Source organism: Anastrepha obliqua, chromosome 6, assembly GCF_027943255.1.
Source record: "Anastrepha obliqua isolate idAnaObli1 chromosome 6, idAnaObli1_1.0, whole genome shotgun sequence".
NCBI lineage: Eukaryota > Metazoa > Arthropoda > Insecta > Diptera > Tephritidae > Anastrepha > Anastrepha obliqua.
The window spans coordinates 62,727,494-62,871,672 of NC_072897.1; positions in this window are offsets into that span (position 1 = coordinate 62,727,494).

A 144,179-nucleotide genomic window follows, 5' to 3' on the forward strand; every position below is an offset into this window, starting at 1 on the left:
TTTATCAGAAGCAGAGCTCCCACTGTAGGTATGCCCTTTTGGCATCTCTAGTGCTTGCGGTTTCTTTATTTCTTGCAACACGATACTTTGCCACGACTAAGTACTAATATAATTTTTCCATTTCATATACATATGCTCTCTAGTTAAACACAATACCATGGTTTTCTGTTTCCATGGACTTTACGCAACGGAAAGAGCCTTTAAATAGATGATTGACTACAGCATTGAAATGTTGCCGCTTTTCATCAACTGTTGTGAATAACCAGACATATTCCAATTAAGTTCAGCAGCTTCCTTACTTAAGATATCATGTTGAATACGCTTAAAATCTCTAAAAAATAACTTCTTTAGTTGATTTTGACTATTGAACTGAATGTTGTATATTAGGATAAGAATATAAACTCGTCGTCAGAAACTCCAGCCATAGGAAGCTGATTAATATGACTGACGTCCAAAAGATTTGGTCTGCAGTGTGATATAAAGCAAGTAGCATATTCACTGTTGACTTGAATTCCTAACGATTGAAAACTACATATACCAAACTCCTGGAGGAAAAGTCACACACTCAGAAGGTCTACATTTAAACCACCAAACATAAACACATATCAGATGATAGTGGTTACAATACTCGTATTTATACTGACATCTCAGATGATAGTGGTCACCACACTCGTATTTATATTGAGATGTACGCTATAGACAAAGCAGCGCAAACGATAAGACTAATGAACTTACCTCAGGCAAACTTTCCATTTTGTTGACAGTCAAGCAGCGATCAACCCACTGGCCTCAGCGCAATCAATTCATGATGTGTTAAAGAATGTAGGAGGTCGCTTTCACTTATACAGCAACACAACTCCACAAATTGTGGGGATTAGATTCCCAGACCGATGTACGCTATAGACAAAGCAGCGAAAACGATAAGACTAATTGACTTGCCTTACCATTTTTGTTAAAAGTCAAGCAGTCGCCTTGATGACTGGCCTCAACGCGCAATATGTGTTAAAGAATCCAGGAGGTTGCTTTCGCTTATCCAACTTTACAACACCAAAATTTGTGGATCCCCGACCACTCTAGAGTGGAGGGAAATGAAATAGGGGATAAGTATGCAAGGAAAGGCTTTGACCTTGACCTTCAGCGAGTAGTAGAGGACAAAAGCTTTCCTCTAAACGAATTATACACTGCAATTGACTTAAGCGCAATCGCGAAAACCAATAGAAGGTGGTCTCTGACTACTAACTGCAGGGTTTCCAAAGCGCTATGATCAGAAATGAATCTTAAAAGGAGAAAATGTCTGTTATAACGGGTTTCTGCACTATTGGCACCCTTGCTAAAGAATGGGTGTACCTTACAATGACTTTTGCAGGAGTTGTGGAGATGAAGAAGAAATTCAGTCGGCCCAACACCTCCTCTGTGAATGTCCTACACTTCAAAGAAGCCGTGCCAAATATCTTGGCGACTATTTGTTTGAAGAGATGGAAAATTTGCAAAATGTCTCACTGGAGCAACTAGTTACCTTCTTAAAAAGATCTAAGTGGTTTAAGCAACTTAGTTAAGAGATGGAAATCAAATTCATATATCACAATGGGCCTTAGGGTCACCGAGTATCTTGTCTTAGACAAGCAGTCTGGCTAAACTAACCTAACTTGTTTCGCGTTTCAAAGTCCATAAATTCTGCTATCTGGAATTTTCTCGCTAAAGAGTAGGTTTAAAAACCCTCAATTTTTTAAATATTACATACATTTACATATACATACATACAAATGTATATAATATTTGTACGCATGTACAAATTTTCTAGTACAAATGTGTTCTCTTCTAACTCGGCTGATACAATTAAGCCGCGTGATGGGGATTGCGATGTCAGTAAGTGGAGAAACCCCTAATTAAAAAAAAGTGAGAAAGTTGAGAAATACACAATTTCTAGCACATCGATTTAGTCTTCTACTTTGGCTGATACAACTAAAGTGCCCGGTAGGGACACCGAAACGCTAACTGAGTAAGTGGTACTAAACAAAATATATACGCTGAACATTTTAATTTAAACGAGAATTATAGGTCTACGCTTTTAGCTTCATAGTTGTAGAAACACTGCAGAAGTTGTAAGCCTCTGACCTTAAGAAACAAACACAATATTTTAAACTAGAAAATAAAGTTCCTGGCAGGAAGTTGAAGAACCGAATGCGGTAGCATATTCTTTTTTTTTAACTTGGCGGAAACGTGAAGTTGGAAGGGAAAGGTATTTCAAGTGCAATTGGCTTACATGCAGCCATTTGTATGACAAAAGATTTCCGTTACCCTACATGCCTGTACTGCAGCGTTCGCACTGTGTATTTGAAATATCTCTTTCAAATCAATTAGGTGTTTTGAATCGCATGAACGAGATGATGTGGGTGTCGATAATTCCAAACAAAAATGCCCTGAAATGTTGCCACAAAGGCATTATAATGGCAAATAGAGTTCTGGCAATACCTTACGAGAATATAAAATCGGAATCTAACTTGGAATATATACTGACAAACCGGTTAAGCCAGAATGTACTGCAGCATTTTTTGATGCAAATGTGCTCGTAGGCGATCGTTCCTCCTGCCCTTATTATATTTCATATATATCACCGGATGTATCATCTAAGTAGGTGACCAAAGAATCGGACATGATGAATGAAAAAATTGAAAATACCTCAGAAAAGTGCCTCCGCAGTACACGGCGAAAATCCAAGACCTACCTCCCCGGGAACCACTCTGAGCGAGCCGAGAGGGCCCACATGGCCCATCCAAAACTACGAACCAGACTCTTCAGTCTTCTACAGGAAATGATCTCACGCCTACTCACACAGGACTTCTTTGAAGTAGACCAAAAATATACTCGTCCGACGGGAAACCCTTTTACCATCCTCTACACCCTTCCGCTCTTCTCAACAAAGCCCAGAGAGGATCCGAAGCAGTGCGCCAAGCCCTACTGCATCACAAATATTTATCGAGATAAGCACTCAAGAACCCATTGCTGTCTGCACAAAATGTAGAAAAAAAATTAAAAGAAGAAAATATAATGCTGTATTTATTACAACGGTGGACCGACTAAAGTATGGCGCAAGCCCTTTACAGCTTGACAAAATCGAAATATAATTCTGAATGTTGAATTTGGGAGATTTTCCATTGTGGTTTGGGGGTGCATTTGAAATAAAGGAGTAGGAGACTTGGTGTTTACTGACGACACAATGGAAGTCAAGCAATATTTCAATATATTGAAACAAAATTTAGTCGGCAGTGCTAAAAAACGTGGGTTTATCACAAAGAATAAATTAGATTTTAAATTTTATCAAGATAACGATCCGAAACAATGAGAGCATAATGTGCAGATGTGGCTTCTCTACAATTGCAGTAAAGTTATAAATACATCAGCCCAGAGTCCCGATCTAAACGGGATGGAAAATTTGTGGGTATTTCTGAAGAAAAGAGTCCGTAAAAGACATCCAAAGAATGCTGCAGCATTAAAAACAGCAGCAATGGATGAATGGCAAAATATACCGAACGTAAACGACATATACAAATTGTTCCCTTCCATAAAAAGCGCCAGCAAAATGTTATTGAAGCTAATGGTTATCATACCAAATATTAAATTAATCAAAATATTATTGTACGTATTCACATTATGTATCAGGTCAGTCCATAAGTCCGTGCGTTTTTTAAAGGTGGTTTTAAAATTAATAAAAACGATGTTTAAAGTATTTATTAATCAATAATATATTTTCCTTCATTATTTGCAATGTCTTCCCAACGTTTAGGCAAATTTTTAATTCCCTGCTCAAAAAATTGTTTGTGCTTTTAGCCAAAATACGCTTCGATATCCCTTTTTATAGCTTCTTTTGAGGAGTAGTTCTTGTTACTCATATATTGAAGTCCACGGAAAAGGTGATAATCACAAGGTGCAATATCCAGATAGTATGGTGGATACGGCATTAGCTCCCATCAGAGCTCGTTCAGCTAGCCTAATGTTTGCCTTACGGTATGAGGTCTGGCGTTGTTGTGATGAAACAAAACTTTGCGTCTATTCACTAAAGACGGCCGATTTTTTTTAAGTGCCTCATTCAGGTTTGATAGCTGATGAGAATAATAATCAGCAGTTAACGCCTGGTTTGGTTCCAGATGTTCTGAATAAACAATACCGGTCATATCCCACCAAATAGACAGGAGAATCTTCTTGGGGTGGAGGTCAGTTCTGGTGTTTCATCTTTATCTAACCATTGGCGTTTGCGAACGATTATTGTAAAGGACCAATTTTTCATCACCAGTAACGATACGGTTCAAAAAACTTTCATTTTCAAGCCGTTGCAGCAGCTGAGAACACACATTCACTCTCTGCTGAAGGATGGCGACGGAAAGTCTATGAACTGAACCAGGTGCCTGTGAACTGTTCCATGCAATGAATTTAACCTCTGAGCCATCATATCGACTTGAAATTTGGCTCAGCTTCCACGAGTTCGAGCAAGGCGTCGGAGTTAAAGACTTCACGACGACCAGCGCGAGTTACATACTCTCTTACTTCTAAGAGTATGTCCAGTTAATAATAAATATACCTACTTAGTCCCTAATCTGAATTTTATTGTAATTTTTCCTCTTTGTTACTCTTGCTCTAACTAACTTAAGCTAGCCAATATTTATTCGATTAATGAGTAAGAGCATTATTAAGCGAACTTCCGCTGTTAAATTCAACGCAAATTACAATTAGCTCTAAGTTTCAGTTTTAGTAGACACACCTATAAAAACAGTTCAACACACAAATAAACGCAATTAGAAAAGTTGTTATGGTTTTATTAGCTACTAATAAAGGCGATTAACTGACGTCATCCGCGGAGGAGACGACGGTTGCGTTAGACAACCTAACGGACGACGAGGTGGCATCCAATTCCGGTATGGTAGGCGAACTCTTCCGAAGGGTTACCCTAGAGGATATGGGGGAATATTCCGATATCTCAGACGCTCTGGAGGACGAGGAATATATTCCCACTTCCTCTGACGAGGAGATCGCTGACCAAACCGTGGTTGGCTGTCATCTAACAACGCACACCAACGATGGTGGGGGTTGTACAGATCAACCTCCACCACAGTAAGGCGGCCTCAGCCGCACTCACCCTCCGTCTCGCTGAAAGAGAAGAGGAAATCGCTCTCATCCAAGAACCATGGGTCATAAAAGATCGGGTTTGCGGGTTGAGTAACAAAGATTTTAAACTGGTCTATGTCACCGACAAAGGTAAACCCAGGTCGTGTATACTAGTGAAAAAACATATTAATGTATTCTTATTGATGCAATTTAGCGATGCGGACAACGCAGTAATATCAGTGGAGTCCTGCGGAAGGACGATATGGCTTGCCTCGTCCTATATGGCACATGACGCGGTACAACCACCACCATCTCCACTCCTAAGAGGTGCAACAGAGGAAGCCGCGAGACGTGGCATACCACTAATCCTGGGCGCAGATGCAAATGCTCACCATCATGTCTGGGGTAGTACAGACACTAACGAACGCGGTGAGTACATTTTTGAATTCATCATGTGTAACTATCTTCATATTAGCAATATAGGCGACTCCCCTACCTTCGTAACAGCTACTAGAAGGGAAGTTCTGGACATTACGTGTGTCAATGAACGGGGGTCACAAATTATAAGAGACTGGAGAGTGTCTAAAGACAACTCCTTCTCAGACCACAGGTACTTAACGTATAGCATTGAATTACCAATTAAACTGTGTAAACCGGTCGTGAACCGCAAACGCACAAACTGGGGTATGTTCGAAAACATTGTAGCCAACAACCTTACGGGCATGACATACCAAATTAACTCCGAGCTACAACTCGACTCTACTGTTGATGAACTGACTTCAGCATTTCAACAGGCTGCGAAAGCAGCCTGCCCTCCGAGGACGAAAAGAGGCAAACCGAAACCTCTATGGTGGTCCACAGACATAGCAGACCTAAGAAGAGAATGCAGAACCAAGTATAACGAAGCGAGAAGAACTAACTCGTGGGATGGATACAAAGACTGTCAACGCAGATTTAAGTATGCCATTAGGGCAGCTAAAACGGCGTCTTGGAGAGATTTCTGTCAAAAGATAGATAGTACCTCTGAGACAAGTAGACTCAGGAAAGTTATATCAATGAGCCACAGCAACCCTAGTTACCTCATCAAAGAGGACGGCAATTGGACAACTAATAGTGAAGAAACACTAGAATTACTATTGCAGACACACTTCCCAGGTTGTCTATGCAATGAAGATGGTAGAACTCATCCTACAGTTCTCAATGGGGGTCCTCCAATAGATTTTATTACGGAGGACAATATAAAATCTGCCATTCGCAGTTTCAAACCTTATAAATCGCCGGGACCAGATGGAATCATCCCCGCCGACCTGCAACACACAATTAGTATGATTCCACCTAGACTCGTCTCAATTTTTGAGGCAGTAGTACGACTCAGTTATATCCCCAAGAAATGGGCGGAAGTAAAAGTGGTCTTCATTCCCAAAGCAGGAAAAACCACACATACGAGACCGAAGGACTACAGGCCGATCAGCCTATCATCCTTCCTGTTAAAAACTTTAGAGCGATTGCTAGATGGGCACATCAAGGGGAAGATTGGCAACAAGCTATCACCTTCCCAACATGCATACAGCAAAGGCAAATCAGTAGAGACGGCGCTTCACTCGCTGGTCGACACGATTGAGAAATCACTTCACTATAAGGAATACACCCTTGCTGTCTTTCTAGACATCGAGGGTGCTTTCAATAACATACTCCCGGAAGCAATTACCAAATCGCTAACAGAAATGGGAGTTAACAGAGCGCTCGTCTCGCTCATAGAGCGAATGCTAGTCGGGCGGACGATTCGCGCAAATTTGGGTGAAACATCCATCAAGAAATTTCCGATCAGGGGCACACCGCAGGGTGGGGTAATCTCTCCACTTCTATGGAACCTGACCGTCAATAATCTCCTTCAGGAGCTAGAAAAAATGGGAGGTAAGGTAATCTCATACGCAGATGATATTGTAATAGCAATCTCTGGCAAACACCTTCCAACTATGTGTGATCTTCAACAAAGAGCTCTCAACAGACTATCACTATGGTGCAAGAGTCGAGGACTAGAAGTAAATCCGGGAAAAACGGAACTGATACTGTTTAGCAGGAAACACAAAACACCTGCTCTTCAACAAATTCTTTTGGGGGGAAAACCCCTTAAAGTAACAGAAAACGCTAAATACCTAGGACTTGTACTAGATAGGAAGCTAAATTGGGGACTCACAGTCGCAGACAGAGTACGCAAAGCTACGACGGCGCTATACTCCTGTGGAAGGCTCGTTGGGCAAAAATGGGGTTTGAAGCCCAGTATGATACACTGGTTGTACACAGCAGTAATTAGGCCAATTCTCTACTACGGTATTGCAATATGGTGGAATGCCCTGGAGAAGGGCGTGAACATCAAAAGGGTTGACAGGGTCCAAAGACTTGCATCTGTTCTTATCACCGGTACAATGTCAACCACACCATCGAAAGCACTAAATGTGATACTAAACTTCCTTCCGGTAGACCTGCAGGCAAAGTACATGGCGCGCAGTGCAGCAATAAGGCTGAGCACTTTAAGTAAGTGGTCAAACACAATTTATGGCCACGGCAAAATCCTGGATGGCACGTTGGGACTTCCCAGACAGGTGGACTACACAATTCCGCCTACACTTGCCACTACAACGTTCGTGACCCTCCTACCCACGAGGGAAGAGTGGGAGCGTGACGTGGTAAGACAGGGCGAGTCCATCCATGTATACACAGATGGCTCAAAGCTCGATGGCAGGGTGGGCGGGGGTGTGCATTCCGAGCATCTGGGGATTTCCTTCAGTTTTCGGCTCCCCAACTACTGTAGTGTCTTTCAGGCTGAACTGATGGCAATAATGAAAGCCGTGACACTGGTACGGTGTGATGCGATATCTGGTGATGATATATACATTTTCACTGATAGCCAGGCGGCGATAAAATCCCTCACTAAACAGTCGACAACCTCTAAGGTAGCCATGAAATGCCGCACATCTCTTAACGAGATGGCTGAGTCATTTCACCTAACGATAGCATGGGTTCCTGGCCATTGCGACATAGAGGGAAACTGCAGAGCTGATGAACTTGCGAAAATCGGCACCAAACTGACTGATGAGCACATAGACACTGATATAGGTATACCCTTGCAAACATGTAGACTACATATCCACGAGGAAATTGTAAGAATAGCGAATGAAAGATGGCAAAACGAAGCCACTTGCAAAATAGCCCGACAGATGTGGCCGACTCTCAATGCTAAACGCACAGAACTTCTACTAAGGAGAGACAAACATAGTCTCAACATACTGACTTCAGTCATAACGGGGCACTGCCTAATTGGTAGGCACGCCCAGAGAATGGGTGTGCAAACACATGACTTCTGCAGAAGTTGTCTAGACGAGGAAGAGGAAGAGACGATTCCGCACCTTCTGTGCCATTGTCCTGCTCTATCCAGACGTAGACTCGCCAATTTGGGCAAACATTTCTTTAATGAATTAGAAGATCTCGGCTCTGTCGAAATTAAGGATCTAGCAAAATTTTTGAATAGTACACTGTGGTTTCAGGAGGGATAAGGGCCAGTTTCCCCTTGCGGCATCACAATGGGCTACGAGCCTGAGTGTGTCCACAATGGACAACCGCTTCAACCTAACCTAACCTAAAGGCGATTAATAATTAATCGAATATCATCAAATACTTCTTAAAAAGTATACTTTGGGCTAAACCATTGTGCGGAATATGTAAATCGAATTCCGTTTGTCGCGCGGGGCATCCTCTACGTCGCAGTTACCAGTTCGGAATTTTGAAAACTACTTTTGCGCCGTCCTTACACTCACGGTATCTTCTCCGTGAACAGTATTAATTTCTGCAGCAGCAGTTGTTGCATTTTTAACACTTTTATAAAAAAATACAAAATATGCCTCTTATACGCGTTCGAAGATTCCATTTTATTTTTTAACAACACGTGCCTTTATCCGCGATTAAAATCACTTGTTGAATGCACAATATATCAAAGAAAATATCAATAGTTCCGTTCTATTCCGTAAATAATTTTTTGTATGCAAAAATCGTACAAAAGTGAAATTATGGGTAAAATACGCACGAGCTTATGGACTGACCTGATATTTAATAAAAAAAAATCCTGTAATAAAGTTTGCGAAAACAATTTATTGACAGTGTCGAAATAGTGTTATATGTTTTTGTTGATTTTGTTGTGGTTTTTCCAAAGAATTTGAAGTTTTTTTTGTTAATTCCCTTAAAATGCTGTGAATGTATATGAAGAGTGCTTTTTTTTTTCTATTGAAGTCGAAAAATTGAATTTATTTTCAATGTCAAAACTCATTCTTGACAAACTGCATATACTTAATAACCTCAGTGAAGTTCATAACCCTGTTTACTAATTCCAGATCACATGGCGGAGAGTGTTATGTTTCTACATAAGTTTCAAAATTATTTTTCGTTTTATATCCATATGTATAGTAAATTCGAACAGCATTTATTTGTTTGTTTTTTAAATTTTAAGAAAAATATAAAATCAAAAGTCAAAAATTTTAATTCATTAATGTTAATATTTGAAATATATATAAAGGGGTTTTCAATTGGCGCGGGTCGATTTTGGCGCCCTGTGGCAGTCATTTTGTTTTGGTGACATCTGTCAAATCTTTTGTTTAATATATTATTCAGTTGTTTATGCCAAAACATCATGGCAAGTTACACGATTGAACAGCACGTTCAAATGATAAAACTTTATTATTAAAATGAGTGTTCATTAACGCAAACGTTGCGCGCATTGCGCCCATTTTTCGGTAGACGTGGTGGCCCTTCCAATTTCTTATGGCCCATATTGAACCATATGGACCTAGACGACATGTGTGCCGGAAGAATGTGAGGCACATGATGTGTGATCCTATGCCCATCGTGGGCAATATGTTTGGGATCATTATCTTGTTGAAAACAAAAGTTTCAACCAACAGATTTTGCGCACTGTCATACAAGTTTTTTTTTGAAATATTAAGGTACAGTGATTTATTCATAACACCACCAAGAAATACAAGATTACCCACGCTTGACATACATCCCCACACCATTACACCCCCACCACCATGATTCACTGTACTTACAGTATTGCATGTATCGAATTCGGTATTGGGTTTTCTCCAGACTCGAATCCTTTTGGATTGAAAAATGCTGAACTCATTCTCGTCGCAAAAATGACGTTGCTCCAGAAATCAAGAGGCTTAATTTTATATTCCCTTGTGAACTCTATTCTTTTATTTTTATGGACTTTGCTGATGAGTGGTTTCCTTCGAGCCATTTGCCAGCTAAACCCGGCACGTTTGAAGGACCTGCGAACAGTTTTCTGATGGTCTTTTTTATTAATCTCTTCAAGAACTTCTGCTACCACTTGCGCTGATGTAATTTCTGGATTCTTTTTTATTTTTCTTATTATATGGCGTTCATCACTGAGAGTCAATTTTCGATGTCTTCCAGTATGAATTCGGCTCTTAAGATTTGTTTCCCCTTTCCAACGATTTATTATGCTATAAATAGTAAAACGACTTCGATTCACCGTTTGACCGATTTCTGCACATGCTTTGCCCTAAAAAATTTTGCAAAAATATTTTTCTTTCAGCTTCAGTTGTGTCTTGTTGTTTCCGACCCATGATGTATTAATAATGGGAAAGGCAGACTTGAAATGACCAAATAAGTCGAGTTTTGAATTATTATTTTCATAACGGGACTTATTCGAAAGCATAGGTTGCTTTGTTAAAATAAAAATGAAATCAGTTAAAATTTCAAATTCATATTGGGTAGTCGAAAAAGTCTTTTCGTATTTTTAATCAAACTTCAACTAATTTTTTTTTTATATTTATAATGAACTTCATTAAACCAAATATGTACCATTTTGGTCGACCACCTTTTGCCATTTTTCTCCTAGAGACATTATTCCATCAGTGTAAAACTTTTGTGGTTTCTCGGCGAAAAACTGCGACAAGTAATTTTCACAGGCTTCTCTTGAAGCCTACTTTACTCCATTAAGGGAGTTCTGCATTGACCGAAAAAATGGTAGTCCGATGGTGCAAGATCGGTGCTATATGGTGGATGCATCAAAACTTCCCAGCCAAGCTCTCCCAGCTTTTGCCGAGTCATCAAAGATGTGTGTGGCCTAGCGTTGTCCTGATGGAAGACGACGCCCTTTCTGCTGATCAGTTCTGGCCGTTTTTTTCGATTGCTTGCTTTCATCTCATCAGTTGTTGACAGTAAAGTGTAGTGCTCCATTCGAGCAGGCTGGAGCAGCTCATAGTGGATGATTCCTTTCCAATCCCACCAAACACACAGCATAACCTTTCGAGGCGTCAATATTGGCTTTGCGACCATTTGTTGAGCTTCACCACCCTTGCACCATGATCTTTTTCGCACATTATTGTCGTATTTGATCCACTTTTCGTCTCCTGTAACCATTCGCTTCAGAAATGGTTCGATTTCATTTCGTTTCAGCACAGAATCGCAGATGTTAATTCGGTCCATTAAATTTTTCACAGACAATTCATGTGGTACCCAAACATCGAGCTTCTTTTTGTAACCAGCCTTGTTTAAATGGTTCAAAACCGTTTGATGATGAATGCTTAGTGCCTTGGCGATGTCATGGCCGCTTATGTGACGGTCCTGGTCAATCTTTTCCATAATTTCATCGACTTTTTCAACGATGGGTCGACCGGAGCGAGGTGCATCTTTCACATCGAAATTTTCAGAACGGAAGCGAGCGAGCCATTGTTGTGGTATACGAACTGATACAGCATAGTCTCCGTAAACTTCACAAATTTCATTGTTGGTTTGCGTGGCATTCTTCCCTTTTTTATACAAAAATTTCAAAATATAATTTCCTACCCCTTTCACATTCCATACCATTTGCAAACAAAAACAAATAATGAAATTTGCGGAAATAACTGCATTTTTTGTTGTTTTCATCAGTTATGCAAAGATTTTATTGACACTTTTTAAATAGAGTAAACATCTTTTTTTGTTGTTGTTTTTGTAATGTGTGTATTTCTTTAATAACTGTTGGCGCCTAATAGTCGTAGACAAGTACAGTATTTTAAATTTGTCTTTACTATGCAAAGATATTCTTGACAAACTGTACATACATATGTACCTATATATTGATATTCATATATATCAATATCAATATACCAAAACATTTGTATGCTGTAAGAATTCTCGTCTAAAATTAATTAGTAGTAAAATTTAATTAATTAATGAGTAAAAACTTTCATCAAATTCGTATAGTTTTAAATTTATTAAAATGTGAGGTCGTTTTATAATGTATTCTGTTTAAATTCTTCTTTTTAAATTAAATCTACAAACATTAAAGTTACTTTGATTTTATATTTTGGTGAATATTTCAAATATATCTATATCTATCTACATATCTTTGAATGTACATTAAGTTTGTTTAAAAATATAAATTTAATAAAATTTCGTTTATCAAGGGAACATAGAAATGCACAAGCAAATTCCTTGCAAAAAGCCGTCGGCTATTCGTCAATTTGATTTCCTACATAAGTTAAAAACTGTGCAGAGCTAATGTACTAAAGAGAAAATTCGCTGTAATCAGCTCTGTTAAAAGTTTTACCACACCCTGGCGGTGGTTCGACTTCATTTTGCACAATTCACACTATTCGTAGCCCGTGAGACTTCTCCATACATTAACGTTCGCTGCGTTGAGTAAGCAATAACATAAAGTCACAATCTCGAACAAAAATTATTTTGTATGTGTTATGTATTATTTCCGCTCAAATAGACTTCTTTATGTACAAAGAAAGGACTATAAAAATTAGAGAGTACGCAAATCATCGTGTCAAGTAACAAATGCTGCAAACAGTCACAGACGTACACGCTGTCCCTTGTCAGCTGATACGATCAAACTAATGAGAGCCCCATATTAATGAAAAATTAATTCCCTTCCATATCGTAGTATCGTAGATTTTATCGCAGGATTTTTGAAAATTCTCGTAGAACCATGTCAGCTGATTGCTCTCGCACCACACAGTGTTGCCATACAGTACAATTCGAAATCATTTGCAAAATGCACTTGGAAAAATTTTAATTTTTGTAAAAATAACTTAAAAACAATGTTGAATAATGTTAATTATAGATAAATGAACTATTTGCATTTGATGGTTTTTGGCTTTGGTTTATTAAACAATGAAAAATTGTAACTGATAACGCGGATGAGTGAAAATGTGTGTAAGCAAAAATATCAATGGCAACATTGTGTAGATACAACCAAACACATACACACACAAACCGATGTATTATGTAAATATGTAACTAAAAGAAGACAGTTCTTCTCTACGGGATAAGTTTTGCTCAATTTTGTGCTCTCTAGGGGCTGCGGTAAAGGACTACGATACGTCGGTCACTGTTTGCAGCAAAAAGCGTTGCTCGTAAACCCAAAGAGTAAACGCTCAATATAAACAGTATACAATTTGTTCCTTAGGCTGGACGACGCAGAATCCTTGACATTCGGGTTTGTTTTTTATGGTTTTCATAGCATTTAGATTTTCTATGAAATTAAGTCTAAAATGATGGTTAAAAATTATTTTTTCTGAAGCATTTCAACGACGAAATACGTCTATATTTCGGACAATAAAATTTTTTATTTGTGCCGGCGGCGAAGACACTGTGCGACGCAGACAACTTGCTTGTGCGTCGGGCGCGCAGAAAAATGTATAGGTATGTAAACATAGATAAACTACAGCAAAAAAAAAACAAAAATCTTGTTTCAAAGTAAATTTCTAACTCCACGACTATACTATTATTTCTCTCATTTTTATTAATTATATAATCCCATACGTAACTTAATATTTATCTTCTATAAGAGAACAAAAAGTAATCGATTTTCAATTCTCAGTAATACGAAATGTCGAAGACATAAACTTGTTTCAAGCTAACGGCGGCTTTTTTACATTATTAGGTCATGATTCTGCGCATGATACATACCTGACAAGCAGCAGCTAAAACAATCACCATTTTCTACACCTAAAACAGCTGCTTTCGTGTGGTTACATATTTGCACAATACATCAGTTTGTGTTTGGTTGTATCGACACAATGTTGCCGTTTATCTCGACCTTGGAGCAATGCCAACACATTTTTATGTTGTTCCCCTTTACGATGCTCGATCTCGAAGTCGTAATTTTGAAGCCTTTGTACTTCTGGATGCTTGAATTGAAATAACAAATTCAATGGTGCGCGGTCTGTTCTTAACTGAAATCGTTGTCTGTACAAGTATTTGTGGAAGTGTTACACTGAAACAAAAGTTTAACAGCTGCTGTGTATCGGGAGCAGCATTGCCAGCCCTAGTTCTTCGTCTCCGTCCACCTAAGTTCGTCTTCGGGTGGCTGCATGTTATCCTATAACTGCGTACAATATTTTAGTTTTACCGCCATACTGGCTTGCTTAGGAGAGCTGCAGTTAACTATATCAATGGAAAGTACATATATGGTTTCAGCAAACGTCCCTTTCGATGTTGAGTGTGCTGCTCCCGTCCGAATATCGTATAACTCTTACGAAAGCCTAGCACTCCTTTCCAACGAAGTCCGCAGTTTCCTTAGTATGTGTGTAAATGCTGTCGTGTACTCCTACAAGGCCTCATTTTTCCTCTGTCAGTGATTCGTAAGTTCCATCTGGAACATTTGTTGCCTGTGGTCACTCGCGTAGCGTGTTTCTATTGCTGTAATTAGAGTGTCATAGTTACCCCGTTCTACTTCTGGAACTGCCTGCAGTACTGCGGGGGCGGGACTCTTAAGTGAGACAACCAGTGCAGCGATTTTATCTACAGTACTCCAGTGATTTGTTACTCCTGCTTCGAACTGGAGCTTAAAGATCGGCAATGATACAGTGCCGTCAAGGATCGAAGTTGATGGTTTGCACCCACTGGCTAAAATATCCTTAACTAATGACAACACAACTTGCTTGTTTCTTTTCATTTCAATGTATAATCACTTTTTACCGCTTTGAACGGTATGCAGGACACATGTATATTAGTGCTTTACAACTACCGTTATTTCTAGATGTGGCAACTCCTATTTTCTGGCATTCATGTTTTGTTTTAGTTCCCTATTCATTCGATATGGTTACGGGACGTTTCGCGAGTGTTCATGATTCATCGCAATATGCTTCACTTGTAAATTCACTGTGCTTTATTTATAGATTTTGATATTCTAGGGACCGGAAGCAACATAGAAATAGATTGCTTTTGTTGTTTTTGTTCTAAGCATTTACAACAAATAACTCTAAGTGTTTAAGCAAAAACGTAAAACGTATGATCACTTCGAAGCTGTAAAATCAATGTAATTTGTAAAGTAAAGCAATGCACATCATGAAGTAAATAACAGACGCAAAGGAAAATATAATAATAATACATATATATATATAAATATAATTGGCCATTACACCCATTTTGGGTGTTTGGCCGAGCTCCTCCTCTTATTTGTGACGTGCGTCTTGAAGTTGGTACGCAAAAAGAGGGATCTACAGTTTTAAGCTGACTCCGAACGGCAAATGGTTTTTTATGAAGAGCTTTTTCATGGCAGAAATATATCGGAGATTTGCCATTGCCTGCCGAGGGGCGATCGCTATTAGAAAATACTTTTTCTTCATTTTGGAGTTTCACAAAGATTCGAACCTACGTTCTTTCGTAGTAGTTATATTAGGGTACATAGAAAGGTGCAATAAATTATGGTGGAACCAGATTGGACGAATTCTGAACCGCAGTTACGCACCCTAAGCGCGAATTAGTTGGTGGTAAGTTCTCGTGCCTTATATCCACTATTCTTACGTTTGAAGAGTTAATAAATATCCCTTGCTCGCTGCCAAAGTAAATTGTTGGTGTATTTGACGCAGCCAAAGCCAGTGCTTGATACGGTTGGGCGGAATTTTTTTGATGCCAGTTTCAAGCACTGCAATCAGTGGACCACCAGTCCAAAAGCACCTTGGTCTAAGCGAACTTATCATTGGGATCAGCGAAGATAGGTGTTAGCGGTCGAGAATTTAAACATGCTTCAATGCGTGAGGCCGAATTCTGAAGTTGGCTATACGATAATGACTGCACGCCAACGAGGTGCACCAAATGATATTTGTCAGACTTCGCCGCAGCCTCCTAGAGTCCACCATGATGAGGAGCGCTGGGGACGATAAAGTGTCAATAAGTACCGAGACTCGTCAAACTTTGTTCGTTGTTGTCGTTACAACAAGCAGCCAAATCTTCTTGAAGTAAAGGGTTGCCACCTGTGAACGCAGTGCCGTTGTCACTAAAAAAATCGCGGTATGGACTTCGTCTGCTTATAAATCGTATCTAAGAATGCGTTTGATGAAAGATCGTCGACAACTTCAATATCCACCGCCATGGTTGCCATTCAAACAAAAACAGCTAGATGTGTTTTGATCGTAAAAAGGCCAAAATAGTATACGCCTGAAGATATAAATGGCCGTTCTGCATTGATGCGATGCCTAGGTAAGGATTTTTTTTACTGGTATAATGTAACGCCTCGATATCGTCGGCCAATAACACAAGTCTGCACATAGCTTCGGAATGCTTGTCTTCCATCCAATAACCAGTACCATGCGCAAAAAGTTTGAGGAGTGACTTGCGCACCAACATGAACGTTGTTTCATTTGTGGAGTGCATGAGAAATTGTACTAGAATTTCATATTTCGACAAAATTATCGACTTGACTAATACGACCTCTGACTCGCAATATGTCATTATTGTCAATGTAAGGATTCAATGATCTTAGTTTGCTGGAACTAAATAATTCCGATCCCTTCCGAACCAAAGCCGCATCAGCCGCAAATGTATACTGCTCGTTTCGGATTAGCACATTAAGAACATCGGCCATTTCTGTGGAATTGACGATTGGTCTTCGCAGATGTAGGCGAATTGGTACCAATCGAAGTACGGTTGCCACAGTACGAAGAAGTTTTTGTAATGAACTAAAGCGCTCGCTTAATGGAATTGTTCGGTCGTCTAGATGTTGAGTTGTAAGAACGTTCTCATGGGTCATTGTTACTACAAAATATGACACTCTCTGTTCACTACGTGCAATGTTAAGCTTCTCACCTTTTAGTTCATTGTCAAAGGAAATTGGTACCCGTTTGTCCATAAGCCATTTTGGCCCTTGCCACCACAAGATCATCTATTTAGGTGACTTCAATTTAAGTAATTTACCTGTACACTGGTTATATCATAGTAACAATCTGTTGCCTACCAATCAGATATCGACATATTAGTGGTTAGTACATTTAATATAAAATTTAATATAAAATTTAAAAAATCGAAAAAACCAAAGCCTTCAAGACTTTCAAATCAACCAAATCTGAAATCAATCAGTTATATTTTCTGAAGTTGAGGACAGAATTCAATAGCCTCCACAACTTTTTGTTTCCACAGTATATTCTTTCTGTAGAAACGAAGCTAAAATCTAATCCTAAAAGTTTTTGGTATTTCATTAACTACAGAAACAAACCAATGGTTTTCTAACCAGTTTGGAGCATGATAATATGACTTCCAATAATACCCAGGACTTTTGTAACTCATTTGCAACTTTCTTTCAGAAAGTGTATGAAAAGTATGACTTTATGCCAGCTTCACCCTTATGCTCTTCATCTTTAGAAACTGTAAGTCGGTTTTAAATATGCATAGATGACGTGCAGCTTGCAATTATGAAGCTTAAGCCCAGCACCAAAATAGACAGTGACACTACGATGTGCCCGATTATGTAATATACATATATGAGCAATATTATAGATTTTAATGCTAATATTAAGAAATTTAAACTTAAACTTTTGGTAAAATTTAATTAATTGTATTAGTCTGTAAGACATCTCTCTGTAGACTGAAATAAATAAATATATAGAACTGCTGAACTCGCATTAGCAAGGCAACCTATCGTAGCAGGTTATAGCAGAGAATGTTAATGCAATGAGAAGGTGCAAATGTTACTGTGAGTTTTTTTTAGTACAATTGAGATTTGAAAGATTTGAAGTAAGGGAATTTAGCACACCGAGTTTATAGACACCTCACTGACTTTTGCCCACACAAAAATTAGAAACACCACACATCTTTCACCTCAACACACAACGCATTTCTCACCTCGACATTAAACCAATTAAATTTTTACTATTTTCGTATTTTTGAAATAATAACCGAATACGTAAAATTTATTACATTTTTTTTTTCAATTACATTAAAAAAAAAAACAATTTAAAAAAGAAAAGTTTATAAAAAAAAATTTGCGCCGGGAATTGAACTCGAGTCTAACATGTGGCGAGGAAAAATAGGCGGTGCGTTTATTTCTTCGACTGCTTATTTTTTTACCATTTTGTTACTTTTGAAATGATAAGCGGATTCATAAAATTTATTACAAATTTTTTTACGATTACATTAAAAAAAATTTAAAAACGAAAAAAAAAAAAATTTGCACCGAGAATTGATGGCGAGTCACGTGGGGAGGATAAATACGCAGAGCGTTTATTTCTGCGCCTGCGTTGCGAACAAAAGGTTTTGTGCATGCGCGCGACGCGAATAAATTTTAATAAAGTTCTGAAAGTAATTCATGAAGTTTTTCATTACACACATACGTACATAAATGAACGTATACTTTATATGTAAATAAATGATGGTATATGATAATATACATAAGTATATAATATGTATGTACATGTTAATAGGAGGTATTTCCATTCAGAAAAAAAGAACGGTTTAAGATAAATCAACACTTATTTTATATTTCATGTCAATTTATAGTTTATGTATTCGACAGCATTTACATACATATGTAGGTATGTACATTTGTATATGAAAAACAATAATGCACAAGCGCAAGAACATCATCTTCCTTTCATACATACATACATATGTACATATGCATGTATGCCCAAATAACCTTGACTTATGTATGTACACAAGTCACAGCACATCACATTCTTACAAGACAAATACACATACGCACCAACGAGTTTCTTCCTAACAAGTGCAAAAACAATTCTGCTCTATGTATGTATATATACCCACTTTATGTCTTAGCATATATACATACATATACGAGTATACCTACTTAAAATTTTGAAAATCCACCCCCTTCCACCCCTATTGGCCACCCCCTCACGTGAAATAGCGTATATTCAAGAACATAATCAAGATGCATGTAAATTTATATGTTTTCGGGGTCGCAAGGTAGCAAGTGGTAGCAGCTGAATCTTGTTTTATTCAGTAACCATTACTTTTTTGAGTAACCTTGAATAGGTTTCAAAGCAGCATATGACGGCGTTGTATTACTATACAGTTTGAAAACTCAAATTTTATAAAAAAAATTGCAAGAAATGTATCTACCTATTGCTGCAGCTAAAAATTTTGTGTCGAGGTATTGATATGTACTAAAGATTTCTCGTATTTTACTAACCTTCTGAAGATGATTCCATTTGGTTTTGTTCAATTTACTCCATTATAAAATCTTTCAAATGTGTACAACTTTCACTATTCATCGACAGTAATACGATGCTCAAACGAAGGCCACGTTGCGACTGAAAATACAGAGGATACTTACGGTACAGGACGTTGCTATGAAGGTTTTCACTACTCAAGGCATTAATGTAGCCAACCCAAAGACAAAAAAACTCTATCTAGAAACTTTTTTTTTCGACTTTTGGCCAGCTTTTTGGGAATCGGCCGCACTGTGTGTCGCCCAAAGCTAAAATCTAAGCCTAGCGACTACAAAAACAAAATACATTCGTAGACGCAGTCGCAGCGGCCATGATTCTATCAGCGACGGCGCTGAACAATTTAGAACAAAAACAAAAAGTTCATTCATAAGTTAGAGCTCATATTTCAATTTCATTCAGAAAACGAGCCGCCCATATGCCAATTTTCGCGACCATTCGAAAATAGTCAATATTGGAATATTTCGCGTGGAATTATTTGCCAATATTTGATAAATCTTAAATTTTTGTCATGTCGAGTGGCCGCGGCTCCGTATGTATGTATGCACCCTCATATGTATGTAAATATGTCTTCTAACTGTGCGACAGTCGCGAGTTAATGCGACTTCCAGCGAATCACACATTGCTGTCCGCAAAGCCGCATATATGTACCTTATGATCAGAAAGTACCGGGAATGTTTAAATTGAACAAAACAGAGTTAAATTTAAGGCAAATTTATATTATCTCCTTCAAAATATGACCCGTCTGAAGCAACACACATGTGCCAACGTTTAACCCAGTCCTCCAAACACCCCCGGCAGGCCGATTTGTATTCTCTTTGATCAGTGCGATGGCGCGTTATCATCATGCAAAATCTGAGAATTGTTTGCTCACATTTCCGGCGGTTTGCAACACACAGCATCTCTCTAAGGTTTCAAAACGGATAAATAATATTCTCTATTGACTGTCTGGCCCGATGGAAGGTACTCATGGTGGACTATGCCTTGGCAATCGAAGGAAACAGTCAACATCACCTTCCCGGTTCTTTTTGCTCATAGGGTATACATATCCCATCTTTTCACTGACGGACAAGAAGACGGCCGCAGTTGTTGTTTTTTATATGCATACATTTTGCGTTCGTTGAAGGTTTGTATATATTTGTATACATATGCGTGTATGCGCGTTTGGCTTTCTGGATGCATCCATGGATATTAGAATATTTTCTCATCAATATGTGTATGTAAGTAGTTCAGATTTGAGTGAAGAGATTAAATATAGGAATGCATATTCATATGATTGCCTTTATGGCTGTTTTACATATAAATTAATTCAAAAGAAGTATGAATAATGTTATATAGAAAATAAATTTCTAAATAACAGGTATTAGAAAAACCTGAATACACTATTTTAAATCAATTCTAATTAAACCAAATATAAAAAATGTAATAAAAATATCGAACAAAAAACTGTGTACAGGACTTGAACCTGAGTCAAATATGGGACGATGTACTGCATACACGACACGTCTTTCACGATTGCGCTAAAATACAATTACTAATGAAATTTTCTAAATCACTCATTTATTCGATTCGCAGTTTTATATGCACATATTCTGCGTTAGTTGAAAGTTTGTAAGCGTAATTATATGCATATGTATCTGTGTATGCGCGTTTGGCTTTCTGGACGGATATTAGAATGATATTTTCTCATCAATATAATTTGGATTTGATGAAAGAGATTAAAGATATATGTACATATTTTCTGTTTTGATTGATTTATATAAAAATCAGGTCATATCCAGTATGAACTATTTTATACCGAAAAGAAATTTCCATTCATGAAATACAAAAAAAAACAGTATTTTAAAGAAATTTTAATTAAAATAAACTCAACAATTTTACCAAACTTTCCTGGTTTGAATTGTAAAAAAAAAATGTGCAAGAAAAAAAATATGACTTCAGGACTTGAACCTGAATTAAATACGTGCCAAAAACAAAACGAATAATTCCGCCGACTTTAGCTTCGCTTCGCTGTGGGCATGAAATAAGTCGATTTCCTTAGTAGTGTGCCGAAAAATCTTATGAACTTCCTCAGTAGTTTGGTAAACGCAGAAAAAATCTGAATTCCTGTCCTAGCGTGGTAAGTAAATATAGAAACCTTCCACTCGCGTGGTACAATAAATATCTGCAATTCCCCACTCGTGAGGAAAGTTGAATTTGAAATTACCTTATTATGAATCTACAAATTAGAACTCGAAAAAAGCTCATTTAACACGTTCCCTGTCCGCTGAGCCACATATGGTTCAGGAAACGTGCGCCTGATAAGCACTGATACGTTCCTGAGCCATATGTGCGTCAGGGGGTATATGAAACTTCTAAAGCAAATTATTCGACTGGACGTAACGGAACTGTACAGTTTCTGCACTGGACGTGCTGGTACGATAATAAAGTAAAGAAAAACGCCGGGACATACGAAAAAATATTTTTATTTTACGCAGAAATCACAAATTATTTCTTATTACGACACTCCCGGGCTTATCCAAATCAGCAATCTCGGGGTCACGCCCTATGAAAATATCATAATTCCAGACAAAACCCTCTTCTGTGCACAGTTTATAGATTTTCAAGCCGTATTTATGAGCTTTTGATGGGTTGTATTGACGGAAAGATATCCTGCCTCTAAAACGGCATCATCGACTCGTCAATGACGATACATTCACCAGGTGTTAGTAAGCTCTTCCAGTTATTGATAACAAGGTCCAAAAGTGGTTTTAGTTTGTATAGATGTTCGTTTTGATCCCTCGGGGCTTCATTATCAACAAAGTGCCAGCAACGTAATATTGACGAGAACCGATTATATGACATGTTTACGTTGTGAAATATTGGACTTGTCGGTCAATTTTGCATTTTTGTATTGGGACAGGGAACATGTTAACATTTGCTCCTTCTCATTGCATTAACATTCTCTGGTTATAGTCAGAGATTCGAGTTCTTAGATGCAGTAGCAGTGGCGGCTACTTCAGTACATGTTGACACTGTCTCTGTTGGATTCTGAGAAGATAATTCGCGGCAATGTAATGGGGTGTGCTTACGGCCACAGTGTCGGCAATTCACCGAAGGGCACTATTTTATTGAATGACCTTGCTTCATGCAGTTAAAACAAAGCTTGCTAGTCTTTACAGCAGTAGTTCTGTCTTCGTACACCAGTGGTTGCCAACCCGTCGATCGCGAGCTACCGGTAGCTCGCACTGCTCACGTTGCAAAAAATTCAAAAGTCTGAAAATCATACCAGTATTAGCAAATTTCAGAAATTTTCATAATAAATAGATAAACAGCGGCAACACTGCGGTAAGCGATTTCGCGCCGACAAACACGACGCGAAGTCGCGTCTCCGTTCTAGGATCGGCTGGAACCGATTAGCGTGTTCGAGAATTTTTTGGCTTTATATATACGCAATGCACGTCGACATTGCGCTCGGTTTAATACTGAAAGGCATTATCAACGTTCTGCGTGCAGCGGTTGGGTTAGAGTTCGAAAAATTATGGCAAGCAGTAGTAAGAAGGCAAAGACATACCATTTCCATTCGGAATGGGAAGAACAATACTTCTTCACAGAAGTTAAAGGCAAAAGTGTTTGTTTGTTATGTAATACATCTGTGTCAGTTCCTAAAAAAGGAAATATTGAAAGGCATCATAAAACTGTACATTCGAATTTTGAGAAGGCATTCCCGTTAAAATCTGCCACCAGAAAAGAAAAACTGAGACATTTAAAAATCCAGTTAATTGGACAACAGTCAATATTTTTGAAAACAATCGACAAAAATAAGGCTGCAACTGAAGAATCTTATCGTGTTTCCCAGATAATTGCACAAAAGAAAAAACCTTACGAAGACGGGGAAATCATGAAACAAGCATTTTTGGAAGCTGCAGATTCTTTATTCGCCAACTTTAGAAATAAAGACGAAATAGTGTCTGCTATAAAATCTATGCAACTTTCTGCTAATACAGTGATGAGGCGAGTAGAAGTAATGAGCAATGATATTTTTTACAGTTAAGAAGTGACTTAGATAACTGTATTTATTTTTCACTGCAACTGGATGAATCAACAGATGTAGTTGACACCTCACAGATGGCCATATTTGTCAGGATGGCTTTTAGTGATTTTACAATTAAAGAAGATCTTTTGAAGTTTATTCCACTCAAAGGACATGCTACTGGGCTAGAGCTGTTTTCTCATTTAAAGAATCTCATCTCTTCTGAAAAAATTCCAATATCAAAAATGGTAGGCCTGACAACTGACGGTGCTCCAGTTATGGAGGGTTGTGATAAGGGGCTCGTGGCGCTATGTCATAAGGATGAAAGTTTTCCACAATTTCTTAGTTACCACTGTATTATACATCAGCAAGCATTATGTGGAAATTTTCTAAACTGGAACAACGTTTTGAAACTGGTGGTGAAAATTGTGAACAAGATTAGAGTTCAAGCGTTACAAAGAAGATTATTTAAAACCTTGGCTGATGAAATTGACTGTCAATACGGAGAGCAACCTCTTCACTCTGAAGTGTGATGGTTAAGCAGAGGACGAGTGCTCAAACGTTTCAATGATGTCCTGCCTGCCATACTCCAATTTTTCAAAGAACGCGATGAACCGATTCCTGAACTGGAAAATTCGACTTGGCTCAGAGATTTTGGATTTCTTGTGGACATTACAGAGAAATTAAATGAGCTTAACTTGCAGCTTCAAGGCAGGGATAAAGAATTAGCGGAAATGATTTCTGATATAAATGCGTTTATTACAAAACTTGAATTTTGGGAACAAAACCTAAAAAACCGCGATACTAAGCATTTTCCTATTCTTTCCGAAAAGATATCCAAAAATCTATTAGAGCCCTATGACAGTAAATATCACACGGAAATAGTTTCTAACTTGGAGAAAAACTTCAAAAATCGTTTCAAGGATTTCAGCAAAGTTGCTTAGTGACGCAATTTGTTGTTTCACCCTTCATGGACATTGATATACAACAGTTTGCAACTTGTGTTATGAACAACTTTGGCGAAGACATTGCTGTGACAGAAATGGAACTGATTGCTGTTCAAAGTGACTTGACTTTAAAATCTTTAGGTTCAAATAGAAAATGTATGTGGACTTTAGTAAGTAAAGATAAGTATTCAGTTTTATGTCGTATTGCGTTGAAAGTGAAAGTGTTATTCAGTTCAACTTATTTGTGTGAATCTTCTTTTTCCAATATGAAATTTATTAAAAATAAATACCGCAATCGGCTTACAGATATACATTTGGATAACTGTATTCGAATGACTGTATCAAATTATAGTGCAAATATAATATTAAAAAAATTATCGATGAGTCAGAATGTCAACCTTCTCATTAAATATGCTCTTTTTATCTGCCCATATTTTATTTATATAATAATGTACAATTGCTGTTTTGTTGTTTTTTTAAGTCGCTTGTGATTTGCCATTATGACTGCAAAAAGTTTTGTTACGATTGATAGGTGTGAACATGGATGTAGTTATGCATAAGTATAAGCACTATAAGCCATAAGTTTATTATATACAGAACGTATATTAGTAAAATAAATACATGTATTGTATGTCGAATATAACTGTGTATTATTTAATTTATGTTGGCTTGTGCAAGTAGCTCGCTGTTTATTTCAAAATCTTGAAAGTAGCTCAACACATTGAAAAGGTTGGCGACCACTGTCTTACACCGTGGCAGTATATGCATTTACTCTCCTCTGCAGATACGGCGTTTGATTTCAAAGACCGTGATGGACCGTCAGAGCGTCGTTGGCTCCAGGACGTGAACCTGACCCCATTGCTCCATGTGACAACGGCTGTGCTGAGACTATGAGCCTGCTGACCCAAAAACGTAACCAGCTCACCTAGGCTCGGAATTTCAGTGGGTAAAAAACATTCATTCGCGCTGTGCAGTTATTGGAAGTTTAGAAACTATTATCGGTACAATCGGTATTTCATTCAGGAACTGGAAAACCCATGACAGTGAGTTGTTTACCATGTCGAGTATGATAAATAACGCAGTTGGTGTGTCCTCAGGTGTCGGCTTGATATTGAGTAAACGTGACACATGAGTCTCAGCCAATTGCTTTTTAGGCTGCTATTGTTACTTTCGAAGCTAACGGTTTAGCGAACGCACAAAATTTGCATTGTTTGCGAATGAACTTATTCACCGAGATTATGTCTTTGCCAATTAAATAAATTTGTTCATACTCTTTTGACATTTGTGTCATTTATGATTAAGAATTTGTGTATTTATATGAATTGAAAATTATATGTGTAGATAAGTGTTTAATAGCGCGGAACTTTATTTCGAGGACAGTTGCAATGTGGAGCCGGGAGTTAACCTTCTTCGTCAGAGGCGTTTCATAAGAAATTGCTCCAATCCTATGGAACTGCCGACTGCTGGTCGTGCGCTGGGTTTGGGACCCGCCACTTAAAAATCCCCCCCAATGAAAACAGCAACAAAGCCTCGGATGAGAACTTCCAACACTGATGACGACCCCCGCAAACGAAATAAGGGAGGATGGTTCCATGTGTAGAAGTCCACGCAAGTGGGGAAAGTTACTGATCGCCATTCACTTGGGAGTGGCCAGGACGATTCTTCTACATATGGTTCAAGCAGCTCACAACGTCCGGGATTAGCCCACGTATCCTCTGGTTAGCTTTCGAACACCCGTTCGGGAGTGAGCTAACGTGAGAAGGCGAAGCATCCCAGCATAGCTGGTTGTGCGCTGGGTTTGGGACCCGCCACTTAAAAATCCCCCCCAATGAAAACAGCAACAAAGCCTCGGATGAGAACTTCCAACACTGATGACGACCCCCGCAAACGAAATAAGGAATACGATTTGAGGGCATGCACCTGGAATGTCCGGTCCCTTAATGGGGAAGGTGCCTCTGCCCGGCTGGTTGATGTCCTCGTAAGAGCAAAGGCTGACATCACTGCCATCCAAGAGATGCGATGGACGGGGCAAGGTAAGAAAAACATAGGACCTTGCGACGTCTACTACAGCTGCCATGTAAAGGAGCGCAAATTCGGTGTCGGATTTGTTGTGGGAGAGAGACTTCGTCGCCAAGTACTGTCGTTCACTCCGGTGGACGAGCGTCTCGCAATAATCCGCATCAAAGCACGTTTTTTTTAACATCTCGCTAATTTGCGCCCACGCCCCGACGGAAGAGAAGGACGATGCAACCAAGGATTCCTTCTATGAGCGCTTGGAGCGTTCGTATGAGCACTGCCCCCGCCACGACATAAAAATCGTGCTTGGCGACTTCAACGCCAGGGTGGGCAAGGAAGGAATTTTCGGTCCCACAGTCGGAAAATTCAGCCTGCACAACGAAACATCCGGTAACGGACAGAGGCTGATCGACTTCGCCGGGGCCCGAAACATGGTAGTCTGCAGCACCAGATTCCAGCATAAAAAAATCCACCAAGCTACCTGGCTGTCCCCTGATCGAAAAACGCGAAACCAGATCGATCATGTTGTGATAGATGGAAGACACGCTTCTAGTGTATTAGATGTACGTACGATCCGAGGACCCAACATTGACTCGGATCATTACTTTGTTGCAGCCAAACTGCGCACACGCCTCTGTGCAGCAAAAAACGTACATCTACCTACGCAAAGAATGTTCGACATCGAAAAGCTGCAATCACAACAGACAGCCAGAAGATTCGCCACTCGACTCTCACTCCTGCTCTCAGAGAGCACTTCCCAACAAACCGGCATGCACGAGCAATGGAGCAACATTTCTCGTTCTCTACGTACCGCCGCCGAAGAAGAAATCGGATTCCGGCGAGCCCGAAAAAACAATTGGTACGACGAGGAATGTCATGCTGCCGCAGAAAGAAAGGATGCCGCCTATAGAGCTACGCTGCGATCGGGCGCAACGCGAGCCATGTGGGATCGCTACAGAGAGCTGAGAAAGGAAGAGAGACGTATTATCCGACAGAAGAAACGAGAGGCCGAAATACGTGAGTGCGAGGAGCTTGAGATGCTGGCCAACAGGAACAACGCCCGAAAATTCTACCAGAAAGTTCGGCGGCTTACAGAAGGTTTTAAGACCGGGGCGTTTTCCTGTAAGAACAAAGACGGCGATCTGGTGACTGACGTACAGAGCAATCTTAAATTATGGAGGGAACACTTCTCGAACCTGTTAAACAGTGACAGCTGCGCATGTCGTAGAGAATGTGAAGATCCCGATACCCCAATCGATGACGACGGAATTGTCGTTCCGTTACCCGACCATGACGAGGTGAGAATAGCAATATCACGGCTAAAGAACAACAAAGCCGCGGGCGCCGACGGACTGCCGGCTGAGCTATTCAAACATGGCGGCGAGGAGCTGGTAAGGTGCATGCATCGGCTCCTATGCAAAATATGGTCGGATGAAAGCATGCCTGCCGATTGGAATTTAAGTGTGCTCTGCCCAATCCATAAGAAGGGCGACCCTGCAATTTGTGCCAATTACCGCGGGATTAGTCTTCTAAATATCGCCTATAAGGTTCTAGCAAGCGTATTGTGTGAAAGGCTGAAGCCCACCGTCAACCAACTGATTGGACCTTATCAGTGTGGCTTCAGACCTGGAAAGTCTACCATTGACCAAATATTCACAATACGCCAAATCTTGGAAAAGACCCATGAAAGGAGAATCGACACACACCACCTTTTCGTCGACTTCAAAGCTGCATTCGACAGTACGGAAAGGAGTTACCTGTATGCCGCTATGTCTGAATTTGGTATCCCCGCAAAACTAATACGGCTATGTAAGATGACGTTGCTCAACACCAGTAGCGCCGTCAGAATTGGGAAGGACCTCTCCGAGCCGTTTGATACCAAACGAGGTTTCAGACAGGGTGACTCGCTGTCGTGTGACTTCTTTAACCTGATGTTGGAGAACATCGTACGAGCCGCAGAACTTAATCGCTCAGGCACAATATTTTATAAGAGCGTACAATTGTTGGCGTATGCCGATGATATCGATATCATCGGCCTTAACAACCGCGCTGTTAGTTCTGCCTTCTCCAAACTGGATAAAGAGGCAAAGCGAATGGGTTTGGTGGTGAACGAGGACAAAACGAAGTACCTCCTGTCTTCAAACAAACAGTCGGCGCACTCGCGTATCGGCACCCACGTCACTGTAGACAGTTATAATTTCGAGGTTGTAAAAGACTTCGTTTATTTAGGAACCAGCATTAACACCGATAACAATGTCAGCCTTGAAATCCAACGTAGAATCTCTCTTGCCAACAAGTGCTACTTTGGACTAAGTAGGCAACTGAGCAGTAAAGTCCTCTCTCGACGAACAAAACTAACACTCTACAAGACTCTCATCATGCCCGTCCTGACGTATGGCGCAGAAGCTTGGACGATGACAACATCCGATGAAGCGACGCTTGGAGTGTTCGAGAGAAAGATTCTGCGTAAGATTTATGGACCTTTGCACGTTGGCAACGGCGAATATCGCAGACGATGGAACGATGAGCTGTATGAGCTTTACGACGACATAGACATAGCGCAGCGAATAAAGATCCAGCGGCTACGTTGGCTGGGTCATGTCGTCCGAATGGATACAAACGCTCCGGCTTTGAAAGTATTCGATGCGGTACCAGCTGGTGGTAGTAGAGGAAGAGGAAGGCCTCCTCTGCGTTGGAAAGATCAGGTGGAGAAGGACTTGGCTTCACTTGGTGTGTCCAATTGGCGCCGGTTAGCACGAGAAAGAAACGACTGGCGCGCTTTGTTAAACTCGGCCAAAATCGCGTAAGCGGTTATCGCGCCAATTAAGAAGAAGAAGAATCGACTCGAAGAATCATGTTTTTCAGCAAATTATGTTTTTTACATACATATTATATGTACTTACATATTTGCATTTGTAGCTTCATAACGAACTTTTGGCCAAGTAAGGACGCATTTATATTTGTGCTGGACAAAATTAAGGATAGATTTCATTGCCGCCAGTCGTCATCCAAAACGTCAATGCTAAAATTGTATTGCGTGCTTAGATTATTTGCTCATGGCAGTTATCAACAAACTGTGGGGAATGGATTTCAATTCACAATTTCGCTTATTTTAAAGGAAATACTACCCGTTTTGAAAAATGAAATTTGCAGTACCCCGATAAGCACATAAAGTACCGAACAAGAGTAGCAACAAACAAGGAGCAAATATTTCTCTAGATCAGATACACCAAATGCGATTGGCTGCGTTGATGGAACGCATATTACGATTTGTACCCCTAGAAGATAAACTGCTGATGATTTGCTGTAGGTTAAATTATTGAATAAATTCAAAATCATTTACCTTATTTGATTGTGTTTGTGTATTTCATTTAAAACTTTGGAATTCTACAATATATACAAGTTAAATTAAAAATAAATAAAAATCACAAATCAAATTCATTGTCTTCATAACATATTAAACTTAAAATTACTTCACATATTCAGCTACATTTGATTTCATTTTCATTAGCTGTAGTTCTTAATTCTAAACCTACGTTTTGTATTTGAGGTCTAGCTTCTTTTTCTTCATTTCCATCTTTTCTTTGTGTAATCTTTTTTTCTAAAATTTCTTCCTTTTTCCTTTATTCTTTTATTTCCAATAATTTTAGTTCCTGCTTTTAGCTCATACATTTTTCCAGTATATCTTTTTGGAAGTATTATGTATATAGATAATATACATACGATTAAAGAGTATTTTCGTCTTTCTATTTTTTTAATGCGAACAGAATAAGCAGTAGCCAAATTTTGACAGTAATGGCGAAGCGAATGTAGTTTTTTCGCCAATAGCAATATAAAAAATTCATTTTCGGCACTCGTTCGCCATTTTGTGGCGATTTTTTTGGCGATTTTCGTCTCACAATTCGAAAGTGCTAAATACGCCTATATTTTCATTCGTTTTTTAAGGGCTTCAGCGTATCCCCCAGAATATACACTTCAGACGAGCGGTACAGCACTTGCTCTTACTGCTTGACGAAACTTGCGTAACTTGCAGGCCTCAGGATAGTCTGTGTTGTTCAAAAACGTCCTTAAACGCTATCCAATTTCGCATAGTTCCATCGAACGTTGCAAGTGGTTCTAACTTAACTTCACATTCACGCACAAGCATTTCAGCAGACTGGCTGGCACCTATGATTGCACGGTTCAAGTGGCAACGTGCAGCGTTATATACTTCTCTATCCTATACTTGTTCCCATAACTTCTCGTGGGCTTAAAACTGGTTGGACACGAAGCGAGAAAAATGTGTAGACAATAATTTGGCCTTTATTGCCGAAGGGCGCAAATTTAACTCGTTTAAACGTTTTTACCTATTATAACGATTTAATAATTTACAGAAGGCTACAAATTTTTAAGCAAAACGTAAAACTTGTGATCACTTTGAAGTTGTACAAGCATGAAGAATGATTTTAAGTAAAAAGCAGAATATCAGGAAGTAACTTCTACTCAAATATGAACGAGACGGTATCAATAAAACGGTCCGCGGATGACATATGGCAAAAATAAATTTTTTGTTTTTTGGTAGGACTGTTATAAGCTTACATGGCAAATTTCAGGGTGATATGTCATATAGTTTGTTTTCTGTGCTACTGTAAACAAGTCAAGCTCGAGTGTGTTCTTCGAATTCTCTTATGACTTCAATTGTCTCAAAATGTTTTCAACTTGAGCTTGGGAAATAGGAAGAAGTCACATGGAGCCATATCAGCCGAATACGGTGCTTGCGAAACGATATTAACATTATTTTGAACGATTTGTACCACTGGAAAACACGTGCACGCGATAGAGCAGAGTCCATATAAGTTGTGTGCAACATTTTTAAGGCGTCTGAAGCCGAAATTTCGTTGGAATAACAAAATTTCAAACAAATTCTTTGAATTTCCATCGTTAAAATCGAAGCACACACTCGAGCTTGACTTGTTTACAGTAGCACAGAAAACAAACTATGTGACATATCACGCTGAAATTTGCCATGTAAGCTTATAAAACAGTCCTACCAAAAAACAAAACATTTATTTTTGCCATATGTCATCCGCGGACCGTTTTATTGATACCGTCTCGTTCATATTTGAGCAGAAGCTAACTCTTGAAAAAGCGTGTAGAGCAGATCGCCTCTGCGTGCTGCACCCTGTGTAGCGCTGAATGACCTAAAGCCTTAAGGGCCTTTGTTTTGGAAACCTGAACGGTGACGCCTCCCTGCATTCGAACTTGGACTAGTTCTCCTCTATGCTATTTTTAATCTCTGGCCCGTTTGCTGGTAGTCGCCGTATTCTGCCACCTGAATATGTGGAGGTCAAACTCAACAGAAATCGCTGGTGGGCTAATGCCGTGACAGCCCCCGTCCCGTTAAAATCCTAGCAGGCCTCGAAATACGTTCCAAACCCGTTGCCATTGGGTTGGCGGTGTAGGTGCGGTTGAGATGACTCCCGTCTTTGTGTCCGGTCCGGCTCTGAACACATGCCCCATAAGGACATGCGTCAACCCTCGCATGGCCTCCCTGCCATGGCTTAGATAACCATATGACCTCCAAAGGACGACTACATACGACGGTTTTTGGATAGCGGCTTCGAGTAACGACCCACTTAATACAAACATGAGCTTCAACGAAAACACAACAATAAACAATAACTTAACAAAACAAAAATTCTACAAAAAATTTCAGGTGGTAGCGGAAATCCGGACTCGAATTCCAAAATAAACTATCTTAGGTTATGAGGGGCGAAATCGCCTCCTCGCTAATTTTTGCCCCGGGGAGCACCTCCGAACTCTGAACTCTCTAGTGGAGGTAAAGCGTCGGAATCGATGCGGAAAGCAGCGACCCAGGGAGACCCTGATGGAAAGTCGGAAACATCTTGCAGCATGAATCCGAGGGTTAAGAGTGGTAATCCACCTTTGATAGGTAGCGGAACGCAGTCGGGTCCGTTGGAATGAAAGAGAGGGTAATAAGGGGAAATCCTCAGCTACTGTAATCCTAAACTTCCCACGCACAACTGGAGCGTGGTTAAGGTGGAGAAGACTAAGGGACCCTATCGGCAAGCACTAATTCTGCTGAATGCAGAGTCTCTTGGTTCTCTCGCTGAAGCAAAGGGGATCATCACCTACGGCTTCGAGAAAGTAATTCTTAAGTTCTACCGAACTGATGCCAGAGGGGATGCCCCTGCACATCCGAAGGTGCTGGGAGATAGAGACTGATGACGTCCACTCTTGGGGTTGAGAAAGTCAGCACTCTAAGGAGGCGTCCGCCAATTTATCAATCCATCCTGAGCAAGGTGGAGCTGATATAGTTGCGATCCAGGAGCTGTGGCCGAGCAGTAGCGACATTTCTGGGCTCAGGACGAAACGTTACAAACTGGTGGCGTATAGCAGGACAGGTAAGCCAAGATTCTGTATGCTCATTATTACGGAACTTAATGCATTTCTATTGTCTAATCTCAGTAATGAAGACATGGTGACGGTGAGTCTGGAGGGCCCTGCTGGAAAGCTATGGTTGATGTCCGTCTATATGGCACATGACGACGAGGTGAAGCCAGCTCCGGTGCTGCTAAAGAAAACCTTGGCTGAAACGAAAAGCAGGAAAACCGGCTTTATCATAGGAACTGACGCGAACTCTCATCACACCCGCTTGGGAAGTTCAAACACCAATGTGAGAGGTGAGTCACTCTTTGATTTTACTTTAAACGAGGACTTGTTTATTTGTAACAGGGTTACAGACCCCACTTCTATTGCCGCAGCCAGAGAATAGGTGCTTGACCTCACTTTGACTTCTTCCACACTGTTAAACCGAATCTCCGATTGGGTGGTGCTTAATGCTCACTGCTTCTCGCAGCATAGGTATATTTAGCCCTCTCTCATTCGTCCAAAAAGATCCTCCTACAGGAACATACTCTCCAAATCACCGGGAGAAAATCTAGACCTAACGGAAGAAGCGATCGACGAACTTGTGGATACTTTTACCTCGTCCTGCAACAGTGCTCTTGCTCACTAAGAACTCTCTCCAGGAAGGAGAAACCGCCTTGGTGGACAACTGAACTATCTGAGCATAGGGTCTCATGTCAAGGCATATTTAACAGATCTAAAAGAATTAAGTCTCCCTCGGAACAGGAACTGGTTTCAGGGCCTGCCGGGGTTCGTTGCATCATAAGCGCCGCCTGGCTTGGGCCTCTGACTCCTTTAGGCCTTTCAAGTCGCCTGGTCCTGGCAGCATAATTGCTGCCCTATTGCTGAAATCAGCGGAGGTATCATGCTGTTGGTTGCGAGCTGCAAAGCCAGGAGCTATATACCAAGATCATGGAGGGCCGTGATCTTTATAATTAAGGCAGGCAAGAGCTCACATGTCTCCCCTAAGGATTTCAGGCCAATTATATTAGTTTAAATCTTTCTTGCTGAAAACCCTTGAGCCACTGATTGACCTGCACATAGCATACCCAACATGCTTATTGTAAGGGTAGATCGGGGGAATCTTCCCAGCATACAATTGTAAAATACAATTGTAATAACGTCCTTTTGGAGGCAACTACTAAGCCTCTGGGTAAACTGGGGGTCGGAGCAAACCTTACAAGATTTATCTACAGAATGCTTAGCGACAGAATAGTCGCGGCATAGTGGGGCGGCATTTCTATCTGCCGGCAGGTGAGATAGGTGCTGTTCTCTCACCATTTCTTTGGCTTGCCGTTGTGAATGACTTGCTGGAAAAGCTGAAAATTTTTCGATACTCTGTACGATTTGATGAAGGGATATTTGAACGTAGATGGGCAACGGATTGCGTCCTGTCGGAAAACTTTCTCCTATTCTCGAGGAAATATAAACAACCAGGAGGACATGGGTAAAAAAGAATCATTGGAATCAGTGGGGCGCTTGGAACTACTTCTACTTTAGCGCTCATCGCAACGTTAAATGTGGTACCTGTAGACGTCGCATGCAGAACTGCCGCTGCACGTACCGGAATCAGAATGTGGGGCTATAGGCTCAACCTCATTTATGGGCACTCAACCATAATAAGAAACTTTGAGTTCATCCCCCTGTCGACGGATCAATGTATGCCCTCGCTTAGTCCAACGGAACTTTCGCCACTCACATTCCATCAAGGCAAGAGTTAGAAACAGGGCCTGGTGAACTTGTTCACGGATGGATCGAAGTTGGAAAGAAAGGTTATCGGAGGAGTTTTTGTGAGGAGCTCCCCTTCAGACTCAAATTCAGGATACCGGACCACTGCGGTGTGTTGCAGGCACAGGTAGCCGCAATCAAAGGAGCAGCTGATTGACTATTCACATGCGTATTAACAGTCAAGAAAGTAAATATTTATTTCGACAGCCAAGTGGCAATTAGAGCCTTCGGGTCAGTGACGGTGCATTCGAAACTGGTCAGGGAATGCCTGGCATCAGTTTCGATTGCATCCGAGTTCTTTGACACAAGGTTCATCTGGGTTTCTGGTCATAGCGACATTGCGGGAAATTGTGAGGCGGATGAGCTGGCCAGACAAGGGACATGTGAGGTGATTTCTCCGCGAAGGGAAAGAATTGGGATCCCATTGTCTTCCTGCGGCCAACTCAGCGAGCGCTGGGCAAGTACACATACTTGTACGGTTGCGAAATCCTTTTGCCCACGTGTGGATCGGGAGCGTTCGAGCGAGGTTCTGAGGTTGACAAAATCTCATCACTCGAACTTCGTGGGTTTTCTCACGGGACACTATACGCAAGGTGTGCATGCTGTGAGACTTGGAATTACCTCGAGTCGTTTTTGCGTCGGATGTATGGAGGATGAAGTGACTTCATCTCAGCACCTTCTGCTAAGCTGCCCTACTCTCGCGAGGCTAAGATTAAGTCATCTTGGCAATAACCTTTTTTGCTGCGCCTGCTGATATAGTAGATATTGACAGTAAAAATCTGATGAACTTCATCAGCAGCATAAAGAAGTTGACGCAAATGCAGCACAGTCATCGTTAATAATCCACACACTCTAAACCCATCCTTCTAACCACCCCACCCCCACCTCTCTCCACCCATACATATCATATGTATGTACATCATGATATAAATAACAGATGCATATGAAGAAATAAGAACAATGCGTAGTATTTGTATTAGAGTACATAGAAAGTTGCTATAAATTAAGGTGGAGTCAGATTGGAGGAATTCTGAACACTATGTTCACCAAACTGCACAAAAAAAGCATCATCACACTTATTTGAAAGTGAATTTCTCACGTCAATATGTATATCTATTATGTACCATCCACCAATATGCTACAAATAAATAGATAAGTAGTAGCGTTTTTATTTAGCTGTGTTAAAACTATCGATATAAATATCGGCAAATATAATTTGACAGCTGAGAATGGCAAACTGTGTTGATATCAGTGTTCAGTAAGGTTTGACAAGTCATCATGAATCATTTAGCGCCAGAACAACGCTTCCAAATTATGGAAATTTACCTTGAAAAAAGCATCGGTTCTTATTTTTTTCGAAATGAGGAAGGAGCTACTGTTTCGGTAAATGGAGAGCGTTATCGAACCACGATGATCGAATTTTTGTTTTCAAAAATTAATCATCTAAACATCGATGATATTTGGTTCCAACAAGATGGCGCAACTTGCAGTACAGCCACCATTGACGCCATATGGACAGTTTTATTGGAAAAAGTAGTCAAAAATTAGATTGATCGAATGGACCATGTAACTCGTAATAGCGGCGGACATACGACGGATATCACATTTAAAAAATAAATGGAATGAAATCATTTGTATTATCATTTTAAGTTCTCAAGCTCCTAAAAAACACCCCATATAAGTTAAGCCGAAGGCTCTAGCTCTAGCTATTAAGTACAATAATTATTTTATAATCCCTTTATTTATTTATTTATTTATTCAATTAATAGTCTAAAAATACAGTATTTTTTACAGACTATGAAAATAGATGAATGCGAAATAAATTAATCAAAGTAAAATTAAACTTATAATTAACTAGTTTCAATTGTAATGAGTGAAAGAAAAAGATAATATTTCTTGTAATATCTAGAGGAACATTATTAGATAATATTTACTAAGAATTTCGTTCAACAATTCATTTAGTAAAGGGTTCTCCAATAACAGGTGTTATTTTGAAAACCCCGCTATTTCGCTAAATTTCACTTTTCAAGCTGTCATTTTTTGATCTTTGACAAGTAGAAACTACGCCATTAATAAAAATGGAGCGATACACGCTTAAACAACGCATTGTAATTACTAAAATTCATAAAAATGGTGAAAATCCAGAGACGGTTCGTAAAATTCGAACATTTTTGGGTCATCGTGAAGCACCTTGTCGGACCGCAATACAGAAATTGGTGAACAAATTCGAGCTGTCGGGACAAGTTAGTGATGTGAAGAATAAAACCCGTGCACGTCGCTCAAGAACAGCCGAAAATATTGCTATTGTAGCCGAAAGTGTTGAAGAAAACCGAGGTTTGCCTATTCATCGTCGCTCTTTGGAATTAGGCATTCCACAAACGTGATAACACCGTATTTTGCATAAAGATTTTTGTCTTAAGGCTTGCAAGGTTCATTTAACAAAAAAACTCAAGCCGGCCTATCATCAACAACGTCGTGTCTTTACTGATTGGGTCGTTAGGTTATGTTAGGTTAAATGGCTGCCCTGGCTTAGGGCACACTTGGACAAATATTAAGAATTCGTCCGTTGTAATGCCATACATGGGAGAGGAGAAAGGAGAAGGGAAGGAAGAAGGAGCCTTGGGATTAGAGACGATGATGACCATACATTTTACGACGACGCCGACGGTGGCTGATTTGTGTTCGTAGTTAGCCGCAACAAGCTACTGATGAACTTCACCAAATTTATGGTATTTACACCGGCTATATCCGCAGGCGTAGCGAAAAAGTGAAAACCCCAAATGTCTAAATCTTTGCCAGACGAGAGCAGGGCAGCTGAGAAGAAGGTGTTGAGATGATTTCACCTCGTCCTCCAGACACTTTCTGCAGAAAGGACTTAAGGCAATCTCAAGTCTCACCGCATGAACACCTAACGGGCAATGTCCGGTAAGGATGCCCACCAAATTCAGAGCTGAGGCTTTGTTAGCCTTAGGAGTTCCCTTGAGCGTCCCCGATCTACCCGTTCCTGGAAGGATCTCGCGACCTTACACGTTTGCGCACTAGCCCAGCGCTCGCTGAGTTGACTCGAGGCCCATCTTTCCAGGAGCAGACCACAGGTTCTCAGGGGAACCCCAATTGTCTCATTTCGCGACGAAACCGTCTCCAAAGTTCCCTGTTTAGCCAGCTCACCAGCCCAGCAGTTTCCCCTTATGCCCCTGTGACCGGGAACCCAAATGAGCCTGATGACGAAGTATTCGGATGCAATCAAGAGAGAAGCCAGACATTCCCCGACCAATCTCGAACGCACAAACAGCGAGCCCAAGGCCCTAATTGCCGATTGGCTATCGGAGCAAATATTTACTTCCTTAACGGTTATTACCGAAGCAAGCAACCAGTCCACCGCTTCCTTAATTGCGGATACCTCCGCTTGGAAAACACTACAGTGGTCCGGGAGCCTAAATTTAAGATTTATGGGAGGCTCCTTACAGAATACTCCCCCACCAACCCTTCCGTCCAATTTCGAGCCATCCGTGCACATGTTTCCCATGCCTTGCCGCCAAATGTTGCACCCCGCCCACTCATCCCTTGAGGGAATGTGAGTAGAAAAAGGTCCGCTCGGACCAAGCGTGGGAGTACAGCGATCCAGGACCATGGGGATGAACTCAAAGTTTTTAAGAATGCTAGAGTGTCCGTAACTTAAGTCTAGCCTATGGCCCGAACACCTTAGTCTGATTGCGGCGCGTGCAGCGGTTAGGTTAGGTTAGGTTGGTATGGTTGCTCAGGGAATCGGACACTTGGACGTAGAAAGATTGCCGCCAAATGTTGCACCCCGCCCACTCATCCCTTGAGGGAATGTGAGTAGAAAAAGGTCCGCTCGGACCAAGCGTGGGAGTACAGCGATCCAGGACCATGGGGATGAACTCAAAGTTTTTAAGAATGCTAGAGTGTCCGTAACTTAAGTCTAGCCTATGGCCCGAACACCTTAGTCTGATTGCGGCGCGTGCAGCGGTTAGGTTAGGTTAGGTTGGTATGGTTGCTCAGGGAATCGGACACTTGGACGTAGAAAGATTCGTCCTTTGTGATACCATTATGAAGGGGTGAGGCGAGAGAGAAAGACCGATGGGATGCAGGGAGAGGGCGGAGAGAGGTGGTGCTGGGATAGTTAGGAGCGTGCGGATTACGAACGATGACTATGTTCCCGTCGACAGCTTTATGCTGCTGATGAAATTCATCAGATTTTTAATGTCAGCGCCAGCTATATCAGCAGGCGTGGCAAAGAAGTAGGAGCCAAGATGCCTAGATCTTAGCCCCGCCAGAGCAGGCCAGCTAAGGAGAAGGTGCTGAGATGATTCCACCTCATCTTTCATATAACCAGCGCAAAAAGGACTCGAGGTGATTCCAAGTCTCACAGCATGCATTCCTCGCGCATTGTGTCCTGTGAGAGAACCCACTAGATTGGAGAGCTGATATTTTGTCAGCCTCAGAAGCTCGCACGAGAACCTCCGGTCCACACGTGGCCAGAAGGATTTCGCGACTTTACACGTTTGTGAACTTGCCCAGCGCTCGCTGAGTTGGTGCGATGCCCATCTTCCCAGGAGCAGACCGCAGGTAGTCAGGGGGATCCCAATTCTCTCCCTTCGCGGGGAAATCACTTTACATGTCCCTTGTCTTTCCAGCTCATCCGCCTTACAGTTTCCCGCAATGTCGCTGTAACCAGGAACCCAGATGAGGCTGATGTCAAAGAATTCGGACGCAGTCGAAAGGGAGGTCAAGCATTCCTTGACCAATTCCGAATGCACCGTCATAGACCCGGGGGCCCTTACTCACGCTTGGCTGTCGGAGTAAATTTGAGCAGCCAATCAGCTGCCTCCTTGATTGCGGCTACCTCTGCCTGGAGCACACTGCAGTGGTCCGGTAACCTGAATTTGAGTCTGATAGGGGAGTTCCTCGCAAACGACTCTTCCTTCCAACTTCGGTCCATCCGTGAACAAGTTCACCAGGCCCTGCCCCCAAGTGTAGCCCTCCGTCCACTCTTCCCTTGACGGAATATAAGTGGAGAAGGTTCCGGTTGGACTAAGCGAGGGTATACACTGAGCCGTTGACAGAGGGATGAACTCGAAGTTTCTGAGGATGCTTGAGTGCCCGTAATTGAGGTTGAGCTTATAGCTCCAGCCCCTCAGTCTGATTGCGGTACGCGTAGCGGCAATTGAGCGCCAGAGTAGGAGTCGTTCGAAGCGCTCCACTGATTCCAATGAGTGCCGACCTCTGAACTCTCTCCAGCTTCTTCACCAATGTCGTCTTCTCTAGTGAGTTCCACCAGACAGCGGTAGTTTTTCCTACAATGTCCACGGGTGCCACATTCAGCATAGCGTTAAGCGCTAGAATAGGAGTGGTACGGAGCGCCCCACTGATTCCAATGAGGGCAGACCTTTGTACCCTCTCCAGCTTCTTAACTGATACCATCCTTTCTAGCGAGTTCCACCAGACAAGGACTCCGTATAGCAAGATTGGTTTTATAATCGTGTTATAAAGCCAACAAGTGACTTTAGGCGAGAGGCCCCATCTTTTGCCGATAGCTACCCTGCAACCATACAAGGCGACTGTTGCCTTTCTAATTCTCTCCTCAATGTTTGGCTTCCACGTAAGACCTTTGCAAAGGATGAGTCCCAGGTACTTCACCTTGTCAGAGAGCACCAATGGAGCGCCCGCTATTGAGGGGAGAAACACTCTTGGTATTTTGTATTTCCTCGTAAATAAGACGAGCTCCGTCTTCAGAGGATTTATCGATAGGCCGTAATTTGCGGTCCAATTTATAACTAGGTTCAGATAACCCTGCATCAGTTCCATCAGAGAATCTAGAAACTTGCCTCTGACAATAAGTGCCACGTCATCCGCGTAGGTAATCACCTTACAGCCCCTCCCCTCCAGCTCCTCCAGCAGACCGTTAAGTACGGTAATCCAGAGTAGCATTGGGTCGTTGAAATGCATGAAAATGATCCGGAATTCCATCGAAAAATCATCTTGAGTGATGATGTCCATTTGCACCTCGGTGGCCTCGTCAACAAGCAAAATTGTCGGATCTGGGGCTCAGAAAATCTAAGAGTTATTGTGGAAAAGCCTCTCTATCCTCAACGTGTGACTGTTTGGTGCGGTTTATGGTCCGGCGGAGTCCATGAAGCTGGAGCAACAGTTACGGTGAATGGATTTCGCTATCGAGAGACGATTAACAATTTTTTATTGCCGGAATTGGATGGTATTGATATGGACAACGTTTATTTTCAACAAGACGGCGTTAAGTGCCACTTTTATGGGAATAACACCTCTTATTGGAAACATGTAACAACTTTAGAGTATATGGATCGACAAAGTCCGAACTAAAACGTCGAATAAACGCAAGTACGGAATAAGACTTTGAAATGCTGTAATGTAAATGTTTTTGAAAAGAGAATTCAGAATCAAATACCACACGAAGATCAATAATTTCCCTTCGATTGGATAAACTAGAACCACTAATGTGGTAGGAAGTGGGTATAAGTGAACACGATTTACAATAAGAAATATAAAAACACTTGGTAATATTTAAATCTAACTTATTTCTTTTACACCAAGCAACAACGTTATCTGAATCACATTCAAGGTTTAAAGAGTGCACTGTACTTGCTATCCCCGCGTATATCTTTAAATCATCGGCATAATAGAGAAAAGTTGTGTTATTAAAACAACTGGAAATGTCATTAATAAAAATTATAAAAAGTAGGGGACCCAGTATACTTCCCTGGGGTACGCCAGAGGACGCAATAAAAGAAAAATATGACACTTCATCAACATTACCGACACACTTCCGAGAGGAGAGATAGGATTTAATCAATTTTAAAAGAGTGGAATGGAATCCTATTGCACTAAATTTGGAAATTAAAACCCTGTGATTAACCTTATCAAATGCTTTTCAAAAGTCTGTGTGAACAGTGTCAATTTGAGTTTTTTGTTTTAAAGGATGCTATACAACATTCAGAGAACACTGCAAGATTTGAAACAGAAGATATATCTTTCATGAAGCCGTGTTGTTCTGGTCTGCTGAAATATAACGATTAACTGCAAAATAATTTTTTTCTTTCACTATTAATTCAAATAATTTTGAAACCGTGGATAAATGGGCAATTGGTCTATCATTGGCAACATTGTTTTTATTTCCACTTTTGAAAACTGGATTAATGGTTGTTATGGTTGGATGCCTGGAAATCCATGAATTCTCCTCGTTCAAGGGATTTTTTAAACATTAATAAAAGACATATCATCAAGGGTTGGGCCTACGTCTTCATCCAATAATTGTCGTAGTCAAATTTTTTCGGTGCTCTTCGCGATCTTTATCACTAACGTCGAAATTGCCACTTTGGAAACGTCGAAACCACTCTTTAAATATTGTATTTGATGGAGCGTGATTACTGTAAATACTGATCAATATACAACATGTTTCAACTGCACTTTTCTTTGAAAGGTAATAATGAAGCAAGACTTCCCGCAAATGCTGTTTTTTTCGGGACGAACGTATTTTTGACGTCAGACAAAAAAGGATCTTTACTCTTCAAACGAATGTCAACTACTGCAATCCAGACCGCACATATACACCTTCAAATCACCAGAATATTACTAGAGCGAACACAAAATTAATATCAGCAGCGACACCTCTTCTACGAGGGCAGAAAGTTATTCCCACACGCATATATTATATTTAAAAATGTTTTAAAAAATTGAATTAACTTGAAGTTGGTTTTTACATTCAAAAAACATAGGTATGGTGCTTGGTAGGGTAACCGTCATTTCTGCTGCAGGATAACAGCAAGTACAAATAGGAGCAGTAGCCCGTTTCTGTAAGAAATCAACAAAATTGTCGACTATAATTACATTAATTCGATTCAAAGTGCTCGATTGGTCATGAAATAGTGTTTCTGTAAGCATTAATCTACAAAATGCGAAGCAGCGCGACTGCGCTTCAAATGGTCCATCCGCTTAGTCCAATTTTGGCATACTCTTTCCAATGTTTCGGCCGGTATTTCACATATAAATGCTTTAATGTTGTCTTTCAATGCGTTAATTGAAGCAGGCTTATCTGAATAGACATGAGCTTTAACATAGCCCCACAAAAAATAATCTAAAGGCGTTATATCGCACGATCTGGGTGGTCAATTGGCTGGTCGGACTGGACCAGCTCTTAAAAAATCACCTTTTATAAACAAACAAAGAGCATAAATGCAGTAAAAAAGTTTAATTGGAACGCACTAAAAAATCTGTGATTTCATAGTGCTTAACCCGTCGAGGCACAAGGAAGCCAATAACATCCTCTGAGTTAAGCTGACTTTGTCAATTGACTTCATAGATAACTCAACTCGATAATAGCTTTTGTTATAAAGTGCTCACATACATAACAAACGAAATGTGCGTTGCCACCACCTAAGGCCAAGCAGGAAAAATGGTCAACAATATTTAATTTCATTCGTTTACATAAACCCATTAAATCTAGTATCCGTATTGGAGTGAAATCGAACTCGCCAGTTGACTACCCCAGTTGTCGATCAATTCGTTTCATCATTTTACAGAAGCATAACTAGTGAGAATGACGGTATTGTGAAGCCAAATAGACTATTTAAATCGAATACTTAATGGAGAATAGTTACAGAAACGGGCTTCAAGGTAAAAATTTGAAGTATAGGATATTTTTTTAACAGCTTCAGAATTTAAAATTATAATACAAAACAGAAGTATTGTTGGAATGATTTTTTTGTATTATATGTTTTTTCTTTCTATTATATGTACTGGCAGATAATTTCATGGGATTTATTATTTTAATTATGATATCCGGCATGAGTTGTATTAATAATTAATATAGTAAATATGTATATATTGTTTGTGCGCAGTGCGCAATAGCAACAGGTAGGATGTGACTTTAGAGAACTAAAGATGTATTTATGTATATGCATAGGTATTTGTTGCGAGTAGCAGAACTGTATTGAGAAACTTGCTCTTATTCGCCCGTTTATATATGCAGCGCTCCATAAAATGTACAAGATATATTTAATTACTGACTCTAATTAGCATAGCTGAGAGCATCAAAATTCATACACCACAATGATATGATATGCATGCATTGTTAATATAAAAAGGCAAGTATCGCCTTTTACTCCTGCAAATGGGTTTTTTGGAAGACTCTTAAATTAACGTAGTTGGATATCCGATTTAGATCAAACTTGTGCTGTTTTGTTCGATACTTTATGTCATCTTCAAATCAATATATAGTACAGTATAGTAGACATTACCCATAATTTCACTTTTGTACGATTTTTGCATGCAAAAAATTATTCGCGGAATATAACGGAACTATTTATATTTTCTTTGATATATTGTGCATTCAACAACTGATTTAAATCACGGATAGAAGTACGTGTTGTTAAAAAATAAAATGGAATATTTGAACGCGTATAAGAGGCATATTTTGTATTTTATTTATAAAAGTGGTCAAATTGCAACAACTGCTGCTGCAGAAATAAACACTGTTCACGGAGAGGATACCGTGAGTGTAAGCACTGCGCAAAACTGGTTTTCAAAATTACGAAGTGGTAACTGCGACGTGGAGGACGCCCCGCGCGCTGGTCGTCGTGAAGTCTTTAACTCCGACGCCTTGCTCGAACTCGTGGAAGCTGAGCCGAATTTGACAGTCGATATGATAGCTCAGAGGTTAAATTCATCGCATGGAACAGTTCACAGGCACCTGGTTCAGTTGAGAAAGGTTTCAAAGCTGGGGAAAATTGGTTCCGCATAGACTTTCCGTCGCCAACCTTCAGCAGAGAGTGAATGTGTGTTCTCAGCTGCTGCAACGGCTTGAAAATGAAAGTTTTTTGAACCGTATCGTTACTGGTGATAAAAAATGGGTATTTTACAATAATCCTGTTTGCAAACGGCAATGGTTAGATAAAGATGAAACACCAGAACCGACCCCTAGAGATGGCCTACACCCCAAGAAGATTGTCCTGTCTATTTGGTGGGATATGGCCGGTATTGTTTATTATGAACTTTTGGAACCAAACCAGACGATAACTGCTAATTATTATTCCTATCAGCTATCAAACACTTAAAAAAAATCGACCGTCTTTAGTGAATAGACGCAAAGTTTTGTTTCACCACGACAACGCAAGACCTCATACCGGAAGGCAAACATTAGGCAAGCTGAACGAGCTCGGATGGGAGCTAATGCCGCATCCACCATACTCTCCGGATATTGCACCTTATGATTATCACCTTTTCCGTGGACTCCAATCTCATATGAGTAACAAGAACTACTCTTCAAAAGAAGCTATAAAAAGGGATATCGATTTTGGCTCGAAGGACAAACTTTAAATTTAAATTTTTTGAGCAGGGAATTAAAAATTTGCCTAAACGTTGGGAAGACATTGCAAATAATGAAGGAAAATATATTATTGATTGATTGATTGATTGAATAAATACTTTAAACATCTTTTTTATTAATTTTAAAACCACCTTTAAAAAACGCATGAACTTATGGACTGACCTGATATGATACTTGCAATGATGCTCTACTGATACCCTCACTGTTATAACTCGTTTCTTTCCAACTACTCCTCATATAGTCCATACCTCATCAGAAACAGAATTCTACAGACTATTTGGGGTGGCCGTCGTTGCCGAATGGGTTTTGCTATCATCCTTTGTTGTTGTTTCTGATGTATCGCTTGTAGTGGAGCGCCCGGGGATTTTGACCTCGAATCTCATAGGGACTGAATGAATTGCCATATAACCAACAGGATTTTCTTTTGTATCCTCTAAATTGTAACTTCTACCAATATTATATTGTGCAATTAATTTTTTCATTGTTTAAACAAAAAAAATATGAAAAATTAATATATTGGAGCATAATATTTAGTTTGAAATAATTTTTTATTAGTTCTACTTTAAATTTTAATTACTTAAATAGATAAAGACAAACATCTTCCCAACGTTCCATTTTATTTGAAGGGTCGAAGAGACCTTGAGCAGGTAGTCAAACTTGAAGAGGGGAACGGCAGCTGCGGCGTACTATGAATTTGTTCTGCCTAGTTCAGTTATAAGTGACACGTGTTGAGTGAATGTTGTGAATACGTTATAGTGAAAATTTTGTGATTTTATTTAAAACTTCCAAAATTTTGCAAAAGTGTTTAGTTATCGGAGCAACTTGAAAACCTCGCATATTTCTGACACAAGTTTCATAAAAGAAGTTCTTTCTACCATTTATGCAGAAAATACGTTTGATCACATAACGTCAGGACGTGCCTATGCTAGAGTAGTACGTGCTCATACCTTATTGCAGCAAGCTTTATCACAATTAAATTTTGAAGATCTTAAGAAGAATAATGCGGATTTTTTAAATGTATTGAATGACGAAGAAATATCGATGATTTTTGAAATGTTCAATTACAATGAAATTACGGAAAACCAAGGATTTCAAATGCTGAGTAGAATTTTTGAAGATAAGTTAGTTGAGCTTGAAAATAAAAATAAAACATCAAAGCTATGGATTACGTATTTTCGAATGGTAACAATATTGAAAGACTTCATTGCTGCCGACCGTATGGGGGATTAGAATTTACAAAGTTAACCAACAAATATTGGCATCGAAAAGTTAAGAAAAATCTCTAGCAGCATGTAAAGAACATGTTCTACTTTTACATGCTTTCCCGGGCTGTGATACTACTTCTGCGTTTAACAATAAAGGGAAAATTAAGTTTATCAAAAATTTTGAGAAGCGGAATGATCTACATGACTAAGCAGCAGTATTTAAAAATGTACATGAAGATGCAAATAATATATTTCAAGCTGGTATTACATGTATTTTGGGATTGTATGGTGCTTCGGCAAAAATGACAGATTTGAATACATTCAAGTTCAATTCTTTCATCAAAGCAACTGTCAAAGACACAAGTGTTCTTTTATCTTCGTTACCTCCCAAATCTGATGCAGCATTTGAACACTTAAAACGGGTTTACATACAAATCCAGATGTGGTTAGGGAATGATTTAATCATCGAAAATTGGGGATGGAACTATTCCAATAATACCTATCATCCAATATTTACGAATCAATTATCTGCTCCGGAAAATTTATTAAAAATGTTATTTTGCAATTGCAGAAAAGGATGTGGAGCTGCATGCGGATGCCGAAAAAGTGGATTATACTGCAGTGTAGCATGCCTACAGTGCAACGACGACAGCTGTCTAAATGTAGCGCCTATGATTAACATCAGTGAAATTGAAGATGATAATTGAAAAAATTTAAATTTTTCAATAGACAAATTTTTTTGTTAATTAATTTTTTTCTTTTAAATAGTCATAATTTTTTTGTTTTTAATAATTAATTCGATTTTACTTTTATGCTATAATAACAGAAAACAATTTTTTATTTTTTTTGTATGCTAATTATTTAAATAAACAAATAGTTTACATAATATTTTTTTTTAACATTTAATTATCCATCATCTATTTATTTTTTCAGTTGCTTGCACTTCTGTTACAAAACAAATAAATTCTACAACGTTATTTGCATTATAGCACATAAGTTATTGCAATCATAAATTTTTGCTATTTAAAAATCAAATACACAATTTTTAAATAGGTAGAGATTATTATTTATGTTATTCACAACACATTTTCGCAAAGATAATTTAATTTCATCTAGTCCCTAAGACATCCTAGGTTTTAATGTTTTTAACGCTCCAGACGCTCCACTATTGATCCGGATTGAAATGCGTAATTTTTAGAAATTGACTTTGCCATCTCAAACAACAAGCAAAAACAGATACAAACGGGTGTTGGTTTCGAAAATGAGCGGTAACGAAAAATATTTGCGAAAATATGTCATACATACCTATACTTATATATGAATTGACACGCAACGGCCACCTCTTCTATGGTTACACATACCTCAGTGTCAGCATTATTTTATATTTCACAATAGTCGAGGCTATGGCGAGTCGCAGACATTGCTGGTAAAGTTATGCAACATTCGCGTCTCCATGATTTGGTTTGAAACTGACGACCGGGACATGAGTTCAGCAGTCGAGTTCGGGACGGATAGCGAATTAGTTTAAGTTATAATTTATTGTGATTAGTTTTGAAAATAAAGAATTCATTTGAACTGAACTTTAGTGTCGGATTCTGGGAGAGTTGACCATATAAGTGACACCCAAGTAGCAACCCAGGAGCGACAAAAGAAAAAATTTAATTGGGAGCAATATTATTTAATAAGTTTTAGTAAATTAAAAAAAAAGCTATTAATTAATAAAATTTATCTTCCACAGCCAATGACAAAATATAATTAAAAGCTGCGGCTTACCATCTTTGGTGTGATCCTCCAGCTTTATAATAAATAAAACTCTGTGCGATTCACCGCAAAAGAGATCAACCAGAGAATTATAAACAGAAAGAAAAACAAAGAAATAATTACAAGAAAAGTTAAATAATACCGCTTACGGCAAAAACACTATGAAATCTGGTCCAAGTGACTTGAGGCAATAAAAAATCTATTCAACGCTCACGAGCTTTTTTTTCGATGGAAACCCAATACTGTACGTGTCCTGAGTTCACTCTGTAGAAGTTATCCTCTCTGATTTTGATTCGTGTAACACATTAAACAAAAGGTTTGGAGCGCTGCTGATTTCGCCTTATTCTGTACAACATTTTGCCAACATTTGGCTGAACGTCAAAGAGTGTCTTTTCTTCCACAATGCGGATAGAAGGGATATCCGCACTCTTAACCCTTAACCGGTAGCGTGGGGGCCGCGCAGACCCCACGCGTTTTTTTTTGTGAATTTCTTAAAAACTACGCATAGTACGCGGCTGCCATTTTGAGTAATCTAATTACGTCGCGACACGCGGCGGGTGTCGGACGTTCGGCGCTGAAGCTTTTACCAGAGCGGAGCTACGTACATTGCGGGGTCCGTGCGGACCCCACTATACCAGTTCCGTAAGTTTTTAGTAAATATTTTATTTAACTTATTTGTTTGTTTTACAGTTATTTTGCTAAGATGGCGAGACCTTTCAGTAATAGGACCATAGAAGAAATACTGAACGAGGATTCTGACTCCGAATCAGTACTCGTTCGCCATCTAGAAGAACAAATCAGTGACAATGATGGAATTAGCGATTGTGAGGAGCCGCCAACACAAGACTCAGATAGCAGTGAGGATCTGGGTCCAGAAATTGAAGCATGTTCTTCAAAGAGTGAAGGACCGAGTCAGAGCAGTTACTATGGAAAAAATAAATACAAATGGTCTAAAAATTCACCAGCAGCTTTACGAACTCGTCAACATAACATCGTTCGAAAAAGACCTGGATTGATTGGTCCAGCAGCGTCAAAAAATGAGATGACTACCAAAGAATCATTTGAACTACTTATAGATGGTAATATTATACAAATTATAACTAACTATACAAACGAAAAGATTACAGAGAGTTCAGAAAAGTATTCCACAGTGGCGTTTTGGACAAATCATGTTTCTGAAACGGAGATGTTACTGGCCGGAGTTTCAAATCTGGACATGAAGATGTAGAATCTTTGTGGGCCACAGACGGAACGGTGAAAAGATTTTTGTTCATTTTGGCAAATCAAGGGAGGAATGAAAGACTGTAAAGCAGGCGGCATTGATTTCTGAAGTGTTTGACAGATTTATAGAAAATTGTCAGAAGAATTACAGTTGTTCGGAATATATAACCATTGACGAAATGTTATGTCCATTTCGAGGCCGATGTTTGTTCCGGGTTTACATGAAATCAAAGCCAGCTAAATATGGCATCAAAATATTATGCCTATGTGATGCTAAGACTCACTATTTATATAATGCTTTCATATATATTGGGAAACAGCATGATCGTACCAGGTGTCAACAATCCATACCTACACAATCCGTACTACAGTTAGCTACTCCAATTTTTGGATCAAACAGAAATATAACAGCAGATAATTGGTTTTCTTCAGTGGAGCTGGTAGATACATTGCTGGAAAAGAATTTGACTTATGTTGGGACATTGAGAAAAAATAAACGTGAAATCCCCTCCCAATTTCAACCAAATAAACAACGTCAACCTGGAACAACTATCTATGGATTTGTGGCGAGCAAAACACTAGCTTCTTTTGTACCGAAAAAGAATCAGAGTGTAATAATGATTTCTTCAATGCACCATGACCAAACTGTCAATGAAAGATCTGGGAAACCTGAAATAATAGAGTTTTACAATTCCACAAAAGGTGGAGTTGATGCTTTAGTGCGCTAATTACTCTGTAGCTCGCAGAACACGACGTTGGCCAAGTGTAGTGTTTGCTGGAATGCTAAATATTACTTGTACGAACGGCTATGTGTTATGGAAAAGTTAAAATACTGAAAAAAAAAAAAAAAAATGAAAAGGAAGAACTACATAAAATCAGCTGGGATGGAATTAATAAAAGAACATATCATAAATCGGAAAGCTGAGTATTCAATGTACCCACGAGAACTGCGAGAAAAGATTGATCGTTTAGTAGCATCTTATAATATAACTGCAACATCTGTGACTAATTCCACGCCTGAAGTTGCCACCTCGAGCCGAAATGATCTAAAAAGAGGGCGCTGTTACTTATGTGATAGAAAAAAAGACGGGAAATTTGTTACAAAATGCAATAATTGCAAGCATTTCATTTGCAAATTGCACAGTAGCACAAAAGTACTGTGTGATAGTTGTCAAGACTGAAATTAGTCCACTTATAATGCTCCTAAACACTTCGGTTTATAATTTTGTGTTGATTTTTTTCTAATACGTTGAAATACTTATGTTTTAGTTTATTTTTTCAAAGTTGATTTTATAAGAAATAAGAAAACATACATATGTTAGCTAAAGACTTTCGAAATAATAGTTCTTTTTTATTTTTATAGTGGTAAGAAAAAAATACCAAAAAATTGTCCAAATTTTGTGATCTCTTGTAGTAAATAAGTTAAAAGAAGTATATGAATAAAAACTTATTAATTTCATAAAACCAGCTTGTTATTTGTCCTATCAAAATAATTCTTGAAAAAAATTGTAGACATTTGTATCCTATATTAGAATCTAATTTTAATAGGGTACTAGTTTCGTTAGTCAAATTTACGATACCAGTTAAGGGTTAAACATCAAATTTTTGAGCACAGACCAAATTTTTGTTTGAGTTTCGGCAAGTCATATTCGTTATTGGCGCTTATGTCTAAAAAGGAATAACGTGAGTCTTCCAATGTCATCTAAATATTCCGATGAGAAGTAATTACTGAAGAAATGTCACAAATTGAATATTAAAAATTTTAAAAGAAATTTATAAACTCGTAAAAGGCTAAAGTAATAACTGAGAGTGTACTGGACTACAAAAGCGAGCTTATTTGTAGCACCCATCGTGCCTCGGAAAGTCGCAACACCATCGAGTAAATGTTGCTCCCAGGATCTCCCCTACCTAGTTCGAGAAAAGCTAGTCAACCTTGATATGCGAAAAAGCACAAAATAAAGAAAAGTATACACATACAATACACACATGTAAAAAATACGCATGACATTAACAACGCATGAAACAAAATAAAAGAGTATAGAAAACAAACACTTTTTAAATTTCAGCAATAATACGAAATGTAAATTAAAACTCAATTTCAAATAAAATTTTAAGACGAGCTCTACTCACTAGTAATAGGACTAAGAGCTAAATATATCCCTTAGTTAATTGTTACAATAGGATAAGATGATTAAAAAAAATACGCAATAAGCATTATATAATATAAAATTTTAACTAAAATTCGTTATTGTAATCGGTTTGAATGTTTTTTAAAAAGTAAATTTTACACCTAATTAATACTCGAAAATATTTCAATCATTCATTTTAAAGCTATTTTGTAATGCAAGTTTGATTCTAAGTAAATAATATTGTAATTCACTATTAGCCATTTTGGGAATATACTTGGGATTAAACTTATCGAATTGGGCTAAACTTTCTTAGAATTTGTCTCTGCGCAACAGACATATGCCCTCTTCAGTCTAGATTATCTGACTTTAACCCGATGGAAGAAGAACCGCGATGGATATGGTTGTATAGTGAACGGACATTTCAAACTTGTTTACACGATCGACTTGGCTTGCTAGAATTGCAAATCGCCTGGAACAAGGAACCGCCAACACGGACGTCGCCACCTACTAATTAGAAATGACTCGCACTCCACTCGACGAGCTGGAGGGACCAAAAGCTTAAATCAATTGGATCGGATCAGCCTGGAATTGGAAATGGAAGGAAGAGATCAATTATCAGAAATATAGAAGTTCTGCTCCAAAGAAACTTGATTGAAGCCATCAAATACAGTGAATCTTTCATGTAAACTAATGGCACATTTTTATTTTACGTGTTGCCTATGCTGAAAGTTGCTGAAACCAGGTTTAACAACCTACTATATTTGCATGATCGATTTTGAAAGAGAGTCAATTGGTGGGCTTAAAGACTAAGAGAATCATAAGAATAACTATCTGTATCTGACATGTGCGATGATATGTAAGGAAGAAGCGCTAGACCTTCTGCCTCAACTGCTCAAGGGTGGTCAAAATGAGTTACCGCTTTATCGCCTGCAATGAAGGAAGACACAATATCCCTAAGCAACCTCAATAGCAGCGTTTGGTCTGGTGGGACACGTAAATACTTCAATACTTCATAAATTCTCCAACTTTACAACGATACCGCAACAATCGATAATAGACCATACTGGAGTACGAGCGACTCAGGCGTACACGTGCTCCCTTTTGTGCTATCCCCCATATCGAATAAAAGCTCCAAAATGGCCCAAAGAGAATAATCCATCGGATTCGCGTCTGGTGAATTTGAGAGCTATTGTATGGACGTTATGAAGTTCGAAACGTTGTTTTTTAGCCACTCTTGGTTCACTCGTGCTTTGTTCGAGTCCTGTTGAAACGTCCATGGTCTGTCAGCGAAATGTTTGTCTGCCTACGGCTTCAAAGCATCCTCCAGAATATTTTCCCGATAATATTTCGCACTTTCCTTGACGTCAGGCTTGATCAAAACCATTGCAGAGCGCCCATCTGCGGTTACAGCGGCCCAACCTATGGGCGGGTGCTGCCTCCTGGTGGACAATCGATGACTCACGTTCCTGTATGAACAGCCGGTCAATTAAACCCTATCGTTTTGGGAGTTTACGAATTGCTCAATTTGAACAATTTTCTCGTCAAAAAACACAATGTTCGGAAATTCACCGCTTTCGGCCAAGTGAAGCAACTTCTTCGCTCTCTGAAGTCTGACTCGTTGCTGTTTAGGTGTGAGACCATGCGCCGTTTGGATCTTGTAAGACTTGACTTTGAGATCATTTTTCAGTATACGGCGGATGCTACGATCAGATATTCTCACTTCTTTCGCCATATGATTGGCACTTCGTCGGGGATTTCGCTCAAGTCGCTTCTTCACTTTTTGAACTATTTCACGTGACGTTGCAGTCTTTTGATGACCACCTCCATTACGTTTCGCGATCTACCAGTAACATTGCAACGAATAATGGTGAGATAAAAAAAAACTTTATTTACTTTAAGGTGCTCAAGCTCACTAACAATCGCTGGTTGTGATTTTCCAGCCAAATATAAAGCAATCCCACCATTACGTTTGAAATCCATTACTGAATTTCCTTTTTCGCATTTACTCTCAGCAAAATGATTCCGCGCGCTTGTAAATAATACTCTGGACTGTCATTTAGCCAACTAATAGACATCTGAAGCCGGTGCTTCAGCTGCGCGAGCGGTCTGAAGTGGGTTACACTTCGAGTGCCGGACTCTGTATATTTGGATTGCATCTACTGTTCATTTCCAATTCTTGGGGGATCTCTTTCCTATCCACCTTTTTCGCGTTTTATTCAAAATGGTTCTTGCAACTAACAAACTTGCCCTGGTCGGTTGTAAGTACTCTTTTGCTGTCGTCAACCAAAGGGGGTATATTTTGTCTCCAAGCATGTTGATTGCTGAGTAGACTTTCCGTAAATCATGGCATTTTGCGCGTCTCTTGCTATTTTGTTCGGGAAGTCTCTCTTAAATTTCCTTGCTTATTTCTTGACGTTTTTTTCAGCTATGTTGACCGATGTTGTAACATTCTGTTACGCATTTTTTACGTTTTTATACAAATGAAATGTCTCACAATAATTCCTCTGAGTGCGATAACTGGATAGCTTATTGGCAAAATAATTTGCTCACATTATTGATTCACTTATTATTGCTTTACTTTTTGTCTTGTTTTTGTTTTAATATCTCATTCGCTCGGCATTTGTTACCAGTCGGTTCCCGAAGTTTCTCGCTTTGTTACAATACGTTTCTCACAACTTCCTTTAGCAATTAGTAGGTTGGCCTTCAACGCTCTTCTATCCTCTGTGCAATACCCCGCGCACCATCATGTATCCATGGTTTTCGCAGAGACTTTTTTAAACTAATTCTTTTCCCACCTGCCGGTTTGTAAAAACCAGCCAGGTTTTCTAATCGAAGCGGTTGCTCTAAAAGAATTATGTTCTCCAGAATCAGAAGTTGCTATTCGACGGTTTTAGGGGGCTTTTTTTGCTTATCTACATACATCGTAGCGCTGAAATTTACGCTGCTGCTTTTTGATCCTGCATCGCAGAATCTTTCGCAAATCAACTTTTCAAAAAATATCTGTTAAAATAAGTCACGAAATAAAGCAAACAATGCCCACACTTTGACAGAGAGTTGCCCCAGTTAATTAATGCAGAACTTGAGTAAATTTTATCTATAAATTAAATATGTGAAATTTTGTAATATAATACAATATATGAAAACTCTTTTCTCTTACACACAGTTATAGTAAAGCGAATGAAATTGAGTTTCAGGTATTTTAAAAACAAATCTAAAAATTAAACACGACAATCTGGCCAATTGAAACAACATATACATATGTACGTCGTTATCAAACAGCTGGTTTTCATTTTGTCGTAATCTTGATTTCATTCATTTAAGTCTTATAGAGTATTAAGAAATATATCAAATTGTAAATACATCTAACAAATAGTTCGAGTTAAAAAGCTACAATCAAGCTACTTATTTAACAAATTGAGAGGCTGGTACTGAATACAACAAAAATAGTTTTTCATTTAGAAATGGTTGATGCTTTTACAATTGTACAAATGCTTTGCAATTGAACGCTCGATTATTCGATTTATTCGAATAATTTTAATTTTTTATTTCGGCTTTCGTAAATATATATAAACAAACTGTTTGAGGCGAATCTTGACGTATAGCATACGTAAGCATTCAATAATCTGTGAGTGCAGTCACCGACTATCTCCTGCGCTGAGTAGACGTCTCTTTCATCTGCGGAGTTTGCAGATAACCTTACCTAACTAAATTTTACTTTTCGTAATTTTTAACTTTTGCTTTAGTGGGAATATTTTTTCTTCAAAAATGTCTTTTGGGCCTAGAAATTTAGAAGCAAATCGCTTTGCCTTCGGACGACATGACCCAGCCAACGTAGCCGCTGGATCTTTATTCGCTGCACTATGTCGATGTCGTCGTAAAGCTCATACAGCTCATCGTTCCATCGTCTGCGATATTCGCCGTTGCCAACGGCAAAAGTCCACAAATCTTACGCAGAATCTTTCTCTCAAACACTCCAAGCGTCGCTTCATCGGATGTTGTCATCGTCCAAGCTTCTGCGCCATACGTTAGGACGGGCATGATGAGGGCCTTGTTGAGTGTTAGTTTTGTTCGTCGAGAGAGGACTTAACTACTTATTTGCCTACTTAGTCCAAAGTAGCACTTGTTGACAAGAAAGATTCTACGTTGGATTTCAAGGCTGGCATTGTTATGGGTGTTAATACTGATTCCTAAGTATACGACGTCTCTTGCAACCTTGAAATCATAGCTGTCAACAGTGACGTGGGTGTCGATACGCGAGTGCGCCGACTGTTTGTTTGATAACAGGAGGTACTTCGTTTTATCCTCGTTCACCACCAGACCCATTCGCTTTGCCTCTTTATCTAGTTTGGAGAAGGCAGAACTAACAGGCCGGGGCGATGATGTCGATATCATTGGCATACGCCAACAATTGTACGCTCTTATAAAAAATTGTGCCTGAGCGATTAAGTTCTGCGGCTCGAACGATCCTCTCCAACATCAGGTTAAAGAAGTCACACGACAGCGAGTCACCCTGTCGGATATAGGTCTCAGCGACTGAATAAAGAAAATAGTTCAAACTAGAATAATCATCGGCGTCGTGGGCAGTAACACAAACACTCTGTCAACAGAGGAGCTCCCCAGAGGAGACTTTTATCTGATGTATTAGTTGTTAACATCCATTCACACAGTGATTATAGTCTCAGGAATATTTCTTTGGGATCTGCAACCAAAGTTATCAAATTGGTCACACTACAGAGCCATTGTTAGACCGATAGTAACATATGCGACACTAGTCTGGTGGCTCGCTATAAAAAGGAAATACAACCAAACCAAGAACTAAGCTAAGCAAGAACTCAGATACAAAGATCAGCATGTATCTTAACCACAGGAGCGCTTAGCATCACTTCTACTGACGCGCTTAACGTGCTAACACATCTGTTACCATTAGACTTACGCACAAAACCAATTACCACGTGCAGCGCGGGGAGATTCAAATATACAGGAAGCTGGACAACAACAGGGACCCTCACTGTTCAAAAACAAATCGGACTTCACAAACCCTGATCTTAATTTCAAGAAAGACTTTATGGTACGTTTTCCACCGAGAGCCGAGTGGAGGAAAGGGAAGGTGATTGGAAGATTCGCCATTGAAATCTAAACTGATCGTTCTAAGATAAAACTGTGGTGTGGGTGCTGTCCTCTATTCGGTTTCCCTCAAATTATCTAAATCAATTAGATTTCCTGACTATGCCAGCGTTTTCCAGGCAGTACTATTAACAATCAGAGAGGCATGCAAAAGAAATTGGTGCAAGAGTAGCTATTTTTTCAGCCAGTCAAGCAGCTATTAAGGCCTTACATTTTAATTCCCTTTCATCCAAAGTAGTCTTGTTTGCTGCTATACTTGGATGTCACGAAATGGAACTGACTAAAAAAAAATTAAAAATACACAGACATCACATGAGAACAGTGATAGTAAAACGGCGCTAGTCGCTAATTGGGATTATTTCAATAGAAATACCAAACCACTTCAAAAACAACAACAACTAACATAGTTTTTTATCCAAAACAGTGTATTGGCCATTTCTTAAATTTAAAAAATATTCATACAAGTAAACAAGGTGTAGGTAGGTATACTAATAAAAGCGAATATTTCACATGAAGTCATCAATGTGATTTCGCGTATACCCACATTGTTGCTAAAAATCAAGCTCAAAACTGGAAACAGGAAGTGAGATTAACAATTTATTTTCCCAATTCTATTCACCAGTTTTGTGGACAAGAGACTTCAATGCGTGAAGCCCTTTGTGGGGCTTCCCAAAATCAAATGCAAGAGGACTAATTGTGGAAAATTTCATTTCTTAGCATCAACTTGTCGTTCTTAATAATAGTTCACCAATTCATTTTTCCACGCATTCTTCTTTTACATACCTATGTTGATCTTTCCATTATTTCCCTTTAACTAAAATGCAGAACCAACTGGAAAATGTCTTCCCCACCAGGAATGGTTATAAATCAGATGTAATTAATTTACATAACAGTAATGAATTATTTACTTCGCAAAATATTAATAGAGAAGTTTCATACAAAAATAATTCGTTCAGCAGCCAATAAGTCTGTCCCCAAATAAATAGAATAGGATTTCTAGCGTTTTCCCCATTTGGTGGTCAACTTATTAATTACAAAAAATCAAATGCTGTTTTTGAGAGGAATCAAAAAAGAAAGTTTTAAGTTATTTACATCTAGAAATTCTCCATTATCCAGTCCAAAATGGATTTGGTCGGATAGAGCTCTCTTACTAGTATTTGGCGAAATCCGATCACGGTTATTTTATCAGATCGAAGTCTTTTAACGAACTCTTTTGACATTGCAAAATGTTTTGCACGCTTTTGACCTAATTGCTCGAAGGATAATATTGTAATTTTTCAGAAGCATACAATAGAGAAAAATATATTTGGCTTTATGGAACATATTTCTTTGTTAGCCTCACCTCATCAGCTAATGTCTTGAGCGAGAAACTAAACTTTTCGAAATGGAATTTGCAATGCAAGACACTTAAGATAAAATTCCTGGCACTGGCATAATAATATTTAAAGTGGCATAATTATAATCAAAGTCGCTGATATCTGTCTATGTAATAATACGTTCACATATAAGTAGATGAACTACTTTTTCGCGCTTAACTCAAAATCCGTAATTAAAAAGCGCGATTTCCTATACAAAATTTCTCTCCTAAAATCTGAGATTATAAAATAATCCTAGATAATAACGATACTTTTTGACATAAAAAACTTCGTTTTCTGTGTTATTATTATGAATGTAAGGACAAACATTAAAATAAAAACTAAATGAAATAGATCAGGGATTCATTTTACAGAAAAAAGCGGGTGTTCATAAACGTTTTGCCCTCTTATTACTTATTATAAAATGTACTACGAGTATAATATAGAATATCCCATGCGCATTGCTGCCATAATTTTTTGCAGCCTCAGTAAACGTCGCATACGGATTTCCTCCAACTGTTTATTATTCGCAGCCAATTGCGCAATTAAATAAGCTATTCCTTCTCCTTGTATTTTCTTCATATCGTTAATAATAATTAAAGAAACCAAAAACACCGAAATATTCCACCAAAATAGTTTCTATGAAGAAAACCCTCTCAAAGCAGTGTTGACAGCTGATTCCAAATTTTCAGGTAATCTGCCAAATATGTAATAATTTGGGGATTTATAGGTGATTATTGCATATGTGAACGTATTATAAGTAATATCCTTAAAAACAAATACTGCAGGACTAATAATGTGGTTCATCAAAAAAAAATTAAAACATAGTAAAATTGATTAGCTTATAATACGTTCACATATAAGTAGATGATCTACTTTTTCGTGCTTAACTCCCAATCCGTAATTAAAAAGCGAGATTTCCCACATAAAACTTCTCTTCCAAAATCTGAGATTATAAAATAATAATAGATAAAACCATACTTTTTGACATACAACCCTGGGTTTTCTGTGCAATAGATCTTTATTTTTACGAGTGTAAAGAAAAACGTCAAAGTAAAAATTAAATAAAATGGATGCCAGCAAAGAAAACAGGTTTGTAGAAATAATTCTAATAAAATGTTTGTTAGGTATTATTAGCTACGCATTCATATAACAGAAAAAAAGCGTGTACCTATAAACGTGTGTCCTCTTATTACTTACTATAAAATGTAATATCGAATTTCGAATGCTGCCATAACTTTTGAAACCTCAGTAAACGTCGCTTACGGGTTTTCTCCAACTGTTTATTATTATCAGCCAATTGCGCAATTAAATTCGCTATTCCTTCTCCTTGTATTTTCTTCATATCGTTAATAACACGGTGTGACAAAAAAAAAAAAATTAAATATACTTTTATGGAGACCTAGCACAACTTGTAGGTATAGTAAAACTAAGAAACATGGTATAGGAGAAATTTCCAATACACCTCCAAAATCTCATTTTATGGCCATAAAACCGTTTTTCAGTAGGCTGATGTGAACAATCACTCCTAACTTCGCCAATTTCCATCCGATTTCGAATTTGTTTTTTTAGTTCGAAAGAACAAAAACAAGCCTTTTTGACAGTGTGTTGACAATTTTTCTGAAATGACAACTGACGAGACTGTAGACGGAAGTATTCGGAATTTTTTTATTTTTTCTCTATTTTTTCAACTTTGACATCATTTTTGCGATATTATCCGATATTGAGGATGTTTTTTAGTACACTACTGTTATAGTAAATTTAATTCTGCGTCGAATGAGCTATATTTGACTGTAATTGAATTAAAATTCATAGAGTTGTGCGAGTTGTGCGAGTTTTAAGATTTTATTTTTTTTACTAATTTGGTATGTAGGTATAACTGACGCTAAATCGGAATAAGTGTTTTGATGCGTTATTATTATGATAGATACATAATATTTATTGGAGTATATATGTATACATAGGAGTACACTGTACTGCATGGTTAGAACTTTCGAAAATATCTAACATATTATCACGCATTTCTTTTTCAATAAAAATATGAAAAAGCTCACAAGTGTACCTAAGTTCACACTGTCCATTGAAGTTTGTTATTATAATATAACCTTATTAAAACGTCAAAGTTTTATTGTTTTAATGTGCGATAATCGGAATAAGTTTTGTTTCATATGTGGTTTGTTGGTGGATCAAAACCATCGTTTGAAGTTACAGAATAATAAAGCTCTGGTTGATGGCTACAACGATTTCTTTAAGCTTACATATACTACTTCTGATCGCTGGTATGAACCGGAATTTGCTTGTACTGAGTGTTCATTGAAATTCAAGAGATATAAATCAAAACGTTGCCAGAAAAGTCGAATTTCTCAATATTCTCCGATGATATGGCATCATCAGCCTTATCATAAACCAGATGACTGTTACTTTTGTAAAACGGACGTAAACGGTCATCATTATAAAACTCGAAAGCACATAAAGTATGCTGATGTAGCAACTGTTAAGAAACCCGTAGTCTTGGACGATATAATTGACTCAACTGCAGGTCATGAACTGAAGGAAGTTCAACTCATTGCTGATGATGATTAAACTAATAACAATGAACGTGATGATGAAGAGTACTTTCCGTCTAATTCTAAGTCTTCAAAACGACACATTGTATCAAATTCCGATTTTCAGGATCTTTCTCGTGATTTACTTCTATCGGGAAGACAATCTGAAACGCTCGCTTCTCGATTTAAACAATGGAATTTAGTTGATGACGACTTCAGAATTACGTATTTCCGGAAAGATGATGATCGAATTTCTTACAGAGAAGTATTCAAAACTGATGAAGAGAATGACAAACTTGTTTATTGCTCGAATGTAAAAGAATTATTCTACCTCTTGGACTATTATCACGAATCAAATGAATGGCGACTTTTCATTAATGGATCATGCATGAGTAAGTGCTCTTCCAATATTCCTCACTTGCATCTTGAAATTAAAATTTGTATGATATTATTATTATTCTAGGTTTGAAAGTTGTGTTATTACACAACGAAAATATATTACCATCAGTTCCATTAGCATACGCAATTGACATGACGGAAACATATGAAAATTTTGAAAAAATACTTCGCCTTATCAATTACAGTGCATATAAATGGCAAATAGTAAGCGACCTAAAAGTATTAACAATTTTGTTCGGTATGCAAGGTGGATACACCAAGTACCCTTGCTATCTTTGTGAGTGGGATAGCCGTGCCCCGAATCGCTTTGCAAAAACTGAATGGCCAACACGTGAACTCTACAAAATTGGTCAAAAAAATGTTTTGAACCCTCCACTTGTCCGACCAGAAAATGTTATCTTGCCACCACTGCACCTGAAACTTGGGTATGCGAAGCAGTTTTTGAAAAAACTAAAAGTCGATGGCGAAGCGTTCCGTCACCTGAAAGAAGTTGCATTCCCTAAAGTCAGCGATGCAAAGCTAAAAGGAGGTAACACATTATTCTCATATTTGTTAATAGTAGTTTACAGTTTATTACAATTTTAGGGATCCTTGTCGGGCCTCAAATTCGAAAACTCATGCGAGATGAGAAATTTACGAGTAAGCTCAGTGCAGTGGTAAGACGGGCATGGGAAAGTTTTAATTCATTGTGTGAGAAGTTCCTTGGAAATAAATAGAGCTCTGATTATGTTGAAGTCGTCAAAGAGTTTTTGAGTGCGTACGAAAAAATGGAATGCAATATGTCCATCAAGATACACTTCCTGCACTCACATTTAAATTTTTTCCCGAGATTTTGGGGGTGTATTGGAAATTTCTCCTTTACCATGTTTCTTAGTTTTACTATACCTACAAGTTGTGCTAGGTCTCCATAAAAGTATATTTTCACTGTCGCACAGTGTAATAATTAAACAAACTAAAAACACCGCAATATTCCACCAAAATAATTTCTATGAAGAAAAACCTTTCACAACAGTATTGATAGCTGATTGTCAATTTTGCAGGTAATCTGCCATATGTCAACGGGTACATTAATTTTGTGGATCTATTGCTAATTAATTCATACGAGTATGTAAACGTACTTCTACCCAACTTCAACATTTAAGGTTAGATTCTTTGAGTTCTGATTTAGTGATCCATTTTGAAAAAGCATTTGATCGGGTGGGAGTTCACGCAGTTTTAAGTCAGTGTTCAAGCTGGAATATTGGTCAAGAAGCCTTTACAAAAGTATTATTTTATTATTTTTGTGTAGAACCATTCAAGACATTTATTTTTTAAAGATAACCTCTTGTAATCAAAAATTGGCCGCAACTGCACCATAATAACTGTAGTAATGTTGGCTTCTAACGCCTCTGAGGCTGATCCTCAGGTTGTATTTAAAACATACATACACAAAAATTAGCCCCAGCCAAAAACAACCTTTTACCCCAGTAGTACTACACGTCTTCAATCAACAACATATGGTATTTTCAAACGTACAAACTACTGTCCGGGAATGCTGTAAGTTAGATAAGATTGCATGATTTCGAAATATTTTACTCATTCATTCCTATGATCAAAAATACCTACATTGAATTAATTATTTGTAATAAACATACGTATGTATTTTAACGTTTCTTTTCTCTTACATTTTTAATTTTATATAATAATTTTATATAATTATATAATAATAACGAGTCGATGACCTTAGATTCTCATACTCTTCTTTATATTAACTTTTATATTTGTATCTTCTACTCAATAAAAATAATAATAGTAATTTGTAAGTAGTTTAATTTTAGTGAAAACAAGTTATTTTACATGGTCAATGCACTCAGGAAATCGTCAGTGAGTTCTCTCATATGTATGCATACAATTGATCTCCTTTTTAAGCGGATTTTTTTACTTTTATACCATGACCATAACGATGAATGTTCCTTGAGCGTATTTTCTTTCAGATTCCTCATAGAAGTCTTCGGAATCATAATGTTTTCTTTTTTATAATAAGTTATGACTAATTATGCTTATCATGCTTCCATATTTTGAGCCATAAGAAACTTTAATTTGATCTCCAATTCCTTAAATTTCGACCTTTATTTTTCGTAGTAAATAGTCCTTCAAAAGTGACGCCTGGATATCCTAAACGGTATCTTTTTTTATGTCATCTTTGAAATTTTTCAAGCAGACAGATGTACCATTTTACTCAATAGAACAACGCGCCAAAATTATTGAAACTTATTATGAAAATGGCCGATCTTTAAGAACAACATAACAAAAAATTCGTGTTTTTTTTGTGAGTCGATAATTTAAAGAAGTAAGAGCCAAGATGCCTGGATCTTAGCCCCGCCAGAGCAGGGCAGCTAAAGAGAAGGTGCTGAGATGATTCCACCTCATCTTTCATACATCCAGCGCAAAAAGGACTCGAGGGACTCCAAGTCTCACAGCATGCATTCCTCGCGCATTGTGTCCTGTGAGAGAGCCCACGAGATTAGACAGCTGATATTTTGTCAGCCTCAGAAGCTCGCACGAGAACCTCCGGTCCACACGTGGCCAGAAGGATTTCGCGATTTTACACGTTTGTGTACTTGCCCAGCGCTCGCTGAGTTGGCGCGATGCCCATCTTCCCAGGAGCAGACCGCAGGTAGTCAGGGGGATCCCAATTCTCTCCCTTCGCGGGGAAATCACCTCACATGTCCCCTGTCTGGCCAGCTCATCCGCCTCACAGTTTCCCGCAATGTCGCTGTGACCAGGAACCCAGATGAGGCTTTTGTGAAAGAATTCGGACGCAGTCGAAAGTGAGGTCAAGCATTCTTTGACCAATTCCGAATGCACTGTCATACACCCGAGGGCCCTTATTGCCGCTTGACTGTCGGAGTAAATATTTATTTTCTTGACTGCACGAATGTGAGCAGCCAATCAGCTGGCTCCTTGAATGCGGCTACCTCTGCCTGGAACACACTGCAGTGGTCCGGTAACCTGAATTTGAGTCTGATGGGGAGCTCCTCGCAAAAGACTCCTCCGCCAAACTTTCCTTCCAATTTCGATCCATCCGTGAACAAGCTTACCAGGCCCTGCCTACAAGTGTAGCCCTCCGTGCACTCTTCCCTTGACGAAATATAAGTGGAGAAAGTTTCGGTTGTACTAAACGAGGGTATACACTGATCCCTTGACAGAGGGATGAACTCGAAGTTTTTAAAGATGCTTGAGTGCCCATAAGTGAAGTTGAGCTTATAGCTCCAGCCCCTCAGTCTGATTGCGGTACGTGTAGCGGCAATTCTGCCTGCGATGTCCGCTGGTACCACATTTAATATTGCGTTGAGCGTTAGAGTAGGAGGCGTTAGGAGCGCCCCACTGAACTCTTTTCAGCTTCTTCCCCAATATCGTCTTCTCTGATGAGTTCCACCAGACTATGACTCAATATAACAAGATAGGCTTTACAATAGTATTATATAGCCAGAAAACAACTCTAGGCAAAAGGCCCAATCTTTTGCCAATTGCGCCCTTGCACCCAAACAAGGCGATTGTTGCCTTCCTTACTCTTTCCTCAATATTAGGCTTCCATGCAAGCTTGCTGTCAAGGATAATACCTAGGTACCTCACCTTATCAGAAAGTATTGTAGGAGCGCCCCCTAGTAAGGGAAGTTGAGCTCTGGGTATTTTATATTTCCTCGTAAATAGGATGAGCTCCGTCTTAAGGGGATTCACAGACAGGCCACAATCCGTTGCCCATCTAACAACTACGTTCAGATATCCCTGCATCAAGCTGTACAGAGTATCCACCAATTTTCCTCTAACGATTAATGCCGCTTTATCCGCGGAGGCAACCACCCTGCAGCCCATTTCCCCAGCTCCTCCAGCAAGTCATTTACGACAACAACCCAGAGGAAAGACGAGGGAACACCACCTTGCGGAGTACCGCTACTCACCTGCCGGTGGATGGAGATGCCGCCCCATTCTGCCACGACAGTTCTGTCGTTAAGCATTTTATAGATAAATGTGATCAGGTCGGTTACGATCCCCAGTTTACCCAGAGACCTGGTGATTGCTTCCGGGAAGACGTTGTTAAAAGCCCCCTCAATGTCGAGGAAGGCGCCCACCGCAAGCTCCTTCTGAAAAAGACTTCTCAATCTCTTTCACGATTGTATGTAGGGCAAATTCCACCGATCTGCCCTTGCAATAAGCATGTTGGGTATGCGATAACCGACTCCGAGGAATTTCGCTCCTTATGTGCAGGTCAATCAGTCTCTCAAGGGTTTTCAGTAAGAAAGATGAGAGACTGATTGGCATGCCTTGGGTATAAAGACAACCCTCACGGCCCTCCATGATCTCGGTATATAGCCCCTGGCTACGCAGCTCGCATAGATAGGGTTCAACCAAAGGCATGATACCTCCATAAGAACGATGATGAAGTTTCCACCAGTTCGTCGATCGCTTCTTCCGATAGATCTAGATTTTCTTCCGGTGCTTTGGGGAGTAGGTTCAGTAAATTTCTGTAATATGCATCCCAGTCCGTCCTCCTCAGGTTCGGGGGATCTTATTGGACGAGTTTCAGCGAGAGAGAACAGAATATACCTATGGTCCGAGAAGGAGTGAGCATTTAGCATCTTCCAATCAGAGATTCGGATTATCAGTAAAGGAGCTATATAACGAAAGAAAAAAGAAACCTCGGTGTTTCTCTGATGGATTATATTAAAAATTAAAGCACTTAGGATTTTTTTGTTTAATATCCACTTAGGAGGGGTGTAGAGCAGATCGCCTCCGCGTGGTGCACCCTGGATAGCGCCAAATGATCTGCGGCCTGAACGGCCTTTCCGACAACTCGAACGGTGACGACCCCTGCTTTCGTCTGTGGACTTTCTCTATTTTCTATACGATTTGGAATCTTCTTGAACCTGTGCTGGTGGTTGCGGCATTCTGCCACCTGAGCATGTTAGGGTGAAACTTAACAGAAATGGCTGGTGGGCTAATGGCCCTGCCGCGGCATAGACAACCATGAGACCTCTAAGGGACGACTACACTTCTACGGGCTTTGGATAACGGCTTCGAGTGGGGACCCACTTAATATAAACATGAACACCAACTCAACAAACACAACAAAACAAATAACAAAAACCTGAGGTGGCAGCGGGAACTCGGAACCGAGTCCTAAAACCATATCTCGTAGGACAGGAGGGGCGAAATCGCCTCCCCGTAAATTCTCCCGGGGTCTTACCCTGAGGGCTGAAGTTCCCAGTGGCAGCAAAATGTCGGAAGCGAATAGCAGAGTAGAACACGAGGGGGACCCTGAGGGGAAGTCGGAACCGACTTCCAGCAAGAACGTGGGGGTCACAAGCGGGAACCCGCTTATGGTAGGTAGGAGGCCGCAGGCGGAACCGACTGCGTCTCCTAATCTAGCAGTACTGGACGGGGTGGCCAGTACCAGCAAGGGGTCCTCCATCAGGTTTCCGGGGGCTTCGGGGTTGCCTCTTCGGGGACCCCCTGTTAAGCCTAAACGGCAGATAGGGCAAAGCAAGCGGTCCTTCTCCGACCTCCGTCTCGCGACCAAAATCCTGGAGCGCTACGGCGACCAAAATGCTTCTCAGCTGTCTGAGAAACATTCCCAGACGCTTGAGTGGGCCAGGAAGGTTCTACGGGGGGCGGAAGAGGGCAGAGGAAAGGGAGTGAGTGCGCCACAAGTGGATTCGGGGGTAAAAAGACAACGATCCCAAAAGGAGGATGTGTCCCTCGAAATGAGACCCAGGACTGATGGCGGCATACCCAAATCATTTAGCGAAGTCGCTAAACAGGCAGGCGCCATTTCAAGGGAGGAAAAAAATCTAGTGAATGCGGTTGATGTGGAAGCAATTCGAAGTTCAATTCATGTTGTTGTTGTTCTAGTGGTTGAGTACTCCTGCTGAAATATTCGTATTTAGCGACTAGCGCCGTTTTACCAGAGCTTTCTCGTGTGATGATGCCTTGTGTGTTTTTTCTTTTAAGTCAGATCCATTTCATTCTTCTTCTTCTTAATTGGCGCGGTAATCGCTTACGCGATTTTGGCCCAGTTTAACAAAGCGCGCCGGTCGTTTCTTTCTCGTGCTAACCGGCGCCAGTTGGACACACCAAGTGAAGTCAAGTCCTTCTCTACCTGATCTTTCCAACGCGGAGGAGGCCCTTCTCTTCCTCTACTACCACCAGCTAGTACCGCATCGAATACTTTCAGAGCCGGAGCGTTTGTATCAATTCGGACGACATGACCCAGCCAACGTAGCCGCTGGATCTTTATTCGCTGCGTTATGTCTATGTCGTCGTAAAGCTCATACAGCTCATCGTTCCATCGTCTGCGATATTCGCCGTTGCCAACGTGCAAAAGTCCAAAAATCTTACGCAGAATCTTTCTCTCGAAAACTCCAAGCGTCGCTTCAGCGGATGTTGTCATCGTCCAAGCTTCTGCACCATACGTTAGGATGGGCATGATGAGAGTCTTATAGAGTGCCAGTTTTGTTCGTCGAGAGAGGACTTTACTGCTCAGTTGCCTCCTTAGTCCAAAGTAGCACTTGTTGGCAAGAGATAGTCTACGTTGGATTTCAAGACTGACATTGTTATCGGTGTTAATGCTGGTTCCTAAATAAACGAAGTCTTTTACAACCTCGAAATTATAACTGTCAACAGTGACGTGGGCGCCGATATGCAAGTGCGCCGATTGTTTGTTTGAAGACAGTTCGTTCACCACCAGACCCATTCGCTTTGCCTCTTTATCCAGTTTGGAGAAGGCATAACTAACAGCGCGGTTGTTAAGGCCGATGATGTCAATATCATCGGCATACGCCAGCAATTGTACGCTCTTATAAAAACAAAAAAAAAGAAAAATAAATAAGATCCATTTCATTAGATCTAGGTATAAAAGCAAACTTTTTATCTCTACGTCTGAGATTTCATAAATTTGCTGTAAGAAGGGCTTGCCGAAAGAGCAAAGTCTTGCTCTACCTAGACTTGGACATTCGCATAGATAGTGGATGAGATTTTCTCTCACCCTTCCGCTTCACAGCTTCTGCAGATGGGATTGAAAGGGAGGTTAAGTCTGGCTGCGTGATCCCCTACTTTCCAGTGACCTGTAAGAGTTGCAGTTATACGTAAAATGTTTGGCCTTCTGGATGTTGTACGACGGCGATGTTTTTCTTGTAGTACTACACATATTTATTTGCTTCCACCTTCTTTCGGCTAAAGCATAGTAGTGCAAAGCAATGGGTGTTTTTATTGTGTTAAAAGGGGTAGCAACCGCCGCCGCCTCTATTATGTCTAATGTCTGATTATGTCTGCCATCTCATTACCCTCTATGTTCCTATGGCCGAGAACCCGTATCAGAGTAATTTGAAGCCAGTAATCAAGCAGCTCTAGCTCCTTTCTGCACTGTAAAACTAACTTGGATGAAATGGAATTGGAGTCTAATGCATTAATAGCTGCTTGACTGTGTGAAAAGATAGCTACTCTTGCACAAATTTCTTTGTAGTATTTTGGTGATATGCAGGCTTCTCTGATGGCTAGTAGTTCTGCCTGGAACACGCTGGCATAGGCAGGAAGTCGGATTGATTTTGATATGTTGAGCGGCTTCGAACAGAGGCCAGCTCCAAAACCACAGTTCATCTTAGAACCATCAGTGTAGATTTCAATGTCGAATGTACCAATCACTTTCCTCCATTCGGCTCTTGGTGAAAACCTACCGTAAAGTCTTTCTTGAAGTTACGGTCGGGGACTGTGTAGTCTGATTTGTTTTTGAGCAGTGAGGACCCCTGTAGAAGGATGTTACTGTGACCGTAGGATCTTGTTGTCCAGCTTCCTATATCTCTGAGTCTCACCGCGATGCAAGTAGCGATTGTTTTTATATGTAAGTCTTATGGTAATACATGTGTTAATTCAATTCATGTAGTTTTCCCATTGTTTTGATTGACGTGTGGCAAGGTGCACTGTGTTGATGAAACAAAACGAGAGAGTAAGTGAGTAAACACGGTACCCACTTTGAACAGAGCTTTCTCATAGTCAAATGCTCATGCAATGTAAAGCCAACATGTTCTTTTGATATCTTTACGATGTCAGCTAATTCAACCAACTTCACTCTTTGATCATTCAAGAAGATTTTTTGGATTTTATTTGCGTTTTATGGTGTTACCACCTCATTTGGACGTCCACTGCGCTGTGCATCTTCGGTGTCTCTACAGCAACGTTTAAAGCCAGCAAATCATCGATTTATTATTCATTCTGATGAGTGGATTCCCCATAAAACTTTTCAAGCTATCGCTTCGCTTTAACAATATTTTGTCCCATCAAGAAGCAATGTAAAATTAAAACACGAAATTCTTTTCGATTGTTTTAAAAATAACAAAAGTAGTGTCACTCTTAGCACAATAACTCACCGCCTAATGAATACAATGTAGAATATCATGAAACTTTAACAGCTGTCTTTTTAAGGTTAGTCCTACTGAAAAAAGGTGAATGCAATAAAACTAGTGCCATCTAAGTGTTAGGTCCGGGACTTTTCAACCCATGTGTTATGACATCGTAATACGTGACGAATAGATGACTTATGCATATGAGTCGGAAACTAAACAGCAATCGACAGCAAGGGTTTTTAAGACAAGCTTCATCCAACAAAAGTTATACGCGAAAGAAGCACCTCAAAGCAAATGATCGGCTGTTTTTTTCGAATAATCTGTTAATGTTACAATAGTACCATTAGAGTACCACTGAAAAAGCTGTTGGAGCCTTTAAACAGCTTGTTTTGGGGGTATACAGTTCTGAGTAGCAAAAGAGAAATAAAGTCATTTTCATTATTATTTTGCTGTGCTTTCGTTATTGGGCGCAAAATTATAATATAAGATCAATTGTACTTGCTTTGTCATCCTGGTCATACAAATATTTGGCGGTCGCTCAAAAAGCTTATTTTTACATTTATTCAATTCCAAAAAAAGCCAACTTGGATGACTCATTGTCTTGTTATTTTAGTTATATAAGTATATAAAAGGTCCCAAATATTAATATTTTCCTAAAATTTTAGTTACATTCTTATTGATAAAAATATATTGAAATATTACCTCGATATCTGATGAACAGGATCGTCGATTTTTGCGTTTGCGCCGACGTTTCCGATCTATTATTGCTGTGGATTTAGCCAGTTGATGATGCTGTTGTGGGTCAAAAATTTGCGAGGTTGTTTTATCTTTTTCTTCAAATAGTTGTTTTGAATCCAATGGTAATATCGACAGGGATACCAATTTTGTTGAAAATCCCTTGTTCGTTGTTGATATGGTAGTTACTGTGTCTTGTGCCGTGACCTCTGAACTTGAAAATTTTTGTTTTGATCGTGTGGTTGTTCCTGTTTTCGTTTTATCGTTTTTTATTACTGAATTCTCTAATACATTAGTTGGTGTTCTTGATTTGTTTTCTATAGGTAGCAGGAATAGGTGTGACATATTATACTGGTTATGGATAGAAAAGAGCTCACCACACGCGCTGCTCAATTAAAGCCTTGCAAATGTTTTTAATAATTATACAGGCATGAGCATAGTAAAAGTAATTCAATTTCAGTGTGTATACATTTTTTCCCCATATTTTTTTCTCTTGGATTTGGTCAATGTGAAGTAGTTTTGCAAAACCTCCCTGGAATGAAAAATAAATAAATATGAAGTGAATTTTAATAAGAGCTTTATGGAAAGTTTGGAATATTTTCAGTTAGACATGATTAACTTTGAGGGTATATGATGTGTTTGAAATGCCGCCCAGTAAATTCTCACCATAACACTTTGAACGCGTAACTTAAAATCTTAAATACTCAAATACGGAAGGCGTCTGAACTAAGTTGGACAACTCTAAGCAGAAACAGTGAGTAGAACCGTTCCCAGTAGTAATTTTGAAAACATTGTTGAGTTGTTCAAACTAAATAAAAAAAGGGAAATTAAACAGTTGTCAGTGTGATTTTAGAAAGTGTCACCGGGATTTTAGAATAGCTAATTGGGTTTTAGAAAGCGTCAATTGAGTTGTTGTACGATTCATATATTCACATATTTCAATATCATCTTATCTTTATATATATATTTCTTATGTTCGTGTGTTTGTCACTGAACTCCTCCTAAACGACTGAACCGATTTTGATGAAATTTTTTGTGTGTGTTCAATGAGATTCGAGAATGGTTTAGATTCACAATTTGGTCTCCTGGAAAATGTCTAGGGTCTCGAGATAGAGACCAAAACGTGGAGCCTAGAATGTGTATGTACAATATGGGTATCAAATGGAAGCTGTTGGTGAATGCTTTAGTTCAGAGTATTTTTCACGCCGCTCCGTGACTAGGGTCTCGAGATAGAGACCAAAACGTGGAGCCTAGAATGTGTATGTACAATATGGGTATCAAATGGAAGCTGTTGATGAATGCTTTAGTTCAGAGTAGTTTTCATGCCGCTCCGTGACTAGGGTGTCGAGATAGAGACCAAAACGTGGAGCCTAGAATGTGTATGTACAATATGGGTATCAAATGGAAGATGTTGATGAATGCTTTAGTTCAGAGTATTTTTCATGCCGCTCCGTGACTAGGGTCTCGAGATAGAGACCAAAACGTGGAGCCTAGAATGTGTATGTACAATATGGATATCAGATGGAAGCTGTTGGTGAATGCTTTAGTTCAGAGTATTTTTCATGCCGCTCCGTGACTAGGGTCTCGAGATAGAGACCAAAACGTGGAGCCTAGAATGTGTTTGTACAATATGGATATCAGATGGAAGCTGTTGGTGAATGCTTTAGTTCAGAGTATTTTTCATGCCGCTCCGTGACTAGGGTGTCGAGATAGAGACCAAAACGTGGAGCCTAGAATGTGTATGTACAATATGGGTATCAAATGGAAGATGTTGATGAATGCTTTAGTTCAGAGTATTTTTCATGCCGCTCCGTGACTAGGGTCTCGAGATAGAGACCAAAACGTGGAGCCTAGAATGTGTATGTACAATATGGATATCAGATGGAAGCTGTTGGTGAATGCTTTAGTTCAGAGTATTTTTCATGCCGCTCCGTGACTAGGGTCTCGAGATAGAGACCAAAACGTGGAGCCTAGAATGTGTATGTACAATATGGGTATCAAATGGAAGCTGTTGGTGAATGCTTTAGTTCTGAGTATTTTTCATGCCGCTCCGTGACTAGGGTGTCGAGATAGAGACCAAAACGTGGAGCCTAGAATGTGTATGTACAATATGGGTATCAAATGGAAGCTGTTGGTGAATGCTTTAGTTCTGAGTATTTTTCATGCCGCTCCGTGACTGGGATCTCGAGATATAGGTCAAAACGTGGACCCGGGTAACCTTTGGTTGTGTATGTACAATATGGGCATCAAATGAAGACGTTCTAATACCGAGAATTCCAATGATTCCACCTGAATTGCCATTTGAATTCAAGCGTTTGCAACTACCCATTCGCTTAACATTTGCAATAACTATCAATAAATCACAAGGGCGAACTTTAGAAATATGCGGGATGAATTTAGAAGAACCAGTATTCACCCATGGTCAACTATACGTTGGCTGTTCACGTGTTGGGAAGCCAACAGCATTATATATTTACTCAAAAACAAATAGAAAAACAAAAAATATTGTGTATGCCAAAGCGCTGGAATAAAGAATAAAGAAATAAATAATATGAAAACCATATCTTTTCTGTTCTAAACCATATCTATTCTATTTTAGTGTGCCCAGCGAAGCGGGCGGGGTTTGCTAGTATATTATATAAAATAAAGTCAACTTTTTGTGTGTGTTCGCTAACCGGCCGTGTCTTTGCACCGAATTAAACCAAACTTACACACTTTGTTAAGAAGGCATTGAAGATGGTTCCCGTATAGTTGGGATACCTGTTGGTGGATAGGGTTCGAGATATAGGTCAAAACGTGGACCCGGGTAACCTTCGGATGTGTATGTACAATATGTGTATAAAATGGCAGCTGTTGGTGAATGCTTTAGTTCAGAGTATTTTTCATGCCGCTTCGTGACTAGGGTCTCGAGATAGAGACCAAAACGTGGATCCTAGAATGTGTTTGTACAATATGGATATCAAATGGAAGCTGTTGGTGAATGCTTTAGTACAGAGTATTTTTCATGCCGCTCCGTGACTGGGGTCTCGAGATATAGGCCAAAACGTGGACCCGGGTAACCTTTGGTTGTGTATGTACAATATGGGTATCAAATGAAAGCTGTTGATAAGTGCTTTAATACGGGGTAATTTTCATACCTATTGATGACTATGGTCTGGAAATATATGCCAAAACGTGGACCCGCCGTGTCTTTGCACCGAATTAAACCAAACTTACACACATTGTTAAGTAAGTATTGAAAATGGGTTTCGTAAAGTTTGGATGTAATTCGGAACACTGGCAACGGGTACAGCGTTCTTTTGAACGCTTGGGGCGGAACTGAACTGTCAAATTGACAGTGTGAGTTAGAATGTGTCAATATTTCTTTCTGATTTGGATGCCATAAGGAGAAGACGTAAAGGCAAAGTGTAAAAATTTTTTGTGAATTTTTTTGGAGTGGATTTTGGAACAGTGAATAATTTCTTACGAAATTTGAGAATTTAATGTGAAATCCGAATGTTCAAATGAAATTATGTGTTCGTGGAAAAAAATTTTTTTTCGTTTTTTTTTTTTGAAAAATATAAATGGATAATGGTTAAAAAAGCTCCAATGCTTAATAAAACATATAAATTGAAACGAAAAATTCATGGATGATCAGGAAAAAAGACGATTGTTTCTTAGTTATTCATTTGCGTTGATTTGAAATTTAAAAACAATCTTCTTTTTTCCTGATTTTCAATTTATATAATATTTTATATTTACTCAAAAACAAATAGAAAAACAAAAAATATTGTTTATGCCAAAGCGCTTGAATAAAGAATAAAGAAATAAATAATATGAAAACCATATCTTTTCTGTTCTAAACCATATCTATTCTATTTTAGTGTGCCCAGCGAAGCGGGCCGGGTCTGCTAGTATTATATATATTAAAGTCAAACAAGAGGTTTAATTTAGTAACTTACGATCTGGGTACGTGTAATACAGCAGAAATACAAAGGAAAGTGTGTGATTACATTTCACATGGCAAATAATCTTTGCTCATTTCACGTTTCAAGTTGACACACAGTTCAAGTTGGCATCCGTCCGTAGTGAACTAATGCGTGCGGCGAGCATCCAAGCTTTAAAGGTTTTGTATCGTCAAGTAAAAAAATCACTCCACTGAAGGATCTAAATAAATCTCGGATAAGAACCCCCACTTTTGATGATGGCCTCCGCTATAGAGACAACGATTTGAGGATAGTACCGTCAGAACCCTCTACATAGCGGGTGCTGGTATCCATCTGGTTGATGACCCCAACGAATACAAGGCTGACATCGTCGCACTCCAGGAAATGTGATGGACTGGTCAAGTACGCTCTAAAAAGCCTTCCAGTGACATATACCACAACTGTGATAAAACGAAGCACGAATTCGGAGTAGGCTTTGCGATAGGCCGGAGACTTCGCCACCTTGCCCACCAGTTTAAGCCAGAAGACGAAAGGCTTGCCATACCAGGCAAATGGCTTGCTTAGTCAAAGTTAGATTCCACAACCTGAACCTAATTTGCGTGCACGCCCCGACGAACGAGAAGGACGATGAGACCAAAGAATGCTGCTAAGAAAGTCTGCAAGAAGCCTATCACCACTGCCGCCGCCACGTTATCAAAATCGTGTTTGGCGCCTTTAATGGATGGCAACAACATCGACATTCAGTACAATTTCAACCATGGATCACTTTACACTTTAGACGTCGGAAACCTGCAGTCCGAAGAGATAGCAAGGAACTTTACAGCTCATCTCTCATTCACTGTTCAATTAGAACTCGCTCCAACCCAATGACGTAAATGAGCATCGGTTTAAAGCAAGAGCTAAAGGTGTAACAATAGTGCAATATTGCGAGCCTACTGACCACACTTCAGGAAAAAGAAATGTTTTACAGTACAGGGTCCGGAACTCGAAGTGTAACTAACTGTAGATCGCTCGCGCAGCTGATGCACGGGCATCAGAAGTCTGTTAGTTGATTAATTGACAGTCCAGAGTATTGTTTATAAGCGCGGGGAAGCATTTTGCCGAGAGTAAATGCGAAAAAAGAAGATCAGCATCGCGAAACGTCAGGTGGTCTTCAAAAGACTGCAACGTCACGTGAAATGGGTCAAAAAGTGAAGAAGCGACTTGAGCGAAATATTACCGGGAAAGTATTCTGGAGGTTACTTTGAAGTCGTGGGCAGACAAACATTTCGGTGGCTGACCATGGACGTTTGAACAGGACTCGGCACCGTCTCACAAAACTCAAGTGTACCAAGAATGGATAAAAAACAACGTTCGGAACTTCATAACGTCCATACAGTAGCTCTCAAATTTATCAGACGCGAATCCGATGGATTATTCTCTTCGGGTCATTTTGGAGAGGAAGGTCCTAAAAGATACACCAGTCTCAGGCGCTGAAAAATCCCATTGCCCGCTAGTGGGTCAAAATACCTGCAAGTCACATTCGGGCAGCTTGCGACTCGTTTCTATGAAGGCCATAGTCGAGGCAAAAGGTGGTCATATCGAGCAAAAGTAAATTGATTCTTAATTTTGTATTATTTCCACACATTTTTTACTTTGAATTGAATAAAAGTAATTTCCCAAACTGAATTTATGGCGTTTTTAATTGGCAGCACTTCGAGTGCTGGAGCCTGTAAATTAAATTGTGTTTTGAGAACCATTCCTCATGGCGATATTAAATTACTATTAAGGGATATGAACGCGAAAATTGGTTGAGACAATCGGGAGCTAGAATTATGTTTACCGTTAATACTAGGAGAGAGCTTTTTACCTCACAAATTCACACAAAGTGACGTGCGTTCCCGGGATACACAGAAAACCAAATAGCATGTCATTATTAATTGCAAATGCTCGAAATAAACGGAGCGCAGATATTGCATAAGATCATCACTTGCTATTAGCCGGATTCCGCATGTGAGTCATAAAAACTAGAGAAAAAGAAAAAGATCGAATCTCAAGGCATCGTTTTAGCTTGAATAAACTTTTCAATCCCAGGGCTAAACGCGAGTTTTCTGATCAAGTGATGTTGCACCCGGAGAATGTATTACGCACTGTTAATCAGTAGTGGTTCGCTATTAAGAACGTGTTCATTGGAGAGCAGTAAAACAGTTTTGGGCAAACAGCGAAATAAAACAAGGAAATGGATATCGGAAGCGACCTGGGACAAAATAGCTGAAAGAAATGCGGCGAAGGGTCAATTAATTGTGCGAGAACCAGAGCCGCAAAAAGCAGTGCTAAGAATCCTCTAAGGAACTTAACAAGTCAATTAATCATATTTTTAGGCGCGGGATCACAGGATCGAAAGGGCGCTCCAAAATGTCTGTTAAAGGCAAAGATGGGAAATTTATAACCGATTTCCAGAACAGATCAACCGATGGAAAGAACACTTTGGATGGAGTTTTCAGAGTGGTTTAAATTTTTAAGCACATGCAAGCGACAACTCCCAAGACGTAACTGATGATGTGCTTGATAATGCCCTTGCCGCTCAACCTGGCACAGGCATTATCTGGAACCCAGTCAGGATGAAACCTCTGTGTAGACGTTCTCAAGTATGCTGATGACATTGCTTTAAGATCGCAACAAAGGCGACATATGCATGGCAAGCTCAATGATGTAACTACCCATTTCGAACGTGTTGGGTTGGAAATAAACGTTAGAAAGACAATATGCATGGCAAGCTCAATGATGTAACTACCCATTTCGAACGTGTTGGGTTGGAAATAAACGTTAGAAAGACAAAGTCAATGGCCATTTATGGTCATAGGTCCAACAAATTTACCTACTTAGGTAGTAATCTGTTTGAGAAGGAGTTGATATGAGAAAGCGAATCAAAAAGGGATATTTGGTTGTACACTGGTTTTGGAACCCACCACGTAAAAATTCTTCTGCAATGAAAACTCTCGCTCACTTATGCCCACGCACCAACATAACAGAAAGACTATCTGACCAAAGACTGCTTCTACGTGTGGTTGATAGGAACGCGCGCTGCCAAGACATAAAAATCGTGTGCGTGGACTTCAATGCCAGGGTAGGCAAGGAGGAGATTTTTGGTACCAAAGATGGGAAATTCAGCCTGCACAACGAAAAATCCGTTACCGGACCAAGGTTGATCTACTTTGCCAGGGCTCGAACCATAGTAGTCTGCAGCTCCAATCTCCAGCATAAAAAGATACGCCGAGCTGCGTGGCTGTCTCTTGATCGAAAAACGCGAAACCAGATCGATCATGTTGTCATCGAATCGACATCGACTCGGTTCATTATCTTGTTGCAATCAAAATACGCAGGCGCCTCTGTGCACCAAAGCACATACATCTAGCTATTCCTGCCTATAAGGTCAAAGGAAGAGAGACGTATTATCAGAAAGAAAGGCCGAGAGGCCGAAATACATGAGTGGGAGGAGCTTGATATGCTGGCCAATAGGGAAAATAGCCGAAAATTCTACCAGAAAGATTGGCTGCGTACAGAGGAATGCAAAATTTGGTCCGATGAAAGCATGCCTCACGATTGGAGTTTAATTATGCTCTGCCCAATACAGAAGAAGGATGATACTGCAATCTGTGCCAGTTATCGCGGGATTAGTATTCTTAATATCGTCTATAAAGTTCTAGCGAACGTATTATGTGAAAAGCTGCAGCCCACCATCAACCAACTAATTGGACTTTATCAGTGCGGTTTTAGATCTGGAAAATCCACCATCGACCAGATATTTACAATACGCCATGTGTTGGAAAAGATCTATGGAAGATGTTGACATCATCAGCCTTAACAACCGCGCTGTTAGTTCTGCCTTTTCCAAACTGGACAAAGAAGCAAAGCGAATGGGTCTGAGGGTGCACGAAGACAAAACGAAATACCTCCTGCCATCAAACAAACAGTCGGCGCACTCGCCTATCGGTGCCCAAGCCACTGTTAAGAGTTATGATCTCGAGGTTTTAAAATACTTCATTTATTTAAGAACCAGCATTAACAACGATAACAATTTCAGCCTTGGAATCCAAGCACTCTATAAGACTCTCATCATGCCCGTCCTAACGTATGTCGCAGAAGATTGGATGATGGCAACATCCAATGAGGCGTCATTTGGAGTCTTTGAGAGAAATATTGTGCGGAACATTTTTGGACCTTTGACGTTGGCGATGGCGAGTATCGCAGGCGAAAGAACAATGACTTGTATGAGCTTTACAATCACATAGCTTAGGCTTCTTTAGCTGGGAAGAAGATAGATAAATAACTCTTAACGGTGGAACTGGCATTAAATGCAAAATAATTAAAGCCATATTTTGCCTCACTCAAGGATTTTTAACTCCAATGTAAACAGTGCTCTTTTAAGGCTGTGAAACATAGTCTGTAGCCGTAGCAGCAACGAAAAGCTTGTTTTATGCATATGGTGGCCCGATAACTAGGTATCAAATGACTAGCTCCTCACCCGAAGTATGCAAAGGCCAGTTGCAATTGAGATTCCCGAGCGTATGTGGAGCCAATCCATCTCCCACTTTACTAAAATTTGCAAGTGACACCAGCAGAAAGTCTTTGGATTAAAATCCACAAGGCTCACGCCGTAGAGGTCGTTCCAAAGGTTCTTAGAGACAAAGACTGTACGATGAATGCACGACAGCTGACAACTCGCTGACGCAAATATAGCTTAAAGCCAGGAATCGATGCCAATGGAATTTATTTAATTCGTCACCTTGCGCCCCAGCCGGTGTGCTACCAAAGAATGTGTATCGCAGCTGAAGCGGTGGTTGTACATCAACAGCAGCGCAGCACCTGGTACGGTGCCGTGTGCCGCTACCTAACTGCAGTAAAAAACGCAGCTTATATGTAGGTACAAAGACACATTGCGGTCGGCCGCAATATGTGCCGCGACGGAACAATATCGCGAGCTGAGTGCAAAAACAAGAATGTGGAAAGGTGACAGCTCGAAGAGCTTGAGACGCGTTTTTTTTTTTTAACGAGGTGTAAACGCAATCGAAAGCCTTAGTCAGTGTGGGACTTTAACGCCACTAAAAGCACCTCAAGTCCGACGGTTCATCCTACAGGGATACCGTATTGGTAATTAGGTACGTCTGGAGGCCGTCGTGAGCAATAAGCTCTATCGTCAGTTATATTCGTCTGCTGTTCATCTTGCTGCTTTTTATCAATGCGACAGTTGTGGTTACTGCCGCGTTCATCTCGCGTCTTTCCTTCGCTTCCAATCAATGTTACGAAGTTCCACGATAATTCGAGCTGCAAAAACTTGCACTGCCCTCCATTTTTCATTCGACTCAAGCATTTGTGGACTAGGTTAGTGGGAGTCAGAAACACACCAGTGGTTCTTGCTAGGTCCCCGCGTTCCTTAACGAACCTGCTGCAATAGAAGGTCACATGTTCGACCGTCTCCTCTTCGTCCAAGCAATTTGGACAATAGGGGGCTACCAGCTAAGCGTTAGGAAGAAATCAACGTCTCCGTGTTTTCGACACATCCACTCGTTAATCCGTGGGATAAACCTATGCGTCCATCGGACTTTTGATGGCTGGTCCCACTTTGATTGCCAGTCAGCTATCGAGGTAGAACGTTCTGCTTGTTTGAATTCATCTGTCGGCTTCATACCTTGCGAGCAGTACAACCTCTTCTGAAAGTTTGCCCGGATGTTTATAGGCATTTTGCTAGCTATGACGCAGATTGCATCGTCCGACACCGTTCTATAGGCACATTCGGTCCTCAACGCACTTGTTCTACTGACCAGCAGTAGTTCTTTAAAATAGCACTTTTTTGCTTCAGTCTAGATTGGAGAGGTGTACAACATTATGGAGTCTGTCACAGTGGAAAGAATTTTTCTCCTGGCACCCTGTGGTCCTCCTAAGTTCGGTAGTATGCTCATAAGTGCGTTGTTAACCTTTGTCGCCTTCACACTAACAACTTTAAGATGTTACCTGAATGTTAGTCTGGCATCAATGTGCATGCCAAGATATTTTATAGCCTTCTGGGATTCTATATCGTGACCACCAACTGATATTGACTTCTTTTCTCCCTGCTTCCTTCTGCTGATCCGCACCAGTTCTGTTTTTTGGGCAGCTAGTTCCAGGCTGGCGTTATTCAACCACCTTTGTATTCTTGTTATGGCATCATTACATACATCTTGCAATCTGTCAATGTGCTTATCAATTACTACCAGTGCGATATCGTCGGCGTATCCTACTATGGTTGTATTAGCGGGCATTTCGATTTTAAGAATGCCATCATTTTTTTTTTTTTTTTTTTTTGTCGGGACAACTAGCAAGTGCAGCCCTCAGACATTAATTGAGTCCATTTTACTACACTTGGATTCCCTTTTAATTTTCTTTAAATCTACCCGATCTCCGAAGAAATCTGAGTAGATCTTGTGGTGCCAAGGAGCCAAGATGGTCGCTTCTTAACACATCAGTGCCAAAGACCTCAAACCTGATTCGAGCGAAAGCGGGCAGACACACTGGAAGTGGTCCGCCGTCTCATCCTCCTCTTCACAAGCTGGGCAGAGTACATTGTCTGAGATGCCCAACCTTTCCATGTGCTTTGCCCACAGAAAGTGGCCCGTCATCAGTCCAACCAGCCGTCTGCACTCCTCTCTGCTTAATGACAGAAGGGTTTGCGACAGTCGATCGGACATGACCGGTAACATCAGTTTTGTCCATCTGCAGCCTCTCTCAGCCTGCCAAGCTCGCTTGTGGGTAGTAGTTACCCATTTGCTAACCGTGGCCGTAATGGCCGCAGAGGGGAGTGGCAAAGTGGGCTCTGGGCCAAAAAAGTTGGCCTCAGAGCCCATCTTAGCTAAGGAGTCAGAGGTCTCGTTACCCGCGATACCCACGTGTCCCGGGACCCATGTTAGCATCAGGCTATTATGTCTACCGACATAGTTCAGCCTGGATTTACAGGGCTTCACTACCCCTGATGTGGTTTGAGGGCTGTCTAAGGCCATAAGCGCTCCTTGGTTGTCGCTGCAGACACATATGGATCTGCCTCTCCATCATTTTTAGACAACAAAGTTCATCGCTTCTTGAACTGCATACACCTCCGCTTGAAACACAGATGCATGCATTCCAAGAGCAAAGTGCAGTTTTGTCCCGCTGTATTCCACGTAGACCCTAGAGCCAGAGCCATGCTCGGTCCTGAAGCCATCCGTAAAAATGCGAAAACAGCGTTTACCGGGCTCATTTTCTGAGTCTCCCCACAACTGAGCCTCTGGTAGCACTACACTGTATCTCTTTTCAAGTACGACCCTTGATGGCATGGAGTCAAGGGGCATGGAGAGAATCGTTGGATCGATGTCCATGCCTTCTCTGTGTTCCAATGCCGGACAAGGGCCGTACCAGTTCCCACTGTGTTTCAGTCTGCAGATGGCCTTCAAGGCCTCTCCTCGGATGAAAGCATCAAGTGGTGGTAAACCAATCAGAGCATCTAGTGCCGGGCCTAAAGTAGTCGGAAAAGCTCCGGTGCAACAGATGGTCACAGTGCGGTGTAGTTTCGATAAGGTCCTCCTGACTCCCACTAGGGAAAGTCTGCTCATCCAGACCACTGATGCATAGGTGATAATGGGTCTTCTCATAGCCGTGTAGATCCATAGGACCTTGCTAGGAGAGAGACCCCACGTTTTCCCAAAGACTCCATAGGAGCTTACTATCGAGGATTACTCCAAGATATTTAATTTCCTTGGATTGCTGGATTGTGACTCCTTTTAGCTTTGGCAGAACGAGTCCATCAAGCTTCCTCTTTCTGGTAAAGAGGACAATACCAGTCTTGGCGGGATTTGCCGACAGCCCGTTCGCACAGCACCAAGTGTCAATCCGATCCAGAGTTTTCTAAACTTTCCTGCAGATGTTCATAAGCGAAGAGCCTGTTACCAAACAAGCAGAATCGTCCGCATATGCTTGCGCGTAGACTCTCGAATCGTTTAAGGTGGTGAGTAGAGGATCGATTACCATGCACCAGAGTAACGGAGACAGCACACCGCCTTGGGGGCAGCCTCTTTTAACCCCAGATGACACCAGCAGATCTTCCTCTGCTCGCACCGAAACGATTATTTGGGCCAGCATCGAACGAATCCAATTTACTAGCACCCGGTCTACGCCGTGCTTACTAGCAGAGTTACACATACTATCAAAAGTGGCATTATCAAACGCCCCCTTTATGTCTAAAAAGATACCCATAGCGTAGTCCCTCCTGTCGATGGCCAGCTCTACCCTAGCACCAAGGTTTTGCAGTGCCGACTCGTAGGATTTTCCACTCTGATAGGCATGCTGAAATAGAGACAAAGGGTGAGCCTTCAGCGACTTCTGACGTATGCGCAGTTCCACTAGTCGTTCGAGACTTTTCAGCATGAAAGAGGTCATGCTGATGTGTCTAAAGCTTTTGGGGCTGGTGTAGTCGTCTTTTCCAACCTTTGAGATGAAAGCGACCCTCACCATCCTCCAAGAGCGTGGTATGTAAGCCAGTGCCAGGCATGCCGAGAAGATTTTCTTCAGGGCTGCTGTCACGAACTCTGCACCCTCCTTCAGCATGGCAGGATATATGCCATCTGGTCCGGGCGACTTGTAGTCGCCAAAAGATTTGATGGCAAATCGAATGGCGGCCTCATTCACCACAGATCTGGCAACGAACCAGTCATGCCGAGAAGGTGTAACAGCTCTGACAACTGCCTCTATCAATAAGGGCTGTTGCCGGCTGATGGTTATCTGATTACCAGGAAAGTGAGACTCCATCAGCAAGCTGAGTGTCTCACTTTTCCGCTCCGTGAAGGAGCCATCAGATTTCCTAAGTGACTCCAGCTTTGCCGTTGGGTCCCTTTTCAGGATCCTAACCAATTTCGCCGTGTCACTCAGAGATTCAATACCGCTGCAGAATTTCCTATTAGAAGCTCTTTTCGATGCCCGAATAAGCCTCTTGTAGTTCTTCTGAACATCACGGTATCGCTCCCAGTCCTCTGCAAGGTCAGTCTTGAGGGTCCGGTTTAGAAGTTTTCTCGACTCACGCCTCAACATCTGGAGCTCCCGATTCCACCAAGGAACGGGAGTCCGGCTGGGGAGGGGTCGAATTGGACAGGCTGACTAAAAACATTCGGTTGGGGCAGCGTTGAGTTTCTCAACAGCCGCCTCAATGGCCTGTTCTTTTCGAAGTCTTGGTGGCGCAACGCCAAGGTCCCGCAGCGCCTCCCTAAACTTCTGCCAGTCTGTTTTTCTTGGGTTTCTAGAGGGCAATGGCATTTGTGCCTCCTCGCCACACTGAAACTCAATGTACCTGTGGTCCGAACACGAATCTTCGGCAAGGACTCTCCAGTCCTTGATTGGCCACCCAAGTTTTGAGTTTGATAGGGTTAGATCAATCACCTCCTGCCTTCTGGCCGTTACAAACGTTGGCTGTGAGCCCTTGTTATGTATGTCTAGGCAGGAGGACGCGATAAATTCGAATAGTCGAGAGCCCCGTCCATTGCACTTGCTGCTGCCCCAGATTGTATGCTGGCCATTAGCATCGCAACATAGGATGAGGCCCAGACTGCGCCGCTCACAGAACCTCACGAGACTAGTGGCCTTCCCGGGTGGTGGCGCTTCCAGAGCATCGTAAGGAAAGTAAGCAGATGCAATCACAAACTTCGACCATCCGCGTCTACCTCTATAACACACCTCAGCCGCTACCAGGTCTTGGCAACAGAATTGCTCGAGACCCGTCACAGTGAGATGGGATGATACTACAAGACCGGTCCTAGGTCTGCTAGAACTCCTGTCATATAATAACGTGGCCCCTTTCAGCGCACTTAAGCCACAGAGACGGTCCTTAAAGACCTAGGGGTCTTGCACTGCTGTTATGTGGGGTAACGTGTGCAGCTGGGAAAGCCTTCTACTTAGTAGTGCAGTAGCGGCTTTGGAATACTGAAAGTTTATTTGCGTCACCGTCAAGGGACGATAGCTACAGGAATCGTCCGAGTCAAACATTTGGGAAAGACATGGAAGCTGACCATCCCAAAGAAGAGACTCAGACGGTTCCCGCACCGTGAGCCCATGACATCAACACTGGCCTCGTCCACTCGCACCACAAGAGCAGCCCCTTCCTTCCCTTCCCGGTTTTTGCTCTTGGTGTACGAGACGACTCGCCAAAGCCTCGTGTTGATGCCCGGATTCTGGGCACATAGACGGGATAGGACATCCGCCATCATACATAGCGTTCCATAGGGTTGGTCCAAGAACAGATTCTTGCGGTACACCACCTGTCACGCTATAGCTCTTTGGGCCCTCCTCTGTATCATACTGCAGCACTCTCTGGTTTAAATAGCTGCGAGCGATTCTAATAAGATACGTTGGTACCGAGAAGCTGCTGAGTGCGTTCAAAATATTTGCCGAATTGGCGGTATTAAATGCGGTTTTTATACCTAATGTTATAACTGCACCTTTTTTCGTCGCTCTGGTACCATTGAGTTTATTAACAGCCTTTTTGACCAAATCAACTACCATCCCTATTGCATCAACAGTAGATCTGGCTCTACGAAAACCGAACTGATTGTCTAAGAGACCTCCTGGCCCCTCCAGATACTCCCGTAACCTTTCGCTTAATATTCTTTTGAATACCTTCCCAACGGTAGCGAGCATACACAGCGGTCTGTATGACGATGGCTGATCCGGCTGCTTTCGTCTATCATTTTTTTAAAGCATCCCCTTTTACTTGCTTCTATAGCTTTCCTTAACTTCAGTCGGTGTGCACTAAATTCTGCCCGTAGTTCTTCGAATACTGGTCATCCTCTCGCTCTTTGAGATCGTCTTCTTGCTTTATTGCTTGTTTCGCGCAGCTCACCTATCTCAGTCGACCACCAATATACCGGTTTTCTGTTGGCCGGTTTTTTGCATCTAGGCATCGACACATCACAAGCTGCTTCCACATGACGCGCTATCTAGTCGGCAATAATATCTGACGTGTCACCGGTAATTTTTAATCCTTCCCAATTTTCGTTGAAGGCTTTTATGTTAAAAGACCTGGTCTTCCATGTTCTCGCTTGTACTCTGTGGCAGCTTGGCTTTTTAATGGTCTTGCTGATATCTATTGTGATGGGGAGATGATCGCTATGCGCGTATAATTTGTCTTCCCGTTTCCATTTGACGTTTATCGCCGTGGCTCGGTCTGCGAAAGCGATATCAATCACTGACTGAAACTGAGCATGAGACGCTAGGCGACAGAAACATGACCCGACACTTTTATCAAAGTGCCAAGCGCCAGACCGGGGCCAGTTCCTGTAAAAACGAAACCGAAACGATCTAGTGGCGAATGGCCAAGGCACATTTAAGTTTTGGAGGAATTCCAGTTGCTTAATGGTGAAAATAGCAGCATGGATAGGAAAGTAGACACCGATGCTCCAGTCTCTGATGACGGAATCGTCGTACCACCACCCGACGTACATAGATGAAGGGCGAATATTCATTAAACGATTCGAGAACAGCAAAGCCCCTGGAGCAGACGGACTTCCCGCCGGGCTATTCAAAGCTGTAGGCGAAGAGCTGACAAATCGAATGCATCATCTTCTTTGCAAAATATGGTCGGATGGGAGCATGCCAAGAGACTGGCACCTGCACACGTATTGTACGACAGAATGAGGCTCATCGTCAACAAATTGATTGGGTCTTATCAGTGCGGCTTCAGACCTGGTAAGTCTACCATAAACCACATTTTCACAATGCGCGAAATCCAGGAGAAGACTTACGAAAAACAACTCGACACAACTCTCTTCGTCGGTTTTAAAACCACATTTGAAAGCACGTACAGAAATCATCTTTATGACCCTGTATCTGAGTTTAGTATCCCCGAAAAACGAATACGGCAGTGTAGGCCGCTGTGCGCTACAATAAGGTCCGTCAGAAGTAAAAGTAGTAGGACAATGTGTCAGCCTTGGTACCAGCATTAACAAAAAAAGTGATGTCTGCTTGGAAATCAAACGAATAATGACTCTTCCCAATAGGTGGTACTTTGGACTTAGTAGACAAGAAGAAGAGCTGGTTGCTGAGCATAACAAACTGCTCAGTAAGCAGTTTCTGCTAGGGTGTTACCGCAGGCCTGACCCCTGCAGACACCTGCTCGAGCCTGAGCCACCTCCCAGGCACATCAGTAGGCATTTCCTCAACTACGCGGACGAAATCTCAGACAAAACAAACAGACAGTTACTGGATCGGACAGTGTACAGACAGGCCATAAACGACATTCATCGGGAGGCTCTCACCACCTTCTTAACCTCCTGACACCCGAATGCCGTTATCGGAGTCAAATCACCACCAATTTCAGACGAAAAGCTCCAACTTCCCCGAGAGTCCCGCGTAACCTTGGCAGAATTACGTTCTGGATATTGTAGCAGGTTAAACTCCTACCTATCCAGAATCGACTACGACATACTAAACATAAGTCCAGCATGTGAACGCACCCCGCACGACACTAATCATCTTTTCACAGGCCCCATTAAACCCACTAATCTAACACCCCTCTCCCTCTGGACCCAACCCGTCGAAGCAGCTGGTTTCCTGGGCCTACCGTTAGATAAGCTAGACGAAGACGACCGGTGATTACGATACACTGACAGGGCAAACTTACTGCTACAACAACAACAACAAGAGCTGGTTGCTGAGGTGCGGTGCAAGGCATACAAGTAGTGGGCCTGCAATATACACTTTAAATGCACTATTTCATAAGCTCTTTGAGAGATGCACCGAGCTACACGCCAAATGAAATAATAAACAAAAACGCAACTTGTTGTCTACTTACAGGTGGGAATTAAATTAAGCGTAAGCTGATTAAACACCTATAATTTTGAATACGGTTTGTTGTCGTCAAACTTCGTGGTGCAAACTTCACGAACTATTCGTTAAAAAATTTGGTCTATGTTGTAAGGTATAATTACGACAGCTAGACCCACGAACCACTGGGCTCTGATTCTTGATTGAATAAATGGTACCTATACGCACTGTGCGGTATAAACAAATCTCTTCAGATACATTAATCCAATAATTTACTTTCGTGCGGGATTGGGAACATGCATATAGGCTTCTATGTGAGCTCTGTTTGGTAGCCCGTATGACCTGCAACCCTGCGAAACTATTAAAATTGACGATTATCACTATGTAGATGTAATCCAGTTCCAGCCAGTACACTAGTTATGTGCCTAGTCGACTATTTTTGGTACTATAGCATTTTGGTAATCATTACAAAATAATCGAATCAGTCGCAACCAGTATTCAAGTTCAAAGTTTGGCATTCGAATACGCTATCGATTTTTATCGAGTTTAAATGGCCGATACCTATCTGTTAAATAGGCGCAGGTAAAGTGTCATTAGTCTGGTTCAAATCAATTTACGTTTAATTAATTTACAAGTCTAATAAATTTGGCCGCCGTAGCCGAATGGGTTGGTGCGTGACTACCATTTGGGAATGCGAAGGCTCGAATCTCCGTGGATGGAACAGCAAAATGATAGAAAAGGTTATTATTCTTCAATCTGAATCATAATTTTTTTTGTTTTCAATTAACCGATGATTTTATATCATTGTGTTCAGCAATAAATTTTTCTGTGAGCACCTAATTATTTAATACCTGAATAAAAATATGTTATTTGATCCGAACGCTCCTTGGTGATTTGTATTCAACATCTGTTGAATGTGTGTCAAGTGAAATTCTTGTCAGTGTTTTGCTAGTACATACCTATATGCTAGTGAGCTTCATCCGGTACAATTAAAACTATTCATTGGTTCAGTCTACCTGCAATATGCGATAGTACATGCCCAACAGGAAAATAGACTGTTTTCAAACCATTTCGATAAAATTTAGTTTAATAACTTTGCTGATATTCACAATATTTCTAGTATAAAGAATACATTTTACAGTTTAAATATTATATGGATAGCGCACAGGTAACTCAGGAATTTACTGCTTACTTTGCTTTTAGTTTTAACGCAATTCTTACTGTTTCGACAAAAAGTTAAGAAGTTAAATATATAAATTAGCAATTCAATCTTTGCGTAGTGTATTAGAAATTTGTTTCGAATATATTTTCCGCATGGTGCTTAGCTGCATAACTGAAAATCATTGTATGTTTGTACCCATTATTGCTAGATGCTTTCTACCAAAACCGTACTGAAAACAAATATACATCTGTACACACTTAACGACTTCCTCACAAACTTAATGAATTTTAATTGGATTTCACGATAATAGTTGACTATTCGAGTTCCGTACAATAAGGCGAAGTAGGTAATTACTTAACAATAGTGTGTGAATGTGTTTAATATTATTACCTTTGGTGACTGCTAACCAGGCTGCGTAATTGCCCCGTTGACGACGATCGTACCTGATGACAACTCAAGTGTCTCTAAAAAATACAAAGTTTACGAGCGTAATCTTTTATTTTCTCATGTGCATGCATATCCTGTATAAGTGTTCAATTTTGGTGAAGCAAATGTAAATCAAGAATATTATACATAAATTAGCATTCAGCTAAATATTATAAAAAGGAACTCTGATTTGGAACTTGGTATAATTCGAAAAGCTCCAAGTCATATTTTGAGGTCTAAGGCAACAAAAATTCAGTTATGAAGAAAATAGGCAAATTTGTCTAGAATTAGAAGAAAGCCTGTTACGCTAGTTTTCACTCGTTATTGAAATATTAAACTTCTTGCATTTTTGCAAATGTACCATTATATGAAGGTTTAGCACGGTGTTGGACAATTTCGTCTTCTTTTAATAATAACTTTCCCATATCAAATGGTAACATGTGCATTCCAATTATCCCTTGCACGATGAGACGGCGGATATGACTATCCCGATTTCTTCTCCATCATTCTAACATGATGATGATTTTTCTTCGTTACGAAAAAAAATTGTTTGCTCTATTTAATTTAATGGCTATCTAAATATCAAAATGCTAGCTTGACTGCTCATTATTTATTTAATTAATTAAAGACGAAAGTTAATATATTATATAGTATTGTGCGATCATGTGTGAATCCCTTTGTTTTTTAAATTCTAGTGACTATCATATGTACGTAAACATATGTTTATGTATTTAAATACATATGCATAGGTGCCTTCTTTGTAAAACCTCACCTAGTAAGACAAATTTCCAAGTCATAATTAGTGCTATTCCGGATCTGGTACTCAATGGATTTTCAAGAATTGAATCGATATCAAATCGATTTTTCATTCAACCCTCGCTTAACCAACAATAATTTGTGTGTGCGACAGCAATACTATAAAGATGTCAACAAAAAACATTGAACCAAACTTAAAAACAAAAACAATGTACAAAAATTGTTATAAATTTTTTGCTGCATAAAGTTAAAATTTCTTCAAAAAGAAAAGTTCATGGAAAACTTTAATAATGTAAAATGTCTTTAAATTATTTTGAATATTCGCAATAATGTTTTCTAATATTATAACGGGTGATTTTTTAGCTATTATCCTTTTAAAGTTCAAACAGCCCCGTGTATCGTTGTGCATAGTGTAGTGTAGTGTTTAATCATTATGTCACCCGGGGGACACCCTCTTGGTGATAACAGGTTTTCCCTGCCATCAGCAAGTCCAAAAACTAAAAGAAAAAAGACTCAGAACGTAATTAGTGAAAACTTTCCCACATTACCATCAATTAAAAAAGATAACCCCAAATACTTGGTTGCAAGCGCCATAAATTCCAACCGGCCACTTAATAAATATTCATGCTTTGCGGTTCACAAAGCCCTAAAAAACATAAGTACAGAAATTGTAAGTATTTCGGAACTTAGGGACGGTAATTTGTTGTTGCTAATAAAAACAAAACAACAACATTGCAAAAAAATGTATCTCCACTACACATCTTATAGAAGGTCTGCAATGTAAAAATAGAGCTTCACAACAATCTCAATTGCACTAAAGGCACTATTTACGCATCTTGCCTGAACGAAGTATCAGAGAGCGAAATTATTGAAAATTTAAGCGAACAGGGTGTTGTCTCTGTATTTAAGTTCCCGAAATTTGTTGACGGTAAACCAACTCCGAGTGGTATAGTTTTAATAACATTTGACGCCTCTCATTTACCAGAAAAAGTTGATATCTCTTGGTATACCACCAAAGTTAGGCCATATTACCAAAATCCGATGAGATGCAAGAATTGTCAGATTCTTGGGCATACAGCAAAACAGTGTAATAAACTCCCTGTGACTTATGCGGTCTTCCTCCTCACTTACCTCAACCGTGCACTCGATCGTGCTGTGTCAACTGCTCCGAGCCTCACCCCGCTTCGAATCGTTCATGTCCTAAGGTCACACAAATGAAACAAGTCATAATAATAAAGACCGACAAAAAATGCTCTATGCGCGAAGCTATCAATTTACACCGCATGCAAAATCCTCCTACCTTCAAATATTATCAATTCGCAACAACAAAGTCCTCCAAATGAATTAACTATTCTAAATGAAACAAATCATTCACAAAACAATATATACGAAAATCACAAAACTACTCCCATCTACAATAAAACCGGTTTACCCAACATAAATGATAACAATTTACAACAACAAACCTCAATTATTAATATACAACAACACAATAGCCACATAAGCACAACGCAAGAAAACCCAAGCACTGTACAAACACACCGTGCATATAATAACAGTTCAAACTCAGAAACCAAAGAAAATAGAGAATACGATATGAATTCAATTACAACAATGTTATCAGTCGATGACCCAACAACAAGCGTAACGGTATCAGCATTGCTTTTACATCTTACCACCCCAAACACTCCCACTGCACTTCCTAGCTCCTTGCCCTCATAAGACGAAATGTTACAATAAATGCTTCGTATCCTACAGTGGAACTTAAACGGTCTGTTTAATAATTATGCAGACCTCAATATATTGATTAACGAATTTTATCCAGATATCATTGCCTTACAAGAAACCCATCTTCCTCACAATAATACAGCCCACCCGCCTAACAACTACATAAGCTACTACCACAATAATAGCCACATCGTAACGCACAAACAAGGTATTGCTATGTTTATAAAAAAGTCGGTGATACATAAACAAATCCCCATAGTATCTTGTACTTCCTGTTTGGAGATCGAAGTTGATATTGGTTACAAACTAACAATAATCAATTGATACATTCCACCACACCAAAATTTCACAACCAGGGAACTTATAAATATTCTTAATATTTTCAATACTCCGATTATTCTGCTTGGAGACTTTGTCAACTATAAAAAAGAAAACGCGGCATTTAGAAAAGAACTGAAGATCGCCAAATATAAATCACTGGAAAGGATTACTGCAAATATTAATCCACGCTCAAACCCTAAGCAGATCTGGGCAGACGTAAAAATTCTTACTGGCTCTGCATCATCCTCCTTCATCCCTTTTATTCACTCACCTCAAGGCCCGAAATACCCACCTAAGGAAATAGCGGAAGAATTTGCTTCTTCTTGGCCAACAGTCTCCCACCCCTCCAATTTCCACATACACTTCAATGTCCTTTACAGAAAAAATTACAGCAGAAATCTATGATAATCCCTCCCCTTCTCTCAGCGTTCTAGCGATAGAAGCTCCCATTACTCCCGATGAGTTCGAATCCACGGTGTCCAAAATGTCTGGAAAAACTCCTGGTGAAGATAAAATCTCCTACCCCATCCTCAAAAACCTTCCCGACACCTTAAAAACAAGACTTGTTAAGTTATACATCGAAATTTTTAGCTGCGGGGTATATCCCCAAGATTGGAAGATGTCATCTATCATCCCTATCTCTAAACCCAATAAGCCTACTTCTCTTATAGCTAGCTATAGACCGATATCCCTCCTTCCTTGCATGTCAAAAGTCTTGGAGAAGATAATCTCAACGCGCATTATGTGGTTCGCTAAAACAAATAATTTGTTATCTCCCCACCAATTTGGGATCCAAAAAGGCATAGGAGTTATAGAACCTTTGTTATATTTCGAACCCTTTGTATCTACAGCCTTAGCAACTGGAAACCATGTCTCTTAGATTTTGAGAAAGCTTTTGGCAGAATCGGAGTTAACCTTGTACTCAGAGAACTAAAGCGTTGGAAGATCGGCAAAAAAATCTATAACTTTGTGAAGTTTTTCCTACAAAATCGTAAATTCATTGTTAGAGTTAATGACCACAAGTCAAGTATCCACAATCTCTATAACGGAATACCACAAGAACCCCACTCTCAGTTACCCTGTTCACAATTGCTTTTAACGAACTAAGCTCAGCAATTGCTTCTTTTAGTAACGTACAGCTTGTTATTTACGCCGACGATGTCCTTATCTTCTCCAAGATCATTCACTTGAGGCAGATTGAACAAACCTTCATAGAAATCCTAAAGAGCGTAAACAATTGGAGCCAAATCTCTGGTGCCAACATTGCTCTTAATAAGTGCTCCTCATTTCATATATGTAGGAAACATAGCTGCTCCTTTCCTCCCCTTACCCTCCATAACATTCAAATTCCCCATTCTGACACCTTAAAAATTCTTGGCTTAATATTTGATAAGAGACTTAGCTTTAAGCAACTTTGTCAGTATGTAAGAACTAGTATATTATCTAGGCTAAATATAATTAAATTTCTCTCATCTAAACACTGTTTTGTTCACACCAATACTCTTATAAGCATAACCAAATCACTAATACTTTCAAAATCGATTATGGTCTTTCAATATACGGTAATTGTGCTAAATCGCATATCAGACTCTTACATGCACCATACCATGCTGCCGCAAGAAGGAGTATACGTGCGTTCCCAACGTCACCAGTCAGAGCAGTTCTAACCGAAGCCGGTCTACCTGATATCTCGTACAGGGCTGAGTACAATACTATGATGCTTTTACCTAAGATTCTCCATTGCCGGAATCAGCTGTTATTCACTCAAATTAACTCGGTTTTGCTCCATGCACGCAAAAGTAAGAAGAAATCTACATTATTACGGTGCCTATCATTAGTACAGGAAATGGACATAATATCGACACCAACATTAGTAAAAACAGGGTGTAATCCACCTTTCATGATTCCTCAATCTTCATTCATTTCCGTTGTTCAGAATCACCATAAAAATAAAACCAGTTCTAACGAATACCAGCAAATATTTCGTGAAGCTTTACAACCATACAACGAGGGCTGGGAAATCATATACACCGATGGATCGAAATCTGATACCAGTACAACGTTTGCTGTCACAAACACACTTGGTGCCACGATTACCGTCGGTGCTCTGCCCACATACTGCTCAGCTTTTACAGCTGAAGTAGCTGCTCTGCATGAAGAAGTACTGTACGCATCTCGTTAAGATGCCAAGCATATTATATGCACAGACAGTAAGTCTTCAATAGACGCTATTCTTAACTCATCAAACGAATGCCATCTCATAAACAAAATCCGCCAAAATCTACTTCAGTATAGCTCCATAAAAGTAATGTGCATCAGCTATAAATATAGACATATAGGGTTATTCAATAGATGCGCTTCAACTTTTTTCCGATTTTTATTTTTCGCTTGTCATTTGTAAACTTCATTAGTATACATTTCATCATGGAACGCTACACACTTGAGCAACGATTGCAAATCGTGCAAATTTTTTATGAAAATTTATAAATTTTCCAAAAAATCATCTTCAGTGATGAAGCTCACTTTTGACTCAATGGCTTTGTCAACAAGCAAAATATGCGTTACTGGGCAGAAAGCAATCCACACGTGATTCATGAGGCACCGTTGCATCCCGAAAAAATCACTGTTTGGTGCGGTTTACATGCCGGCGGCGTAATTGGCCTATATTTTTTCGATGACGAGAACGATCGCCACGTTACTGTGAATGGAAATCGATACCGCGACATGATAAACGATTATTTTTGGCCGCAATTGAATGGTATGGACTTAGACCAGAGAATGTTAATGCAATGAGAAGGTGCAAATGTTACTGTAAGCTTTTTTTAGTACAATTGAGATCTGAAAGATTTGTAATAAGGTCATTTAGCACACCGAGTTTATAGACACCTCACTGACTTTTGCCCACACAAAAATTAGAAACACCACACATCTTTCACCTCAACACACAACACATTTCTCACCTCGACATTAAACCAATTAAATTTGTACTATTTTCGTATTTTTGAAATAATAAGCGAATACGTAAAATTTATTACATAATTTTTTTTTTTTCAATTACATTAAAAAAAAAAAACGATTTTAAAAAATAAAATTTATAAAAAAAAGTTTGCACCGGGAATTGAACTCGAGTCTAACATGTGGCGAGGAAAAATAGGCGGTGCGTTTATTTCTTCGACTGCTTATTTTTTGACCATTTTGTTATTTTTGAAATGATAAGCGGATATATAAAATTTATTAAAAATTTTTTTACGATTACATTAAAAAAAAAAAATTTAAAAACGAAAAAAAAAAAATTTGCACCGAGAATTGATGCCGAGTCACGTGGGGAGGATAAATACATTAAACTAATTAAATTTTTACTATTTTCGTATTTTTTGAAATAATAAGCGAATACGTAAAATTTATTACATAATTTTTTTTAATTACATAAAAAAAAACGAATTTAAAAAAAAAAAATTTATAAAAAAAGGTTTGCACTGGGAATTGAAATCGAGTCTAACATGTGGCGAGGAAAAATAGGCGGTGCATTTATTTCTTCGACTGCTTATTTTTTTACCATTTTGTTACTTTTGAAATGATAAGCGGATACATAAAATTTATTAAAAATTTTTTACGATTACATTAAAAAAACACATTTAAAAACGAAAAAAAAAAATTTGCACCGAGAGTTGATGGCGAGTCACGTGGGGAGGATAAATACATTAAACTAATTAAATGTTTACTATTTTCGTATTTTTTGAAATAATAAGCGAATACGTAAAATTTATTACATAATTTTTTTTAATTACATAAAAAAAAACGAATTAAAAAAAAAAAAATTAATAAAAAAAGGTTTGCACTGGGAATTGAAATCGAGTCTAACATGTGGCGAGGAAAAATAGGCGGTGCATTTATTTCTTCGACTGCTTATTTTTTTACCATTTTGTTACTTTTGAAATGATAAGCGGATACATAAAATTTATTAAAATTTTTTTACGATTACATTAAAAAAAACACATTTAAAAACGAAAAAAAAAAATTTGCACCGAGAATTGATGCCGAGTCACATGGGGAGGATAAATACGCAGTGCGTTTATTTCTGCGCCTGCGTTGTGAACCAAGGTTTTGTGCATGCGCGCGACGCGAATTAATTTTAATAAAGTTCTGAAAGTAATTCATGAAGTTTTTCATTACATACATTCATAAATGAACGTATACTCTATATGTACATAAATGATGGTACATGACAATATACATACATAATATGTATGTACATGTCAATAGGAGGTATTTGCATTAAGAAAAAAAAAACGGTTTAAGATAAATCAACACTTATTTTATATTGTATGTCAATTTATAGTTTATGTATTCGACAGCATTTACATACATATGTAGGTATGTACATTTGTATATGAAAAACAATAATGCACAAGCGCAAGAACATCATCTTCCTTTCATACATATGTACATATGCATGTATGCCCAAATAACCTTGACTTATGTATTTACACAAGTCACAGCACATCATATTCTTACAAGACAAATACACATACGCACCAACGAGTTTCTTCCTAACAAGTGCAAAAACAATTCTGCTCTATGTATGTATTATGTCCTAGCAAATATACATACATATATACCTACTTGCCTTCTAAACTTCCTACAAAATAATTGTATTCATATGTTACTACATCCATGCACGTTCATACATTCATACATACAAATATGCGCGAGCACAGCGCTCCCTTCTTGCTTCCGTGCACTTTTGTCTTTCAACAGTCGATATTCCTAATATTGTACTTACAAAAACACAATACAGTAGGTTCTGTTTTTATGCGGCTTTTTTTTATGCGGTTTTGAAATAGTGCGGTTTTTTTTTTTAATTACAAAATGCATGTCGACCTATCGGGAATTGTACATATAAACAAGATTCTAAACCAGCTAAGCAAAAACTCATCACAGATTACATCAGAAATGCTAACCCTACAAGTATGGAACCGCCTGCATAACTATCTAGATCAGACGTGTACATTTCCTAAAGTGACGAAAGTGATTTTACGTCAAATCCTAAACGAACGCGCAACATGTGGGTATTGTCTGATTCTATTTCTGACTTAAATTTATTTTTCGATTCTGACGTTTCTTAAATAAAGATATAATTTTCAAAAATACAATATTTTGTTTATGCGATTTTATTTATAATAATTATTTCAGATTCATGCGGTCTACGGAACGTATCTATAGTTATAATATGGGACTAGTGCCCTTTTTTATGCGATTTTATTACATTATTTCAGATTTATGCGGTTTTAGCATTTGAAACGTATCTATAGTTTTACTATAGAACTAGTAGCTTTTTTTATGCTGTTTTTTTTTATGCTGTTTCTTGCGGAACGTATCTACCGCATAAAAACAGAACCTACTGTATGTACTTTGATAGACGCAAAAGCAACAGCAAGCGCAACGCGATGACCGTTTTGCCACCACACATTCTAAAATGTTCTAGAACACAACAAAAACACATACCTCACATATTAACATGTCGCCCAAAGCTAAAATCTAAGCCTAGCGACTACAAAAACAAAATACATTCGTAGACGCAGTCGCAGCGGCCATGATTCTATCAGCGACGGCGCTGAACAATTTAGAACAAAAACAAAAAGTTCATTCATAAGTTCGAGCTCATATTTCAATTTCATTCATAAAACGAGCCGCCCATATGCCAATTTTCGCGACTATTCGAAAATAGTCAATATTGGAATATTTCGCGTCGAATTATTTGCCAATATTTGATAAATCTTGAATTTTTGTCATGTCGAGTGGCCGCGGCTCCGTATGTATGTATGCACCCTTATATGTATGTAAATATGTCTTCTAACTGTGCGACAGTCGCGAGTTAATGCGACTTCCAGCGAATCACACATTGCTGTCCGCAAACCCGCATATATGTACCTTATGATCAGAAAGTACCGGGAATGTTTAAATTAAACAAAACAGAGTTAAATTTAAGGCAAATTTATATTATCTTCTTCAAAATATGACCCGTCTGAAGCAACACACATGTGCCAACGTTTAACCCAGTCCTCCAAACACCCCCGGCAGGCCGATTTGTATTCTCTTTGATCAGTGCGATGGCGCGTTATCATCATACAAGATCTGAGAATTGTTTGCTCACATTTCCGGCGGTTTGCAACACACAACATCTCTGTAAGGTTTCAAAACGGATAAATAATATTCTCTATTGACTGTTTGACCCGATGGAAGGTACTCATGGTGGGCTATGCCTTGGCAATCGAAGGAAACAGTCAACATCACCTTCCCGGTTCTTTTTGCTCATAGGGTATACATATCCCATGTGTCAAGTGTGCGCAGAAGCTTGTGTTCTGGGTTTGTTAGAATGGTGGTAGTTTGTACATACATATATTTATACACATATGTGAGTATGCGCGTTAGGCTTCCTGGATGGATATTAGAATATTTTCTCATTAATATGTGTATGTAAGTAGTTCAGATTTGACTGAAGAGATTAAATACACACATACATATATGAATGCATATTCATATGCATTGCCTTTAAGGCTGTTTTACATATAAATCAATTCAAAAGAAGTATGAATAATTTTATATAGAAAATAAATTTATAAATAACTGGTATTAGAAAAACCTGAATACACTATTTTAAATCAATTTCAATTAAACCAAATATAAAAAATGAAATAAAAATATCGAACAAAAAACTGTGCACAGGATTTGAACCTGAGTCAAATATGAGACGATGTACTGCATATACGACACGTCTTTCACGATTGCGCTAATCTATAATTATGAATGATCTTTTCTAAATCACTCATTTATTCGATTCCCAGTTTTATATGCACATATTCTGCGTTAGTTGAAAGTTTGTATGCGTAATTATATGAATATGCATGTGTGTATGCGCGTTTGGCTTTCTGGACGGATATTAGAATGATATTTTCTCATCAATATAATTTGGATTTGATGAAATAGATTATAGACATATGTACATATTTTCTGTTTTGATTGATTTATATAAAAGTCAGGTCATATCCAGTATGAACTATTTTATACCGAAAAGAAATTTCCATTTATAAAATACAAAAAAAAAAAACAGTATTTTAAAGAAATTTTAATTAAAATAAACTCAAAAATTTTACCACACTTTCCTGGTTTGAATTGTAAAAAAAAATGTCCAAGAAAAAAAAATATGACTTCAGGACTTGAACCTGAATTATATACGTGCCAAAAAACAAAACGAATAATTCCGCCGACTTTAGCTTCTGCACCACGAATTAACTACCGCGCGGCCTTCTTAATCGCAAATTTATTCGCTTCGATTTCCTTAGTAGTGTGCCGAAAAATCTTATGAACGTCCTCAGTAGTATGGTAAACGCAGAAAATATCTGAATTCTTGGCCTAGCGTGGTAAGTAAATATAGAAACCCTCCACTCGCGTCACTCGCGTGGTAAATATCTGCAATTCCGACCTCTTCAGGAAAGTTGAATTTGAAATGACCTTATTATGAATCTATAAATTAGAACTCGAAAAAAGCTCTTTTAACATTTGCTCCTTCTCATTGCATTAACATTCTCTGCTTAGACGACATGTGGTTTCAACAGGACGGGGCCACAAACCACACAGCACACGCTACAATTGATTTGTTGAAGAGTAAATTCGATGAGCGCATTAGTGGTCGAAAATTGGGTTCAACGATTGGACTTCGTAAAACGTGCACGCGGTGGTCATGCAAAAGAAATCGAATTTCATACTTAAATGTATGTATATGTTCAAACTCGATATAAAAAAAAAATTAGTTAAAAAAGTCAAACCGTTTGTGTTTTATTCAAAAAAGTTCAAAAGTTGAAGCGCTCTTACTGAAAAACCCTATATATACATCTTTCTGTACTAAATATTATTACTTAAGTACATATGTTAAAAAAACATTTTTTATTTTTATTTTTTTTTTTGTTTTCTGGCCGACGTCCCTGGCAGCCAGTGCTTTAGATTTAAGTGTAGCAATTATTTATAATTGTTTCTCTTTTAATAAATAAATAAGATAATAACTAAAATTACTCCAAAATGAGTAAAAAAGTTAAAGAGGGAAAGTCAGTTGTGTTCATGCTATTTGATTGAAGTAAAGACGAAGACAAAGCAAACACAAACAGTTACACGCACAACTAGCTTTGGAATAATGTTTAGAATCAGATTTTGATAACTTCAAAAAAATACTGGAAAATTTAAAAAAATATGAACAAAACCAAAAGTAAAACGCAAACTGTACATATATTATTTCTAAATGATAAACCTAAGAGATTCCGTAGCAAAATGGTTACAAAATGATATTACCGTTCGGCATATCCCGCTATACTTATATTTTATAAAGCATCCTTACATATATTATTAGTGTAAAAATAATAAGAGAGATTGTTTATAGACAAAGTTTTTTCCTTTATGCTATGTTATTTAACATGTATATATTATATAAATAGATATGAACCAAAAATTTGTAAAGAGGGCTTCGACACGCATTTACAGAAAACACACGAAAATCATAAGCGAAGTGAGCTTTTCTTAAAAACCCCATTTGATGATTTGGACCAATTTAAAATTTTCGAAAAGGAAGAGCCGGAAAAAGCCAGCAAAGGACGATATTCTAAGAAAAAGTCGTGCAAAAAAAAATATGACTGCAAACTGAATACGATGCTGAAATGATAAAACTAAATTCTCTTATTTATTATTTATATTTTGTACCGAGTTTTTTAAAGATTAGATTGCGTTTTGAAAATGTTTAATTTAAGTTTCAAATGTACATATGCAATTGGTTTTGTTTAGTAAATTTTTTAAAACGTACCTTTATATATGCATCCCTTATTTTCAGCCTTTAATTTTTGTTAGCTTTACTTAGAATTATTTTCAAAGTTTTATCAACAAGAAAAACGAAGCATACCTATTTTAATTTGTGTAAAAAAAAACGATGACAAGAAAAAAGAAAAAAATTTAAGTACAATGAAATAATAATACATATTTATTTAACCACAACTTTCTATATTTTAAACAAATTTAAGTCAGGGATATATTGTATATATTATATATATATATTTACTATTATATTTATATTTACTAGAACTGGGAATTACATCTATATTATATATGAAATATGGTTAATGGTTAATGGTAGTAAAGGGTTAAGGTATGGGCCTTTAGCACTGCGACCATATTGATCTATTGTGCACCCTATGCTGTCTATTGACTGTTAATTATCCTTATGAATTGTACCAGCTCCTTCTGAGGGAGTGATTGAAGGTCTTCATCTATAAGCATGAACTTGTTTAAACACTTTTTCCTTTTATGCGTCAACCCCGGACATTCGATGATGAGATGTTCTATAGACTCCTCATCTTCGCAGCAAAATCTGCAGGTGCTGGGGTTAGTTATGCCTAATTTATGTAAGTGTTTGTTGCAGGTGAAGTGACCCGTGAGGGAGCCTGTGAGAGTGCGAATGCTCCTTTTGATTAACGTGAGGGCCATGTTAGCTCTTTTAGCATTGAAATATATTATTTGAAACCACCCTCAAAAATTTCAAAACCGACTTAAAAACCAATTAGAATTCAGCGTTACGATTCATACGATTCGATCGAAAACTAAGTATCATTTTTGTAGAGAATGCTGTAGTCCTCGACAGTTTCTCTAATCATATTTTAACCTTAGAAAAACATATTAGAATTCGACTCGTTTTCCAATCCTTCTCTAACCTTAATCTTTTTTAGGAAGTTGCGGAAAGCTCAGCTAAAATAACAGCGGCAATCAAGCCTTTTTCAACACTGGGATCAAAATAGCAGACGACGTAGCGGGAAAAATAGTTGGAAAAGTGGCCGAAAAAGCGAGGTGACTGTGGATGCCTCGCTGGTATCTTACAAGCAAGTTGGCGTAGAAGAGTCCGTCGAAGTATTACTGTTAGATATTAATGAGGTCATAACAATAGATGAAAATAAAGTAGAAAAAACGATGGCCACTACTAATTTCGACCAAACAAATTTTCACCATGCCAAAGTCAGTTGGGCAGTAATCACAAATGTATTTATCAGGGCTAAAGTGAGTGTGGAGCTGGTTCAAGAACCATGGGTTAACAGGAGCAAGATTACCATGGGTTAACAGGAGCACGATTTTCTTGGAGCGCTCGATTCAAACCCATTAGCTGCAGTCGGTAACGATCGCCAGTGATGGTTTCAGATGGTGTATGGAGTTCGTCATAGATGATCCCACCACTCTTCTGATCTTCTCACCAGATGCACAACATAACCTTTAAAGCATGAAATTTTTTTTCACTGTCGATGGACCTGGTTCTCCTCGCAGGCTCCAACATTTTCGACACTTAGGGTTATAATAATAGATCCGTTTTTCATGGTCAGTGACGATGCGATGCAGAAAACCTTTTCTTTTCTACCGTTCAAGAAGCATCTCACACGTCACCAAACGTTTCTCGATATCCCTCTCCTTCAATTGATGTGACACCCAGTTACCTGCTTTCTAGATCATTCTCATCGCGTGAAAACGTTTACCGACGGTTGATCTGTCAACATCTAACTCGTTATGAATATCACCTGCGTCTTCATCCAATAATTGTTGTAGCGTGATTACCGTAAATATTGATCACAATACGACACTTTTAGCTGCACTTTTTTTTTTAATGCTGTTTTATCGGGACGAACGTAGACATTTTTGACGTTAGATAAAAAAGGATCTTTACGCTTCAAACGAGTGTCAACTACTGCGATTGAGACCTCACATATACAGCAGCGACGCCTCTTATTCCCATATTTTTTTTATGTTGGTACACTCGTCTCGAAGTGATATAGCATGCTTAGTTTGTTTGTGAGAGGCATAAATAAGACAAGTGTTTTACGTATTCAGCGATTTTCTGCTATCGAAAAAAATGGATCAAAGAAGTTATATCAAATTTTGTGTAAAAAATGGAACTAGGTCCTCAAAAACACTTGCAATGTTGACAGTGACATACGGTGAGAGTACTCTGAGTCAAAAAAATGTTTACAAGTGGTACAAGCTTTTCACAGAAGGTCGAGAAGATATGAACGGCGATGCTCGCTCTGGTCGCACGAGAACATCAACAACCGATGAAATTGTTGAGAAAGTAAAGAATCTTGTTGTCGATAGCAGAAAATGGCCAAACATCCAAAACATTTGTCTTATTTATGCCTCTCACAAACAAAATAAACATGCTGTATTGCTAAGACTGAGAACATATTTTCGAGACGAGTGTACCAACATAAAAAAATAATAATCGAAAGTCGAATGTTCGTAGCCCGTGAAATTTGAATTTACAAATGGATTCTGACTTACTTAGTCTTTATGCATCTTAACTTAAGCTCAAAACTCTTAAGCATAAATAAATATGTCAAATGATTTAACATTTTTAACTGCCTATGAGAAATCCGTCTACATTGCAATTGAGTTTTGTTTTAGCGTTCTAATTTTCAAAAAAAAAAAACACTACGTCTAGAGTTTGAAACAGGATGTTTGTAACTAAATATTACCTTAATAATAAAAATTCCACAGTCTCTCTGTAATCGGTCTCAGTAATCTTTTTACTCGTTTGAAGCATTCAATTTAGTAGATAACTGCAACAACAAAAAGTGTTTCTAGACTGAATTTAATACATCACATTTAAATGCACGTTAAATGCATTTGTATGGGAATGTAAAAGTGGATGCTGTTAAACCAGGCGAATATGAAGAGGGGTTGACAGTTAAAAACGCTGACCTAAGTATGTTGGAGTTAAAGGTTAAATACGATACTGAATTCAAATTTTCAAAATTCAAAATGGCCGATTAATTTCAGGAAAAGTTATACAATTTGTTTAAAACTCGGTATATTTTTTAAGCCCATTGATTTCGGCACTGCATTCTGCTTTTCAAATGAGGGACGAAAATTTTTGAAATTCCTTTGAAACTTTACTTAATAGTAAGTTTCCACCGCAGCCGCTAGCGTGTTCTCTGCCGCTATCGTGTTCTTAGCGCAAACACGAAACAAAACTCCTGTCAAATCCCATACAAAATTAAAACACAACTCCATACCTAAACTCACTTTCAAAGCGTGTTTTGTGGGTTTGCGTCTAATTTAAAGCGTGTTTTGTTGGGTTTGCGTCTAATTTAATTATTAAGTGGTGGCAATGTTGCTCATTTTCCTCATTTATTATTGCATTCTTATCGAAACATGGCAACCATTCGGAATTCACAGAGAGGTCGTTGGTTCGAATCTCGGTGAAAGCAAAATTAATAAAAACATTTTTCTAATAGCGGTCGCCCCTCGGCAGGCAATGGCAAACCTCCGAGTGTATTTCTGCCATGAAAAAAATCTGCTCATAAACATATCATAAAACAAAATGAAATAAATGTATAAAAAAAAAAAAATTTTTTTGCGATTCGAACCAAGGATTTCGGATCGGAAGCCCACATTGCTAGCCGCTGGGCTATCGCGCTGTGCTGTCGCCGCAAAATAATGTATCATAAATCTGCTTACCATACCAAAGACCATACACTTTGCAAACACATTTCGGTGGAAACAGTTGACAGTTCTCCTAAACACAACTCCTGCAAACACGGTGTTTACTTTTGGTGGAAACGCCGTATAAGACCGTAATTACTCTAAGCTCAGGTCCTTAAAATTCAATGGTAAGTTAAAAAGTTGGAAAAATTTCGATAAAAGTTTTTCAACCCTTTCGAAAATTGGTATTTTTGCATTTTGATGGTCGCTGATTGTAATACTTTTGGATATTGACTTAGTATATTATTATGATACACCTTCTGGCTTTATGACTAATTGGCAAGAAGATGTAGCTACGCGAAATATGCTTAAATTATTATAAAAAACTAATTTTTTGAACTGGGATAATTTTTTAGATTTCGAACCGCCGCGAGATATGTGGCTCATGTAGTCATATGGCATATAATTCATGAGCTTCGCGTCAGGATAAATGTAATTCAATTCCGATTGAGTTTGTTTATGTTATTTAGGTAAATTGTATAGTGTGTAAGATTTTAAATATGTTTATTTTATTCCGAAAGTACAAAGGTATCAACGCAAGTATTATATTCAACTTCTATCTTTTCATATGTTGATGATTTACCAGGTTCTTAGTTGTTTGTACCTCCCAAACGATTCTAAAGAAGTTTTCACTTCAAAAGAATTTGACACTTTTAAGCTAAAACAGGACAGAGGCTTTAATGTTGTACTAAAATTCATCATCTGTCGATGATATCCGTCAGGCAATAGAAAATCTTGGACATAAGTTTGTAAATATATGCAATATGGGGGAGAGATTTAATAAGAAGTCTCTATCACCTTTTCACATCAGTCTTCCGGCCAAGAAAAAAGCGAGAAAGTCCACAATAGACTAGATGTTAACAATACGGATATACCAAGCACTTCAGTATCCAAAGTCCAAGATTTACTGTTAACCATCTCAAGGTTGATGGCCCTCGAAAAGGCATCTCAAAAGAAGTCATATATGTGCTCTGGGAGGGTAACCCTTTTTCCTACTATAAGGGCTGTGCTGTCATACCCCACGTTGCGGAGAAAAGATTTACAAATAAGTGCTGACAATTTGAACCAATCAGCCCCTCAAAACTGCATGTCCTATGTACCGGCTGTAAAACACAATCTGCTTACTCTACAACCAGTTCTATCAAATGGGAACCCTTCCAAGGAGCAAAACGACGAATTATAAGAAAAGAAAATTCTGGTCATATCATTGGTGGAGCAAATGAGCACTGTTAACCTACTCACCACTTTGCTCGCAAACCAATCAAAATGAGTAGTACCCTAAACACTCTTAACTAATAAGTGCTACTTAAAATTCTTCAGTATAATATATACCATTCGAACCCTGACACTGCCAGAGGTGGCATTGCAATTATTGTCAAAAGTGATATTGCACATGCAGCTCTTGGTAATAATGAAAACTTAAATCGACCGCTATAGCAGTTGAGAATCAAAATGTTCCCTTGGACGTATCGATATATTTTCTTCTTAGCCATAAAATAAACAACATCCACTTTCAGGCATATTTTCGAACACTAGAGCCAAGACGACTCTGTTGACGACTTTCTTGGACTAGTCCAAAAAAATACCTCCTCAAAGAAGGATCAGTAGATCATTGACTTGTTTGTGACAAAGCCGAAGTTATCATTGCGTGAAACTAAAACAGTTTTAAAGAAAAGTGCTCTCAATATATCCAAATACACGATTCGAGGACGTGAAAACCGCGAATTCTGAGCAACAATCAAAAAACCGCTGCTCTCATTGAAAAAAGACTTGCACGGGCTAAGACAAATTCAGAACGGATTTGGGCAAACCTAATATTCACGGCTGAATCTTCTTGTTGATTATTCAAACGGGCAGTTTTTCCCTGGGATATTAAGAAATAAGAAAAAAATTCAAACTTGATTACCAAATAAGGAGGCAATATACATACATACATATGTGGGTAGACGAAGTAAGAAGTAGCAGAAGTGAAAGTCAGTTGCGGTAAGTGTTATGCCGTAGGGAAAGAGATTTCTACGTACTTCGTTTTTTTCTTATCCTTGAATAATTTCCTCCAAAGTCAATCTAAAGCAAAAAATTACTTAACCAAAGTATATCTAAAAATACATATGTTATGTGTATAATCTGGCGCGTGTATTATTTATTGGGTACTTAACCGTGCTTCTCTTCCAATTGTTGATATGCGTCTTGATGTTCTTTTACATAAGGAGAGACTTACAGCTTTATGCCTGCCTTAAGTTAAAAAATGGTTTTTAGAGCGAAATTGCACTCTGAGTTTTTCCATTACCTACCTAGAGACCACCGCTATTAGAAAAGGTGGGATTTGAAGGCGTAACTTCATGCACAAACGCACTCGGCTACTACTCGGTTCGTTCTTAAGATACTTAAAATTAGCGAAATGATATCAGAACTGAAATTCTTATGATACATATATTTTCGTTTTTAAAGTTCTGATGACTAATTTGGAAGCTTTGATCAGACAACATATATTATGAATTCCTGCTTATTCGATCCAGTTAAGACTTTTGTCTTTTTTGTATTCCCCTTTGTTTATTTCTGGTGGGTATGTAAATCGAAACTAGTCAAAACTTATTGCATTATTCTATTTCTCGCGGTGTATCAATAAAATGTATAGATGTATGTAGAAAGGGGCACATGAATGTTTGAATATAAAAAATGTGCATATGCGTTCATTCTTGTACATATTTTCTTTAAGCAGTTAAACGTATTGCTCGCGCCGATGCAAGAGTATAAATTCATGGAATGTTGTGTGTGGGTGTTAGGCTAAACAGAATAAACGAAAGGTACCTACCAAAGAATATTCAACAATGCAAACCAATAAGAAAAACACAATCACAAAAAAGAGACTAAAACAGCATAGCACACGTCTCACCTTGACTTGTTTTTTCCATACTAAGACCTGTGACAATGAACTTCTGTGAAACGACGATACCGACTTATGAGTGCCCACAAATCGGCGAAACTGTTGCAAGTCGGCACGGGCCAACATGCGCAGGAAATATGCTGAGTGAGGTAAAGGAACCTGCATTCATATACATACATACATACAAATGTTCTTAAGATCCACACAAACGTATTCAAAAGCCTTCAGCAATACAAAATAAGAAAGGATAGTAGAGTGACCAAATTATCTACTGAAATTAAGTAGGAACGTATTTTAACTAATTGTAAACCATGTTCTCTTAATAATAACAAACAGTATTCAGTTAATTATACTGGCTATTGGAAAACATAACAGAATCGCAACATCGTTAAATGAAACTCCAACTTTAACGCCAATGAACTACGGTATGATTTAGTATACGGGTTAATTGTACAATAATATATAAAATCATCTGTGAACGAGCCTGTACACATGCTGGTGGATCAATATCACTGCATAAGGCGCACCTGGCCACTTTAGCCAACCACTTGAGGTGATCTAGGTGTATGAGTACGCGTATCTACATGAACAAGTATAAATGTCCATCGTAAATAAAAAAGTATAAGACATACAATTGATATGACGGGATTATATATGCAAATCCTAAGTAAAAATTATAATTGAAATAAGAAAACTAATGAAAACTTCACTTTTAAAATACCACGGTAATTTCGAACAGCTCGGTTCACATATACATACACCCCTTTGTACGTGGGCTTATTTTTACACAGTTCATCACATTATCGTTTAAAGAAGTTATCATTTGGATAAGATATTGTTAATGAATTAGGTACGCAACTAAGTTCCCGCTGTTTGTCAATAGATACCGCCAGCAGAGTGTGCTAGTCGATTATAACATAACCTAACCGTCATAAACCAAGCTTAGCCATATGGTAAACAAAATGCTTCGACACATTAGTGACTTTGTTTTGGTATCATATACTTTTGGTTTTGCAAAAATGTCTGTTTTTATGCCGAATAATCGTCATTTGCGGGAAGTGTTGATTTTCCTCTTTCATTCGAAAAAAATGGCGGCTGAAGTGCATCGAGAGCTACAAAAAGTTTATGGAGATGTTGCTTTAAGTGAAACAACGTACCGAGATTGGTTTCGTCGCTTCAAAGACGGTGATTTTAATGCTGACGACCGTCCGCGTGAAGCAAGGCCAAAAACCGTCGAAGACGCTGCGTTGGAGGCATTGCTCAATGAGGGTCCGTGTCAAACGCAAGAAGAGCTTGCTTCAGTATTAGGAGTTACCCGCCAATTCAGTTCCAAGTGATTGCATGCTTTGGGAATGATTCAAAAACAGTGGTTAGGTTAGGTCCTTATGAGTTAAGACCAATGGATGTTGAACGTCGTTTTTTCGCCTTCGCACAACTGCTCCAGCGGCAAAAAAGGAAGGGTTTTCTTCATCGCATCGGCACGGGTTATGAAAAATGGATTCATTACAGCAATCCAAAGAAAAGAAAGTCATGGGGACTGCCCGGTCATGCTTCTACGCGTTTTCTAACTGAAAAAGAGGTGAATGTAATAAAACTATGGCCATCTATGTGTTGCGCCCGGGACTTTTCAGTCCACGTTTTATTTTGTGACACGATTCGGCATTAATAAAGTACGCAAAGCAATTTTTGTAAAAATTCTTTCACCATTTTCAATTTTATTTAATTTAAGGGGTAACACCACTGTAGAAATTTCAAAAAATTGATTTTTTTTTTATAAGCTTAAAAAATTCTTTGAACCTTTTAAAATACAGAACAAAAAGTTTTATACGTTACCGAAGTCTATTTCATAAATATTTTAAGCTTTTAACCAAGCGTTAGTGACTGCTACCTAACGACTTCTCCAAATTTCCAAACTTTAAACGCGTTTTTCTCAAAACACGTTTTCTGAAATTGGCACGCACCATAACTCAAACAATTTTAAATATTTTTAATCAGGTTTTTCACTACGTCTGTATAATAACCTTCTTAAGAGAAGAGCGTAGGGGATTTTCGATAGATTAATTTAAACGATTGTTATAATTATTTAAGTGCCGTTTTTTTAGTCCAAAATAGAGTTTTTTCCTTCAAATGCTTGCTAATTCCACAAAAATAAATATTTTTTAAATCCCCTACGTGTTTCTCTAGCTATTCTTATCTAGATTAAGAAAAAAAATGTTTCTTTGTTCCAGATTAAAATTTGCACCCTCTGTGCTGCGTGCCGCGGAGCTCCTTCAAGAGAAACCACATTACAAAAATGTCTCCGATGCCGCCATTTTGTAAAATTTTTCGATCAAACTTTGTAGTTTTGTATTTTAGTATATAAGTAATAACTTCCCAAATCAGAGTGATTGTTTTCCCTTTCCTTCTATACAAAAAAATTCTTTAAAAATCGTGTTTATTTTACGCGTGTACAGTGGTGTTACCCCTTAATGCATCAGTAATAGTAAAGAAAGAATAGTTTTTGCACAAAAAATTAATCTTGATAAAACGTTTTTTTTTTATATGTAAATTAAAGGGCTCAACTAGTATAAGATGGAATTATATTGAACTAACATTTTAATGACATGATATTAGCCAGTTTCATAAAATTTTAGCTAGTTTACAAATAAAATAAAATAAAAAATTTAGAAATTCAAAGTGAGAGGTAGACTATTTAAATCAATATATTTAAAATTTATTACCGATTTTCTCGAGTTTGCTTTAAAATGTATTTTCTCTTTAAACACATTTTCGTCTATCTGCTGTATGTGTATTTGTATGTACATACTCTATATGTTACCAACAAGTTTAACGGTAATCAAATTAGTGGTTAACGTTTGTTGTTTGAACAGTGCCATTTGTTTCGTTTATATATGTACGAGGTGTGTTCAAAAAGTATCGCGAATTTTGTGTTTTTTCAAAAATTATTTATTTATTCATTAATATCTATTTTATCCCCTTCAAAGTAATCCCCATCAGATATTATGCACTTGTGCCAATGTTTTTTCCAATTTTCGAAGCACTTCAAAAAATCATATTTTTATCTTGTTCAGCTCCTCCTTCGATGCCTGCTGTCTTTATCTCGTCAATCGTAGCGTAGCGTCGTCCTTTCATGGGCCTCTTCAGTTTCGGGAACAAGAAAAAGTCACAGCGGGCCAGATCTGGGGAATACGGAGGTTGTAGCATCATTAGTGTGTTGTTTTTGGCCAAAAAGTCGCGAACAAGCAACGATGTGTGAGCAGGGGCGTTATCGTGATGCAAAAGCCAATTTTTTGTTCTTCCACAAATCCGGGCGCTTTTGGCGGATTGCTTCGCACAAATTGCGCATAACTTGCAGGTAATATTCCCTGTTGAGAAATTGGATGTATCGGCTAATGCGGCTTCTGAAAGATTTGCTAGAAGAAAATTTACAAAATTTAGCCACGAAAAACGATCTATTAATAGTAAAGGGTGTTTTTTTAGAGGTTAGGTTTTCAAGTTGGCACTACTTTTTTCGTAGATGGTCTTTTTGACAGCTGTCACTTGATTTATGCTCAGTTTGGTTTGCCATTTCATAATGAATAGACTTACACCTGAACAAAGTTTGCAAATCGTGCAAATTTATTACGAAAATAATGGTTCGGTTCGCGCGACGCATCACAAGAAAATTTTGTTCGGCGATGAAGCTCACTTTTGGTTGAATGGGTATGTCAATAAACAAAATTGTCGCATTTGGAGTGAACATAATCCACAAGCCATTGCTGAGACGCCGTTACATCCTCAAAAAGTCACTGTTTGGTGTGCTCTATGGGCAGAGGGAATCATTCGTCCATATTTCTTTAAAAATGAAGCCGGCCATAATGTTACAGTCAATGGAGAGCCATGATTAATAGAGCCATGATTAATGACTTTTTCGTGCCTGAATTGGACGATGTTGATGTGGACGACCTCTGGTTCCAACAAGACGGGCTACATGCCATACAGCCAACGCAACAATCGATTTATTGAAGGAAACTTTTGGTGAGCGCATTATCTCACGTCGTGGACCTGTGGCGTGGCCTCCAAGATCGTGCGATATAACACCGCTGGACTATTTCTTGTGGGGCTATGTGAAGTCGCTTGTCTACGCAGATAAGCCCGAGACGATTGACGTCTTGGAAGAGAATATTCGGCGCGTTATTGCTGACATACGGCCCCAATTGCTGCAAAAAGTGGTCGAAAATTGGGCCTCTCGGCTGGAATTTATTCGAGCCAGCCGCGGCGGCCACTTGCCCGAAATCATTTTTAAAACATAATGGCAAACCCTTATCTTTATAATAAAGCTAAATTCTTGGCCATAACATTAAATTATATACGTTTTATTTCATCTTGAAAACCTAAACCTCTAAACCGAAACTCTCTAAAAGAAACACCCTTTTATTTGGCAAATGTTGATGACCTATCTGAAAAGTTAAGGTTTTAACTGATGAAAACAAAGCGTTGGTTTCTGAAGTCAACTTGCTGAAAGCCAAACTGGAAAGCGAGAAGACTGAAATTAAACGATTAATTGATGACAGCAATAGAAAGAACCTCGTATTCAAAGGAATTGAAAAACAAATGTTTCCGAAAAAAGCCGTAAAAAGATCTGCGAAGAAACACTGGGCGTTGAAGCAAATACAATTCGAGGCGCTAAACTTTTATATGAACGAGGCAATAAAATGGCAGTCAATGGAATTTTCAACAGAAGCGGCGGTTGGAGCAATCTTTAGGAATATCAAAAAGCTGGCGGGCTCTACTATTTCCGTTGAGAACGACTTAAGCGTAGACAAGCGAGAAGAAAAACAGGTACTACTGCAACTTAAAAGAGAAGTTCGTAACATGGATGCAACGCGTAAAATTGAAAGGGGAACAGGCTGAAAATAGAAAATAAATGGTTTAAATGGGATAAACACAAAATATTGGTGAGTGGCGAAAAGATGGCAACAAAAGTATTGAATAATATCTATGGTAATAAATTTGACGATGCAAACCTTAATTTTAATAATTTAGTATTGAAAATGAAAGAACATAAATAAACTCAAAAAACTAAGAAATTGTAAAACACAAAAATTAAATAATCAAGCGAGTATTACTTGTGAAAACAAAAACAAATGTAAAGGCATAATTAATGAAAAATATGCCAAAAGAAGTGAAGAGCTCAAGACTAATCTAAATGTACTCTCTCATAACGCACATGGTTTAGAAAACAAATCATTGCAGCCTGAATTTCTTCAATATGTCAAGTCTTTTGATATTTTCATATTACTCGAAACACACATAAGTGCAGATAAAATTGAAAAATAAAAAATATTTTGGGGGTTGCGAAATACTTTGGAAACCCTCGAGTCGCATTAGTCTTTTGGGAAGAGGTATAGGAGGAGTAGTATGCGGTGTAAAAACAAACTTAAAAACGCTTAACTATCAATGGTTTTTAAAACTCTGACTGGTGTAACTGTATTAATAATTAAAACCGAAGCTGAGGAATTTACACTGATTCCCACATATATAAGACAAGCTGAGTGGCGGAAAGAAATAAAAACTATTATTACACTTTTCCTAGAAGATATTATTAATAATCCCATTCTAATAGGTGATATGAATGCGCGAATTGGAGAACAACAACAACAACTCCAAGTCTTGGTAGGTGCGGTACATGATTCGAAATAAGAAATTCAAAGAATAAGATAGAGAACGGTAGAGGTAAGATTTTGCCTGATTTTTGTAATGATTTCGGATTATTCTTCTTCTTAATTGGTAACCGCTTACGCGATTTTGGCCGAGTTTAGCAAAGCGCGCCAGTCGTTTCTTTCTCGTGCTAACCGACGCGAATTGGACACACCAAGTGAAGCCAAGTCCTTCTCTACTTGATCTTTCCAACGCAGAGGATGCCCTTCTCTTCCTCTGCTACCGCATCGAATACTTTCGAAGCCGGAGCGTTTGTATCCATTCGGACGACATGACCCAGCCAACGTAGCCGCTGGATCTTTATTCGCTGCGCTATGTCGATGTCGTTGTAAAGCTCATACAGCTCATCGTTCCATCGTCTGCAATATTCGCCGTTGCCAACGTGCAAAAGTCCACAAATCTTACGCAGAATCTTTCCCCCTTACACTCCAAGCGTCGCTTCATCGGATCTTGTCAACGTCCAAGCTTCTGCGCCATACGTTAGGGCGGGCATGATGAGAGCCTTGTAGGGTGTTAGTTTTGTTCGTCGAGAGAGGACTTTACTGCTCAGTTGCCTACTTAGTCGAAAGTAGCACTTGTTGGCAAGAGAGATTCTACGTTGGATTTCAAGGCTGATTTCGGATTAATTGTTTTAAATGGTAGAACAAAAGGGGATCTCGAAGGAAACTTTACTTTCGTCAGTAAAGTGGGAGAATCGACAATAGATTACTGCATAGTCAACAAAGATGTATTACAACGATTAATTTTAGACTTTGAAGTTGATTTTAAAAGTTGGTCGGACCATTTGCCAATTAAATTGAATTTGGGTGGAAGAGCCTGTAAAATGTCAAAATGTTGCTTATTGCCAAAGTTGAATTGGAATATCCAGAAAATGGAGAAGTATGAAGAAAACTTAAATAAGAATATAGGAATTATAAGTAGAGTAAAAGATATTATATTAATATTCATGATCTCCAAGAACAATAGAACAGTCGTCGATAAGGTACAAAAGGAAATCAAAAAGGCTAGGCAAGAATTAACTGAACATTAGAAATGGCCGAACTCGTCGTCATGAGTGTGAGACATGAATACCAACATATCGCCACAAAAAAAATCAAAATTCGAATATACGTAACCTGCGAAAATTCAAAATTCGCGATACTTTTCGAACATACCTCGTACATGAAACAGCTGATTAACAAGCTTCAATTATTGAAGATCTGCTGTTAGAATAAATAGCGTACTTTTTATATTCAAGTGATTAAGAAAATGTCGAGTGGACTATTTTGAAAAGAACTTGCATCGCAATTTAAATTTAACATTTACTGGTAAAGCATAATCTTTGAAACGATTCAGTTTATTATCATTTAGACAATTACAAAAATAATTTTACTTTCATCTTTAATGCAAACGAAATCCAATTATTTGGTTAATATGTAAACTTTCTGAGGTGACGACGCCATCACCTTTTTTATGAATACATGCGAAGGCAGACAAGGGCATCATGTACAAACAATCCACTCCGTCGTGTGCTTAAATACGACGTTATATAGGGTAAGCCATGTAAAATTTGCTTTTTGAATCGGCTATAAAAAACAAAAACTTATCAATATTTTTTCTAACTTTTTTTTTATTTTATATATATATATTTTCCCGTGGTTCCTAGGTGGAACAAAGGGCCTCAATGAACAAGTTAAAGTTAAATCTATTAGAAGCTAGGAATTTTATTTGCTGCCAGGAGCGGCCTGCTTGTTGCACTTCTGTTTCTACTAGTCGCCTCCACGTGTTAGATGGTCTGCCAGGTCTGCGGCTGCCTTGGGGGTTCCAATCCAGGGCTGCTCTAGTGATATCACCATATGGCTTTCGAAGTGTGTGACCGATCCATTTCCATTTGCGGCGTCGAATTTCGAGATAGACTGGTATCTGTTTCGTTATAGTCCACAGATCGGAGTTTGATATGACGTTAGGCCAAAAAATGTGCGTGATCTTGCGAAGGCTGCGGTTGATGAATACTTGCATTGCTTGTATGTCACGTGTTGACGCGTTCCACGTTTCGCATGCATACAAGAGGACAGATTTCACATTGGACTCGAAGATTCTCAGTTTCGTGCGCCTCGTTATATGCGTTGCTCTCCAAACTTTATCAAGCATGCCAAACACTACGCGAGCTTTCGATATCCGGTTACGTATGTCAGCCGCTGAACCGCCGTTTTTATTTATTACACTGCCTAGGTAGCAGAACTCATCTACAGCTTCGATGTTAGTGCCGCGTATCTGAAAGATATGTGAATCGGTGGTGTTGATGCGCATTATCTTTGTCTTCGCAATGTTTATTTTCAGTCCAGCCCTCGCTGCGAGTTCGCTCACCGCCTCTATTTTTGCTTGCATATGTGAGTGTTTGTGTGATAGCAGGCAAATATCGTCAGCGTAGTCTAAGTCCTCAAGGTTGCCGCTCAGGCCCCAGGATATGCCTCTGTTCGCCGCTGAGGCTTGTCGCATCACTAAGTCCAGTACCAGATTAAATAAGAGCGGAGATAGCACGCATCCCTGTCTTACTCCTGTTCGAACTGGAATAGCGTTGCTCAGGATGCCCTCATGTCTCACACGGCAGCTTGCTTCACTGTACAGTTCTTTGACAAGTGAAATGATTTTTTCAGGTACTCCTTTGCAGTAAAGTGCTCCCCAGATTGCCTCGTGATTAAGAGTATCAAAAGCTTTTTCAAAGTCGATGAAGCAGAGATAAAGTGGCGAACGCCACTCGACCGATTGCTCGACAATCACTCTCAGGGTGTTGATTTGATCGACGCAAGAACAGCGTGGTCGGAATCCCGCTTGTTCATTCCGTAGGCCACTTTGCAGTGCGTCGGAAAGCCTTTTATTAATTATATGCGCTATTACTTTATTGACCATGCTTAATAGTGTTATGCCTCTCCAATTCTTGCAATCGGATAAATCGCCCTTTTTCGGTATGAGCGTGATGACACCCTCCTTAATTTCATTCGGGATCTTCCCGGACATCCAAATGTTTTGCAGTAGAGGGAGTAGCCTTCGAGCGCTCACCTGAGGGTCAGCCTTAAGTAGTTCAGGATTGATGTTGTCTGGTCCTGGCGCTTTATTGGCCTTTAGGGCTTTAATTGAGTTCATAACTTCGATCTCATCAGGCAAGGTGGTGGAGATATCGCGTCTTACCAAGTGACGTGGACATTCACATGGCTGTATTACTACGGATGGTGTTGGCGCAAGAAGTTTCTCGTAGTATTTTTCCCAAATGCGTACTTGTTTAGTTTTGGACGTCGTCATTTCGCCATGCTCATCCTTAAGCGGCTTACTGGACTTCTGTGACTTGTTGGTTAAATTGCGTATGGCGAGGAAAAGATCACGGGTGCGATGCGTCTCCGCCGCGGACTGCGCGTTGCTGGCTATGTTGTCGTTCCAGATCCTTTTGTCCGTTCTTGCACTTTTCTTAACCTGCTTGTCCATGTCGCTGTATCGCTGCTGCAGGACTGTCTTAGATAGCCTTGTTTTAGCACAGTTTAGTTAGTTTTTGATGTCTCTGCGATCATTAATTAGATTCCAGGTTCTGTCTGATATCCAGCACTTGCGCTTGATTGCCTTAAAGCCTAAATGGGTCTCTGCTGAGTTCAGGAAAACTTGCTTGGTTCGCTGCCACTCATTTTCGTGTGGTGTAGTTGGGGCAGTGGTCGAGGTTAGTGCTTCGACGAACCTAGTGGAGGCCCTCTCGTCCTTCAGTTTTTCCACATTGAAGCGGCGTTGCGACTTTTGTTGGGTTATTGCCGCAACTTTTAGCCGGACTACAGCGATGAGGAGATGGTGGTCGCTTGATATGTCCGCTCCCCTCTTGTTGCGAACATCCGTGAGGGACCCGCGCCATTTACGACTTATGGCCATGTGATCGATTTGGTTTTCGGTAGTATGGTCAGGTGACGTCCACGTTACTTTGTGAATGCGTTTGTGATTGAATAATGTGCCGCCAATAACAAGGTTATTACTTGCGCATAACTCAGTGAATAGTTAACCATTCTCTGAGAGTACACCTAACCCATGTCGACCCATTATCTCTTCGCGGCCCAGATTGCATTGGCCAATTTGTGCGTTTAGGTCACCCATCAGGATGGTGATGTCTCCTTTTTTAACCATACTGATTACACTCGTGAGGCGGCTGTAAAAAGCCTCTTTAGACTCCGTGTCCGCCAGGTTCGTTGGTTTTATTTTGAAGATTGAATATTGTCATTTATGAATGAAAAATAATATCGTTCAAATGACTGCCACGACTGGCTTTACAGTAGGCCATTCGATCAACCCAATTTTTAGGCACATTTTCGATTGTTTGGGCTCCAATTTCATGAATGGCAATTTCGATTTCGTGTTTTAAAGCATCAACCGTCTCTGGATGGTTCGCATAGCATTTGTCTTTAACGGCTCCCCACAAAAAATAGTCCAACGGGCTTAAATCACAGCTCCGAGGCGGCCAATTGATATCGGAATTTCGGCTGATTATTCGGTTTTCAAAAACGGTAGCCAAAAGTTCGAGTGTAACTTTGGCAGTGTGACAAGTCATCCTCCTCAATTTTTGGAAACATGTCAATTTTTGGAAACATGTCAACGCTTGCCATTTACTGTAACCTTGGCTCCTCGCTCATTTTCGAACAAAAATGGCTCGATGATGCCGCCAGACCAAAAACCGCACCAAACTGGGACTCATTGTGGATGCATTTGCTTCTCTACAGTAACGTGTGGATTTTCTGAGCCCCAAATCCGACAATTTTGAAAATCAGAAAAAAAGAAGAAGACTCACCACTTTGGAAATAGGTTTTCAATATTTCCCAATTTTGTTCAAGCGTATAGCGTCCCATTTCGTAAATGTCAAACCTTTAAGTAAATTATGAACATATTTGACATATCATTTGTGTTACCATTCTCAAAAAGATAGGTGGTTCAAAAAGCAAACGCTCTATGATCCACCCTGTACTTATAGTTCTGTTTATACGCAGAGTTTAAAAACAAAAAAGAGGTTCTTTCATTTGAAAGTTAAAACATTATTTTAGTTATTTTTATTCAGTAACAAAGCTTAATCGATACATTGTGTTTGCTGATTATCTTTGGTACACAGACGAAGAGTTTATTAAGAGATTTTGGTTCACGAAATCTACTTTCTTACAGATTCTGGTGAAATTCAAACTAGTGCGTAGAGGTAAATCATAAATGTCCCAAATTCGTGCATTTAACTTCTTACTCTCAATTTTTATTACAGCACAAATTTTGCTGCCGAAACGATAGCCATATTTGAAGCAGTACAATATGCTAGCCAAACACCTGGAAAATTTGCAATTTGTTCCGATTCCTTAGCCTCATTAGAAATGGTAAAAAATATAAACAATAATAATTATTATACAGACTACATAAGAAACTGCTTACTAAAATTCAAAAATAAAATCGAACTCATATGGATACCAGGACACGCTAAAATCAAGGGCAATGAACTAGCAGATTTAGCAGCAAAAGAAGCACAAAACCGCCCCCTAATTATGTCTCTGAACCTCCTACACACAGATATTAAAAAACATATAACACAAATATTCAAAAATAATGGCCATTTTAGCCATTTTTGATAATTTTTTTTGGGATAGAAATTTTTTTTTTTTTCAATTTTCGACGAAAAGGTCGCATAGTACAACTCTTTAGCTTTAAAACCCATTTTTTTAAATTATTGTACGATTTTTTTAAAAAAAGTTATGACATTTTGAAATTAACAGTTTCAGTTACGCCAATAGACGTTATACCCAACGTATACGTAACTGAAACTGTTAATTTCAAAATGTCATAACTTTTTTTTTAAAAATCGTACAATAATTTAAAAAAATGGGTTTTAAAGCTAAAGAGTTGTACTATGCGACCTTTTCGTCGAAAATTGAAAAAAGAAATGTTCTATCCCAAAAAAAATTATCAAAAATGGCTAAAATGGCCATTTTTTGACCTTTTACGCTTCATTTACCAAAAATCCTGACGTGATGGAGCATTTTGAAGGTCAGATTCGTTTTCAGCGCATAAAAAACTACAAGAAACAAGTACAGCCATTCTAGAAACTGAAAAAAGCAGGCCTGTGTTATTGATGCATAAACGTTTTTTTCAGCACTGTTTATACTATATACAACGTCATTAATACCAAAATCTGTTGTAGTGAAATTAATGGATTGCTTAATTTTAATTATCCTAATGGCGAATTAGGCATGTTAGACTCTTTACTGTCACCTTACACAAATCTGTCAAAGAACATAATAAGCCTAAGTCCAGAGGCATTATATTATGCAATAATTATTCTCAAGTTATTGACTTTAATTTAAATAAATATATACAACTGTAGATGAGAAATAATAAACAATATACAAAAATAAACAAATAAAATTTAATGTGTTATTAAGTAAAACTTCTAATAGATTTGGAGTTATCTTAACTCTAAAAAGGCGTGCTCGAATATGTATACCCTCGGCAGTCTTTTATAAAGAGGACTAAGAAAGTTCGGCACATAAGGCAGTTAATCTTTTAGGGAGGTTTTCACAGGATACTTTGAAAATTAATCTGGATGATTTTGCGATGAAGCTTGTTATGTCAATTGACTAATTAACTTTGGCTTCCTGTCGTTTACTATGAACGATGTAGAAGATATTCTCATCCCAAAGTCCTCAATTAAACCTGACATTGATATATTTTCCTCCTATCTTTTTAAGAAGTGTGCAGCCTTCGCCAAAACACAATTCTTGTGTCTGGGAAAATTATTGAAATGTAGAAGGTTACTCCTATTCATAAAAGTGGCAATAAGTCGAATGACGGTAATTACCAACCACCTCGAAGTTATTTAAATAAACTTGCTTTCAATGAACGTCTTCAGGTGGATATTATCTCCACTGCCTTCTTTAAAATCTTGATAAAGTAAGCAATTAAGCTTTACTCTACAAGTTATCGTCCGGCTTTCACTCCACCTTTTCAAAGGGTTTTCCAATAAAAGGTGTTACAAGTGAATGGATTGCGCTATCAAGAGATGATTAACAATTTTTTATGGCCGGAATTGGATGGTATTCATCTGGACAACGTTTCTTTTCAACAAGACGACGATACATGCCACACAAGCAACGAAACCATTGCTCTTTTACGGGAAAATATTTTTTACTTCATTAGTTTGTATTGAACTAGATTAGCCACCATCAGCATTGTACAAGACTTAAGCAAATACATACAAAAAAACGTTTACGTGCTCCTTATACGAGTATAACGCTAAGGATTGCAATTTCATTCAGCTTTATGTTCGATATTATTCGTGGTAGTGTAAACTGTACGTTTCTATTGGGACGGCTTTATTTCCTCGCTCTCCATAAAAATCTTGTTTTTATGGTCCCCGTAAGGCAGGCCCGACTCAGATTTTCTTGCAAGTATCGGGTTTTTCAGTAAGAGCGCTTCAACTTTTGAACTTTTTTGAATAAAACACAAACGGTTTGACTTTTTTAACTAATTTTTTTTTTATTATCGAGTTTGAACATATACATTTAAGTATGAAATTCGATTTCTTTTGCATGACCACCGCGTGCACGTTTTACGAAGTCCAATCGTTGAACCCAATTTTCGACCACTCTTTTACATAAATCGGCCGAAATTCCAGCAATTTCGCGTTCAATATTGGCTCTGAGCTCACAAATCGTCGCCGGCTAGTTACTGTAGACCAATGACTTCACATAACCCCAAAACGGGACGGCTTGTTAAATGGACCGTAAAATGGCCGTAATGCTCTTAAAGTAGCAGCAACAGAACGATTATTTTCATAAAAAATTTGCACGATTTGCAATCGTTGCTCAAGTGTGTAGCGTTCCATGATGAAATGTATACTAATGAAGTTTACAAATGACAAGCGAAAAATAAAAAATATTGCGTCGTTCGCCCTCCCCATCAAAAAAAAGTTGAAGCGCACCAATTGAATAACCCTATAGTAGTACATATGGGAAGGGGTGGCTGCTGTAGCTGAATAGGTTGGTGCGCGATTACCATTCGGAATTACATAGGTTGGAATCCCCGTGTATCAAACACCAAAAATCATAGATCAAGTTGTTTCTAATAGCGGCCGCCCCCCGGCATGCAATGACAAATATGCGGAGGAGTGCGGCAAAATACTCAATAGAGGATATAAACTCCAATTCTATATATTTATATAGGGTTGGGGAATAAGTTCATAGCGTTTTTCTTTTATTTCACAACGATTTGTTTGCTGTTTGGAAAAGGGTTAGTATTCATTCGATAGAACTCTTTCTGCTCTACAAAACAATGTAAATTGTATTTTAAAGTTATTTAATTTTTTATTAGTTCTGGTTAGAAATGGAATACCCAAGAGGCAAAAATCAACATTTTCGACACCTGCTCTGTTTTGTTTTTCATCGGAACATTTGCGACGTGTATGGAGAAGGTGTCATGGACTTTCGTGTCGATGACACGTCCAGCGGAAGGACTTCTGAATTCGATGAAGAACGTCTCAAATCACTTTTGAAGAAGAACAGTCGCCAAAACAAACGTGAATTGGCGAGAAAAAATGAACTGCGATTATAAAACTTCATTGAATGGGATTTACCGAAAAATTGGAAGCCTAGGTCGCTCACGAGCTCAACGAAAAAAACAAAGAAAGTCGTCTTCAAATTGCTTCTCCGCATCTCGCCCGACATCGAGCAACACGCTATGATAAACATTGCTTTTTGTACCGAATCGTCACGCTAGATGAGAAATGGTGCCTATACGCAAAGAAAAGAGTGGGTGGCTCCAGGAGATACGCCAAAGCCGAGAGTCAGGATCCTCATCCAAAGGAGATCATGATATGTGGGAAATGCTCGAAAAGCATGCCACGGTCAACCAGGAGCTCTACATTGCCCATCTACATCGCGTGAGTGAGGTTATTCGACTGAAAAGATATGATCGACGTGGTCAAACTAACGACAACGCCAAGCCCCATGAAGCACAAGTCGTCAAAGCCGCACTCCAAGAGCTCGAGTGGGAGGTCCTTTAGCGTCTGTCGTATTCTCTGGACCTTTAACTGATCGATTACCATTTTTCCCGCTCCCTGTCACGCCATATGAAGGGCGTTACCTACGATAATAAAGAAGTCCTTAAAAACTAGCTCAAAAACTTCTTTGACACCAGACCAGGCAATTTTTGGTGGAAGGGTATCAACAAATTGGTCGAGAGGTAGCAAGAGGTTGTAAACGGCAACGGCGAATATATAACTGATTAACTTACTGATCTAATTGTTGTTTTTTCTTTTAAATAAAAATCTTCGGTAAAAACGCTTCGATCTACATATTATATATGAAGTGGGAAGACCATTGGGACTGGTAGTTTTGATTTTCTCAGTAGCCTAAAATATATTTAAAGTAGCCTAAAATATATTTTAGTTGGATGACCTTTGGGTCAGGTATGAAGTTTTAGACGATAGAAAGATTTTAACTTAAAAAGTAATTTAAAAGCTAGTCAGTGAAAACTGGGAATTGACTATGGGTATCTTCGGTATTGCATCAAGATTTACAGCATGAACACAACGAGCAACGCTCCTGATTTGACATATGATGAAGTTAATATAACTAAGTGGTTGGTTGTTTTTTATACATCGTTCTTTGCTGCAGTAAGTCAAATGCAAGTGTGACTGGATTTAATAGTTTACAGTACATGCATTTGTGAGAAAGGAAATTGTAACTTTTTGTCGGAAGTAATAGAACGGGAAAAATTTAAGGAGAAAACACTTTATTTTCAAATATACCTGGAGAAAAAGGAAAAAACACTAAAAATCAATCTGATCAATCGTTTTTGGGACAATAAAGTCATATCCCAATGAGAAATTTTATTCTCATTTCCGAATGAACTAATCCAATTTTAGTATAGCTTTTTGCAAAAACGCTTCACAACCGTTATTCTCCAACTCCATAATATTGTCCCATTCCTTTGTCGAGTAGCAAACTCTGCCTCCCTTATGAGGACCTTAAAAAGTGTATCGCTAAAAAACATTAAAATATAGAATATAATTGTCACAATAAAAAAAAAAGGTTTACTAACTATGATATTTTTCAAGCGTCAAAAGCTTAGCGTAAATTTCTTTGATGCAAGTAAGGAGTGACACTGCAAGATTTACATTTCTGAAAATTCTGCTTGTTTACGCGTCTTGATGCATATTCAGAGAGACCCGTAGTCCAATAACGTATGCTTTTTTTATTTTCTATTTGATTTTCATAATTTGAGACTTGTAATTTGAGACCCGTAAGTAACACAGATCTATCAAAATCAGTTTTTTTTATTTTTTTATATGGAACTGTTTTCCGATGTATTTTTATACACTGGGAAATTTTGAATTTTGAAAAATAGACATCGGATGTAATCCTGAGCTGCAATTCCCTCGTAGTGATTGATAGCCCTTAAAGGATTAACCCCATTTTTGTTCGAAGTTGTTAATTTAGGCTTATAACTTTCATGTGTTTCCCTGTTTATTATTAGAATATAAAGTCACTGTATGAAATATTATAATTATATATGTATTAGACGTTTAAAACTATTAGGTGTTAAGTTGGTAATAAGTGTCATATTTCATTATTAAAATGGGAAATTGCAATTTAGAATCGGACAGTGTTTCTGGTAAGTATTCAGAAAAAAAATCGTATACTGATAAATGTTATCCTACATTTCAATTAATTTTAATAGTGTATTATTCTTCCTTCATAGAAATCATCCCTATGAATATAAACAAAAAGGGAATCCAAAATGAGATATTGAAAGCAATTCTGATGAAAATCATAATTGTTTAAATGAATGTTTAAAAAGAAAGAGAATTATACAACCCATATTGAGTTTAGATGACAATGTTTCTTCAGATAATCATGCGTCGATTCTATGAAAGAGAACAATAAAATATAAGTAAAAAAGTAAAAAAGCAAAAAATACGGATATGATTGATTTATTACCATATATCCCTCCAATATGTCATGCCTATTTTCAATTCTGAAATGATCATAATGAAAAAAGTTAATAGTAACAGTATAAATATTTTTTGTTGAATGGTAAATGTTGAAAAAATGCCATATTATTTTGTTATTTTTTATTTTTTAAATATGTAATAAAAAAAATCTTTATATATAAAAATGAATGTTTGTCTGTATGTCCTTGATGAACTCAAAACTTCTGGACTGATTATTATAAAAATTGGTATATATGTATGTATATGTATTTTTTCACGGAGAAGGTTTGTAAAATATGCTCATTGATGCCACTCGCCACCAGTTGGCGCTGCAGAGTAGCAACTTCTGCCCGTTCAACCGATTGTCATAAAAATTAGTATGACGATGTATTTTTACACAGAGGAAACGAATATGGCTTGTTCATAGATGTAACATAGATTTTGATTGAAGACATATGTTTGACAATCGCTAACAAGGCACTGGTGCAACTGGGAATGCCTGCTTTAAACCGACTTGCAAACAACCTTTTTGATCGTGATTTGCAACGAGAAACAGACTATGATTCTGACGAACTGGGGACTTTCGTTAGAACAAATCTTCCGCAGTTGATTCCAGAACAGCGCATTGTGTTTGACAGAATAATGCGTGCAATCACAGAACCAAGCGGTGGACTGTTTTTCATAGATGCGCCCGGTGGTAGAGGCAAGACTTTTCTTCTTTCACTAATTTTGGCAACCATACGATCACAAAATAATATTGCATTACCTGGAATTGCGGCAACTCTTTTGGATGGTAGCCGAACAGCGCATTCAGCATTGAAACTGCCGTTGAATTTGCAAAACACTGAGGCACCAACATGCAACATCAGCAAAAACTATGGAATGGGAAAAGTACTCCAAACGTGTCAAATTATCATATGGGATGAATGTACAATGCCTCACAAGAAAGCATTGGAAGCGTCTGATCGTACACTGCGAGATTTACAGAAATAGACTTTGAAAACTAACATGCGTGTACCACTACAACGGGATGCATCGGCTGGAAATTTTGCAAAACAATTATTTTATATTGGAAATGGGCGAATGGAAATTGATGAATCTACACACTGTTTCACCCTGCCAGCAAACTTTTGTAAGATCACAGGAAGCACCGACGAATTGGTGCAAAAAGTTTGCCCAAACATTGCACAAAACTACAAAACCTATCAGTGGCTTACTACGCGTGCTATATCGAGCCATAACCGCTGAAAAAATGTATCCCACAAACTCGAAATTTTACAGGGGAAGGTTTTTTTAAATTAAATCAGTTTGAATTAAGCCATTATTTTAAAATTTATAATGTAAATATTTTTTTGTGTAATACATTTAATTTTAATAATTTTAAATAGATATTTGCATCATAAGGGTTGTTTTTGTGGGATACATTTTTTTGCTTTCCTTCTGGCAACCTATTATTAAAAAAGTGTGTGGGTTACACAAAAATTTATTTTAAGGAAGTGACTTCCCGTTTTTTTTTTATTTAATTTTTTTACTTAGTCCTTAAAATTAAATTACATTTGATTTAAAAAAAAAATAAATGTATACATTTCTTAGTATATTCGATAAAACAAAAATAAAGTAATGTAATTCATATAGGTATTTAAAGTTTTCTGTTAACAAAGTAATGTTATTCATATTAAAATCTTGTAAACTTGAATAACGGTAGATAAAAATATATAAAGAACGCTAAATACTATCTTCCTGGTCGGTTTCAGGTAGCAAATCTTTAACAGATCTATCCCATTTTAAATTCAAATACTCGTGTTGGAGTTTTACGGGTAAAGTTTTTCTATCGCAAAGCGTTTTCAAATCCTTATATTTAGCAGAAGAAATGTTTAATATATCATCATATAATTAAGTAGGTCCCTCACAAACTATTTCGGAGTTTCGTCTGGATCGTGGATTTGAATCTAGATCATAATTTATGGTTTCAATTGGAATATTTTTTTCCAATGTAACAGAGCGTAATTTTGTAAATTGAATTTTCACTGAATTTGGAAGTAACGCCTGTGAAATGTTTCCTCCTCGACTTCTTTTAAACTTTCCAAACCATTTAAATCAACGAAAGATTCATCTGAATCGCTATACGGTACCAGGGAGAGCTGTAAAAATATCTAATAATTGAAAACAAAAACATATTTTGCAAAAAAAAAACAAATCCATACCTTCGACATATTGTTCTAAAGTTTTATCTTTAATTAAAGTCTCAAAAAATTGTGTTTTTTTTATTTTTTCCCTTGTGTTTCATTTATTTTAAAAGAGAATTTAATTGTATCCCACACAAAGAAAATGTAAACAAGTCACCATATGCATTTACATTAAAATTGTTTGTGTTACAATATAAAATCATAACGGTTTAATCTATGGCCATGAAATTTTGACAGATGATGCAAATGATGTTGAACTATCGATTTCGATGACAAAACAAAAATCGATTATGGTGTGGGATACATTATTTTGGCGGTAATGGCTCGATATTAGCAGCCAAAAACATCGATGTCAATACCATCAACCATTCAGCATGGAATACCCAGTGAAACGACAACATATAAGCCCATCGATACTGTGGTTGTCAACTATCCAACTGAATTCTTGAATTCGCTTGATTTGCCAGGCATGCCGCCGCACGTTCTTTGATTGATTGGTTCATTGAATGATGGGTACATTCTTCTTCACCACGACTTTGCAACGGAACCAGACTCTCAATGAAGTAAATAATGAACAATGTTATCGAGGCAACAATTTTGACTGGAAAATTCAAAGGTGAAGACGCACTGTTGCCACGTATCCCAATAATCCCGACAGACATGCCATTCGAATTCAAACGTTTACATTTTTCGGTGCGACTCGCTTTCTCAATGACTATTAACAAAGCACAAGGACAATCGCTACAAGTGTGTGGATTAAATTTGGAGAATCCATGCTTCTCACAATGACAGCTCTATGTGGCTTGCTGACGTGTCGGAAAACCTTCTTCGTTTACACCCCAGATGGAAAAACAAGAAATATTGTGTGTTCCACACCACTTCAATAAACATCGAATTGGAACTTAACTTTGTAATGTCACAATTTTTTCGAAATAAACAAAATCAATAAAATGGTTTAGAATGAATTGAATATTTGTATACTGAATTTTCTTTCAAGTTATTTTTCTTAAATTTATTTTAGTTTTAATATATATGTATATACAATAAAAAAATAATAAAAAGAAATTGGCTTGTTTCAATTGCTGACTTTGAAAGTGGCGTAAATTCTTTTAAAGTCATTAAGAGTATAAATTTTTGTTAATCGCATTAATAATAGAAACTAAAAACTACAAAGCTAGTGTAATAAAATGTATGAATATTTTTCAAACTATATCGTATAGGAACCAAGTAGTACACAGGTCTATAATTCATTAATAATTCCATTAGTCTACAGACTATGATATGAATTCTTTCTTTTAGGATGCAAATTATATAACGCGCATTGAAATTTTATATCGTCTACTCAGACCCAAAATTTCTACTGCGCAGGTACTAATTTAAGATCGATTTTAAGCTAAATATTAAGTCAAGGATTTACATACATACATATGCGCCCCACGTTTTTTATTTTATATCTCAAAACTAATTTTATGAGTCTAGAAAAATTATTTTATGCTCTCCCCTTATAGGTTAGGTTAGGTTAGGTTGAAGCGGTTGTCCTGTAGGGCACACTCAGGCTCATAGCCCATTGTAATGCCGCGTGGGGAACTTGTCCCTATCTCTGGAAGACCAATATGTGCTTTTAGAATATCCCTGATTTCTGCAAAACTGAGGTCTTCCAATTCAATAAAAAATTGTCCCCAAAATAGTAAACATTTGTCATTTACCAACCGATCGACTTCAACATACATGTTGCCGATATGTCAATTCAGTACAATTTCAACTAAGGATCGCTTTACACCGAAAGAATGCGCTGAAATAGTGACGCTATACATCGAAAATAGTTCTAACTAAACGTGTATATCGTAAAAAGTATCATGGTAAACAGGCACCGTCTGACAATATTATTCGTCGTTTGGTGTCGAATTTTTTCGAGCACAGGACAGTAGGAGATCGTCAACATGCCGTTCATCAACGACCAAGACGTTCCAACGAACTTGTTGAAGCAGTGAGGGAGAGCTTTGCCCAGGAGACAACAGTGTCACGCTCAACATTTTGGCGTCAGTGAAACCACAATGCGCCGTATTTTAAAGGATGATTTAAACTTGTTTCCGTATAAAGTGCAATTGACACAAAGAATATTGCCGACAGACCATTCACGACGCTTGGAACACGGCCAAACAGTTGCTCGAATGGTTGACACTGAACCCAATTTTTGGAAGCAAATTTTAATTTTAAAACCGCTCTGGCAGCGTGAATAAACAAAATTGCCACATTTGGGGAACTGAGAATCCACACGAGATCCATGAAACGCCATTGCATGACCGAAAAGTAACTGGTTGGGCCGGCATTGGTGCCAAAACCATCATTGGGCCATATTTTTACCGAGAAAACGAAACGGTCGACGGAAACCGATTTCGATGGATGTTGGGTCATTATGTCTGCCCGCAAATGCATGAGAAAGGTTTAGACGTTTACTGGTTTTAACAAAACGGTGCGCCATGCCACACTGCGAATGCAACAATTGAATTGCTACAACGAAAATTCCCGGGACGACAAGTGTCAAAAAGAGGCGACATCGACTGGCCTCCCAGATCACCTGACTTAACCCTCCCGGACTTCTTTTTGTGGGGTTATCTGAAAAGTAAGTTTACGCCAACAAGACGCAGACTATTGACCAGGTTAAGGCAAACATTCGTGCCGAAATCAACGCTATAAACCCGAAATGCTTGACAAGATGATGACAAACGCAGAAAAAAGATAGCAGTTTGTGATTGCTAATAAAGGTGGCCACTCGATTGATATTGTATTCAAAAAATTTTTAAGTTTTAATAAATAGTAAATATCCAAACCAAATAAAAATATCTCACTTATACAAATCAGTTTTTTTTTTCAAAGTTATTCAATGTTTTCATACCGACATAAAAGATGGCGCACCCTGTAATTAAATAAGACAAAGCTACACCCACACCCACTTTTTATATGTTAAGACAAAATGTCTGACCATCTTCCCCAAACTAAATTTTAGCAAAAAAGTGAACGAGTATGAGAAGTTCGGTCCGGAGCGACTTAGCACTTATGTACTTACTTTTTTTATTATAAGTATATGTATTTATAAGTACTGTATTATATATTATTATTATATATGCAACTAAATTCTATCATTGGAGTATACTCCATTTATTCACATAAATAAGTCATATTTACATAAAACATTAAAATAAACAAACGAATAGTCTTAGATAAATAGGATGTGGCAGGATAACGCCATAATTTAAGCGCGCGGTCAAATTTAAATTTCATAAAAAGCGTCGCGCTCCTCCTCCTATTTGTGATGGAGGAGGGATTTTTTCAGAAAATGGAGGGACCTACAGTTTTATGGCGCTTCCGAACGGCAGAAGAGGTTTGTCATTGCTTGTAAAGAGGCGACCGCTATTAGGAAAAACTTTTTCTATGATTTGATACCCTATACCTGAGGTTTCGATCCCGTACACTATCGAATGATACACAACAATCCATTCAGCTACGGCAATCGTTTCCAAAATCTATTTTAAAGTTGAACGCTGGGCATGTACGATTAAGCGTTTGAGCCATTGTATGTAAGCATGATTGCGTGAACATAAAAAGAAAACAAAAATATGACGAGACAAATGGTCAACGCGCACTTTCGAATCACAACTGTTTCATTCCCCTGCCGTTCTTCTAAATTGGCTGCCTGGTCAATCAATTCGTTCATTGCTATTGCCTTCTATATTCAGCACGCTGAGCACGTCTCAGATATAAGTGGTATCTACTATACAAGCAGCGAATTCTTGGTATGTGTGACCGTCACCAATAACAAACACGCTGTCGAATCTTTACTTTCGTCATTAGGGTGTGTGAATAAAACCTTTTTCATATATGGTGTTTGTTTTATTGTTTTATTCATTTGCACCTTTTTTTATTTATCGTTTTAATTTCTGGAGGTTCGAAAATTTTGTGCGATTTTCGACAGATGTGTGGAGCTATATTAAATTGTCTTTTCTTATGCCGCCCGTATACATACACACTATACTTATGTAGCACTAACATAATACATACTAGGATGTTCAATAAGTTTTGCGTGTTTGTGAGGGCGTTGCTACTAGCCTTTGTTTCTTATGTTAGTACACTCTTCATATGAACGCACAGTGGGTAACTTTAAAATGCAGTTTTTTATAATATAGTCCTAAATTTAAATTATTCATAAATAAAATTTGAAAAAATCATTTTAATATTTTGAAAAAATTATTAATAATTATAAATATTTGGCGCGTAGACTTATGTTAGAAGTTTGGCTGAGCATCCTCCTCCTATTTGTGGTGTGGCGTGTAGATGTTGTTCCACAAATGGAGGGACCTACAGATTTTAGCCGACTCCTTGTGGCACATGTTTTGTGGGGAGTTTTCCATAGCACAAATACACTTGGAGGTTTGTCGTTGTCTGCTGAGGGCCACTTTTTCTATTATTTGATTTTCATGCACGAATATTCGAATGTACGCTCTTCCGAATGGTAGTATCGCACCAACCCATTCAGCTTCGACGGCCGCCGGTGCCTCTGTGTGAAATACTCAGCCAAACCATCACATGCCCACCGGTACTGTCGGTTTCAGGGGCTGTGGTTTCAGATCCTCATTAAACTTCCGCCAAACCAGGACTTTCCCGTCACTACTGAATAAGTTAAATTTGCTGGGAAATTACGCCATTCCACCAACTTTCATCAAGTTTTATGTGCTCCTTAGCTAAATTCAACCTTGCCTTCCTAGTTCATTCGTTCATATACTGTTTTTTTTCTAGCTAGTCGGGGGAGTATTTAGAGTTTTCGGTAAATGGGCATTACGCCTAGTTATAAAGTGTACCAAGATAGTGACCCTAAGCCCATATTGTCCGAGAATGGCTGCTCTATAATTGACAAAAAGTTATTGCTACCCCTCCCCAACCAGCCGATCTAAGTCCTCTAGAAAACTTGTGTGACGAGCTGGAGCGTGGGTGCGAGATAGAGGCCAGTTTCTTCTCCCAGGTAATTAAAATAAAGGTTACAGGAAGAATGGGCGAAAATCGGACCAGATTATACGTAAAAAATAATTAAAAACATGCCAAAACTTGTATCCGATAAAATGACAGATGTAAAAAATTCATGATACTCTATTCATTAGTTCGTGAGTTATTGGGCTAAGAGTGGCGCTACTTTTGTTCGTGTTTAAACTTTACACCACTTCTTGATGGGAAGAATACCGTTCAAGCGAAGCAATCACTTGAAAAGTGTTATGAAGAATCCGCTCCATCAGAAACAACAATAAAACTAAGGTTTGCTCACTTCAAACGTGGTCGTAGAGACCATGATGCACAACGCACTGGACGTCCAAATGAGGCGGCAAAACCAGAAAACATCAAAAAAATCCACAAAATCGAGTGATCGTAAAGATATCAAAAACAAGAACGTCACAAATCAATCAAAACAGTGGCAAAACTATATGAATTGAACTATTGACTGTTCGAAAACCAAAAAAAATTCTTGGCGGTGGAAAAATTTCCCTCGAATGAAGAGGTTATCTCTGAAACTGAGGCCTATTTTGAGGCAAAAGATAAACCGTTCTGCAAAAGTGGTATTTAAATGTTAGAGCGGCACTGGAATGATTGATTATTTAATTTCTTAATGCATATAATACATATACATATAACGCCAAATTATAATTATTTTACATGACTTTGAACCTAATTCCTAATTTAGAAATATTGGATATACAAAATTAAGCCACATCATCTTTTGCATTCCCTTGCATTCAAGTTCTGCGTAGCGCTTGCATGGCATTGCATGAAACCCACTTTTTGGAAAAACATTCGGCACCCTTCAAATCATACCGGTAGTAATTAAAACTGTCGGGACCTTCGAAATGGACTATTTTTGGTTCAAAATATATTTCTACACATCTATATTGTTTTTTTTTTTTTTTTTTTTTTTTTTTTTTGTAAATTAAATTTTTTTACCAAACTAATCGATTAGCAACAGCAGAAATATATTGCACGCGAATTTTGCATAGTGGATAGTTTAAATCACTTACTAGTTTCGATTTCTACGACAGACCGCATAATAGCAGATGATGGTCACGAAAGTAACTTTTGGCTGATCTTGTTGCGCAGTTTTTGTTACAATTTTTCTTAAGTTTTACCAGATTATCAATTGCTGGGACTGAGCGATTCTTTAATGGAAATTTGTCGGTTGGTCGTGCTTTACAGCCACCTCCTTCGACGGAGCTAAGAGAAGTAGTCAAGTATGCAGAATCTAATAATCTGGGGCTAATAGTGGGCTGTGATGCAAATTCACAGAACATTGTGTGGGGAAGCAGCAAATGCAACCCCAGAGGTCTCAAGTTACTGGATTTTGTCCTGTCATCCGACTTGGTCATTCAAAACACTGGTAACAAACCAACTTTTATTAACAAAAGGAGACAAGAGGTGATTGATTTAACATTTACCAATAGGTCAGTTGGAAATCAAGTTAACCGATGGCGAGTTTTGGAAGAGGACTCTCTTTCTGATCATCGTCTTATCGAATTCCGACTGGGAATTCGTACTATATCAATACCTTCCGGTAGGAATCCTCGAAATGTGGACTCGGACAGGTATGGTGAGCTTGTAACAGAGCGATAACCAAACCTGAAAAAACTCAAATCAGCAGAAATGATTGAAGATGCTACTAAGAAATTAGAAGGTACTTTAATCAATTGCTTTGAGGAACCTTGAACTGTCGAAGCTTCGTGTACGGGCAGAAAACTTTTTAATAAGGCCTTAAAGACCCAAACAGAAGAGGACTGGGCTAATCATCGACTTACACAGAGAGAATATAAAAAAAAAGTACGGAAAGCCAAACTTGAATCCTATAAAAATTTCTGCAGCAATGTCGAAGAAATGAGGGAAACAGCGAGACTTTGTAAGGTAAAATGGATACATTCCATGCTCTCTGAGAGGCTGTTCACCGCTGGTGAGAGCAGTGACGAACAAATCACAGACAGAGCCAAGCAAGGATGTCCCCAAGGGGGTGTTCTTTCTCCGCTGCTGTGGTGCTTCGTCGTAGACTCTCTATTAGTGGAGATGCAGGAACTCGGTTTTCACGTCCAAGCATATGCGGACGACGTCTGCGCGCTAACATCGGATAAATCCTTAAGAAGACTTTGCACGAAAGTGCAAACCATAGTCTTGTTTACGAGAAAACGGAAATTGGATGCACTCATTCTTCCAACACTGGAAGGTGTGACACTTGGTCTTTCTAACGAAATTAAATTTCTAGGAGTAATCTTGGATAAGAAGCTGACTTGGGAGACACACGTTTTACTGAAGGTGAATCGTGCATTGAAGATTTTTCAGCAATGCCGTAGAGCCTTTGGTAAAACCTGGGGTCTGAAACCTGCTGTGGTTCTATGGATATACACAGCACTTATCAGACCAATCATCACTTACGCTTCTGTGGTCTTGTGCGACGGGGCTGCAAAGAAGTGTATGTTTATGCATCACGGGTGCCATGAGTACAACCTCTGGTGATGCCCTAAATGCTATGCTTGATTTGCTCCCCCTGGATCTTAAGACACAACAGGAAGCAATAAAAGCAATGTATAGACTCCATATATATGGTTTCTGGCACAAAGATGGAACTTCGGGACACAGAGAAATCTTTAAGTTGCTATCGGAGCAGTATCCACTGCTTTTGGCACCTAAAGATGACCTGATACCCACAGTTTCATTCGGAAGGAAATTTGATGTCAGATTTCCATTGCGTGAGCAATGGAGCAATCCAGAATGCATGCACTGAGGTTTGACGGGTATTTTCTTTAGCGATGGGTCCAAGTATGAAATAGGGTTTGGAGCCAGATGGTACTTAAACGATAGTAATAAATATCACTATGCTATGGGGGAAATTACAACTGTTTTCCAAACAGAAGTTTTTGCCATCCTAAAAGTAGCCGAATGGATAATCGAGAGGAGATGGAGCGGGAAACAGATTGGAGTCTTCAGTGACAGTCAGGCTGCACTGAATGCCCTGGAGAACGTGAAGCAGACCTCAAAGATTGTTCAAGAATGTAAAAAGAAGCATAATTCTGTCGCAAGACAAAACAGGCTTGTACTTATAAGGGTTCCGGGGCATCGGAATCAGTCTCGCAGAAATTATGAATTGGATTAGTGATTATGTATGCAATCTACATAAAGAGCGATGGTAAGGTACAGAACGCTGCAGAACTGTTACGTGTTTTGTGACAAGTCCGAACAGAAAACTGTCAAACTTTCTACTAAAACTTAGAAGGAAAGACATTCGGTTGATGGTCCGCATCATTACAGGACAGAACCCATGGGGTCAGCATATGACCACCATTGGAATCATTGAGGACCCGGTATGCCTGTCATACTTGGAGGAGGCGGATAGCACTGAGCACTTCTCTGTGAGTGTCCTGCCGTTGCTAGAGCACGGCTACGAGTATTGGGTTCCGATGTCATGAGAATGAGTATTATTCGTTCTCTAAAACTAGAGGATATTTACAGATTTGCCAAAGAATCTGGAAATTTCTAACAGGACTAACTATCTCTACCCTTGGGGGAACCTGTTATCCCTATAGGGCGCGTCCCCAGGTGGTGGATAGGGGAACGCCTCCCAGATATGGAAGGTAGGAGAGTAGGTCTCCCGCGAACCACACAGGTCGAAGACGTAAACTTCGTTAAAAAAACTCCCTCAACCCAAGGTGTGATGCGACCCGTGCCTATTGGGTGGGTTTGGCAGCCGGGGGACTAAATAAGGCTGTCTTCGTACGGAGCCCTCCTGATATCAGGCCGCCTCAGGGTGTAACGGTGGCCTTGCCATGGTATGGGGCGCTGCCTAGTCGACCGGATATTTCCCCGATATCCTCTTTGGTCACCGCGCATGGCGACATGCGCAGCTCCCTTGGCGGGGCAGGTGACCGTACGAACCAGATGAAATGAAACCACAAAAACTTAAAAATTCGGATGACGGGAAAACAAACACGGAACAAACGGACCAAATGACGGGAAAACATACCGACGCATCGACAGCACGGACTGAGAAAAAACCAAACACGCGGACAGAACTACAGGACAAGCAAACAGACAGACAGGAGGAAGCGACGGACGCACTTAAAAAACAGTCAGACAATTGGACAAGACGTACAAGCAAGGACGAACTGAGGATGACGGGGTCACCCTCAGAGGATGAGCTCTTGGCCTCCATCCAAGAAACAGTTGAGGGCAAAGCTGTGGGCCACAGTACGCCAACAACCATAAATGAACCAACAACTTCCGCTAAAGCCATGGGGCAAAAGCGCACTAATAAAGGCCTATCAAGGTATAAGCTATACCAGAGGTCTCTCGCTATCCTTGGCAGGATTCGTAAGAACGAGACCGAAGGTAAAGCTCATCCCAAAGATGAGGCTGACAAGGCAAGGTGTCAAAAGGTGGTGGACGAATACCTGGCATTCCAAACCGCCCGAAAGACAGAGGCCAAAAAACGTAACCGCTCGCAAGACGAAAACAAGAGGGCAACAAAGAAGCACAAGATCTCAGATCAGGGTGCGGTTGTCCCCAAACTTACAAAACAATTCAGTGAGATGGCACGGGACCATCTTCAAATGGCACTGGACGAAACTTCTAACCGTGGCAAACCTGTGCTTGACAAATGGTCGGAGATTGAGGCACGGTTGTCTCGCATAATCGTCGACCATGTCATGGCGAACCCGGAGGGTCAATCCCCAGGTTTCGACTCGGTGAAAGTGGTTCGCGGTTGCCGGGTAATCAAATGTGATGACCAATACTCATTGCATTTCCTTACACACGCGATTGGTGAAATTCAGAACAGCTGGGATGGCTTGAAGCTCAAGCTCATTCCAGCTAGCGAGATACCACGAAGGCCGAGGGCTCGCATTTGGATACCAAACATGGAGCCAATCAGTTAATTCCCTATCTCCAGGCTCACAACCGCTCAGTGCCGATGGCCGATTGGTCGATCATCAAAGCGGAGGCTCCGCAAAAGCACAACGTGTCGTTCCTCCTTCAAATCACAGAAGAGAGCCTTGAACCACTGCAAAAAGTGGAAAATAAACTTCGGTTTGGCATACGGAAGGCCCAGCTGAAGAGCGAGCTGCTGATTGGCATGCAGTTAAATGATGCCGAACCTGCGGAAGCAAACCAATAAAAAAAATGGTTTTAAAGGTTGTCCAAATTAACCTGCAGCACTCACAAACTGCAACGGAAAACCTAACCATTCTCCTAGGGGAGGAGAACGTTGACATAGCCTTAATCCAGGAACCCTGGGTGCGGGGCAACGAGGTGAAGGGGTTCCCGGGAAGAAACTACAATCTGTACTATAAGCGTACTCAAGGTAATCCTAGATCATGTATTGTAGCCAAAAAACAGTTAAACATATTTTTAATCCCATCATACAGTTCACAGGATGTGACGGCCGTTGAGGTGGAAGCTGCTGACGGTGTCAGCACCACACTTGCATCCATCTATATGGCACATGATCGGCCAGCACCACCCGAGGTAGATCCACCCCTACCGTATCGAAATCTTTTAAGAACCAACTGGAAGAGGTTCAAAAATGCAGTTAACAAGAGGATAGGAGAGATTCCTATCCCTCAAATCACTCTCACGGAAAACCTTGAGAGTAGGGTCATAACACTGGAAAAGGCATTTAGTAGGGCCTACAAAACGTCCTGCCCCATAAAATTTAGCAAAAAAACTCACCCTCCTTGGTGGAGCAGTGAGCTCTTAAAACTAAGGGAAAAATCCAGATCAACGTTTAACCTCAGCTACTCGACGGGAAATTGGGAATTGTACAGAGAAAGTCGGAGACAGTACAAGAAGGCAATCAGGGCCGCCAAAAAAGAGAGCTGGAGGGAATTTTGTTCGTCAATCGAATCCACTAGGGATTCTGCTAGGCTCAGCCATATTCTTTCCAAAGACCACTCAATGGCTTCTTGGGTCAAAAAACCTGATGGAACTTGGACTGCTACAGCAGAAGAATCGCTAGAGCTTCTGCTAAACACGCATTTTCCGGGATGCAGCGCTTACGAAAGTGAGAGGGGAAACATTAGGCGGAGCCAATATAATCCACAGCATCTTGCAAATGAAATTATTACCAAAGAAAAAGTTGCATGGGTAATCAAATCTTTCTCACCCTTTAAATCTCCGGGGCCAGATGGGATCATTCCAAAGATGTTACAGGAAACCTTGGACTGCACCCTACCATGGCTAGAGGAAATTTTTAAAGCGTGTTTAAACTTAGGCCATATTCCAGATAGTTGGAAACTAGTCAAGGTCGTCTTCATACCAAAAGCAGGTAGAAGAGGACATGAATCAGCGAAGGAATTCAGGCCAATCAGTCTTTCGTCTTTCCTGTTAAAAACTTTTGAAAGACTTTTGGATATGCACCTCAGAAGCTCTTTGGAGAGCTCTGGTATATCAACTGCACAACACGCATACCTTAAAGGCAAATCTACGGAGACAGCGCTTCACGAGATAATCCGAACTATAGAGGGCTCTCTAGAGAGCAAACATTATACCATGGCGGCATTCCTGGATATCGAAGGCGCCTTTAACAATGCTAGCACAGATGCCATCCAACGGGCGTTGATAGACCTGGAGGTGGACAGTTGCGTTAGTAACTGGGTCATCTCCATGCTAGAAACCAGGATCATCAAAGCTAATATGGGTAATATCAACATAACATAACATAACATAAAGGTCCACGGGGCACTCCACAAGGGGGAGTATTATCTCCACTTCTTTGGCTATGTGTGATAAGCAAAATCTTAACAAAACTTGACGGAGGTGGGGTAAAAGTGGTGGCGTACGCTGATGATGTGGTGTTAATGGTGTCAGGACTGTGTCCAAATACGATCAGTGGGATCATTCAAAGGAAACTAAGCGAGCTTAACTCTTGGGCCACAGGATGTGGGCTAAGTTTAAACCCGCGTAAAACAGAACTTATGCTTTTTACCACCAGATACAAGGTACCAACTTTCACCCTACCAAATATCAACGGACAAACTCTGTCACTATCAACCAGTGCAAAGTACTTAGGAGTAATTCTGGACTCCAAACTTAGCTGGAAGTTAAACGTCGAAGAACGGGTAAGGAAGCAGAAATTGCTTTATATGCCTGCAAACGTATGCTTGGAAGAAGATGGGGTCTTCAACCTAAGCATACATTATGGCTGTATAAGGCAGTTATACGACCCATTCTATCGTATGGTTCGGCAGTTTGGTGGAAAGCTCTAGGGAGAGAGTACAATACCAAATTACTCGGCAGAATACAAAGATCAGCCTGTGCAATAACGGTCGGTGCAATCAGATCATGTCCTAGAGAGGCTCTCAATGCTCTGACACACGTTATTCCAATAGACCTACATATAAAGATGACGGCAACCATGAGTGCATTTAGGTTAAGGGGAGGGTAACGTTAATTCATGGAAAAAAAGGCACATTTTTATGATTTTTTTTTGATGACACAGTTAAAATTTATTCGTCAAATCTTTTACTACATAAAACTATAGCATTTGAAGTATATTTTGTGAAATTTTCATCCAAAAATATTTAAAAATACGGCAATGGCAGAAATTATTCGGACGCATCTCAAAAAAAAGTAGTTTTGCGGTGCCCCTCATAACTCGGTGTTAAATTATCTGAAATCAAAAAACCAAAGTTATTTCGTTAGATAATCGTTTTCTCCGGGTAACGCCGAGAGGGTTTTTTGAAATTAAAAATTTTTCGATTTTTGGGAACACGTTAAAGTCAAAAACACGATTTTCGCGTAAAAAATCGATGAATTAGTTACCGTAAAAACAAAAGTATCAACAAATTCGAAAAAACTCTTCGGCGTTACCTTGTAAAACATCTACAGAAAAAGTGTTCAAAATTTCAAAAGGATCGGTGCAGTAGTTTCAAAGTTATGAGGGGCACCGACTTTGAAAACGTAAGTTGTGGGAACAACGCTTTAAAGTACAAATGGCGCGCGGTTGAGCCAGGTAGGTAGCAACACTTACATGGCTGTATCTTTGTAAGTTTTGCTCCGATTCATCTAAAATTTTCACAGAATATTCTTGAAAGGTTCTTCATTTAAAAAACCAAATAAAAAAAAATTGCACAAAAAAAAATTTAAAAACGTTACCCCCCCCTTAAATGAAGCGGGTCGCTGGAAAGAAAAAACTTATGGTCACGCTAATCTATTATTGCGACAAACTCAGTTAACCTCGGTGAGGACTGACTACATCGTCCCGATGGTAACGTTCAATAGGAATTTTGCCACACTCTTTCCATCTAAAAAAGAATGGAATAAGGGATTCTCTCTAAACAACTTCGATACCACAGTCTATACAGATGGCAGTAAAATGGATTGTGGTGTTGGAGCTGGTATATATTCTCATAGACTTGGAATTGAAAAATTTGTGCGTCTCCCTAATACCAGTAGCGTCTTCCAAGCGGAAGTACTAGCAATTGGGGAAGCCTGCAGGTTACTAATCGCAGATTTGTCTTTCAAGGGCAATATCGCTATGCTTTCGGATAGCCAATCTGCAATCCATGCGCTGGACGCGACTATAACAACCTCTAAAGTGGTGGAACTAAGTAAGAGTAGCCTCACCAACTTGAATGAAAACCATAGAGTAACCTTAATTTGGGTACCAGGACACCGGAACATAGAAGGTAACGAAAAAGCTGATGAACTGGCAAGAGGGGGATCTGCCATGAATAGCGCTCTTGCAGTACCAGTATTCACTCCACTAGGTGCGGTCAAGAATGCAATTTCCCTAAAATACCTTCGAATTGCAGATTGTAGATGGAGAGACCAGACGAAATGCAAAATCAGCAGAACGTTATGGCCCACCTATAACCTCAAGCAATCGTCGGCATTAATAAACATGAAACGACGGGACACCTGTAGACTTACGGCAGTCATAACTGGCTTCTGGTCCATCGGAGAGCAAGCCGCCAAAATGGGCATCCCTCATAACACATACTGTCATAGTTGTAAACAACCGGGGGAAAAAGAAACAATCTTCCATTTCCTCTGTGAATGCCCTGCCCTATGGAAGGACAGAATGTTAACCCTGGCAAACCGCTGATCGAGAGTCTCGAGCAGCTATTTAGCTTAGAAGCCAACAACCTAATAAGGTTCCTAAACCGCACAGACTGGATATAGTGCTGTAAATAACTGGTAAACAATTTGGTAACGAGGATGTTGCAACAAAATGGTGCGAAAGCGCTAGTTGGATTCTGGATGAATCACCACTCTAACCAACCAACCAACCAACTACCTCTATCCCTGTCTCTATTCTTTCCTATCTCTTTCTCTGATACTTCTCTCCTTCCCTCCTTGATTATCTACCCCCTTTCCAAAGCTTTAAGTACAATGGGCTTTTTAGCCTGAGTGTTTTAGGAGCCACCAAATCTCCTTGGCTCGACCATTTCAAATTTCAATTTCGGGCACCAACCAGGCTGTGCTTTTCCTATTCCCATGATGACTTTTCATAAGAATTTAAGGCCTATGGAAAAATCTAATAGTTAAATAAAATCAGACCTCGAAAATTAGGCGTAAATTCAATTGATCTTATGGTCAATTTACTCAACTGAAGACACATAAATGTCAATAAAACTTACTCCGTAACGAAAAATTTTAGAATTACAAACAAATCACTAACAGTGATAACACTTTTTTAGCAAAACATGGAAAGGAATTAAAACGCATAACTTCGAGAGCAATAATAGCATGAATGTCATGATATAATTTCACGGAGTGCATATTTACGCACACAATCCTGTTCACGTGATTGGAGGCAATAATTTTTATGGAAGAAAATGGTTATTAAAGCAATTGTTTTTGATCTAGTAATCCAAGATTTTCTGATAATTCAAGTTAAAACTGTAATTTGCCCGAAAATAAACATGTATCAAAATATTATTCGATCTAACGCTATTTCGTAGCAGTTATAATGTTGCGCTTGACTTATTGGTTCACTTGAATAGAAGCACTTACCAAATGAAGAAAAATAATGACAGATATAGAAAATTTAGTTTTATTACATTTATTATTTAATGCTTAATAGTTTATGTTTCTGGAGGATGATTCCATATGTAGAAGTCCACGCAAGTGGGGAAAGTTACTGATCGCTATTCACTTGGGAACGGCCAGGACGATTCTTCTGCTTCCGAACACCGGTTCGGTAGTTAGCTAACGTGAACGTGACAAGACGAAGCATTCCAGGATAGCTGGTTGTGCGCTGGGACCCGCCACTTTTGGATCCGGCAACGGATATGGTAGTCTGCAGCACAAGATTCAAACACAAAACGATACACCAAGCTACTGCTGGCTGTCTGCTGATCGGAAAACACGAAACCAGTTCGATCATGTCGTGATAGATGGAAGAAACGTTTCCAGTGTTTTAGATGTACGTACGATCCGAGGACCCAACATCGACTCGGATCATTACCTCGTTGCAGCATAAAACGTACATCGACATCGAAAAGCTGCAATCACAACAGACAGCCAGAAGATTCGCCACTTGACTCTCACTCCTGCGCTCAGAGAGTACTACCCATCAACCCGGCATTCACGAGCAATGGAGCAACATTTCTCGTTCTCTATGTACCGCCGCCGAAGAAGAAATCGGATTTCGGCGAGCCCGAAAAACCAGTTGGTATGACGAGGAATGTCATGCTGCCGCAGAAAGAAAGGATGCTGCGATCGGGCGCAACGCGAGCCATGTGGGATCTCTACCAAGAGCTTGGAAAGGAAGAGAGACGTATTATCCGACAGAAGAAACAAGAGGCCGAAATACGTGAGTGCGAAGAGCTTGAGATGCTGGCCAATAGGAACAACGCCCGAAAATTCTACCAGAAAGTTCGGCGACTGACAGAAGGTTTTAAGACCGAGGCGTTTTCCTGTAAGAACAAACACGGCGATCTGGTGACTGACTGGTGACTTCTCTAACCTATTAAGCAATGATAGCTGCGCATGTCGCAGAGAATGTTAACATCCCGATACCCCAATCGTTGACGACGGAATTGTCGTTCCACCATCCGACCATGATGAGGTGGCGATAGCACGGTTAAAGAACAACAAAGCCGCGGGCACCGACGGACTGCCGGCTGAGCTATTCAAACATGGCGGCGAGGAGCTGGTAAGGTGCATGCATCAGCTTCTATGGAAAATATGGTCGGATGAAAGCATGCCTGCCGATTGGAATTTAGGTGTGCTCTGTTCAATCCATAAGAAGGGTGATTCTGCAGCGTATTGTGTGAAAGGCTGAAGCCCACCGTCAACCAACTGATTGGACCTTATCAGTGTGGCTTTAGATCTGGAAAGTCTTCCATTGACCAAATATTCAAAATACGTCAAAACTTGGAAAAGACCCATGAAAGGAGAATCCACACACACCATCTTTTCGTCGACTTCAAAGGTGCATTCGACAGTACGAAAATGAGTTCCCTGTCTGCCGCGATGTTGAATTTGGTATCCCCACAAAACTAATACGGATATGCAAAATAACGTACCTCTCCGAGCCGTTTGATACTAAACGAGGTTTCAGACAGGGTGACTCGCTGTCGTGTGACTTCTTCAACCCGATGTTGGAAAGGATCGTTCGAGCCGCAGAACTTAATCGCTCAGGCAAAATTTTTAATAAGAGCGTACAATTGTTGGCATATGCCAATGATATTGACATAATTGACATTAACAACCGCGCCGTTAGTTCTGCCTCCTCCAAACTGAATAAATAAGCAAAGCGAATGGGTCTGGTGGTAAACGAGGACAAAACGACTGTTGACAGTTATGATTTCGAGGTTGTAAAAGACTTCGCATATTAAGGAACTGGTGTTGATACCGATAACAACGTCCGCCTGGAAATCCAACGTAGAGCATCTCTTGCCAACAAGTGCTACTTTGGACTAAGTAGGCAATTGAGTAGTAAAGTCCTCTCTCGACGAACGAAAATAACAATCTACAAGACTCTCATCATGCCCGTCTTAACGTATGGTGCAGCAGCGTGGACTATGACAACATCCGATGAAGAGACAGAAGATTTTTGGACCTTTGCACGTTGGCAACGGCGAATATCGCAGATGTATTAGCCTTACGACGACATAGGCATAGCGCAGCGAATAAAGAGGCAGCGGCGGTCACGTCCTCTGAATGGATACAAACGCTCCGGCTCTGAAAATATTCGATGCGGTACCAGCTGGTGGTAGTAGAGGAAGAGGAAAGGCTCTTCTGCGTTGGAAAATCAGGTGAAGAAGATTTTGGCTTCACTTAGTGTGCCCAATTGGCGCCGGTTAGCACGAGAAAGAAACGACTGACGCGCTTTATTAAATTCGGCCAAAATCGCGTAAGCGTTTATCGCGACAATTAAGAAGAAGAAGAAGTTTATGCTGCCACCTTCTTTATAACTTACTTCGTAAATACGTTGATGAATGGATCTGTAGAAATTCTCCAGATAGTTCGAATTAAAGAATTTCCGTGTCATCAAATTGTTGCCCATTAGATTTTCAATAATGTTCACGTCTGAGGAATACGGTGACCATGCTACAGTTTTAACGATTTGGGGCACAATTCAAGTTTTGACTACACTTGAACTGTGAACATTATCTAGATCAAACACGATTGGTCTAATAACAATTTTCTCCCATAAAAATTATTGCCTCTGATCAAGTGAGCCGGACTGGATGTATATTTCAACATTTTTTAGACAAATTGTACATATTCTCAAATCCAATTGGCGTTTGCTTAAAAGTGGTTGATCATCCCATATTAATCGCTTCCAGCACGGTGTTTGAAATAGGTTTCCTTTTTAAAAAGGAATTAATAACGTTTTCTTTTCTAAAAAATAAAGTCACCTCCTTACATGTCGGCAATACAAAAATATTTAGAAGGAGAAAAGAGAAGAAGGTGAAATTCAATTCTTTCACAAATTATATATGTATGTACGTATATAAACATAAAGAAATATATGTATATATAGAATGAATATAATTTCATAAAGCGATTGACTTAAATTTTTTTATAACAATTAAACAATATAACAAACTAATATATTTTGATGAACTTGCTAAAAAAAATTAACTAAAATCAGATACCGTTCACCATTACTTTTTTTAGAGCACACACTCGCCTGGTCAGAGTATAACAGTTGGAGAAAAGACACGCAACGCAATGAATACGCTGAGAAAAGAACACGAAAATTTTACCATTCTAGCGCAGGCTGAAATAAATGCAACCCTATTGCGAGAAAAGAAAACATCATAAGATATGCATATAGAAAATAATCAAATATTTTCCGAGAATAAAAAAATAAAGGAAGGTACAAAATAAAACTTCTCATTGAAGCTTGAGTTAAAAAGGCAAAATTATACTGATCAATATATTATTGAATATACGGGTTGTGAGGAGCGGACTCCATATAAATAACATACTCATCGAACAAGGATATTAGGAGACATCGTTATATGCATTGAGTTGTTGGTGCGATTGAATCGCTCCATTGTTTTAGATGCAGATAACTAAGGGTACAATGGAAAAACAGCTGAGCCTCATTCCCAAAAAGACAAATGCGTCTACAATTTTTTGCGTATGCTTCAACGTGTATGTATGTATGTTTGTGATCGCCCATAAAGGAGCCGTGTGTTTTCATTGTGCTTTTGTGCTAAAGTTTACTTTTTTGGAAAGTTCATCGTGTATCATTCATTTCGGAGAAGATCAATCGTACAATTGCAACAGTAGTAAGCAGCGAAGCATCGGAAATCATGTTGAGCTGTTGATTTTAAACAGTTTGAATACTCAGCCGCCGCTTCATACACA